At 36.4% G+C, this 121896-nt stretch overlaps 5 protein-coding genes across 43 annotated transcripts in view; 3 read left to right on the top strand and 2 right to left on the bottom strand.

Annotated features, from left to right (window-relative positions):
• Positions 1-2808: 2808 nt before the first annotated feature.
• Positions 2809-18806, top strand: LOC139149983 (D-glutamate cyclase, mitochondrial-like). 4 transcript variants are annotated; one of them, XM_070722112.1, is made up of 12 exons: positions 2809-3101; positions 7037-7113; positions 9512-9655; positions 10004-10160; positions 10602-10800; positions 12249-12399; positions 13120-13242; positions 13494-13691; positions 14142-14402; positions 15096-15353; positions 15918-16186; positions 16545-18806. In XM_070722112.1, the coding sequence occupies exons 3-12, from the start codon at positions 9523-9525 to the stop codon at positions 16686-16688; spliced, it is 1893 nt and encodes a 630-aa protein (XP_070578213.1). In that variant the 5' UTR covers positions 2809-3101; positions 7037-7113; positions 9512-9522; the 3' UTR covers positions 16689-18806. The 4 variants fall into 4 exon arrangements, with proteins under 4 accessions (XP_070578213.1, XP_070578215.1, XP_070578214.1 ...); XM_070722113.1 differs by having other exon boundaries at positions 2844-3101; positions 7028-7113; XM_070722114.1 differs by lacking the exon at positions 7037-7113 and having other exon boundaries at positions 2810-3101.
• Positions 18807-27328: 8522 nt separating this feature from the next.
• LOC139149981 (D-glutamate cyclase, mitochondrial-like) lies at positions 27329-36898 on the top strand. Of its 13 annotated transcripts, XM_070722099.1 has the most exons (13): positions 27353-27631; positions 28105-28178; positions 28621-28719; positions 30326-30469; positions 30865-31021; positions 31406-31604; positions 32210-32360; positions 33167-33289; positions 33545-33757; positions 34210-34470; positions 35134-35385; positions 35952-36190; positions 36584-36898. In XM_070722099.1, exons 2-13 carry the CDS (start codon positions 28112-28114, stop codon positions 36725-36727), a joined length of 2049 nt encoding a protein of 682 aa, XP_070578200.1. In that variant the 5' UTR covers positions 27353-27631; positions 28105-28111; the 3' UTR covers positions 36728-36898. The 13 variants fall into 13 exon arrangements, with proteins under 13 accessions (XP_070578209.1, XP_070578210.1, XP_070578200.1 ...); XM_070722108.1 differs by lacking the exon at positions 28105-28178 and having other exon boundaries at positions 27329-27631; positions 33545-33742; XM_070722109.1 differs by lacking the exon at positions 28105-28178 and having other exon boundaries at positions 27338-27631; positions 28618-28719; positions 33545-33742.
• Positions 36899-39255: 2357 nt separating this feature from the next.
• LOC139149979 (girdin-like) lies at positions 39256-91822 on the bottom strand. 19 transcript variants are annotated; one of them, XM_070722081.1, is made up of 28 exons: positions 91196-91822; positions 90966-91051; positions 85934-86042; positions 72399-72611; positions 68850-68990; positions 64211-64456; positions 63455-63613; positions 62778-62924; positions 60233-60371; positions 58457-59841; positions 57469-57596; positions 56949-57038; positions 55548-55682; positions 55167-55242; positions 54130-54764; positions 52981-53086; positions 52247-52392; positions 51562-51648; positions 51158-51175; positions 50804-50846; positions 47483-47551; positions 46638-46785; positions 46109-46246; positions 45837-45938; positions 45104-45262; positions 42943-43211; positions 41809-42560; positions 39256-40781 (listed from the first exon to the last, which is right to left on the bottom strand). In XM_070722081.1, exons 1-28 carry the CDS (start codon positions 91238-91240, stop codon positions 40778-40780), a joined length of 5775 nt encoding a protein of 1924 aa, XP_070578182.1. In that variant the 5' UTR covers positions 91241-91822; the 3' UTR covers positions 39256-40777. The 19 variants fall into 19 exon arrangements, with proteins under 19 accessions (XP_070578182.1, XP_070578184.1, XP_070578191.1 ...); XM_070722083.1 differs by having other exon boundaries at positions 41818-42560; XM_070722090.1 differs by having other exon boundaries at positions 41818-42446.
• Positions 91823-94320: 2498 nt separating this feature from the next.
• LOC139149976 (cilia- and flagella-associated protein 36-like) lies at positions 94321-114424 on the top strand. 3 transcript variants are annotated; one of them, XM_070722075.1, is made up of 10 exons: positions 94321-94459; positions 94550-94614; positions 100421-100525; positions 101615-101832; positions 103013-103157; positions 103599-103685; positions 106490-106678; positions 107256-107279; positions 108962-109139; positions 110042-114424. In XM_070722075.1, the coding sequence occupies exons 1-10, from the start codon at positions 94366-94368 to the stop codon at positions 110149-110151; spliced, it is 1215 nt and encodes a 404-aa protein (XP_070578176.1). In that variant the 5' UTR covers positions 94321-94365; the 3' UTR covers positions 110152-114424. The 3 variants fall into 3 exon arrangements, with proteins under 3 accessions (XP_070578176.1, XP_070578175.1, XP_070578177.1); XM_070722074.1 differs by having other exon boundaries at positions 106481-106678; XM_070722076.1 differs by lacking the exon at positions 107256-107279 and having other exon boundaries at positions 106481-106678.
• Positions 114425-115892: 1468 nt separating this feature from the next.
• The window catches only part of LOC139149974 (serine/threonine-protein phosphatase 4 regulatory subunit 3A-like), a 29398-nt gene continuing 23394 nt past the window's right edge, over positions 115893-121896 (bottom strand). For 2 of the 4 annotated variants that reach the window (XM_070722070.1, XM_070722071.1), the window contains exons 12-16: positions 120869-121038; positions 120389-120534; positions 119624-119841; positions 119285-119460; positions 116978-118824 (exon numbers count right to left, since the gene is read on the bottom strand). In XM_070722070.1, the coding sequence (XP_070578171.1) occupies positions 118717-118824; positions 119285-119460; positions 119624-119841; positions 120389-120534; positions 120869-121038 (818 nt within the window). In that variant the 3' untranslated portion in view covers positions 116978-118716. Of the gene's footprint in view, positions 118825-119284; positions 119461-119623; positions 119842-120388; positions 120535-120868; positions 121039-121896 lie in introns of all 4 variants that reach the window. The other 2 variants (XM_070722073.1, XM_070722072.1) reach the window with 2 other exon arrangements.

Genomic DNA, 121896 nt, shown 5'->3' with positions numbered 1-121896 from the left:
GCGATAGCGCCGGAAAAGCATAACCATTATCTTTCAATGTATGCCATAGTATCTTTCATTTTCGGCGCACCTCTTGGTCCCGACATTTTCGTGACATCTGAATTCATGACTTTTAATTTCGGCACTCACCCCAATATTGAATGTTTCTAGAACTACTCTTTTTCAATTTCAACAACTTTAAGCACAATATTTGCGATGCAATGTGAGGAGGGTTGGAAAAGGGTGCAAGAAGTTGCCATAAAATAGACCTACTTATAAATGTCTTAATAATGTTCTTAATTTATGATTTATTTTGTCTTTCAAAGCATGCTATAGGATACACAAGTTAATATCCCAATAGAAGCTGCATTTCAAAATGAATAGCCATACCCTGAATTTGAACCAATGTATCGCATAAACTTTTAAAAATTAGAAATCCTAAGCATTTTTATACATAATGCAGAAGTTGCATTTTGATTTCTTCGCATCAATTTGCATTGTTTCCCCATTAAGTAGTGAAAAAAATTGAAAATTTTTCCATTAGGATATCTTGTATCTGGTGATACGGTAATAATGGGAAATCATTTCATTTCTGTATATTTGGAGTCTTTACAAAATTCTATTTAAAACACTACAAATGGCCACCAAATAACCCATTTTAATATGTAAAATTCAAAATTTTCTGTATCAGAAGGGGAACACCCCCTCCAAACCACCACCAAGTAATTGGATAAACTATGTCATTTTAGTATTGAACTACCTCGCACTTTTTCAAAACCATCGTCGGTTTGTGTCACATACATGCTTTTAGCCTAGTGTCACAGTCTTAAATTTCTCGCATCGAGCGTATATTTTCCACCGAGTACCGAGTGACACGAACATGGTTTTATGACATTGATTTATGATGTAATATCTCCCACGTCAGCATTTTACACGTCAGCATCTTTGTACGTATTGTACATATGTACAACGCGTGATGTTTCAAGGTGACAATCCAGGTGGCAATAAAAGTGCCGACAATGACTGTAAGTTTGCAGAGTCAACATATCATGAAGAGTCAGCATTTCGTTGTATCACGAGATGGTGTGTCAATAGAATACAATGTGTATATTACCGTTTGAGTAAAGGTATATTCCGTAAGAGAGTAAACTTAAAATTGTGATAAATGAGAAATGACATTCATTCAGAGAGACGATGATGAGAGAGTTTACGTTGTAACTCGGGCTGAGTTCCCGTGCAGTAAATAAAGCCATCAATCTCAATTCTACCAGCGTGTTTGTCTTCAATTGCACAAGTATTACGGTCCTGTGGTACAGTACCTCTGATATCTGGTAAGGACTGGACAATATACGAATACTGTTCGCAACAGACAGCTTGAGGCTATTCCCCAGTAAGACACAGAGTGAAGTAGGAATAGAGTTGCGACACTACTACCTAGAAAAAACTTAATCACTGACAGTGGTATTGTTTTTCTCACAGGCTGAGACATCGATGACTTCTTGTCTCTATCAGTTATTTTGCTGTTGTAAAGGATGCTTCTATTTTCTTTCCAACATTCTATCAGAAACAGATGCTGTTTGCCTATAGTTCCATGTAAACTTTGTGCTGCTTTACATTTCAGTTTTGGCATGTAATATAGAGGAAAGCAAGTACAGTATACGCCTCGAAAGTGAAGGCGCAAACTTACCTAAGGGACTCTTTCAACTATTCTCTTTCAAAATCAAGAATAAAAATCGGGGTCACCGTGCAAGTTTTGGTACCAGAGAAACAAATTACCCAAGATTTGCCGAAATTGAAATTCAAAATGGACGCCATCGCTGTGTGAACTCTATGGAGAAAAATAAACTTCGATTTTCAAAAGACTAAGAAAGTAAAAGTTTTTATTACGCCAAGGGCTTCAAAATGAGCCTCCTCATGTCGTAGAGCAGAAAAGAATGGGAAAGGTTGGAGATTCCAAATATCTGTCCCTGAACAAGATGAACTATTGCTCTGTTGTTTGGGGAAATAGTGACCAGTCGAAATGTAACAAATTTTTTCAAAGTTACAAAAGCAAGCCATTTGTTTGGTATGTGGGGCCAAATGGGACTAAGAAACCAGTCCACTGTTCAAAAGATTGGGACTGCTTCCACTAAGTAATCACAAATGTGTCAAGATGTTCCAAATTGTCAATGGCACGTGTCCAAAATATCTGCAGAATCTTTTTCAACCTGCAAATGTCCACTCGTCGTTCAACTTCGATAAACAATTTGTATTTGCCAAAAATTAGGACAGAAATCACGAGGAAAAGTCTTACTTATTATTCTTTTTGGAACTACCTTCTTTTGTCTTTAAAAATAGCCCAAACCTCTTTCAAGTCGCATTTTTATGAAAGTCTTATTGATCAGCTGTAAGCCTAACGTGTACTTTGCTTCTGCTTTGTTGTCGCATTTACTGTTTTTCTCATGTACGTTATCTGGTATGTTGTTGTTTGTTTTGATACTTTCGACCTTGTGGAAGATCGGCCTTATTGGCTGAACAAGTTATCGACAGTTAATAAAGTTTAATAATAATAATAATAATAATAATAATAATAATAATAATAATAATATAATAATAATAGGCCCTAATAACAAAATGAACGGGAAATATTGACATGTCAGCGCACGCACGCGCACGAAAAAACTTCTTGAGAGGGGAAGTGAAAAAAAGATGCCAGACTTCACACAGTTGGAAAAAGAATAATTCCAGGTGAAGCAGGGAGAAAGAAAAATAATGCTCCAGTTCCAGAGTCAATCCTTCAAGCCCCCCCCCCCCCCCCCGAATATCAAATGGTCCACCCCAAATACTTTCACTGTCTGTCGGTCAGTCATCCCGCAGCAAGAGCTGAAGCACTTCCGGCCGCCCAAGCATACAGCGTAGCCTAATGCCGGGGTGTAATGTTCCTGACGGAATATTAAAAACACCTTTGGCTTACGAAGTGGGACAGAAGTCGCGTTCGCAGAGTCGTCCGACCGGTCCGCACAACTCGTTTTGGTCTTCCTAATAAATGGGATCCTTGCTCAATCAAGTAACAAACTTGGCTATAGCGAAGGTGCGTTCCGAATAACACGTACTTCGACGTCTGATTCATCGGTTAGACCACGGTACGTACGTCAGCAGCTATGTTGGTGCCTGTAACTGAAGCAACTGAAGCACAGACGTGCTTTGGTCGTTTTTTAGCTCCACGGTAGTTTGATAGTGTACAGTTTATGCTGTGTCAGTTACTCTCTATGCTACTTTCCGACGTCCTCATACGGAGACTATCCTCTATCACAGTCGTTTGGAGAGCTATTCAGCGCTGGGACTATTCGCCCCATAGACGAGTGTGCAGAAGCGAGAAATACCGCTTCTGCACACTCGTCTATGGGGCGAATAGTCCCAGCGCTGAATAGCTCTCCAAACGACTGTGCCTCTATAATATGAAGGTCTGAACGTACCAAACCTCTCAGCCCACAGCATGCTGCACGCACAGGCGCTCCTTAGCTGGGTAGTTTGCTAAGTAGATCGATTTTCGGCTCGATTTATCGATCCCGTAGTCGATATGCCCGCCACTGCAACCTAAATACTAACTAATCCAACTAAGTATTTAGGTTGCAGTGGCGGGCATATCGACTACGGGATCGATAAATCAAGCCAAAAATCGATCTACTTAGCAGACTACCCAGCTAAGGAGCGCCTGTGGCAGCACATCTGTGAACTGAAGCATAAAATTTGGGATAACAAAATTTTATGCAATCCTCAATGTGATTTTTGTGTTCACAACTTCACAGTAGGAGTGAAAAATATATGTTCCTATATCCTTTGGACTGGATTCCAAAATCGAAAAGATATACATCCAACATTACTCGTCTATTAAAGAAGTGTTCAGAAAGTTGTGTACTGTAGATGATGTCATTGTCAGGCAGAGTCCCACCGCGCCCACATGCACCATGCTGCGATTCAGTAGCCAACAACTTCCCATGGTAATGTTGTGTGGGATCGCGATCGCTGAGCTGGGATTTTAAACTTGTGTGAAGCTAGCAGACAAAGCGTGGGAGACAAAAGTATGATGTGGAAGCACAGTCACTTGTGAACTGATACATATGACCGCAGTGTGGTATCACTATACACATATTGACTGGCTATGAGGGCAACAGCATACGTCTGTACCCCGAGGGACTGTGAGTCACCCCCAAAAACAGACTGTTTCCCGAGGCCGTAGGCCGATGGAAACAGTCTGTTTTTTGGGGTGACTCACAGGCCCGAGGGTTAAAGACGTATGCTGTTGCCCTCATGCCAGTCAATATGTGTTTTGTAACACACCTCATCCGTAGCCATGCATAAGAACGTACTATACACAAAACTTGTCGCATGTAGGTCTATGATGTAACATGTTGGAGTGGCCTCAGTATGAAAAAGTTTTTCCTAAAGACCGCAATATTTCTGCAAAACGTTCAATTCACCTTTGATTATAGTTTTTGTCCATATCGAGTCCTTGTTGGAAACCAAGCATTCAATTCTTCTTCAGAAAGTAGGATAAACCAAGAAATTTCTGGATTATCGTTTCTATCGCCGAACGACATCTTTGTTTACATTCCGGTACGCGTTCGCGTCAAATATCGTTTTTGACGTCAGCGGGCATCATTTTTCAGAACTGATGCCTGGCAGGCAACAGTTCAAACGAATGATGCCTGATGACGTCGTTTACGTGGATCAGCACAAAAAGAACGCATCCCACGTGACTGTCAATTGGCGAATTAGAATACAGACTGCGGATGAGGTGTGGTATCACAGTCACATGTGTTCTATTCCACTCTGAGCCTATGCGCCCCATAGACGTATATACCTATGCCTGAGAAGAAGAACATTCTTCTCAGGCAAATGTACGCACGTCTATGGGGTGCATAGGCGCAAAGCAGAATAGAACACAGGTGACTTTGGTGGTATGAACTAGAAAAGTAGCATACCATACAGCCGCTGTCGTTTATCCAATATTCACCAACACTGTGACCAAGTTCACAAGCCACTTTATTATACATGTTATATAGTGTGTGGAAGCTAGATGAAAAAACCTGCATGCTTCTTTACACTCCTATGAGCAAGGCAAGTGTGCATCAAACTCACAACAAAGTTTAATGAGCATGCTGGTTATTTTTTCAATTGCAAGTTTATTTGTTGCCAGTTATCTGAGGTCCAATAATCATACGTAGAGGGACAAAGTCGGCAGCCATATTCTGCAATTTTTTGATGACTTAAAAATCCCTGGTAAAGTCAATAGGCACCCCAAATGGTGAAGGATGGCTTCAAGCTAGGATAATATAAAACATCTTTCTTGCTCTTAAGGGGAGAACCATATGATTTAGGGGGGCCTGGAGGATTTTGGGGAAAAAATTGCCAGCAGGTAAAGAAGAAGAAAAAAGAAGAACTGGCAAATTTGATCCAATAAAATTTGGGAAATCTAGCTCTCATTCTCTCATTCTCTGGAGGTGCGCTGCCTTTGGTGGCGCAAACATTTTCAAAATACATGAACTCCAGTGTCTTTTTGCCAGTGGTTGGTTGTTTTCAGCTTTACTGGTTTGCAATATAGGTTTTGGCAAAGTGGTGTTGTTTGGGGGGCAAAATGGTTTGGGGCAATGTGTCTCTTTGGGAAAAGAGGTTTTGGTATGAGATTGTTTTGGTATGAAGTGGTGAAGTGGTTTTTTTACGAAATGATATGGGACGAGATGATACGGTGGGACCGGGTTTTGGTGCAATTAGTGTCTTAATTTGAATTGGATTTTACTAGCAGAGTGGAAATGATGGGTTCTTGGCATGCTTTAGCTGAAGTTAGGCAAATTATCAGCCCAAGGTCACATGTTAAATAACTTGGAGACCAGGTGTTTGTTTAGAAGTTCATTTGTGCTGTTGGACGGCTGTTAGATTTGTAGCAGTTATTGAAGAAAGAAATGTACAAAAATTATCTTTGGTAACAAAAACAAGGGAATATACATGAAAAGTATCTTTCACTTTGTGTTTCATTCATCATTAAATATTAATGTTGTAATGTGATGTGTATAGGAAATTATATTTTTGCATAGTGACTCTACAAATTGAATATTAAATATATAAATATTGTCTGACATGGTGCTGAGGTGGCCAAAGTATCCACTCATACTCCGACATGGTTGTAATATTTGTGTCCATGAACACTTCACAATAATTTTGGGTTTCTTTGTTTCTCGCTTGCCCTAGGCATGGGTACCTAAGCCTATGTGAATCGCCATTCTCATGACCCCTAAATGACCTCACATCTTTGCAATTTTGGTGGTGTGAATGCATTCAAAATGCACTTTTTCTGAAGGCAAAATGAATTATTAGAAAATGTCAAAGTTTGCTAGAAAGTGAGCCATTGTGGCAATTCAGTGTAGAATTCAGTATTTGGTTAAAATTTGAACTGACCTGTGATAACACACTTCTATGGACTTTCATTGTCGAAAGATACAATGAAGGCAACACCTATAATTTTGGTATGGATGCTGCATGTGATATCATACCTTGCTACAGAAATCTTCACTAACAACCTTTTGAAGTAATTTTCATGTTGTATACATGTCATCTGAAAGCAGAGAACACCGAAAATGTTTGCTTTCTGATTATTTTGACAATTAATTTGGATTTTTTCCGGAAATGCTGTACTTGGTTTAGGTATTCTCTATATCAGGGTTATCCGTGATTCATCAATACCTGGCCAGTATTCATTGCATACTTTGTTTCAAATGTTATGAATTTTTTTCAAATATTGCTTGCAAGCAGTAGAATCTCAAAAGATAGGAATAGCAATAAAGTGTACCAAGTATACAGACAGAATGAAAAGAAATGGTGTTAATTTTAGTTTCCTTTGTGTAAATTTGACAAATTGTAAATTCATCTTATAGTAACCAACACTGTACAATGCGAGTTTCTAGTAATGTCTGCAACGATGACTTTCAGAAGAAAAACACAAGGAAATGGCAACATTTCCATGATAAAGTTCACATCCCGCTATTGACGTACAATTGATTTTACTCTGCAGTTCATACAGTCATTTCAGCTGTGGAGATGAACAGCTTGGTGGTTTTGTCAAGAATCAGAATCTCACGCCAGTGCTCAGGAACTCATGTAAGTGTTGGTAATTATTTTTTCATAATAACTGAAGTTTTCTCCTCTGACAGTAGTAATTACATGTAACACAATGGTGTAGATTACTATCAGATGAATTCAATTTGCAATGTCATCTGGTTGTATATTAAAGCGCAGTGGTCATCGCGCTGCGCAAGCTCCTGAGGGGTCCCCCCTTGTTGACAACATATCCGAGAATGCCCCATGAGGTTATGGGTTGATGATTATGTTCGCGATATTGCCGCTGATATGGCGGCTGATTTGTCACAAGCATACCAACTTACCAAATCTAACACGCAATAAAATGTCAATTAAAGTTAAATGTTAAATATCTGCTGAATATTGAACAGTAGTTACACGCTGGATTGAGATCACATTTGATCATGATTTTCTTTAATCAGTTGAATGAAACTCGCTCGAGCCATGGAGCTAAACACTTACCCGTACGCGTGTATATGTCAACAGACTATTAATGACAGGGCTCTGGTCTACGACATCGCTAGCAAGGACGAGAACTTCATTTCAAGAGGCCCAACATGAGTACAATTGACAAAACGCAAGCTACAGAAATCTACAGCTTGCAGAGCAATGCCCGCTGCAGCAAGAAGCGTCTGTTCCGTGGTCTGCATGAACGTTGGTGTCAAGAGAACCGGGTATATGGCGCGCTACTATACTTGGCTGTTGAGAATCCAACTCCACTACGAAGTTTACCCCGTTTGGGGGGTGCAAACGAGAATTCCATTCCGAGTACCAGGTATCAAGTCAAGCAAAGGACCTTTCATTGGTCTTCTTGTTATGTGGGGGTTATCTCATTTGAAAGAGGATTCAGACCTACCCGGCAATCAGGAGGTACAACAACGAAGTCTGCGTAGCACCGGTAGGCCTCAGCTCTGCATGGCAGGGCTATGTGTTACCGGCGTTGTTCGGCCTGTGGTGGGAGGCCGTATAACGCCGGTAACACACAGCCCTGCCATGCAGAGCTACGGTAGGCCTACACTAGCTAGCCGTTGGATATCTCTGCCATGACCGTGCACAGGATCTCTCAATACGTCCCTGTGTGTAGCCGTGCAATTTTCCTGCCGAATGTAGCGAAAACCCGCTCGTTTTGTCTATTGTGTCCTGTCATTTGACTATTTCTTGCCACGTATTACTAGAAGAAGTAAAAAATGGTGATCAACAGTGGGTCGTGGGCCAAGTCGTCGCTGGGCCGGTACGTTGTGCAGCTGGTTGTGGGACCGGATTCTCTTATATCCGTGTACGTCAACGCGGTGACCTTCTCCCCTATCGAAGCAACAGCATCTCCCGTGTCCTGCTCTGGCTTGCCGATCATGGTCTTGAGTGTAATTTTTGTGTTAGGCATTGTGCTTGTTGCTGGTCTACATATATATATACAATGTTGATCATTTTAGTGATGTATTTTTACCGTGCTGTACATAGCATTGTGATAGAGGGACTGTGTGTACAACCAGCGTGACCGCGCGCGATCAAACCCATTTGTTCACTGTGACTGCATGCAGTAAACTCAGCGACATAATGTGCAGAGTGTCTCAATGTTCGTAGCCTTAGGCCTACATGAGTTTATAGATGGAAATACACCTTGACGTTCGTTTCCGATCTTACTATTTTACTATTGCATGATGTTGAGTCTTACAAAGGCATTAACAAAGTGAGGGACCGCTCCCATCTCACTCCGATTGAAGTTGAGAAGACTTATGTTTACAAACATTTATGTTTATCAACAAAAAAATCACGCACGCGCAGCGCGACGACCACTGCGTTGTATATTAAAGTTACAGTGTGGTAGGCCGTGAAAAACCGCCAGAAATATTTTTTGTCCAAAATAAAAGTTTGTGGCCTCTACAAAAAACTTAAATGTATAATAATCAGCGTAAAACACATCTTTTGGTGTAAAAAATGAATTTTTTAGATGCTTGATGATGTTTACCTTTCACTCATGGAGGAAATTATGATCAATATATCATAAACAGAGCAGTCACCTGCGGCAAAAGCTGTTGTTTACAGACTCTTTATGACAGTTTCTTTAGCTCTATCCCTGCATAAGAGGGACTTTGACGCAATCCCTTTGAAAGGACCACCCATATTTCTATGACATCTTGTGTTTTTTTGACTAAAAACGATAATATTTACAGTGAACCCTGGTATTAGCATTTTAAAATTAATATATGATACAATATGTGACATACAGTAATCATGCAAACATCAGAAGCGTGACTTTGGGAAAAATATCTAGGGATGATATAATGTTGGCCTTTATTGTCCTTTAAAATCAAAATCAGTATTCAAAATTATTATTTGTTGCATTGAAAACTTAGACACATTGATATTGAATTCTCCTACTTTCTCAAAACTTGTTCATATATGTGCTTGCCTTTTACAGATGTAAGAAGGATGTCAGCCCAACCTGACAGGTCAAAGTTCGTCAATGTGAAGACCCTTAGTAATGCATTGCCAAAAGACGTTCGGCAGATGATACGAAAGAAAGAGCTGGCAGATGGCCAACCAACTGCTGGGATATGTGATGGTAAATTCTGCAACTGATTTTGTCAGGAATCCGAAGTTGAGTGTCAAGTTCTCAAAATCTTTTTCTCCAGTTTGTGTGGAGCAAAGGATAATCTTTGAAGATTTGTCATTGATATTATGATAAGCTAAGCTGGAATCATTGATATTATCATTATGTATGGATGTGTTAAATAATGCTAATTAATACAGTTTGCAAAATGAGAACTTTTGCTTCAAGAATTAAATGCAAATTTGATGTTCAATCAAATTTGTAACAAGGCAAATTCTTGTCAAAACATAGCTTTTGTCAAATACAAAGAAGACAAAAATACACTGAAACCCTTAAACCATATTGTTCATTGACCCATAGGTTATACACAAGCCAATCTGACTATTGTACACGAGTCACTAGCTGATGACTTTGAACAGTTTTGTCATGCAAATTTTGGTCCTATGTCGCTGATATACAAATCCAAACCAGGAGAATATGCAGCTCCGGGTATATCACATCATGATTCTGACATTCGGTAAGTATCATGATCACTCATGGGATAAACTGTTTATGTCCACTATTATCATGCCTCAGAATACAGTGAGGTATATTTCTTCTAGCAATGGTACATATTTAAATAGAAAGCGCCCTCACACTGTTAATGTGAAAATTGCAAGAGCACTCATCAGTCATGTATACTGTTTTCTTTGATACAGGTAGTACGTAGGTCTTTTTTATCATGTCCATGGAATGTATTATGCATGGCATTTTGCATTATTTCCTCCATCTGTCACGGTTGAACAAATTTAACCAATTCTGCAAAACTTATTAAAGAGTTAGCAGTGACACCAAATACAAAAGATCGGTATTCCATATGAACATATCATAGTCTACATGTCAAAACTTAAATAGGTTATTCATATACAGTTATAGGCATGTTTGTAACTTATGCCATTTCTCTGTCTTGATTGTACAGATCTGATGTACCAATGTACAATGTGTTTGTCAACGGTAAGAAATCAAAAGCTGTTGGTTCTCTCTTTGAATATGAACAAGAAATGAAGGAGATGAGTACTTTCTATTTAGGATGTAGTTTCTCGTTTGCTCAAGCACTCACTGAAGCTGGTGTTAGACTGCGCAGCCTGGAGGAAAATTCTAATGTCAGCATGTACAAAGTATGTATAAAACAGCTTCTTGCAAATTCCTCGTTGAAAAATATCTCCTATTTTGTGTCCATATGCAATGCATATGGCATATCCACAGGGAAATTAACAAATCATGAAAGCTGATAAGTCTCTTTATATCCATGGCAAAAACAGCAAGGAAATTTAGATAGGCATCATGGTAAACCACGCGCCTCTTTACGGCAACAGATTAGCACCACCCGTTAAGAGGCATAAGTCAGCGGAGCGGAAATTATGCTCTGGCTCGCGAGAATGTAGATAGGTGGTTTACAGTGTGCCCTGCTACTTGGTGAGTGTGTTATCTTCCCTTGATCTACCTTCTCTTCCTGTATGCTCTGTTGACAAAACCATTCTCATAACAGTCAACCACTTTGTATAGCACTCACACATATGGTTTTGCTTAACGATTATAAGGTAAGCAAAGTGTTCATGACATAATATTGCTCTGATTAAGTTTGTGTGCGATGTGTATATGTGTGAGTGCTTCATGAAATCTACTCTACTTTAAGGATGGGGATTTACCTGAGCGGTTTTGACAGTGATGCCTTGCTAGAAGTCACTGAATGCCATATATTGTGAGTTTGAATCCCATTGAAAATCTACTGAATGATAACAATCATTTGTTTTATTCATTTATTTGCATCCTGCATAGCGATTGTAGATGTATCATTTGAAACCTTCTGCATGAGCATTACAATTGCTGCAGAGCATTCAGTTAATAAAGTTGCCTATCTAGCAAGTGGACGGAGATGTAGGTAATGTAATGCCACACACTGACAGCAAGCACCTGAGGACACATTGTAAACCACCAGTCTAAGTTCCTCGCTGTTTATCCACGGAGATTGGAACATTGTAAGGGATATTGATTGAGACTTATCAACTCTACTATCTCAAATATGTTATCGTCAACTGTAAAGGGCCAGTTGTTCTATCTTTTAATGAATTTTTACAATTTTTGTTTTTAATGTCAACTACAATCTCTTATTCTATCACCCAACTTTGAGCCATTTATAGTTTATCATAGATAAATAAATGGAAACACAATTTGCTATGATACAGTTCAATATTTTGATAGATATATTATAACATAAGCTTGCAAAGCATATGCTACATCAAAATTTGAAAGATGAATATTAGTCTTGGTCCTAAATAACTTCATAGAAATTCTCTTTCAATTCTTTTTATGTCAACTACAATCTCTTATTCTACCACCGAACTTTTAGCCATTAATAGTATGTCATAGATAAATATATTAATGGAAACACAATTTGCTATAATACAGTTGAACATTTGGTAGATATATTATGAAATAAGTTTGCAAAGCATAGCTAGTATACATCAAAATATGAAAGATGAATATAGTCTTCATTCTCAATAACTTTGTAGAAATTCTCTTTATAGCAGTATGACAGACATGTAATTTTCACTTTCTGATGTAGACAAATGTACGCTGCCATCCCGTTGGTGTTTTTGATTGTTTCCAAGTTGTATCCATGAGACCTATCCCAAGAAACCAAGTTGAAATTGTCTTCCAAGTGACGCATCCTTTGGAAGAATTGCATGGTGCTCCAGTTCATATCGGTGATCCTGGTGAGTGAGACTTTGCCATGGAAACTACTGCAATCTGAAAAGTTTATTAACGTTTGAAAATGTAAATGGTTTCAGACTGATCTGCCATCATAAATTGTAACAAGATACAAATTAATGGCACTTATTAATTCATGCATTAATTTAAATTCAAAATTAAATTTCTAAGTGTCTGTTGGTTAATTGCTTTCCATCAGTTATGTTAACAGTGTTCAGTGAAAATGACGTCTCTCAGTATTATCTGGATTATATACATAGTTGTAATAATGAATTTAGGAAGTGTCCAAAGATGTAAAACTGCTATTCATATGTTTGTATTGAGTACACAAGTTATGAACATGATGTGCATAATTCATAATTGACACACTAAAAATGAATATAAATGCTATTACATTGTTTTTCAAGGATTAAATACTTACAGGAGTGAAGTTGTGTCCTGCACTGATAATATCAATAAAGAAACGTCAGTGCAAGTTACTGAGTCTTTATAAATTTGCATATATCCACATGTAGTGAAAGGAACCTGTCAGCCATGTTTGTCAGTGAAACTGTACTCAGGTTAACCATACCATACAGTATTGATGGCACCCGTTTTTGTGCAGCCATTCCATTAGAAATCAGTGTTTGTCTACCACCGATATAAATACAGGTGTCTGAATTATAGTGTTTGAATTCCTTGAAGTTCAAGTATTTTATCATGTGTTTTTTTCCTTCAATCTGTAGCTATGATTGGAATAGCTGATATTAACAATGTGGACTTTGGATTCGCAGCAAAATTCTATGAGGGTGATGTTCCAGTCTTTTGGTCCTGTGGTGTCACAGGACTGATGGCGCTTCAAGCAGCCAGTAAGTTTAACAATATTCATTATAGTTTGTGTTAATACTTTCAGGGATATTCTAGCTTTTTGATACTCCGAATATAAGACAATTCAGTCATTTTGCAAATGGTATCTTGCTATTTTCATTTTCACATTCCAATGTATCAATTAAAAAAATATAAGAATGCAAAATTTTCTATGGCATTAGAATATTTCAACAAATGCATTTCAAATATTTGACTGTATTTGCATACCTTGTTCATGTGTCTTCTTTCTTAGATTCACCTTTGGCGTTTACTCACTACCCTGGCTGCATGTACATTTCCGATACACCTGTCAAAAAACACGATCTGTCATCCTTACCAGACAAGCCAAAGGTCATTGCCCTCAAAGAGGAGCCATTCTTTGCCAGTGTTACAGCAGAGTCAGTTGTCAGTAAAGTGAAGGCACTGGAAGAGTGTATTCAGGATGATCCTGGTACGTTTCATTTATTTATACTTTCAATAGCTTTTTATTATCCTGTTTTATTCCATTACTCAGCATTTTCAAGCCAGCAAAAAACAACAATTTAATCGCTCTATGAATAAATATTTCTTTCATCATGTTTTGAAAGAGTTTCCATCTTTCATTTGAGAAAGAAAACATCAATATTTCCTTATTTCTTTATGGACTTTCCTCTTTAATGATTTTATCTGTCTTCTTATTTCAACAATATGGCCCAGACTTGTTGTATAGATGAAAGATCAGTACTTGAAAGAAATTAAGGGAGCAATCTGTAAATTATATGAATGAAGTATAGGTGTTCCAGGAAAATGCAATTGAGCTATTTTGTTGACATGAAGCTAATAATATTCAACACAAATACTCTCTATTTAGCTGAATGAAAATGTGGCTAAAACTGTATTTCTTATGTTTGACATTCCACAGGAAAGCGCGGCATTTCTCACCTTTATATTCCAGATGAGCTGATCAAGTCAGCTCTAAGCCTCTCCCATTCATCCTCGGTTGTCATAGCAACAGGTTTCCCATGTGTTGTTGACAAGACTCCACCTCATGAGAATGATGGATTGTCAGGAACTATTGCCTTAGCAACCATGTTGCAAGCTCTTGGAAAGCAGGTGACAGTAATGGTGGACACTTCGATGGAAACACTGATGATTGATATAATAACAAAGTTGGTCTCAAGAGGTAATTATACATGTCAACAACTATTATTTTATGGCTGAAATAATACTATGTTGATTTTATAGTGTTTCACGTGGTATGTCCATGGGATTACGTGCCAAATTAAACTTCTTAGGCCTAAATATTTCATTAGGTTTGAAACATATTCTAAATGATGTCTTTAAGGGTCATTAATTTATCATTTTTAGATAAATTTTAGGTTAAATAAATAATTCTAATGTGGTATGTGACATGTTTGGGTTTTGTTTGTGTTCTCCTTATAAGTGGTCTTGCAGCGGTGGGTTGTACCATGGTCACTTTATGAAGTTACCATGGTTGTTTTTTTCTTATATATTCTCAATAATACAGTAACTATACAGTAACCATCTTATTTTCTGGAAATTATGGCATCTTCTCCTGTAGGACTTTTGGAAAATCAGTTTCTGGATTGAAACTTGATCATTTAATTACTTGACTCTAATTTTCTTAATATTATTCTACTAACTAGCCTTTAAAAAGCCTGCAAAAGTTACTTTATCAATGATAGTTTGTATCAATGAAATCATAGAGAGTTACAATATTCACTTATTGATATGACATCATGCTGTAGTAATACACTTTGGAATTTTCACTGAATCCCATTTCAAGATATAAATTTCAATGGCTTATTTATGTGATCAAATTTCACATTTTTTTCAATAAAATTCTGCTTTCCAGGAGTGATTTCGAAATCTATAGATGTCACATCATTTCCACCTTCTGGACAGGATGCTAATCTACAAACAGCACGAGAGTTTCTAAGTGGTGAAGATGAATTACATCCCAAGTACCAACACTTGGTTGCAATAGAGAGAGTTGGTAGAGCTTCTGATAAAACATGGCGCTCTATGAGAGCTGTTGATCTGACATCTTTGGTCAGTCCGATAGATCTCTTATTTGATGCTGCAAAAGATATGCCATATGTTTCCACAACAGGTGGGTCATTATAAGTCTGATAAAATTGTCTCTTTTTGTTCTACCCAGACAAATTCAGGAAAGCAAACAATTTTTAAAAATATCATTTATGATCAATTCACTACTTCTGAAAGTGTATTGTACCCCAGTCCCTCCATAAAATGAGATGCACATCTAAGAATGGGCCACTTTACTAATAAACACTCTACAGATCATTTAATCATATGACATTAATTTACGTATCATGCTTTATAATAATTGTGTTGTAAGTATAATTATGTGCAGTCTATAATTAAAGAATACAGTACTGTAAAATGAGTGTAGCATTGTATTGTCTACAAAGGCCACAGCTAATGATGGCATGCAATCAGGCAATGAAATAATTCCTGTTTTAAACAGACTCCACAAATGCTCTGATAGCTAATTTTATCTGCAATATCTCTTTCTCTGTTCATCTTATGTCATTTGAAGCATCAGCAAAATAATACACTAAAGTGTTGTAAATGGTGAAAGTGTAACAATTTAAATCAGATATCATATTACTTAAAGCAGGACTTAAAATTTTAATAAAATTATCCCCTGCAGGGATTGGAGATGGTGGTAATGAACTTGGTATGGGTAAAGTTCAAGACAGAGTGGTTGAACATATCAATCAAGGATCTGAAGTTGCTTGTGAGGTTGCTGCTGATTATTTGATCACAGCTGGTGTCTCTGACTGGGGAGGATTTGCTCTCAGTATGGCTCTGTACGCAGTCAGTCTGTGTCCAGTCCATGATAGGTATCTCAGAAAGGCTGTAGGTTTCCCGCTTCAAAATGAAGATAGCTTGCGACCGATGTTGCTAACAGCTGAGAAGGTAATGATAGGCTATACCCTGTACTGACCATAAGGATTGATTTTCAGTAATGTTTATATCACTCCAAGCTTGCAGTATCAATTTGAGACCACACAATGCTTTGTATAATGTCTGTCCCCATTGTTGAATAGGTAACAGATCGAACTTGAGGTTCCTTCAAGATTTAGTCCAAACTAATGATTCATCAATACACTATATAGTGATCACCTCCTTAATTTGATCTCCCAACCTTTAAGGTTTGCTGAATTTTAACTTATGAGAAAAGAGGAGCAAAATGGACGTTGCTGTCTTTCTGTCAGAAAACTCCTTTCATGTCTTGCAGCATCTAACATACATTTCTTTTTTATTGTTCCACCAGCAAGAAGCAATGCTGTCTGTCCTGATGGATCATGGGATATGTGATGGTGTGCTCGGAGAGCTGTCAATGTCTGTTGATGGATTGCCATTTCATGATGTACATGCTGAAAAAATCAATGAACTCAACAAACTCACAATCACATAGGCCATTACTCCTAATCTTTGTTATTTTAGTCTCTTAAAGATGTCCAGAAATTTGTTAAAGAACAAACAGCTTACCAGCTGACTTTAAGAAATTTAAAGCAGAGGTGTTTTTACTTGTAATAATGATAATAATAATAATAATAATAACATTCTAGCGTACTGGTACTTTTAGCAAAAGTACAATTTGAAGAATTCAAGCTAAACTCTTAAAAACACCCTCCTGTATATTTAAACAATTTGACAAATTTCCCCTCTTACTCACTGGTTTTACCCTCTCCCCATTTCCCACCACGATGACTACTTGCTTGCCCTCTCACATGTATAAAACATTTAACCTGCTTTCTCCTCACCAAATGAGTTGCCCTCAAAGCCCACCAAACACTGGAATCCCACACACTGCCATCTTGTTTTATTGTCATAAGTATCTCACAGGTCAAAAGAATAAGTAATCAAAATGAAATGAAAATCGCTTAGATATAAGCACTCTTTTTTCCCCCATATTGATATTTCTTTATGATCATTTTCCTTATGGGATTGAAAACTTTAATTTGCAAAACATAATTTTTTACACAAAAAGAAACTTAAGGGGGCACTGCACCCAACACAGCATATTTTGCTCGAAAATCACGTTTTTGCAAATATTCATTCAATTTTAATTAATATGTTAACCCAAGACTAATATTGGTGGTCACCTTTTAGCTTGTCAAGCAGTCGTACATTTCGTGATAAAGAAGTGTTAATTTATGCAAATGAATGTAAATCACCCAATTTCCTGGCTTCTTTTTCCTCCCAATTTCAAATTTCGAAAGGATTTAACTCCACTCTTGCTGGGTCAAATTTTCTGAAATTTTCACATTATGTTCTTTAAATGCTTTTTAAAAAAAACGACTATTTTGTTATGGCAATAAAGTTATTACATTATAAATAAGAGGCATTTGAATTTTACTAATCATGATTTTAATCACTTATTTGAATGTCACTCTTTCAACCCTTGCCATTTTTGAATGAGGATAGATAATGAAAATAATTAGTCGTTTTTTTCTATATGTACTCGTCTTTCAAGTTAAATATTACATTTCAGAAAATAGTGTCAAGTTTTTGACTTAAATTAATTTTTATCATTGATACCAAAATTGAGGTTTTTTACCCCACATATACACCCACTTCATCTTTCGAGTTAACTACTGCTACCATACTAAACTTTAGAGTCTCTGATTTTTGAAAATGTAAAGTATGAGGGGGTTTCCTTGTCATCTTTGATGAGAAATATTACTTTGAAAAAACTGCGTTGGCAACATGCAGCTCCACCTCTATAAACTTTCTTGACATCTAAATTACATATCTGCAATCTTGGAATGCTGGCAGTAATTCTTTTGTAGCATATCATGATGGTTCCTCCAGTCCAAACGGAGAAACTTCATCAGATCAACAAATTTGTCCCGTAAACGAACCAGCTTTATTGATATGTAGATGATAAATTTCACCTGATCTGGCTCAGAGATATTCAAATCTATGAGGAAGAACATTATATAGATGGATTGAGACGTGCAAATTCATGAAGTAATATCAAGACACATGAATATGTTTGACATTTGCTTATTGATAATTAATATTGGGGCAAATGTTTTACCTTTACCCATTGTTGTTATGTAGCAAACTTTGATCTGTAGGTCCACCAAATGAATGTACATTTACAGGTAAAATTATCCGAAAATATCAAATATCAATTTGACTGCCAGTTGTATACCAAGCAAAGACGTTCCCTATCCCTATAATTTGAAACTGAAAATTGCAATTCGTTTTGACATACAGGATGAAAAAAGCATATTTACTGCACAATTCATAACATGAACATGTAAAATGTGGAACAAAAATATCAATAAATAGAGCTGTCATCCCTTTAGATGGCATGACAATGGTTTGAATTGACAACATAGAACAAGTTGGGACAAAGTCTCTGTTGTTTTACATCAATTTTTATTGTACAGTATTTCAGAAGTCAGAAAGCCTAGGGTCATATCAATGATAAAACAGGATACAAGTTAATTGCAACAGTACAACACGCATGGTGTCTACTGAAATAAAATAGTAAATTGAATAAAATAATAGAACCTTTTAAGACCTATTCTCAATTATTCTGTGTAGAATTGCGACTCTATGTTCACCAACGTCTGGCCAGTTTTCCTCACACAAAATGAACAAAATAGGTATGAATTAAGAAATCGATTTTGGGGAGGGGCAGGGGCCAGCATAGAAATGAAGAAAACGAACTTTGCATGTGTTGGTTATATGACCTACTTCCCCTTGGCAAGCATTATCAAATATGCATAAATTGTACAGCTTGGTATCGTCATGTACAGTGCAGTGTCAGCCAATTCATTTTCCAAGTCATTTTCTTTAAACTTTCACAAAAGGCTTGGCATGAGAAGTCATTCTGAAAAATGTAGTCAAAAAGTGGTATCACTGAATCAGACTTCAAGATAAAATAGAATATTTCCCTATATATTAAAGAACTTAAATTTGTCTTAAAACAACGTGAGTTGTACAAAATCAAAAGTATTGTGTAATTCTGTACAATAAGTCTTAAAGTAAGACAAGAACAATGCATTCTTCATCACATTTCTTGTCTTCTAAACTGTAATATATTCTCCTGCTGTTGTCGATGTCATACTGACTTGAAACCCTACAAGCTGTAACTCTTGAAATTTGTCGACCTTAAAATATCTTCCTATTTTCTTCTTGTTTTCTATAAATTGTACCCTCTGAAGGGATATGGGCTTTTACTGCATTAGGAAACTATTCCTTTATGAAACATTTGATAAGTCAAATTTAGGAATCATTTTGATTTCCCGCCATTTTCAAAGATTGGTAATATTACAAAGGAAACAGAACTTACAATGTCAAAGTTGAAAACATTCACCCCTATGCATTATATTGGACTACTCTGTGCAGTTTATGTGAAGATTTCAGTGCAGATATGCACAGTAAGCGTATCTATGGGTTTTGCATTTCCGCAAGGGTATGCGATTTAATGTTTGGGCAAACATTGAATCACAGTGTATATTTATCTTGTTCAAAATTGCATATATAGTTCCTGCAAGTGGTTGATAGTAAGTGTATGCACCCACCTAAATTAGTACATTCTCACAAACTTATTTTAGCTTGAAAGTAAAACCATAAAAATAATGCTAAAAGACACAGCTCGTGGGGCTGTAAAGTCACAAACTGAAATCACTTAGGGATGGACCATAAGACCTTGGGAGGGGGTGGTTCAAAACAGAAAAAAAAAATTTTCAGAGCAGAATAAAAAAAATCTTCAAACTAGTTTGCAAAATAAAAAAAAATAAAAATACAAATGTGTAAAAAAGAAATCTGCAACAGTCTTTAAAATCTTGATTTATTTTAGATTTTATCGACAGGAAGCAGCTTTCTGTATTTTTAGTACATCCTCCAGGTACATTTTTAATTTTATTGTATACATTTAGAGTGACTGTCTCCCTTATACTGGAAGTTGTGATCATCTTATCTTTTCAGGACATTTGTATTCTGATCACTTGAAAATTATAAAATTATAGAGCCTGTTTTCTACTTTTTTCCTGCGTACAAACCAAGCAGGTACTTTAGGTAAAACATTGAAACTATGGTATTGTTGTCAGACAGAAAGTTATATTTGCCTTTTAAGATCAAGGTGAAAAGATGCAGGCCACATCAGGTTCATTTTTTTCACAGCATTTTATTGAAATAATGAATGCAAGAATGGGTGAACAAGTAGAAACACATCAATAATGATAAAACAACATATTAAGTCATTATGTATTATTGTGCTTTTAAAAAGGCATTTTCAGTTCTTTTTTCTCAAAAAACAGTCCTAAAAACAACAGCAACACATTTTTAACATTCAACAATACACTACGCAGAATGCCATTCAACAATACACTACTTAGAATGCCATCTATCCAACAAATCCCAACACAAAAACACACAAAAGGGTTGAACTTTGAAGGTTTCTCTATAGCAAATACTGAATAAATCTGCATGACTAATCGTTTGTGTGTAGCAAATGTTGAATGACAATTATCTGAAGAATTTTTCCACCACAAAAAAAGTGCATGACTTATGTAGCAAATTTCAAAGAAATTGGACAAGCCCTTTCAGAGAATACAGATTTTTTTACCATAAATGGCATAAATTGCCCTAAAAAGACAAATACTGAAATTTCACCACATCTATACACATCCAATCAATTTGGACATGCTGCTACAGAGAAATAGATGTTTTGATCCAAAAAGGGCAAAAATTGCCCCCCAAAACACAAATATGCAAATTTCACAATATTTTGCAAATAGCTTCTCAGCTTGTCAAAATCAATTGTAAATCATGAGATATGCATGATGTTTGGCAGGGTTAATGTAGGCATTTCACCACGCAGTAGAAAGGGAAGCCAGGAAACCCAAATAGTCAATTTTCAAAACTATAGGAAGCTACTGAGGAGCAAGAAGACCATGTTTCAGAGAAAGATGTGTAATCTGAAAAAATACTCCCCAAATGCCACCAAATAACACCATTTTAATCTCTATTTTTCAAAAGCTCCAATGGCAGGAGGGGGGACACCCCCTACTGACTTCCCCCCCCCCCGCGACCGCTTGTGCGGTCGCTTGTGGTGCTTTGCACGTTTTCCACATACCCTCTTGCACAGGCGAGTCAGAAAACCCGGACCGAGACGAGTCGAGACGAGACCAAAAGACCTCCTATCTTACTGATAGAAAAGTTACGGGTTTTTTTGCACAAAGGCAGCATCTGTACCAATGCCACGGGAAAAAATGACGTTGATCCACTTCTGTCTTAGTCAAAGAAGTGATATCCCACCCCCTACCGTCGACTAACGCTTGTTCATTTTCGTACATTCTAGTCAGTGGTTACATAGTTCTCCGAATTTGAATCTTAATCTGAGGCTGCCTCAGATTCCACACACATAACATACATGTATCGGTAATGTAGAAAAATGGTGCAGAGCCACTGTAGGTGCCTGTCAATAGACAAAAGTTGGCTATTGACACGCAGGACGTTTTTCTTCATAATTCACCACATTTTAGTGAAATAAATTGCTCTTCTTCCACGTAAATGAAGAACACATTGTTCTGCCATGTAGTAATTACAAAATAAGTTCTAATACGTCGGAAATCAATATTTTGCAATGCTAGCGAAAGCCGTCACGCACGGTACGTCGTACGCGTTCACCTTGTCACTCTAGCATAACCACGGTCCTGCATTCGCGTATTTTTGCCGATTGGTGATACTTATTTGGTACAATGCCACCCTTTAGTGATGATGAGGTCCGTTTTGCATTGTAAAAGTCGGAAAATCTTAGTAGTTCACGTCAGAGAACTGTCATGACAGGCATCGTGATTTCCGATGGCCGCGACATTGACAGCTTCGTCGCTTTCGACATAACTCCGCATGCCTGCATTGAGAAACGACTACTACGATGGTGACAACATTCTAAAGCTTCGTCAGCTAATCCAAAATAGCAAGCAAAATGCACCCGAAGCGTAACTTCACGGCCTAGAACGGCGCGAGGCAAGAGCCAGAGAGAAAGATACAAGGAGTCTCAACACGGGGAGCCGACATTTTAACCTTGACCTCCAGTTCCGGTCAGCACTGGTGTGCTGCCTCCATGGTATAGTAAAGCCAATGACCTTGGGTACGACAAAGCTGTACCCGGAAATTAAAACATTTTGGTAAAATTTTTTTCTCGCTTAAAACATCGTAGTAAACATTGCTATCACTTTCAATATCATGTCTTTCCTTTTCAATGTGCAAAAAAGTTTTCAATATGGATCTATACTTGACAAATAGGTTTGCAGGGGAAGCAAAGTCGCCTTGCCCCACAAATTGATTTTTTTACCTAATGTTTACTTTATAACATTATTCTCAGAACTATTCTTAAAAGATGATGCCATTCAGGAGAAATTCCTGACTCTCCAATTGCAATAGCATTACCTCTTATCCTCATATTTTGGCTGTTCCTTTGCAATTAAAAGAACCGTGGACGACGACTTTGTTCATTCTTACGAACAAAGTGGCAGAGGAAAACATTCTGAGAAGCATGAGGAAGTTTATTTCGCTAAAATCCGGTAAAATTTGGCTAAAAAAGTCCCGCGTGTCAATAGCCAACTTTTGTCTATTGACAGGGCCTGTCAATAGCCACGGCATAAAATTAAACCTATGAGCTCCCAGTTTACTTTCCTATAATGTGTTTATAAATGGTGAATCTAATTTCTAAAAAATGATTACTTAAATCTCCTGTATGTATGTTTCTAATACAAGGTTACCTATTTTGAATTCACAGTAGATATCAGAGTAGAATCTGAATCTGGCGCTTATCGCTTAGGCCAAAATGCCGACGTCGCATCGCAGTTCGCATGTTTCGAGCTCGCCTTGAACTCAAGTTGAAAAAACCTCAACAAATCTTTTTTCAGTTGTTCCAATCGTTGATTGTGCTATCTCTTGCTTTGTGCATCGATCTTTGACACTCTCAACAAACTGCAAGCTTTCTGTAGTATTGTATATATGATGTATTTACAACGCCTGGCCTGAGGGGTCATTATGGTCTCGTCTCGACTCGTCTCGGTCCGGGTTTTGAGACTCGCCCTCTTGCACAGGCGTACGGAATGTTTCCTAGATCGTCGTCGGATGGGAAGTGACTGACACTGCATGCACCGTGAGGCCGTATTGTTATACAGTACCGAGGTTCGGCCTTCGGCCTCACGGTGCATGCAGTGTCAGTCACTTCCCATCCGACGACGATCTAGGAAACATTCCGTACGCCTGTGCCCTCTTGTAGAAAAATCCTACAGAGGGAAACTCATTGCCAACATTGTCTTTTTCTCTGATTTGTCTCATTTATATGAATCATCTGTTCAGAATGGTTTATAGACCAAGAGTGATGGATAGACTGTCATTGGTTGTGCAACTCATTTCTTTCTGTTCCAGTATTAGGCAGTACTGTTGGACATTCAGTGCGCAAGATGATCTGCAACATTTCGCGAAATCTATCGGCAATATAAATCACTAGGCCATATGTATGTTGGGGTTACAGCACACAATCTTATTTGGGCTAGTGATATGGAATTACATTGTATCCTCAGACGGCGTCGAACTAAAAAAATTATAAATCTGAAAATTAACTCAGAAAAAAATTAGCACAGCTTTTCTCGTTTTGAAAATTTTTTTTTAGAAATTTAGAAATTTACAATTTCATTGTGACCACCCCCTCCCAGGATCTAATGGTCCGTCACTTACACTATTACGTTCTTCACATGCTGTCCTCCGCTATATTTTTCGAAACACTGCGACTAACTTTATGCTTTACAGACTGCCGCCATGGAGGGTCATCACTCATCTAGATGCTGTTGAAGTGTTGACCGCACTTGTTGACCTCGGGATACATGCTGAAGAACAACCGAACATGTCTGTTGATAAACTTCCCTTTTATCCTGTCCACGCAGATGAACTTCATCAGCTCAACAAATTTGTGCTGTCTTTGTTAGCTTTGTTTTGTTTGTTGTATTTTGCTGTTAACGTTTTGTGTGATAACGTCTTGCCTACCATCTAGCTGAGGGAATTCTTTTTAGATGCACTCGTCCATCATAAGGGGAGTTCAGTCCAAGCTAAACATTCTGTACATGTTTTTTTTAACTGTAAACAACACATTTCTTGTTTGTCGCTGTATAGTATTAAACACACATACAAAATACAGATAATGCCTGACACAAATGATAAAGAATATACGATTCACAAGACCAGCAATCATTAAGAGTTGCCATGGATAGAAAAATAATACAATAATCAGAATCGTATGACAGTTTCTAGCTTATTTTCCATATTTTACTGAAAGCAATGCCCAAGGACTTAACAATTTTTTAATAGATTCCTGGTGCTAAAATATACCAGAACCTTATTTATAATAGCTACGGGGCATCGAAGTAATTTTGGCGGCCATATTGGATTGATGCAAATTATCAAAATGCCTTTGTAAAATATTGAAACTCCAGCATGATTTCTTCATGCCTAAGAAATACACTTGAACTTTAAAATCACTGAAATAGTTTTAACACGCGATTTACGACCGAAAATATCATTTGTAGGAGTGCTGGCCGCCACATTATATTTATGCAAATTATCAAAGTGCCCATGGAAAATATTTGAGACTTATCCGTGGCAAATAAATATTGTTAGACTTAAAAATTTCTTAGATAGGTTGTTTAACCTGCAATATGGCCAAATATGATAATAGGTCGGACTTCTGACAGCCATATTTGAAATTGGACATATTTCCCGAAGATGGATTCGGGTAAATTTTTAACGTGTTGTTCTGAAGAATAAATCGTTGTAATTTTTGGTTGGCTACATGCCAAAATCTCTTAGACTGACCGGACTTAATATCTCCCATGAAGATTCATACATCTGGTGTTCTGATGTGATTATCTTCACGACAGTGGGTGAGATGTTATTAATGAAAACAACCTTATCTAAATTTTAAGTCGAGTTAATACAAAGCAAACTTTAACCATAAAAACAGCTGGTTGTTCTTAGCGTGTTATCTATGTTTTACAACTATGCTTTGATCAATTTTCATGTATGAACTTGCATCTCCACGAGATGGTTTTGTAGGGCGTCAGTTATTAATAAGTCGATTTTATTATTAGTAATTCAATTCAATTCAATTCTTTTATTTAAGGCCAGTTTTAAAATTTAGTCAGACGAATATCACTGAGTGTAAAAGCAAAATAAACACACCAATTTTGACACAGTGTACATTTACACAAAGAAGCCGTCCATGATTGCACCATAGTTTTGAAATCAAGAAGATCAATGCAATTTTTCATATGTTGGGGTAGCTCTGCATGGCAGGACTGTGTGTTACCGGCGTTATAAGGCCTCCCACTGTGGTGGGAGGCCGTATAACGTCGGTAATACACAGCCCTGCCATGCAGAGCTAATGTTGGGGTAGTGAGTTCCAAACCCTGCACCATAATTTGATAAAGACTTTACTCTATATCTTGTTGTTCTTGAGTTTCCTACGCATAGTTGTGATTTGTTTCTTATGCTTTTCATGTTTTGGTTTAAACAAATCCCACATAAAACAAGAAGACAATTTATTAACAATTTTAAAAACTTCGATGATGATCGAACCCTTTCTTGATAATTCTAGTTTCGCTAAATTGGCCTTTTGTAATAAGGTACTATAACTTGAAGTAAATCGGTATAGACAAATTTCAAAGCCCTTTATTGTATACGTTTATCAACGCTATATCGACACTTCCACAAAAATTCCACACGAGCGAGCAATAATTAATGTGATAAAAATGGAGCATTGGAATGTCTTTAACCTAGAAGATTGATCAAGAATTCTCTGCAATACCAGCTTTTTTGCATAAAATACTGATGTAGTAAAAATCTAGTTTACTGTCGATATTTAACCCCCAGAAGATTCACATGTTCATGTGTTGTAATGTTTTTATCCAAAATGTTTAGCGCAGTGACGTCATTAAAATCGTTGAACAAAATAGCTTTTGGATTGGATTAGATTCCATTCCGTTTACTCGGAACCACCTGATGGCATTGCCTCTTACTTTCTACTGGCAACAGCAAACAACGTATTATCATCAGCATAGTTATATAATGACACCTTCGTCAAAGCGATTTACAGATCGAGCTATTTACAGTAACCCTTTCAACAATTTTGGCCATGGCATTCACTAAACACTTCCGGAAAGCTTGGCACGCTGCAGTGTGTCAATTATAATCGTTCAGATCATTACAAAGCCGACTCTAGCCACAAAGACGGCTTGGGCGTGTTATCCTTGTTTTTTACAACTATGCTTTGATCAAAGTTCATGTATGAACATGTATCTCCACGAGATGGTTTTGTAGAGTGTCAGTCATGAATATTAATTGTGACAAGTATTTTTAGTGTCACGGAGCTAGCCTGTAGTGCCGAACGCTGGGAATCACGAATAGCTTATCTAGGTAACGTGTCGAAAGGGAAAGAGTTCCTTAAGGCCCCCATCCAAATTTTTTTTCTCAGGTAGTTTGTACAACACTGTTAAGTATGCTAACCCTCAAGCTAACCCTAACCGATATTCTAAACCCCTGCAAAAGTTGTATTTGATGTGCTTCTTCCAAGGACAGTCCGCGATAAAAGTGATTTCCAGGTATGGAGGGGGCCTAACGGAACTCTTGCCGTTTCGAGAATCTGTGGGTATGCGAACGTACCACAGCTTTCGTCTTCCCTGGACCAGGGGCTTCGCTTACTCCTTAAATTGAGGAAGCCGTCATTTTTTACAGACGGGGGATCTACACTTGTATGTCAATTCTATGACATTTTGCTGAGCATCAAACGCAACACGTGAAACTAACAAATTATTTGACTTTGAGGATGAAAACTGAGTCTGAAGGTAATTATTAAAACATTGTCTGGAACAGAAGTAAACTTCGTCCCAGATTAGAATGATCTGCCACTCTTTCAAGGGATCGGAATGATTCTATGATAGATATAAAGAGAAAAAATTTGCCACAAAATCCGTCTCCCTAAAAAGGAACCCCCTCCCGAATATTTAATGATCCTCCCCTTAGGATAAGTAATCGATTGAATTCATGATATAACGTAATATTTTCCTTCTCGGTCGGTCGCTCATCCAGCAGGAAGGACCGAAGCACCTCCTGTCTCCCCAACGGAGGGTCATTGCCGGAATATTAAAACAGTTTTGGCTAGCGAAGTTGGGACAGAGGTCGAGTTCTGAGCGTCGTTCGGCCAGTCCGAAAAACTTGTTTTGGTCGGAATATCATAGTCTTCCTAACCAACGGGTGACAACCACCCTTGGCCAGCGAAGGTGCGTTCGGAATAACACATACTTGGATATTGGATTTATCGGTTAAACGGTACGTACATTGGCAGCTGTGTTGGTGCTCCTAACTTCAGTACATTTAGGATGACAAAATGCTATATATCGTTTTTACAGTTTAAGAAAAAATACTACGTTATCGGTAAGTGTTTACTATGTTATCGGTTAGAAAAAAATTACTATGTTATAGGTTCGTTACTACGTTGTCGGTTGATTTTATACGTTATCGTTAACTTTTTACTACGTTATCGGGTTTTATACGTTATGGAATGGGTTAGTTACTGCGTTATCGGTTGTAACAAGGCTTGCATATTTAATGAATTTCTGTAATTAGACAATATGTAATAATATTAAATTCACCGATTTGAGACAGTAATCTGAGGATCCGATAATCATACTTAGGTGTCGTTCTTCTGACAATTTGATGAACATGACATTTTATTATAATTGTTAGCTTATTTACATACTTGATGAACTTCTGTAATTGTACCTTCCTTCTTTTAACAAAAGAATCTGCATGTACTTATATAAGAAGAGGCACCATGGTCCAGTGGTTAGGGTAACGGGCTCACTATCGGAGGATGGTGAGTTCGAGTTCGATAGATTCAGAGTACGGTGAATTCGAGAATCTAGCTCGATGTTGTGCTCTTGAGCAAGGCACTTTACTCCTCAGTGGGTTTAATTTTGGGTACCTCACCCTGTAATTGGGCTAGCGCCAGTGGGATGATGGACTAACTATCATATACTGCTTATTGAAAACTACATGCTTCATTTTCATTTTCATGTTTTCTGAAAGAAGAGAACACCAAACAAGTTTGCTTTTTGATTTTCTGATTATTTTGACAATTAATTTACACTTGTCCCAAAACGCTGTTCTTCTCTATTTCTTGTATTCTCTATTTCAGTCTATTTCAGTCAATTTATCAAAATCGTAGCAACAACATACATATATTGGCTATTAAACATTGCAGACTTTGTTTGAAACATTATCAAGTTTTTCTCTCAAATATTGCTTACCGGTAGCAGAATCTCAAAAAATAGGAATAACAACAAAAAGTATCAAGATGAACAGCTTCTTGGTTTTGTCAAGAATGAGAAATCTCATGCCTGTGCTCAGCAACTCATGTAAGTATTTGATAATTGTATTTCCATAATCCCTTAATTTTTCTCCTTTATTAGTAGTAATTACTTGTAACAGAATGCTGTAGATTACTTAGACTTGGTTCAAGTCGGTGAATTTTCAAAACTAAAATCATTTATAATAGTTTTTCTTGTGTCTCTCCTAATTCGTACAAACCTGTTCCGAATTTGGCAGCCCTAGCCAGGTTTCCCAGCGATTGAATGCGTTACCTTTGAGTCTGCGCAGTAGTGAGTTAGTTTCTGCCGGATTCCGGGTGAAACTCTCCCGTATAGCGTTCACACAGGCGTTCGTTTGTCTGGGTTGTTTGTAAAAGTGTAGTTTTTGCTACGTTTTAAGTCTTTTTCACACCTTGGTGATAAGGCTATAGAACAGAACGTCGGAACGAAGCATTAACTACACTTTTACAAACTACCCAGACAACAGAACGCCTGTGAGCTTTCACCCCACTCATCGCGTCCACTCCACTCACCCGTTTCACATGAAAATAAAACACAAATCGTCGCGTTCACTCCACTCAAACATTCCCAGATCACAGACTTGAACCACGTCTATAGATTACTATAAGGCAAAAAAATTATGCTGTTCTGATAACATGATTTTCAAACATAGGGTAGGTAGGCAGGGATTTTTTTCCAAAATATTTTTATATATGCATTTTTCATCGGTTCAGGGCATCAAACACTGGCCAAAACATTCCCATAAAAACGTATCATACATATAAAAGGAATGAAAACATAAAAGACGTCCTCGTTCAAGCAAAAATCAAACGCAAGGTAACGAACTCGTGATTTTACGGGTTTTTTCTTTTTTTTTCTACTTCGCTGTTTACGTAGGTCTAGAAAGTTTATGGTCGGCAGGTAAAAAAGAAGGGTAGGTCGAGTAAAAAAAAAGGTAGGACGAGTTATCGGAACGGCACAATTTTTTTGTTCGACCTATAGATGAATTTACAAACGTTGAACTTGTTGGATATCAACATTACAGTGTGGTAGCCATGAAAGCCACCAGGAATATTTTTGTCCAAATGGAAAAGTTTGTAGACACTACAACAAAAGTGAATTTGATAATCAGCTTAAAAAGTAATTCATAAGTGTTGAAAAAATAGATTTTTTATATTCTTGGTGATGTTTACCTGTCACTTATGAAGGTAAGTATGACCAAAATATCATAGACAAGGCAGTCACTGCCTGCAAAAGCTGCTGTCTGCAGACTCTTCATGACAGTTCCTTTAGCTCTGTAACTGTATTAGAGGGAATTTTTGTCTAATCTGTTTGAAAAGACCAGCCCATATTTCTGTGACATCTTGTGGTATTATTTGACTAAAAACGTATATATTTACATCGGACACTGGCATTGGTGTTTTAAAAACAATATATGAGACAATATGCGGCACACAATAATCAGGCAAAAATCAGAAGTGTGACTTTGGGGAAAATATCTAGGGATGGTATAATGTTGGCCTTTATTGTCCTTTAAAATCAAAAACAGTATTCAAAATTATTATCTGTTGCATTGAAAACTTAGTCACATTGATATTGAATTAATTCTCCTACTTTCTCAAAACTTAAAATCATATGTGCTTGCCTTTTACAGATGTAAGAAGGATGTCAGCCCAACCTGACAGGTCAAAGTTCGTCGATGTGAAGACACTGAGTAATGCATTGCCAAAAGATGTTCGGCAGATGATACGAAAGAAAAAGCTGGCAGATGGCCAACCAACTGCTGGGATATGTGATGGTAAATTCTGTAACTAATTTTGCCAGGATACCAACTTCACTTTAAGTTATTTTTACTGCTTCTTTGAAAGATCACAACTTTTTTGTAGAGCAAAGGATAATCTTTGAATATTCATCTTGATATTATGATGAGCTGCTCTGGTCACCGATATTATCATAAGATATGGATGTGTTAAACAGTGCTTATTACATGTAAGACAGTTTGCAAGATGAGAACTTTTGCTTCAAAAATTAAATGCAAATTTGATGTTCATTCAAGTTCGTTAGAAACTTACCAGGTACTAAAGGCAAATTCTTGTCAAAACAGAGGAGGACAAAAGTACACTGAAGACCAGCTGGTCAGCACAAACACATATTGTTATAATAGTGTAACCATGTTGTTCATTGATCTCATAGAGTATACACAAGCCAACCTGACCATAGTACACGAGTCACTAGCTGATGACTTTGAAAAGTTTTGTTATGCAAATTTTGGTGCAATGCCGCTGATATACAAATCCAAACCAGGAGAATATGCAGCTCCGGGTATATCACATCATGATTCTGACATTCGGTAAGTATTATGATCACTCATTGATAAACTGTATATGTCCACTATTATCATGCCTCAGAATACAGTGAGGTATTTCTTTCAGTGTGGTACAAATTTAAGTAGAAAGCGCCCTCACACTATAATGTTGTAAAAACTGTAAGATATCATCAGTCATGAATGCTGTACCCTTATGTAGTAAATAGGTCTTTCATCATGTAAATGGAATATGTATATGTGTGTGTATATATATATATATATATATATATATATATATATATGGAATATATGTATATATGTATATATATATATATATAATTTACACACATGCTTAAAATAGTATATATATATACCATTTTAGGCATGTGTATATGTAAATTAGACTTTTTTTGTGTTTTTATCGTGCAGATCTGATGTACCTATGTACAATGTGTTTGTCAACGGTAAGAATTCAAAAGCTGTTGGTTCTCTCTTTGAGTATGAACAAGAAATGAAGAAGATGAGTACTTTCTATTTAGGATGTAGTTTCTCGTTTGTGAAGGCACTCACAGAAGCTGGTGTTAGACTGCGCAGCCTGGAGGAGAATTCTAATGTCAGCATGTACACAGTATGTGTAAAACAGCTTCTTGCAAATTCCCTGGTGAAAAATATCTTTATTTTGTGTCCCTATGCAATGCATATTGCATGACCACAGGGAAAGCAGCCAATCATGAATCAGACACATGTAACTGGGGGAGGGGGTGTCAATCATTTTGTATGTGCATTACGTCACTGTCAATCTGTACACAGTCAGTGTTGCCATGGGTACTGTGCAAGGATGCCATGTGTGTGAATCTGGCAGAAACTAACTCAAAGACTCAAAGGTAATGCGTTCGATCACTAGGATCAACTGACCTGGGCTGCCAAATTTCAAATAGGTTTGTGTGAAATAGGAAAGACACAAGAGGAACTCTCACAAATGATGTTATTTTTTAAAAATTCACTGAGGTGAACCAAGTCTCAGATTCCGCTTTAAGTGGCCAGTAGCTGTATCTTTTGATGATGGTTACTATTTTTGATTTTTATTGAGAACAATATCTTTTTCTCCACCCCAAGTGTTTAGCTTTTTATAGTATTGTGATACATATAGCAGATGGAAACACACTTTTCTGTAATACGATTGAACATTTTGGTAGACATATTATAAGGTAGAATTTTCACTTTCTGATACAGTCAAATGTTCGCTGCCATCCCGTTGGTGTTTTTGATTGTTTCCAAGTTGTATCCATGATGCCTATCCCAAGAAACCAAGTTGAAATTGTCTTCCAAGTGACGCATCCCTTGGAAGAATTGCATGGTGCTCCAGTTCATATTGGTGATCCTGGTGAGTGAGACTTTGTCTGGACAAGGAAACTTTTACATTCAGTGACCAAAAAGTTTAAACAGGTTAACCATCATTAGTTGTAACAAGATACAAATTAATGGCAGTTGTTTACTCATCCAATAATTTAAACCGAAATTAAATTTACAGCACAGCACAGGCATAATTTGAAACCAAAGGATGTTTAATATCAAATTTCTGCAAGAGAAATAATGTTGTGTACAATACAACCACTACCCTTCAAGGCCACTAGTCAATATCCTCAGTGTAGATTTAAGTTAAATTTCTGTCGATTGCTTCCCATCAGTAATGTTAACAGTGCAGTGAAACTGCCTTCTCCCCAGTATTATCTGGATTATTTGAAAAGTTTTTGGAAATGTCCAAGATACAAAACTGCCATTTGTATGTATGTGTTAAGTACACAAGTTATGAACATCCATTATTTCTGCATAATTCATAATTGATACACTCAAAATGAATATGAATGCTATTATGTTGTTTTTCAATGATTAAATTCTTATCTATGAATGAAATTGTGCTCTGCACTGATAATATCAATAAAGATATCAGTGCAAGTTACACAATCTCCATAAATTTGCATATATCCGCACATAGCAAAAGGAACCTGTCAGCCATGTTTGTCAGTGGAACTGTACTGGTTATAATCATAGCATACAGTGTTGGTTGCACACATTTTCATGCGGCCATTCCATTGGAAATCAGTGTTTGCCTACTACATATACAGGTGTCTGTATTACAGTGTTTGAATTGAAGTATTTTATCATTTGTTTCTTTTCTTAAATCTATAGCTTTGATGGGAATAGCTGATATTAACAAAGTGGACTTTGGATTCCCAGCAAAATTCTATGAGGGTGATGTTCCAGTCTTTTGGGCCTGTGGTGACACAGGACTGATTGCGCTTCAAGCAGCTAGTAAGTTCAACAATATTCATTATAGTTTGTTTTAATGTTTTTTAAGAAAATTCTAGCTTTTTGATACTTAGAATATAAAACAACTTGGTCATTATGCAAGTTATTTCTTTGCTGTTTTCATTTCCATATTCAAACACATCAAATAAAAAAAATTAAAATTGCAAAGTTTTCTCATTGCATTAGAATATTAGAAAAAAATGCATTTCAAATATTGACTGTAATTTGCATACTTTGTTTGTGTATCTTCTTTCTTAGATTTACCTTTGGCGTTTACTCACTACCCTGGCAGCATGTACATTTCTGATACACCTGTCAAAATACATGATCTGTCATCCCTACCAGACAAGCCAAAGGTCATTGCCCTCAAAGAGGAGCCATTCTTTGCCAGTGTTACAGCAGAGTCAGTTGTCAGTAAAGTGAAGGCACTGGAAGAGTGTATTCAGGATGATCCTGGTACATTTCATTTAAGTATACTTTCAATAGCTTATTATCCTTTTTAATTCCATTACTCATTGGTTTTCAAGCCAGTAGCAAAGAATTTAATTGCTCTATGAATAAAATTATTTCATCCATCATAATCCAAAAAGTTTGTATCTTGCATTTGAGAATATTTCCTAATTTCTTTGTGGAGTTATTCCTCTTTAATTAGTTTTTGTATTCGTATTTTCAACAAAATGGCCCAGACTTATTGTATAAATGAAAGATGAATGGGTTTAGGTGTGCTATTATTGTACCTATAAATACCTGAAACAAATTAAGTGAGCAATTTGTAAATTATATGAATGAAGTATAGGTGTTCCGGGAGAATGCAATTGAGCTATTTTGTTGACATGAAGTAAACAATTTTCAACACAATACTATCTATTTGTCTGAATGAAAATGTGACTAAAACCATATTTCTAATGTTTAACATTCCACAGGAAAGCATGGCATTTCTCACCTTCATATTCCAGATGAGCTGATCAAGTCAGCTCTGAGCCTCTCCCATGCATCCTCAGTTGTCATAGCAACAGGTTTTCCATGTGTTATGAACAAGACTCCGCCCTATGTGAATGATGGATTGTCAGGAACTATTGCCCTAGCAACCATGTTACAAGCTCTTGGAAAGCAGGTGACAATAATGGTGGACACTTCAATGGAAACACTGATGATTGATATAGTAACAAAGTTGGTCTCAAGAGGTAATTAAACATTTCAACAAGTTATTGTTTTATGGCTGAAAATAATGTTATGTTCTCTTTGTGGTATTGCACATCATATGTTCATGGGATGATGTGCCAAATAAAACTTCTTGGAGCCTAATTAATTCATTCTGTTAGGTTTTAAACACATTCTAAGTGATGTCTTTAAGGATCAGTAATATATCATTTTCAGATAAATTGTAGATTAAACAAATAATTCTTATGTGGTTTGTGACACTTGGAATTTTGTTTGTTTTCTTTTTGTATGTAGTCTTACAGTCATCTGTTGTAGTATGGTCACTATGTGGAGTGACCATGGTTGTATTTTTCTTACATTCTAGTATTTTCTGCAAATTGCCTCTTGTAAGACTATTGGAAAAGCAGGTTCTTGATTGAAACTTGATCATTTGAGCAACATACCATTGGTTGACTGTAATCTTGTTGATATTATTCCACAAACTAGATTTTAGCCTGCAATAGTTACTTTATCAAAGATAGTTTGTATCAATGAAATCATAGAGAGAAATAAAATTCACCAACTGATATGACATCATGCTATATTAAATACACATTGGAATTTCTATCGAATCCCATATCAGAAGATACAATTGTTTATTTATGTGATTAAATTTCATTTTTTTTCCATTAAATTCTGCTTTCCAGGAGTGATTCCCAAGTCACTAGATGTCACATCATTTCCACCTTCTGGACAGGATGCTAATCTACAGACAGCACGGGAGTTTCTAAGTGGTGAAGATGATGTACATCCTAAGTACCAACACTTGGTTGCAATAGGGAATATTAGCAAACCTTCTGATAAAACACAGCGCTCTGATGCTAATCTGACATCTCTGGTCAGTCCGATAGATCTCTTATTTGATGCTGCAAAAGATATGCCATATGTTTCCACAACAGGTGGGTCATTTATGATATGATTCTCTCTTATGTTCTACCAAGACAAAGTCACAAAAAGCAAACGATTTAAAAATATTAGTTACAATTTACTAATACTGAAAGTGTATTGTACCCCAGAGACCATACATGAAATGAGACGCTAATCTGAGTACTGGGCACTTTATGAACAGTTTAAATCTACGCTGTGCACGTTATTTAATCATAATATAAGTATCTATGTTTTAATTGAGTGATAATTATAATAATGTGAAATATATAGTTAAAGAGTATAGTACTGTATAAAACTGGTTGTGTAATGTGAGTGTAGCATTGCATTGTCTGCAGAGGTCAAAGCCAATGATGGCGTATATGAAACAAGGGCAATAAGATGATACTTTTGTTAAAGAGACTACACAGAGGTTCTGATAGCTAATTTTATCTGCAGTATTGCTTTCACTGTTCATCTTATGTCATTAAGCATCAGAAAAATTACTGTGAAGTGCTGTACACAGTGCAAGCCTAATTAAAATCTGGTATCAAATATAATAAAGCAGGACTTAAAATTGTCAATAAATTCTCCCCTGCAGAGATTGGAGATGGTGTTAATGAACTTGGTCAAGGATCTGAAGTTTCTGAAGTTGCTTGTGAGGTTGCTGCTGATTATTTGATCACAGCTGGTGTCTCTGACTGGGGAGGATATGCTCTTAGCATGGCCCTGTACGCAGTCAGTCTGTGTCCAGTCCATGATAGGTATCTCAGAAAGGCTGTAGGTTTCCCGCTTCAAAATGAAGATAACTTGCGACCAATGTTGCCAACAACTGAGAAGGTAATGACTGGCTATATATGGATATATTTTCAGTAATATTTAATCACGCCAACCCTGCAGTATATATTATATGTCAATTTTGAGACACACAATGCCTTGTATTGTCTGTCCTAGTTGAATAGGTATTGTATCAGTCAATACTCTTTTTTGACTGTGACCTACAGTAATACTATATGAACTTGAGGTTCCCTGAAGATTTAGTCCAATGATTCATCAGTGTTGTGCCCACACTATATAGTGATCACCTGCTTAATTTGATCTCCCAACCTTTAAGGTTATAGCTGAATTTTAACTTATGAGAAAAGAGGAGCAAAATGGCGATGGTTTTTCTGCTGGAAAACTCCTTTCACACCTTGCAGCATCTAACAAACATTTTTTTTATTGTTCCACCAGCAAGAAGCAATGCTGTCTGTCCTGATGGATCATGGGATATGTGATGGTGTGCTCGGAGAGCTGTCAATGTCTGTTGATGGACTGCCATTTCATGATGTACATGCTGAAAAAATCAATGAACTTAACAAACTCACAATCACATAGATTTGGTCATTACTCCTAATCTTTGTCATTTTAGTCTCTTGAAGATGTCCAGAAATTTGTTAAAGAACGGAAAGCTTACCAGGTGACTTTAAGAAAATTAAAGCAGAGGTGTTTTTATCTGTAATAATGCTATTGGATTAAAGCATAATGTTATTTTTGGCAAAATTACAATTTGAAGCATTTGAGCGAAACACTTTGAAAATGCCATCCTATAAAGATTTGCAGAATTCCCCTTTACCCACAAGTTTCCCCTCCCCATTTCCCAACAGGATTACTCAATGGCCCTCTACCATGTACAAAGAGTTCAATCTGCTTTCTCCCCATCAAATGATCTGCCCTCAAAACCCTACAAACACTGGAATCCTATGTAGCTGGCAAGGCAAGGAATACATAATCATCAAATGAAAATGAAAATCACTTAGATAGCACATCTTACAGTAATTTCACAGATTATTGGGTACTAAATATTCTGCCAAAGTAAGTTTTGCCAGCATAAGTCTAATTATGTCAGTCATACCATAGGTTAGTAATGAATGATATGAATTACTGCTAATTATAAACACAGCACAGCAAACTTGTTATATACAAAATATTTTGTTTGATAAAACGGGTCTTTTATAATTTTTTGCATACAACTTTTGTCGAAGTTATCCAAGCACTGATATTATAATCAGAGTATGTAACCTGCTTTTTGTAATAATATAAGGTCTAGTCCAACAACCAATGGATTGTGTTGATGAATATTTAACAATTTTAAGACATCTTGCAAAGATATGTGAAACATTTATATAAAACTGACAAATGTACGTGATATGAAAATTATGCAAGGGCATAAATGACAAGAAATGTTTTACAAGCAAACATTAAAAATTATGTATGCATTGAAAAAGGATCCTGATTTCTCTTGCCGATATTGATATACCTTTGGAAATGCAATATTCATGTTCTGAGAATAATAATTCTGGGAATTTATATGATATAGAGAAGTGCTACATATGACCAATGGTAACTAGAATGTTTTTTGCAATTACCATTATATGAAGTTCCTCTCACTGTAAAGTTTGTATGTTGTTTTGACAAAACGTGTCATTTTCTGGGAATTACATTTCAATCTGCTGTACGCTGTGTAGTTAATACAAATAACATTTACCTCCTGGTTAGTGTTCAAATTTGAAAACAAAGATTCTCATACAGTCACCTGTAATCTTAATATACCCATATATGGTCAAAGAGGCGTTCCTTGGTATTCAAAATGCCAATGTGAGGGCGCTGTTTTTAAAACGGCTACCTGCTTAAAATCTGTGATTGGTTAGATTTTTTCTTTCCATGGTAACTGTGGCAAACTTGGAACAGGTGACAGTATACCTTTAAGAGTATTTCTCCAACTATTTTTGATATTTCAACAATGAATATGATATCAAAAGAAAAATGTTTTTCATGGGAACTTGGCATATTAGTCTTGTGTTGTAGGTGTTTAAAAGTTGACAACTCCAGAAAAGAGATTCCATTCTGGACTAGAACAATTGAAAATGTTTCATTCCATTTAACAGGTATATTGATCATTCATAGAGTAGTTGGTTCGCTGAAGCCTGCCAAACACATTTCAGTCACTCTCCTTTCTGATCAGCATTTAGCTTGAAAAACTCAGCCTGTGTTATGATTAGATGTAACCCCAAATCTATACTGACACTGTTTGAAGATGTCCACACATCAATGCAAACAAAGCAAAAGACCACAAAATTACGCAAAGTTTACATCACGTGGTTTGTGCAACTGGGAGAAATCAGAGATGAATCTATACAAAGGACCAAGCAATCAGGGCTATTCTCTGCATGTTTGTTTGATGCACTAACAAAGACAGCCAACGAATAAATCAAATACTGATGCAGAGATACCACAGTATTAATGATTAGCAAATGATGTAAATAAATGAAGAAGTCTTACATATTTGAGACATCTCCAAAGAATGGATTTCACTGTGGCATTCCGACTCTAACAGACCTTGATAACTCTGGGTAGAAGTTACAAATGGAAGTCTTTGATTGCTACCAAGTGACTGTTTACATATTAATGATATTACATCTAATTGGCCTCCAATAGTTGTGACTGTGAGAAAGTTAAAAATGGCTGCTGATGTGCAGCGTGCTCAGAAGATTATATCCGATTGGTCAATTGTCACTATTCACAGCAACTTAGGGAGTCTATTTGTATCATTTAATTTGGATAATAGCTTCTGAGATGCGGCACATTAATTAGGCCAAAAATGGACTAGATATATACTTTCATGATCAGAAAGAATTAACGTGGCTTTCCAGGCAGGAGAAAAAAGATTATTATCTTCATGTGTGAGGCCAGAGGTTTATACGAGTATCACAAAAGCTACCCGATCTAACTATAGATGGCGCTGTTTGATGGACCATTTTATCATCTGTGTAAACAAAACATAAACTTGAGGCACACATCATGACCTGACTTATCCTATGGTTCATATATGAATAATTTTGACAACACTAGGAGACATTAACGGATACTTAGAATCTGGATCATTTATTAACAATAAATTTCATCCAGAAATGAAACCAGATGATGGAGAGGATCACTTTTATCAGCTAAATTTTCACATACTCAGAAAAATGTATACAATACACGAAAAAAGCAAGGAAGCAAGATTTCTGGAGAAATCACATAAAGCAGCATTTATTCCTTGTACTTTTGAAGAAGACTTCTAAAATAATTATTTTACAGCCAAATGTACATTAAATTGAACTGAAGGAAGAAATACATCACTGTACACCACTCAAAGCATCAACTGATGGCTGGAAGAGTGAAACACAGACAAACACATACTTTGAATACATTATTGGAGATACCAAGTAGAACACATACATGCAATCATTTGCCTCTGAATCTTTCACAAACTTGATTCTGTAAACTTCGTACTGCTGCTATGACTACATGATAATTTCAAGACAGCGTAACTTTTTCTTTTCCTAAAATTTGGTTCTTGATTGCAAAAAGATTCACCAACTGAACGCTACATGCAAGAGAAATTTCGCACCAAGCTTACAAATTCTGCATCCCAATTTTACTGTGAGTACCTTGTGAAAATACAGATATAAAACTGGCAAAAGTATTCAAAACATGCAAGCAAGTTGTACAGAATATCACTTCTGTGTCCACATTATCCTCAAACACAGAGGTTGTGTGGGTTATCCAATGTATGTTTGAACTTGTCGACTTTAATAGGGACCTCTATACATATATTATATATATGTCTGTTTAGCTGAATGGTAAGAAGTACTCCTTTACCGAGAAATGCCATCAAAAGTCTCTGACACAGCTATGTATAGACAATTTTTATTAATCTGTGAAAAAATTTCAGCAAAAGGTACAATTTGTGAATATCAAATATGTTCATGGGTAATTTTTTTCCCCATAATGTTTTAACACTGGATGGAAAACAAACATGTGAAAAACGATCATAAAGAAATAAACAATTTTGCTTCTCAGAAACATAAATTTGCATATTTATATAATTCGGCTTTGGTTGATTTAAATCTTTAATTAGCTAAACATAATTTTTTTACACCAAAAGAAACTTGAAATATACATGAATGTTTTTGCTTGTGTTGAGGGAATGACCTCTAAACTTTCTTGACATCTAAAATACACATCTGCAATCCTGGAATACTGGCAGTCTTTCATTCATAGCATATCATGTGGGTTGGCTTGTACACCAGCCAGAATATTCATACATTAACACTCAGTGGTGACTTGCATTATATTGGCTGTATGTGACAAAACCATTGGCCAAATAATTACACCAAAGCAAAATATATTCCTCAAGTGAAAAGTGTAGTAAAGGAAATCATTGAATCAGAGCGACAGAAAAAAATGATGAGAGAAATCTTGGAAAGATCACACACAGCTCCAATTACAGAAAGTCTCACACAAGTAGATCATCCCTGCTACTCAGTGGTACAGCCTGATACTTTCCTGAACCATGCAGAGGGTGCGGGTGTAGAGTTGTTCTCACACCTCAATTACCTGTCAGCTGAATGTAAAAAGTGGAAGGAATAAACATTTACGCAAAAATAAAATGGGGAAAAACGGGAAAGGCTGCCTCATAGCAACAAATAAAAGACAATGAAAGCATAACACAAAGTTTAACTTGGCAGTTTTTGGTAATGGTGATTGGAATTCGCTGTTGCTGGCAGGATAACCCTGAGCTGGCTTCTGGCCAGCATAAGTGTTCTTTGGCAATGAAAGTTGTATGAGGTAGCTGTTGATGGAAAGTGAGTGACAAAGGGTTGTGGTTGATGATGACACCAGTCTCCAACAATCATGCAAGGCAGCGGGCATGGCATGATGGTATGAGTGTAGCATATATGACTTGGAAATGGTAATGAGGTGTGTTATATTACATGCTGTAGGAGTTGCTAGGGAGAGATCTACAAACAGTGAGAACTTCCTTCCCATGTTTGTGTGTGAGAAATGTGGTTTAAGATCTGACACCATGAGGAGTAACAGTTAAAAAGGAGTACACATGGATGAATGTTATGCATGTCCCCACCATTCTTGTCTGAGTTTTGCTGTTTGTTTTAGCATTGAAACGGATGTCACTATGAAACACAGGCACTGCACTGTGACACAACACGCGTGCACTGACATTTCTTCTCAGATGCTCCTTGTACCAATCCCACGACCTCAGCTTGCGCCAGAAACCCTGTGGCAGGCCCCACAGCAAAACTACACTCATGTCAAACACAAACTTGGCATCTGTTTATAACACGGAAGACATGACCAAACAATCCAGGACTGCATTTCATCGCTACTGTACATGTACTGATCAATAGATACTTTGTGTAGAAATATGCAACTTACATCTCATACAAACTGTGAACTATCAAAATTACTATGCAGCAATATACATATAATACTGGTATTACAGACAAGTAATACTTTCTAAATACAAATATATACACAGAGGACAAGTACATGTACATGTTGCAGACATTTATATAAAAGATTCTCTTCAATTTTTGTCACCATTTATTTTTTACACACATCCATACTCATACCATACTGACTGTTCTTTAGTGAGTCCATCCTTGGTTTGTCCTGCACTGCCAGCGCCAGCACCCCTTTCACCGGGCGGAGGTGGTGGTGGTGGTGGTTGTCCTGATTTATCCTCTGGTCTGACCATGGGTTTGGGTCTTGGTCTTGCAGTTGGTGGCAGAGGAGCTTGTTTGCGGTCTTTGCCAGTGCCACCTGCATAGAGATTGGATGCAGACTCTGATCCACCTGCTAGGGTGCCGCTCTTTGACCTGTCTGATGTGGCAAAGTTCTTTGGTCGGTCATGAGCATTGACGTTTGCCGTGGCTATGGGCGGTGATGTGATGCCTCCGCCATGTCTTGACTGCCTTGGGGGTGGAGCGAGCGCAGGACCTCTCTGCTGTCCTGGTGGAGGGGGAGGTGCCATGCGTTTTGTTGACAACCTAACACCATCAGTTCTACCGGCAGAAGTGGTGGCAGGATACGCCCTGGAGTAACCACTGCCTGGTTTTGACATGGGTGTGGATGTCATATCATCCCCAGAGGGCGGTATGTTGACAACAAATTCTTGCTGGACATCAGACTGATAGGGCTTTGGCATTGGTAGATGCGACACAGGAACAGACCGTGACGGTGAAGTAACTGTGTCTCTGGAGAGGTCATTCTGTTTGTCAATAACATTGAAATTTTTAGCTGGAACAGGAGGTGCAGTACTGTCATCTGGTGGCCCTTCAAACACTGGGCCTTTCTCAGTGGGAGGGGAACCTATATATTGACGCTGTTGAGAAGAAACACAGTCAACACGTCACTGAAATTGTACATATCACTGGTCTTTTACTGTTGGGGGTCTGCAATATATGCTTTTTGTGCTTAAATAATGGTGATGTGGATTTGATAATAAACTTCTATATAGTTTTCTGTTGACCATGAAGTTCATAATATGACACAAATATGGATATATTTTTGTGCCTCTTTAATATAAAGTGTCAACCTGACAAAAACCATCCTTCCAATGGTAAATGGATCCAAGCATGTTTTTTAGGATGCTGTGCTGATCATTCACATTTTTCCTACATCATCTAGTATTGAAACATGCGAAAATCATTATCTTTCACTTAATACAGCTCGTGCAATTCGTAAAGAAGGTGTTGAGGACTTACAGAGTTATCATGTGCTCCGTTAGCTTCCTCCAAGAACTGCTCTAATGACAGCAGCTGGTCTGGGTGATGCTGTGACCTCGAAGACATGGTGACCTCTGAACTCTGTAAGTGTGATGTTGACCTTTTTGGGGTATCATCTAGTATTTCCCGGGATCTACTCTTGAAGCGAGACAGCAGCCCCATTTTGGGTTTGGATTTTTCTGCAAGCATGTCTGTGGAGCCACTCTTCTGCCTGGACGAACTCAGGTTCTGATTGGAAGTGCTGTAGTCTGTTAAATCAAGAAATGGCAAGACATATTGTTAACAGCTGCTGGGAAGATTTAGATTACTCATACATCAAGAATATCTATTGGATAGCTGCAAGAAAGAGGAAATGAAGTAACCACATGTAAGCTACGAGTTTGAAACATTTTCCAGCTTTTAAAATACCCTCTGATATAAATAGAACGTGTAGTGTCATTCATTTTGCCTAAGAGCCCCCATATCTATATTTCAACAAATTTGGCAAAGCCCATAGAAACAAAAGTAGTTCTTTTTTTGACCAGCTGTGTTTTCTCTAAGGACTCAGAGTCCATTGCAATTCTAGTTGGTGCACATTTCATGAAAAATTTAAAAACAGTTACAAAGGAATATTTTAGAACATGAGTCAACACAGTCATATTACAATCATGACAAGAAGTTAGTGGAACTGACAGACAATCACTATCCATTTCTCTGAGACAGCATATTAACTTGAAAACTTTAGTCTGACAAAAATTTGACATAACAAGTGGCTCTTGATTAGTTTTTGATATTTTAGTGACTTGCCATGCCAAAAAAAAAAAAAATTCAGTGAAGAACTACTGATTCTAATCACCATAGTGGTCAGGACATTCAAAATAAGATTAAACCTGCCACATGTTTGACCAAAACGATGGCTATTTCAGAGGCCAGTGTTCATGCTGATGATGCCAGTGCAGCTGATGCCTTGGAGTGTCAAAACACTACTGGTGGCAACTTGGGGTGTCAAAACACTACCAACAGCACCTTAGTGTCTCAAAACACTACTAAAAGCAACTTAGGGTGTCAAACACAACCAGAGGCAGCCATGCACAACATGAACACATTAACAAGCTATGGATCTGTCATTTTCTCCATACCAGAATCTGTATCTCTATCACTTGAAGATATACTATATCTGATCTGAGACCATGAGCCAAGGCTCTCACTACCATAGTACACTTTTTCATGGAGAAAATAAAGAAAACAAGTGTAAACAAGTGAGGAACAGAACACTAGAAAAGAAACGAAAAGTCAAATATGAAAAGGGAAATAATAATACAAAGTCAACTTAAAAAATGAAATAACAATGAAGGTGAATAACAAACCAAAGACAGACATATGTGAAACAGATATGAGGACATACGGAAAACCCAGCACCAAATTATTTGTATGAAATGACATGGGGAAGATGTTATGTTATGGTAACAAGCTAAATATATTGGTCATCTGTTTATTTGATTTCACTGTTAGCTTTTTAAAAAAGTGACAAAATAAATCATGTTATATCTACATCAATATCAACTTTCATTGTTACAATACCAGTATAGAAGTTGTAAGACAACATTGTGAAATCTTTATTTGCTTATTGGCTACTCAATTTAACTACTGGTCATAGGCCATTCTATGAATTGCCCATTTTAACTTTGTATCAGAATCTGTAAACTAATAGCTGTATTGATGCCTTTGGTCAGCACAATATTTGCTTATGTACACAGCATAATACTCACTATTTTTTAACAATACCTATTTGCAAATATGAGCTGTTGTTCATAGACCGTTAGCAATATGTGACATTCATTCACAAAGACAGAGACTTGGCTTGATTTTTCTTTCCAATCACTTGGTTCTTCAATTAATATTTTTACAGAGTATGGAAAACTTACACTTGTGATACGCACATTGGTACAACACTGAAATTACACGCATGCAGTTAGCTATTCTATTGTTGTCACACAATTAACACTGTCATGCAAGATACAGTACAAAAGTAATGTTACGTGACAATTCTTACAGAGGGCATGCTATTCTACTCTTACAAAAGTATACCGTAAATTATATTGCATAGGTATAAACAGCCACCATAGAGTACAGTGTACAATGCACTGAATGTTCAGCCTACCAGCAGCTGTGTCGTTATCATCTGATGCAGTGTTTTCATCTTTTTCAGTATCTTTGGCTTTGTCACTTTCCTTATCCTTCTTAATATCTGCAGTTTGCTTGGGACTGCTGGAAGACCCCTCTGTCAGAGCTTGCTCATAACTGTTCCTACGCTCGTGAACTGCATCCATGAATGAGCAACCAGATGAGATGACGGGTAGAGGGGGACCAGAGATGGAGGGGACAGGTGGGAGGGGCAAGGTATGAATGATCAGATAACCATTAGTCAATGATTAGGGTCATTTACACAACAATCATAACGTAAATCATTTAGTGATTTAACATGTTACGTGCTAAACACCATGAAAACTTTCACCCATACCCTATTGTTCTATACATGGGATAAAGACCATGTTACTGTAAACAGGGACAGACTTTAGGTGAAAGCATCTTGGCTTGGCAAAATTCACTCCATGCTGAGTAAGAAGGAATTATAATGAGAGTTGTCGTGGGTGTTATTTGGTAGAATACCGTGCAAGGTGAGAAATGGAAACGAATTACTGAATAGTGAACATCATTGGACTTGACAATATTTACAAACATAAGACGTGACAAAATACAGCTTGGGGATAGTTGATACAGGATAACATGCAAAACATTACAAGGTAGGATAGACAGGGCAAAGGAAACAAGACATTTTACAGAGAGAAAGATAAGCACACAGAGGCACACAAGTATGGGAGCATTGTCTATACCTGGTCTTCGACCACCAGAATGCTGTCTTTCAAAAGAGCCTTGGCTAGATAATGAGTCTGCATCAGCTCGTAGATCATCACTTGACAAACTGCTGTTTGCAGCTGTGTACAAGAAGACAGACAGATTACTGGACTAATAATAAACACATCGTGATTACTGTGACGCAGAATGAAGATCAGAAGGAAAGAATACTCAGTACATGTCAACACACACTTCATTTGCCAAGATTCCACATGAAAGTAACACTTTATGTCATAATGTTGTTACTTACTGTGTGCCGGGAGACCAGAATCTCCCATCATAGGTGGAAGTGATTTCCTGTAGTCAGTCATTACTATTGGATCACGTTTCTTATTTCTTCTCCGTACAACTCCGCCATCCAACATGTCATCAGCACTGCCGCGGTGTTCTAAAGTGAACATCAAAACAACAACGTTGCATTCTACTGTTTCTGCATATTACAGTGTGAAACAACCCTTTCAAGTGAAACAAACCAGTTTAAAATTTCTGCCAGTCTATCTGAACAATTACCATTGTCACAGAGTATTTGCAGCCCTAGACATTATAAAACTACTTTTTTCATGGTTCAGCCTACGGTAGTAAGACACTTAACTATACTGGTTTATCTTTTATGAGTACACCTTCGTGCTGCCAGTAGCAGTGGAACCAGCACATTTACTTTGGAACCTAGTTTGGATTGCATTCACTGTACGGTGACATCCACCAACTCACAAAACATAGACATACAGAACAGGGAGCAATTCAGTGATGGCATGAAAATGTCAGAAGACAAAGCTTACCTTGTCTGTGTAACAATGCTGCACCATCTCCACCTCCTTCTGTTGATTCAGGGTACGATCCAACCGAGGAAGTATCAGACTTTTCAGCGCCATCATACGTATCATGGCCTCTACTCTTTCCATGATCTCTGTCTTTACCACGGCTCTGCTATGCGGACAGAAATAACATGATTTCTTTTCGTTCACACTCACTTGACACAACAAAATGTTACACTGTACAAATATGTCAAAATAATGCACTGCAATATCAAAGTATTGTTGCAACAGAGAAAACAACATAAGTTTTTAATGTGCGTGCATTACCATGATGAATGGGGTGTCTACAATTACTGTGAACTGACTAAATGCCGTAGTAAAAGTTAATTTGCCCAGTACTGTGAAAAGAAAATTTCATGCCAAAATAGAAGTAAAAGGAACAAAGATACGGAAACAAGTTGGAATGCTGGTCTTCCTGTCTGACTGGTTAAGTTGTGATCTTAGAAAGCCATGTTGTGAGTTGTATATGTATGAGTAAACAACATGTACAAACAACAAAATGATACTGTAATCGATGACAACTGTTTTGTTCACATTGAAAGTATGGACATATGACATATACCTGTTGCAACAAGTTTAATTTGCAGCATTCTTTTGACCAGCATTATATTTTGAGGTACACATTGCTCAAACCTGTTACAGCATCAGTAGTCAAAAAGAAATATACACAAAAGAAACGCAGCATTATCACACTGCTCAAACCAGTGTGTCAGCCAAAACCTGTGTACTCACTCACACCAGCGTGTTTGCAGTGAATACTCAGCTAACAATGACATTGGCGCATACCATTTCAGTGAAGGGGGACTTACATGTACGACACTGCAGCTAAGACCTGCACAGCTAAATAAGAAATTACTCCTGATGTCCAAATAGCCTGTCTAAGAAGATCCCAAAAGATTGTCATCCAACTTTCCATTCAGGATGCCAGAGTGTTCCATTGTTGAATCAATTACAATTAGTTTGTAGCTTGGTGAGTAATCAACTCAAACTAAACTAATTCTTTCCTGTAAACACCAGCATGCTAAATTGACGAGGTGTTACAAAGAAGAGACCCATTAATTTGCTAACCTATTAAACTACAATGATTTATACACTGATGCAAAAGCCAATACAACATCTAATTTGTCACAGTTGGGAAGCAATTTAGAATATATTTGTGCAGTGACAATTATTTAATAGATTAGTTCAAGGCACAAATATCATCACTTTTCTGGTTAAACTGGATTTTTTTAAGTTCGGGCAGCACGATATAATATTAAGTGTTAGAACTCTTTGTTTTAAAGGTTCCTCTAGTCAATGGCATGCTAGCGACTAACAGATAAAGCTATGCAATCAACTGCAATTCATTGTGATATCAAGATTTTTTGATGGTTGTATTCTGCAGAGATACACTCAACAGAGATAACACAATCATGAACTATAACGATGAAATTTGAATCACCAGCATTTTTAGGTTATAAACTTGGTGTGACCTGTCATTAGTTTATCATATCATATAATATATATAAATATACAAACGGTAATATAAAACATAGTGCCAATGACACTTGGCTCACATTTGGTTCCATGTGGCAGGCCAGAGTGAGTATACTTACTAAATTTCCACCTGGGAACATGCACACCAAGTTTCAAAGCAATCAGATGACGATTTCAGAGAAAATTATTTTTTGATCCAAAGTGGAAAAAAAATTGCCCAAAAAACACAAAGATGAAAATTTCACCACAATTTGAAGACACTTAACTAAGGTTGCCTATAGGTACATGCATAACAAGTTTCAAAGCAATCAGAGTAGTTAATTCAGAGGAAATGATTTTTTGACCAAAAATGCAAAAAATTGCCCCCCAAAATAAACTATGAAAATTTCACCACAATAATTACAAATCTGACACAAGTCAACCCTTGGATCAAGAATATATATTTTCAAAGCAATCCAACGAGAACTTTGGGATTAAATGAGTTTTTGACCAAAAATGGGAAAAATTGCTCCAAAAATACAAATATGAAAATTTCACCACAATTTGGACATATCTAACAGATGTCAACCCTAGGATCATGCATACTAAGTTTCAAAGCAATGGGACGAGCAGTTTCAGAGAAAATGATTTTTTTACCAAAAACTGGAAAAATTGCCCAAAAAATACAACCTAAAAAATTTCACTAGAATTTGAACAAATCTAACTAAAGTCACCATAAAGAACCTGTTTCAACCAAATCTGGCTGGTGGTTACAGAATTTCAGCAATTTGCTGGATTTTCCCTTTTTTTACCTCATTTGCATATTTTTGACACTGACATGTTCATTTTCACAAATTCACATCTCCACACATGGGTTTACCTGTACACCAAATACTAGGATGGTAGGTGCTGCGATGTGGACGGACATACATCCGCACATACTTATATACATATGCCACCGACTCGCCATATAAGCTCTTTGATATATACATATACCAAATGTGAGCTAAAAACAGAACAGAGATGATACATGCCCCTGTAACTATACCCCTTTAGAACACATTTCAATGAGAAAAGAGAGATACAATTCAGTACCACATATACCGTAAAATTCCCAATTGAAGCCGCGGCTTGTATTAGAAACATTTTTGAGGGACCCCTGGGACCACGCACTGAAGTCATGGTGCGGCTTCAATTACGTACATTTCCTGTGTTTCGATATTTTTCTCAATGCTCACCAAGCATTGCAGGGGCAATCGCTATTGTTATGCAAATTAGTACCAATGAATTCTGCGTGAATAAATTACCCGCATAAAAAGTCCCTACCCTAGTGTAACTCCAATATAGAAACGTTAGGAGAGTGTATTTGGTCGTTAAACTTGGTAAAATTCCTTTTAGATAATAAGGAAACTATTAAAAGATGTTAAAACAATGGGAAACTGGAGTTCCCTTGACAGCATCATAAGGAAAATGACACGTTTTTCCAGCACTTTCTTGATTCTCTGACCCTGGTCACCCCCGTCCTCTAAATAGAATAGTCTCACTAAGGTCGGCCATGTTGATCAGCAGCGGGCATGATGTCTTTGTTTCAAGTGGTTTCAAGGGTTTTTGGACGCTGAAATTTCACAAAATGTCACTTCTGTATTCAGAGATTGTACAATCAATTTCTTTGGACGTGTAAGTCGATTTGAAAGCAATAGAAGATCAAATGGTGTTGAAAAAAAATCGTGCATAAATTAGCATAAATTAAGCGTCCACTGCAGATGGGTCCCCTTGATTTACAGCCGTCTTGTGTTGCCGAACCGGTGGCTCGTACTCGAATAGTGCAATAAAGGCAAGTGAATGACCTTTGGTAACTTTACTGGCATGTTTTTGTGAACTACTTTGCGGTCAAATTTTATTTTCTCATGATCAAAAACGGAACGTGTACAAGCTTATACGCACCCACCATGGTCATTCAACATCATATTGCCATAATGAACTGCCATGCCTATACTGTACTGTGGATGCAGGTCAGGTGGGGACTGTTGTTGTACGTCAGGCATCGGTAAGGGTACGTGGGTATTGAATGAAAACTACGTATTTGAAACATGGTATCTCAATCTCTCAACTATTTTAACTTGTACACAAACACCGTTGCTTCAAAATTGTTGCATCAGGTATTGACTATGGCGGTGTTTACACCACTGACAAAAACTTCGGCCGTGTTCAAACACACACACGAACGTACCGATACATGGGGCATTGTTTGTACTTTTGTTACTATCATTGACAAAATGCACAATGGTAGAAGTGTTAAAAAGGAACTTTTTATTGTGTATTTTTTCTGTAAGAAAGACACCTGTCAATCATTAGCACAAGTCAATGACGCATTGCAAGCCAGCTGGTGTGAATTTCAGCATGCATTGTTTCATGATGGGCTCAGAGAAGGGGTGCGGCTTCTATTATGGTACAATTCAAAAACCCCAAATGGGCAAACAATGAGCCAAGACAATGTTTCAAAGTCAGGTGCGGCTTCAATTAGAGGTGCGGCCTCAATTGGGAATTTTACGGTAGTTTCAAATAGTACTGAAATCCCCATTTATTAATGTCACTCCATTTATGCATCAAACCTTCATACGTGTACCTGTCAAAACTTTTAAAAATATTTAAAATCGATACACTTATTTGCTCACCTTCAGTTTCTTCATGAATGGGAGTCTGAAACCTCTAGATTGCCTGAAAGAAATTAATAAATATGATTAATGTTTTATATATGTGAACACAGAGCTAAGAAGTTACAAATTATGTGCTGTTAAATATAGTAGTACAGAAACGAATACCTTTTCATTTAATAACAGAACTGTGACTGCCAATGTGAAACACTTCCACATAGTGAGAAATACAAATTGACGGCAATTTTTATTTGCTAATCAGAACAGACTACCCTCATTGATTTGCACTTGAAAACCCATGAGGTTAGTGTTTAAAATTGACATTCAGCTGGGAAAGGATTTTATGACAGTATGACCCAAAGAGTTTAGACTTACATAAGCTTGCTGTGAGTGCTATCCATGGGTAGCATGAGATAATGGAATGAAAGAAAGGTTAAACAAAGCAAGGTGAAAGTCGCAAAAGATCAAGCACCACGGTACTTGTGCATTGAGTGTGTACATGTCAGCACATTATCCCAAATTAGACATTCTGTATGGCTGTTCTGCATGAATGTATCCAGTTGTGTTTATTTAGTTACGTCCCCTATCGATAAACATGAGCGAATGGTTCAAGCAATCCATTTTGCCCCCAGAAGCCTTGGCATGTACTGAGATGGTGAATGTGGCATATGTAAATGCTGGCTGTCGATTGATGTTTTACTGTTTCTTTTATTTTAAATGCTTAAATTTGTATTCTGTGAGGGATTTAGTGGTAAACAAGGTTTTGTGGACGTGTGTACCTTCTGGGCGGTGAGTAGATTTTATACTGATCCATAATCTTCTCTTCAAGCTTCTCCTTTTGTCTTCTTAGATCATTAATCTTGTCACTAGTCATTAAAGAAATCAGGTTCAACATATATGAAGCATAAGTGCACACCGCAAGACAATATGGCATGTCCACTGATGAACTTAGGCTATATTTGATGCAAGAAAAATCTCAATGTTTAATATTCGTTGGTACAAAGTTGAAGCAAATAACTTCAGGAAGTCCTAAATTGACTCACAGCCCTAAAAAATGTTGCTTGTTAGAAGAAATACTGACAAACATTGTACAGTCTGTTTGAGCAGCAGCTTGACTTTGTTCTGATCTAACGAGGTCTCTGTTGAATACCACTGATGCATGCAGAATCCAAATTCCACATATCTAGGATGAAAATTTTTTCAGGCAACAGTGAGGATGAATTATTGAACACATTAATTCATTGTCATAGATATTTAATCATCTTTTCCTTGATGTTACTGCGACAATAACAATAACCACAGTAATTTACACTTAAACAAAGAAATAAGAAAAATTATCAAAGCATGGACAGCATGAAATATTTTCACTGCAGTAGGATATCCTGTAGTATCCACTTATGTATTCCAGATGCAACTCTCTCCATAGTCAATCACTGGAAAAGTAAATAGTGTGTGTGTGCTTACAAGAATTGCTTTTCCTCTTCAAAGTGCTGTTCTTTACTTTCAATGGTGTACGCATGGAGTTCTGTATTCTTGTCCAGTAGCCTGCTCACCTGGTCCATCAAGTGTTTATTCTCCTCCTCCAAGTTAACATTCAGTTGTTGAAGAGTCTAATTAGGTAGGAATATGACATGGAGGTGGTCATAAAAAAGCCATGAGAAATCATATGGTCAAGGTTGTGATTTGTTTTGTTTTGCAGTACTTTTTTTTTGAGGACGAGCTTGCCGAGATGTAGAATCTGGAGGTCAAGGGTTACACTGTTCAACTTGTACCTCCCAAAGACGAGCCAATTGAAAAAGAATACGCATATGGTAACATGCATGAATGAACTTATTAACCATACCTCAAATGGAATGTTTCAATTTACTGCTTGTTTGCTTAATGTGCAATAAATTTTAAGAATATATAACCCCTGTATGGACATAGTCCATCTATCTTTGTTAAATATTCCTATTTTACAGCCATGTTGTAATGCAATTTCTTTCTATTCAAAAAGCTGTATAAATACCAATGTCAAAGCACAAACACAGGTTATAAATGTTACTGTTTTCCATCGTGCTATTAACTTACATCAGTACTGCATACTCCTGATCTGTGCTCAGATTATCATTTACACTGACAAAAAAGGACGTAAACTGGGGATTGCAGGGTGGCAATAAGCAAAGGGATTTGAAAAGAAACATTTTCTTGACACTCACCTCACACCTGTTTATCATTTTGGCAACTTCGACATCAAGCTGTTGCACCTGCTCCTTGTAATCAGCAACCTCTCCCTGTAGAGACGCCTTCTCAAGGCTTAGTTGTCTAGAAAGTATAGCAAATGCACAGGCAATTAATTGGCAGGTGTTAATTTTTTTGTAGATCTGGTGACAATTTTGTAACATTATAAATGACATTTGACAAGTATAAACTTTCAATTCGTTGGTTTGAGTTCAAGGTTGAATAAGGACAGTATCTCTTTGGTGTAATTATAATCTTCTTGTTACACGGTTATCAGTCAGTTTAGTGACTCTGTACTATCACACTCAATATCATGACCATAAACAGCAACACGACAAAGTTCAAGCAAATTTTCACTGCTACATAGTAACTTTGTATCATGGGTTGCTGTCACAGAGAATTTCACAGAGAACATTAGACCAACTAAGGCAGCAAAGACTGGATGGATTATGTATGCCTTGCTTTACAAATGGCCATTTCATCACCATTGCCCTTCATGACTTATAGGTCTTGGTAATTTTGTTTGCATGAATACACAAGCTTGATTAAATACTCTGAAACAGACAAGCACAAATCGATGGCCCAGTGCAAGAGGGGCATGTCTCCTGTGCTTTAACACCGGGGATACGCCCATCTTGCACTGGGCCATCGATTTAATGCTGTCCTGAAACACCATTGCAACTCATAGTCAAATAGAAATATACATTTTTCTCATGGCAAAATGTGGAACCTTGAATGCTATATTCAATCAAAAATGCTGATATGTGAGATCATGCCAATGGCCAATTTTAATACTTGGTCAGAAAATGTAACGTTTTGATGGATGACTATGAACTTTGACAAATGGCCAAATTAGGAACAATTTAATTGGCTATTCAACAGAGTAACAGTTTGTTAATGTGCAACATTTATCAATTGTCAGTGACCAGGGTACTTGTAATTTGCAGACATAAATCAGCTGGTGTGATTCAATACAAACTTATGGCAAGCAGCTCAACAACTGCACTTCAACATTCCTCTAACAACACTTGATGCAAAAACTATCCCTTGCAGTCTGTTTGAGTCATAGACATAAATCAGAGATTGGAAGAATGGAAATTTTTCACTTTAATTTCATTTTACAGTACCTGTTTTCTGATTTCTGATTTCGGTACTCTTCTTCCATATCTTTGTACTCTCTGTTTAACCTCTCATGCATCTGTTTCAGGCTGTTATATTCCATCTGGACAGATGAATTATTGTCTGGTTTCGACTGTTTCTCTGCTTTCAGGATTTCTTTCTCGAGCTTGATGGCCTTCCGTTCCTTTTCAATGTCATTTTTCTTAGATTTCAGTTGATCTAATTCTGATTTCACTACCTTATGATTGGATTTCAATGATCCATGTTCTGAGATCAGTGATTCATAATCTTTTGTAAGAGCTTCGTGGAGCTCTTGAAGCTGTTCCTGATCACTTATCAGTGTATCATGTCGTCCTTCAAACTCCTCCAATTTTGCCCTCAGCTTTGCAACTTCCTTCTGAAGGTTTGCATTTTCCATTTTCAGAGAAACAATTTCAGACTTCAGTGTAGAAATCTCAGAGTTCAGAGTGGAGTTTTCAACCTGCATGTTAGCATAAAGAGACTGCTGATTTGAATTCTGCGCCTGCAGTGTTGCCACTTGGGATTGCAGGGACGTGTTCTGGGATTGCAGACTGTTGACCTGACCTTGTAGGTTTTCATTTTGAGTCTTCAGACTGTTGGTTTCTGTCTGCAGGGAGGCATTCTGAAAGATTTAAATTTAGAAAGTTGTTGGAGCCAGTAAAGTGACACTTCAAAATGGTGGACGGAAGACTTAAGGTTAAATACACTGTAAATTGCAACCATCTGTCAAACATAAGACTAACACCCAAATCATTACAGTTGGCAATCCAACTGCTTGTCTCAGTTAAAATAGTTGGTTTCATTTTGACTGCTCATGCCAAAATATTTTAATCTTCTAGCAGTATTATGTTGTGTCAGCCAAAAGAATGTCATTAGAACAAACAAAGAATTGGGACTTTCCGGGTTTCTGAATCTCAACCACTTTCTTTACAATCCATCACGACAGAGATAACCAGGTGGGGGAATGCTATCTAATGTTGCTGCTGCTGAAATGGAATGGAAACTGAAGTATAAAGATACTTACGTTTCTTTCCAGCTCTATCAGATGGTCCTTCATCTTCAATATTTCCTTGGCACTGATTCTGTCACTTTCAGAACGCCTGTGATCAGAAGACATACAACATATAAGATGATGGTGAAATTTGTTGACTAACTCTGTGTAGGTCATACCTCTCACGCCAACATGTTCTCAAGACCTGAACCATATTATTAGGCCTCCTGGATGAGTAAGTTTAATCTATTCTGCATGACAAAAAATACCCTTTTCATATAAAAATTCACAAAAGAAATTTTTTAACAAATTCATGTAATGCAATTTCAATATTTCCTACAGGAAAGTGTTTTTTTCTAACTATTTGGTAAACCATGTTTTATAACCCTTTGCATAGACATCGCTGATACTTACTGTATTTTTGGAGGAGTTGTTGTAGTACTGCTGACTTGCTCTTCTTCCTGTCTTTGTTGAAGGGTTACATACTCACGCTTTACTGTCTTCAATTCTGTATTCAATTCCTTGTTTCTGCCAATTGATTCCCGCAATCTGTTCAAATAAATAATCATAATTTATGTACGTCTCCTGCAAGATGAATTTCTTGTGTTGCTTTTCATGTCACACCATTCAAAATCATCATCAAAAATAAAAAATCAAGGTGTATAGAGGATCATATCGACACATAGTGCTGTGAAACACTTATTTACTATAGGGTCAATGTGCTAAAAACCACTATGTGTGTGTATGTCTTTTGAAGATTTGCCTTTTAAGGATTTGAAAGGTAGAGCATGCCTCAGGGAAATATTTTACAATCCTTGTTTGCTTAACCACTTGTTGGGACTCCTGTTGAAGCTTGTGGAGGGATAAAGGTTTTCAAATCTTAGGGTTTTTGAAAATCAAAAATTTCATTTTCTTGTACAGAATTAGCTCAGGGCAAGCAGCCATTTTGAATTTCAATTTCATTTTGAATTTCCATAAACTTAAAAAGTTAAATGTATTCCCATTAAAAAGAAAATGAATTATGTTATTGTCATTGCAAATGTAATTTTTAGGACTCAATGATGTCAAGACAATCAATGGGCATCAGCTGACACATAAAATTAAATGAATTTGTTGGAGGCAGTGCAGGCTTATGTTCAATGATCTTAAATTTGCTATGTAGAAACTATAACCCCCATATAAAGATTATTTAGAATAACATGAATATGGACTAAATTAGTACAAAGTCACACAACACATTTTCTTTAACACAGTTAGACAGTATCGGTGATTTTTCTATAGGTCATACTATACTTCAATATCTACTGTACAAGAATGGCTCGCTCTTCTATCCACGTCAGCACGTTTTTAAGTCAATGTTTTCTGTACCACCATAATAACTACTATCAACTTTGCAATGGCATTACAATGTAATTAAAAAACAGCCATTATAATGAAAAAATTAAAACAAAAAAATTTTCATACGTGAAAAAGAAACAATTGGAGTGAACATTTTTGGTTGAAAATGGCCATAATCTATATCAGAGAGACTGACACTGAGAAAGACAATGGTGACACTACAATGAAAATTTGAACTAATTTCAAGGCATTCAAAATTAATGCATCTTCCCCAAGGTATGATAGCCTGAAATGATGAGACATCTTAGAGACTGTCTTGCAATTCTAAGAACTACAAGCTGAAACAAAGAATTCAAATAGGATAAAACAAATATTCCGTGTGATAATGAGTAGAAATCTAACACCAACGGAAGCGTTTCAGAATCATGGCATTTTAACATTGAGATCAAAAGAGGGAGCTCTACTGTGAACAGCTACCTTGACTCCAAGGCCACTATTTTGTCTTCTTTGACTTCTAAACTCTTCTTCAAGGCATCTTCCATTCGATTTTCCAGGGCCTTGTAGCGACTGAAATAATTAGCATAAAATAAGCTGTCATAGGAATTGAGAAAGCAGGGATCAAGGTTTCATCAGTTTCATGTGATAAGCGAATTTGTCTATTTATAAATTTGGATGTGATAAGGGAATTTGTCTACAATTTGGCTGATCCTTCATCTTGTCCTTGAAGTGTCTGTTAATGTGCTTTGGATTGAAAGCAATCCTTTTTAATGCCAAGTTCAGTAAGCTGTTGAATTCACATAATCCAGGTGCAGACATATTGGATTTAAACTGCAGTACATTTAAAACATTGATTATCCTGGGTTGTTTTACAATAACAACTGACATTTTAAAAGACCATTAAAATGTTGGAGATTACACTTCACGTAAACATTACAAAAAGCGACAAGTGGATGAATATTTTATATTTCCATTTGCCTAAGCAAAAAGTATGACTCACTCTTCATCTTCTGACAGCTCTTGATGCAAAATCTTTTCTTTATTGAGACCAATTTTATTAAGTTCTGTTGACAGTTTTTCCAGCTCATTACTGAGCTGTTGAGTTTTGATCTTTTCATTCACCAATTCCTGGGGAAAAAAATCAAAAATGTTTAAACATATGTCATTCATGATCTCAGTAACCCTATTTTTAATTCTTAAATAGTTATTCATCAGGATTAAAATGTGAAGAAAAAGAATGTGTCATTCAAAACCGGATTATTTTTATTTACATATGTCGGGTACTGGCACTAGGTTTTCCCTGCATCTTGTCAACACAACATTTGGATCTAATCTTTGTTTGTATCATTATCCTTAAGGTTCCGTTTTACACTTCTGGAAGAAAGCTTTCCCTTAACTTTTAAAGATGCTGCATCACATTGTGCCTTCAGGTCACACAGACAAGCTGATATCTCTCTTCCCACAAGGCTGGCCAAGACAAAAGTTCAGACTAAACAAAAAGTACATTACACTATCTTCTTTTTGACATCACTCCTTGACAGCTGACACAAGATTATGAAAGACTCTTATTCTGATAATTCTGTGTGGGTTCTGTCACATTTTAGGGATTATGTGAAGATAAAGGAAGAAACAGCTGTCAACCTCTCTTTACCAGACAAAATAACTGTGCGTCAAAACAAGTTTTACATCTTCATTTTCACAACTGCTATCGACATAATTCTCCCAACAGAGAGTACATATCAGCAGCAATAACTAGCTTCTACTTTGCAAAATTTCATTTGAAAAGGGAGGTTGTCATCTTTTTGCAGAGTACTTTGACCTTCACTGAACTAGGTAACTGGTCTGTTACTCAATCACTCTAATACACTAACAGGTGATAACTGGTCCATGGTAGAAAATTCTCTGCTTTCAGTCAGTCTGAAGATTACAAAATTACATGTAGTCCGTTGAAGAGGTCTGGTTATTATGGAATGTTAACATCTGCTTACCTCTCTTAGCATTGTTAATGTCTTCTTATCAGTTGTTGCGTGTTGCATCAAATCCCGGTTCTCATTTTCCAGTTCTCGGAGCCTCTCATTAGAGTCCTGGTTCTTTTCCAGTAACTTTTGTAATCGTTTAATTTCTCTTTCCAAGTTCGTAATTTTCACCTTGCAATCATCAATTGTTGTGTCTTTCACCTCAATGGACTGCCGAAGACGTTTGTTTTCCTTTTCAAGTTGTTTCAAATCTTTATCCAGATTAGTATATTCCATTTCCAAGTCTTTGTTATCTCTCTGTAACTCCTCAATTTTCTTAGAAGACATTTTAAGGTTTTCAATTTCCTTACAGAGTTTGTCATTTTCATTTTCAAGCTCTTGGATATCCCTGCCTAGGGCGGCAGCTCTCCTGTTAGCTATTTCCAGGCTCTTTTGCAGCCTTTGATTTTCATTTTCCAACTCCATATTATCCACCTCCATCTGTGTATACTTCTCTTGATTAGCTTGGAATGCATGTAGTGATTTTTGTAGCTGTCTGTTCTGCCTATCCAGATCATCTTTCTCTTGCTCAATCTGACTCAGTTTGGCCGTGTGTGACTTCATGGTACCTAATCCCCTCTGTAACTTTTGCACTTCTGCTAAAAGAGTAATATTTTCACTCTGTACTTCTTCCATTTTAGCATGACTTATTTTCATGCTTTCAAGGGTTTTCTCTAACTTTCGTTTCTCCACATCCAAGTCAGAGTTCTCCTGTTCCAATACTTCTAATTTTTCACAAGTTAAAGTCAAAGTAGCAATATTTTTCTGCTGTTTGTCAATCTCTTCCTCGAGATCAGCATTTTTCTTCTCTACTTCTTCAATATGCTCTGCTTTCTCCTTCAATCTCTCATAATTCTTTAACAATTGTCTGTGCTCATGTTCCAGGTTTGAGAGTTTATTTGTGGCCTCTCTCGATGTTTCGTGCAATTTCTTGTTTTCTTTTTGAATTTCCTGTGTCCTTTGATCAGCATTCTTCTGATTTCTCTCTCGTAAGATTTCAATAGTCTGTGAGAGTTGCTCAGTTTCAGCTTCGTACTCTCTCCGCTGTCTTTCCACAGTCTTGGACAGAGAATCCACAGATAGCTGGAGTTGTGCCTTATCTCGCCTGATTTCATTAAACTTTTGTTCCAGTTCAACATAACTCTTGGTATCCTTGGTGGAAGCTGCCTGCAGCTTCTCAATCTTTTTGGAGAGTCTCTGGTTCTCTTTTTCCAACTCCAGTATTTTAGAACTGTTTTCCATCAGGGTGTTATCCCTTAGAGTTTCCAATTCATGCTGCAGTCGCTGATTTTCCTTCTCTAGCCTCAGCAATTGTGTTGAATTAGCATCTGAGTATTCAGCAGATAGGGACTGACCAACTGCGAAAGGAAATAGAAATGAGTGAAGTTTTGGCACTGAACAAAAGCTTTGCATTCTTGACCATACACATTTTGATTCAAGTTGACTCATTGCTAATTCTTGTAAATTATCCGAGTACACAAAGTGGACACACATAATGATTATTTCAAATAAGGTAGAATAGCTCATTCAGATCAAAACCAAAACCAAGTTTCCTGTAATACAATCACAAAGTTACAACGACAGTAATCAGCAGTGATCAAAAATCTGAAACAAAAATTACTTGAATTTTTCAATAGAATTAGCATCCAAAATTTACTGTATCTCTATATGACTTCACATAATTAGAAAAAACAAACAAAAACTTTGTACAAAGAATATGTAAAGTAAAAAAGAGTGACAACATCTTACTTGGGGAAGTCAGTTTCTTCACTATGTCAAGCTCCTTTGCTAAGCTGGCAGAATCGTTCATGCTTTCCTTGCTTTCAATCCTTAGGAATGCGTTTTCATCCGCCAGTTCTCTGATTCGTTCACGGTCACTTTCCCTTTCCTGTAATTACACAAAGGGAGTTCAAACATTGTATTCTACAGTCAGGTGTCATCTTATCCAACATTAATCACACTTCTAAACAAATTAAGAAAACATATGCTGGTAACTTATATTGTAATATATCACTCTCTATCAAAATGCTTAATCGTTTTACTTTCTGTAACTGTTACTTTTTCGTCTGGATAATGTCATGTGATGAAAAAAACATTGATGCTATATACAGAACTGTTTCTAAACTGTAATAATATAATTTTGAAGTGAGAATCATTCACATGATGACATGAAGATAGCAGAACGTGGTTATGTCCAAATGGGCAGATGGTGAAAAGATATATTTCACTAGGGAAAAGACTTCAAAACATATTCTCCTTGTTCATAATATGTTCACAGTGTGACAGTGGTACTGATACACAATGGTAAAGATTTAACCGCTAGAATGACAGCTTACGTGAATATCAAGCTTACATAATTTCTCTGAACCATAACCTTCAAATATTCAAGTGGCTGAACTCCTTTTTAATAGAAATTTCACAGATCAAGTTGGGTCATTTCCACGTACAAATTACAGTGTCCAACAGGAAAAGAGCTGCATGCCTTTCTAGATATTGTTGAACCATGCCAAAGAATAAACCAACGGCTGCACAGCAGATACAAGCCATAAAGGTGGAAAAAACACCCTAATGCTACCAAATTTTGAATCAACCTTATTTTCTGAAGGGACCTTTAAAATGGAAATAAGATTAAAGGTAAACTACATTTTATGCAAAATGTACCTCTAGGAATGTCCGTCTGGTGGTAAATTTATGACCTGAATGTTCAGAAATATACTACTAATATTCAAGTTTAACATATGTTGAGAGAACTGTCTTGTGTAAGATAATTGAAATGATGAGTCACTGGGTAAGATATTTCTACTGATATGTGTAAATCAGACAACCTCTCTGATGTCCATCTGATTACAAAGTCATTCATCTATAAAGATGCATTTCATTATGCGTGATTTAATGAAGTCATATAAGACAAAAAATTAAGGAAACTGAATTAACATTCCCAGAATTCTCCTTTGGCCGTAGGGATGCACTTTGCATATTTAAATACTATCAGCCTTCCATTGTTGATGAGTGTTATTCACCACACCCACTCTATTCCATGAAAATACAGTACAGGTCATAACAGAGGGGACACAATTTAAGGCACACCAAGCCCACACACACGTACTTACATACATACAAACAACTAATCAATTTCACATCTACTATCTACGTCCATGCCAAGACATAATATCAAAGTTACAAATGGATTTAATTTGCTGCACACTCTATGTCACACATTCTCTTCAAATATGCTGTAAACGAGGGCCTAAGTATTCCTTTGAGTGATATGCCAGATGTGTAGGGGCTACATGCAACTATTTTACGAATGATATGAAATGGACTAAACATTGCAAGCATGAAGAAATGAAAGATATCTTGCAGACAAAAGAAATATATTACCATAATATCGTATGGACATAAAACACATGTTGACCACACTATTGGCATACCGACTAGTCTTACCCACTGTAATGCAGAGATGTCTGTTTCTGGGACGCGTCCTTTGCGAGTGTACATGTATATGGACTGACAGAGAAGATGACAAAAAGCCATGGAGGTTTAGACAAAGACAGGTGCATTTATTAAAGACAAGCCACACATCAGATTAGTCAAAGAAGTCTAAATTATCAGTAGGAACAGGGCACCTTCTGACATATTCATACATGCAACTGTGAAGTTTTCTCTTAAAAATTTACTTCGCCAAAAACAAGGACAGCAAATCATTATGGGGCCAGCACTTTTTATGGGCTGATCAAAAAGTCAACAGAGAGCACTGTCATGAAAGGTGTGTGGAGCCCTGTTCTGACTCTCTTTGAAATTTGTGTATCTTGGTAGTAGCCACAGTAAATTCACACCAAAGATTTTAGAAAGACTTTTCTGAACCTTTTGGTTTTGAATATCACATACATGCGATATCCTTTTTCAATGCAGATGTAGTTGCATGTACGAAATGTCAGTTCTCCAAAATGAAGACAATGCATAAATTTGGTTAATTTCATTTGCAATTGGATACAAAATAACATGAAAATTTCTTTTCAAGCCACTTTTATCCAAGTACTTTCACGTTTCACTGTTTACCTTAATTACTGGCATAAAGAAGTGTTTTTTTGCTGGTTTTTTTTTTTGCATTTTTCTTCATGTTGGAAACCCCTTTGAGCTGACAGAGTATTAGAGATTTAATAAAGAATGACATCTCTGGAAGGGGAAACTGTGAGACAGCAATCTACAGATGAATATACAGAAATGATTTTTTTATTTGAAAACTAACGATCCTTCAAGCACTGAAGGCTATATCAACTGATGCTAAACATACCTCTTCCAGTTCTGATATATGCTGTTTGCACTTCAAATTTTCCATTTCCAACTGTACCATTCTCTCAACCTTCCGAAGTGAGGCCTCTAATTGCTCTTCCAATACGTTCTTAGTTTCATGCATCAGCTGGTTATCTTCTCTTAATTCCTAGCCATAGAAGAACACAGCCATTGTACATGTATGATTGTCCACTTATTAAATTATTTTTGATATCAATGTTTTTGTTTCGTACTTTTCACTCACCGTGCAATCCTGAACAAGTCTGGCAAATTGTGTGAATTTCAGGACAAGGAAAGTTAGCATTTTGCATAAGAGCCAGGATTCACACTGCTGCAGGAGTAAGAAAATTGCCAATATTTCTGCAAAACATCTTAAAATTATCAAATAATTCATTTACCAATGGCCAAAAACGTCACAAAAATCACTCATGATTAGTCTAAATGGTCAAGACCAGGAACCAAAATTTCCTTCATTTTGCCCCGTTTTTAGGACAACTATCCATGCAATTTTAGTCATCAGAAACACTGTGAAGTCTATGGGGCTCAGAAGAGGGAATCCATCATACACTTTGCCAAGAGGCTGTGATATGCGCAGTCAGTTGCAACCAAGTGTATAATCCCATTCAACATATTACATACCAAATTACTGAATAATTTTCTATTCAAGAACTGGTTTACCTCAACTCTCTTTTTGATGTACTCCATTTCGTTGAGTTTCTCCCTGTACCTTTGGATTTCACTTTCATATTTGTCAACCTTGCTCGCTTTCTCCTTCAGTACATCCAGTTCATCTCTGTATGCTCTGGCAGCCCGGGCATTCTGGGTTAGATCAAGATTCTATCGACAAGAAAACAAGAGGAAATATTTTGGGTGATGTTGGCAAGAAATCATTTCATCAAATCATTTTCATCAAACAAATAAAATGTGCTAGTCTGAGGTTAGCAACACTAAAATGATGCAATCTTGACTAGGGTATACCATTACAATTCAAGAGATATGATATTCAGATTTGTTTGCTTTTCTACAGAATTAGCTCCATCAGTATAACTTCACTCGAGATACATGGGACATCAGTCTTTATTAAATTACTTGCAAAATTTCCGCCAAGCTAGTAAACTTAGCCAAGTCTGCATTTGTTGGTCAGTCCTTATAGAGTTCGACATGTGGCTACGGCAAACAGAATAAAAGAAACATTGATCCCAATAGATAACCTTCTATCATTTTTCAAGTTGCATGACATTGCCTTACATAAAGCACTGACGTATTTCACAGCAATTATCTTTGTTACACAGCTGAATCATGTGATCAATAGTACAAACAAACTGCAATCAAGAGGTCAGATTTCCTGGAAGGATGCAGAGATTTCTGTAGGTACAACAATAGCATTGGGATGTCTACACTTTTCCCTTGAACTGCCTTCTGAATGTTCCATACCTCTTGCCTAAGTTTCTGAAGGTCTATATTGACTTGTTCCAACTCTTCCTTTAACTCTAGCATATTTTCAGTTTTTTCCTCCAGTTCCTGTCTCATCCTTCTCAGTTTGGCCTTGGTGTCTGCTAGTTCCACATTGATGTGGTGTTGCTTGTCCTTGTCGGGGGTTGCCGGTGGTGAGATGGGTAGTCTGTTCACATCTACCTGTGCATGTAAATACTCCTTCTCTTGGCTTAGTTCACTTATCACCTGTAAATTTCATGTAAGAATCTTTTGTAATAAATTGCATATTACCCAGGGTATAAGATGATATGGATATCAGTAATAATTACTGTATTATGTTACAGATAGAAGAAATGAAATCTATTAAGTAATCATCTCCATTTTTAGTTAGTAACGGTAATACATTCAATCGATTGAGTAATAAAATGCATTATAGGATTTTAATTGAACGAGACTCTTACAAAATATTTGGACATTAAAATTGAGGTTGAAAACAATATCGGTTTACTGTTACGCGATAGTAAATTGGTGCATGAATCAATAGATATTCAGGTCTGCTTCTCGATCAAAGGTTGTTTGGCCACTACTAACTCTTCCTATTAAAATTAAATCATGTACATCTGTCCTCATTTCACTCTTTTCTCACATTCAATTCTAATTGAGATTGTTGAATTGTTCATTAGTTAATCTGTGCTTTCATCACGAAAGAAACATTACATATTTAATTTAAGTTTCAAAGGATGATCATCGCAAGGAATTATGGGGGAAATGCACTAAAGCTTTAGTTGCATTATTTTTCATGTTATAAGGACAAAAGCTACAAATTTATTCAGTTGAGTAAAATTTCATCATAATTTACAGGGAATAAAGTATTTCTTTTATTTACAATAAAAAGCTGTACAGTTAGATTTATGTACATCTCCTTCTAGCTTGTATTTTCAGCATTTTAATGGAGAGGTAATGGCAATTTCCTCATTTTTTATTACATCCTTTTGACAGCTTTGTGACCCACATGCCATCAAATTTAAACGTATATAAATTGGTGGGCAAATTCAATTGACATTTATCAAGAGGATATCAACGCTACAGAGTACATGTATGTTAAGACCATTTGATATGCACATGATGACTTTCTGACCATAATTTGGAAAAGGCAGCCAGGGTAATCTGCCTTGATATATGTGTATGAGACAACTGGGATCAATTTATCAGCAAGGTACATAGTATGTCGAGGAACCGGCCTCCTGGCTCCAGGTAGTTAAGCATGACGGCTGAGGGGTGTGTCTTACTATACAACATTCAGGGCATACCTTGAAATGCCTGCAATTTTCTAATTCTGCATCACAGAATCAGATAATATCAATACAACTGTGGTATGTGATAAACACAGAACACTGAGGCCTACATGCATTTTATGTTTACACATATTAACATTTCTTCCAAGAACTATTGCTCTGAGACATTTCAAGCAGAAAAACAAATATATTAAACATGCAATACTATGAATAGCTTGTGACTAACAGCTAAATGACAAATGTCTATTGGCAATGCTGTGCTATAATTAACACAGAAAAATCCAATTCAGCCATTTTTTAAACAGTGGTGTAATTCTATACTTCCTGAAAATCTCAAACATTTGGTATCAGATGACAAATACAATTCCTACAGTTTAATATGTCTTTCCAAATGCATTTCAGAACACTAATAAATGGCAAACAACTTCACATTGGATGAAATTATACGGGTTTGAAATTGTGACTCACCTCACTATACAAATTTTATTTATTCTGTAGTAAATGAAATGAAAAGTGACCTATGCAGGACTTGAACCCACATCCCCCTATACATTTCGGATGCTCTACTAACTGAGCTAATGGATCAGTCGGAATTACTGTTGTCAGTCCTGTCAATTAGATGGGGCTCTTCATTTCATGTGCATGTATAGTGAGTTTTGGCTAAAAGGTTGTTGGTAGAGCATCCAAAATGTATTCGGGGGATGTGGGTTCGAGTCCCGCATGGGTCACTTTTCATTTCATTTACTACACAATTATACAACAGACCTGGATGGCACTGCACAAGGCTGCTCTCAATAAACATTTACTAGATTATTAGGTTTCAGCTGTGACAGAAATATGACCTACACCTGCTTCTGGTGTTTCATGAATACGACCAACGCAACAGATATTTATCTGACTGTTTACTGATTTGGCAGTGCGTGTTGAGCTGACTTTCAGGCAAAACAATTACATAAAACGTTGATAAATGAGAAAACTGTCCATATCAAAATTTTTTGCCATTTCAAGTGGAATAAATGATGACACAAAACTAGCAAGCATTTTGATGGTGACCAGTTGAGTCCAGAAGACACCCCACTTTGCAACCAATCACAGCCAGAGTTCAACAATCCAGTAAAATAAGAATAGATTTGAATTTTATGATCTTTTTGACAAAGTTGTGTAAGGGCGTAGTTAAATTGGACAGCTGAGGGTCAGTATTAATGAGATGGGGATTGTTGTGTTCCGGCAATGTGGTTGCACTATTGTTCTAGCTGTTATATACTTTCTCAATGACACATGTTCTCAGAGACCAAACGAAATGCCTTTGCCTGGTGTCAACTTTAACCCTTTTCCTGCCAGACAGTAATAACTGTATCACTTCCCCATCAGCCAAGTCAGTAAAAAGCGGTATTGAGCCAAAACATGACGTATTTTCACCCACTTGGCTTGGTATGTTATAGCATCTTTTGTCCAAAAAAAATCAACTTCACAGTATTATGTTTTCAACAGCCTTCAAATGTACAGTATTATGTTACAATACACCATATGGAATATGTTGTGTTTCATTAATTTTAATATTCTTGACATGGTGGTGAAATATGGACTTGGCAGGAAAAGGGTTAATGCACAAACAAAACACCTTATGAAGTTTGACATACTTTTGTCTGATTGGCATTTTTTATTTTACAGTGCAGAGCTTTTGTGCAAAGGTAGGAAATACAATTAATGGCCCTCTGGCTTGCACACACATATCTTAAATAATACATTATACATGCTTCCCTGGGAGCTGGAGCTGTCAGCTATCTTTGATTTTGATCATGGGATCACAGCTATAACTTTTGATAGCTGCTATAGGTATCTTTGATTGAAAGTTGTGGTGTTTGTGTGATACAATAGCCATTGTTCAGCCATAGTTTTGTTTTGTTGAAGTACAGAGACTTTTGAACTCTGACTTGTCGCTCTAATTCTGAAAGCTCACACATGACTGGTGCAAACTTATTTTATAATTTGAAGTCTAGGCTATCAGCAAAAAAGCACAGTTAATCAAAACTGCACAATTACAGAATTTTGGTCAACTCCAATGGTTGAATCATTTAGAAGACCTTATGCCTACAAATTTACTGAACTCCACAAGTAATTGGGCTGAGACAGTCTGTCTGTATGTGACAAGATGTGTACCACTTGTTCCAAAAAGATAAATTCATGTCTGGACACTGACATGCTTTGCAATACAATGTCAGCACATACTGTTTCTTTTTCTTTTATCAAGAAGCACATATTAGATAATCAAAAGATACAGAAAACAACTCATGCAAGAGAGACAGCTATTGTGTATTTCTTTATCGTTATATGATTGTTTATGATGGAGGCAGGCAAATCTGTAGTGACTGTCAATCACTTGTGATTCACTTTCAACATACCGGTAATGCCTTTGAAATCACATAACATTTTCATGTGAATTGAAAGTGTGATCTACTGCTTTCTGTTGAAGACTGATTTCATATTCAAATGCACTTTTACAATGATTTAGGAGGAACTGGACGATTAGGAACAAAGTCACATGTTAGTGAAGCTTTTCACAGGAGAACACATTAAAGAAGTTGTAATTTAGCCAGATTTGTTTATCAAACCTGTGACCTAGACAAAGACTAGCTTTAATATTAAGTTTGTCTTATAAACAAATTGCTGATGTTCCAGCTCCACTGTATGATTTCTGCACCTGTTATGATGCTGTAATACTGGTGACATGGCAGCGCCCTAATTACACATTACACCTGACAGCAGTTTAATAATGTCATATCTACTGCAGTATTGATAAATAAATGAATCTACAGCAAACGGTCTGTCTAATCTTTCCCATCCAAAACTTGATGACTCCATTTACCATTACTTGGGGTCCCCTATGACATTTTAACGTGTCACTGATTACAGGTATGACAGTCTATTTGGTGAGAAGCAGGAGCATGATATCCTGAATTTTGCAGTAAAAAACTTTAAGTATTTATTTGTTTATATTTGGTTTTATTTGTTTTGTTTTTTAAGTTTTGGGTTTTTTTGGAGGTTGAATGCTCTAATAAATTCAGATTCTTCATTGTCGACTTTGATGACGTAATATCTTATACAAATATAATCTGCTTTTCAATAAATCAATAACTATAAAACACTATTAAACCTGATCTAATACACAAAGAAATAAATATTTTGGAGCTCTGTGATACTGAAAAAAATGACAAATATTTCAGTTTTCCCCTTCTACAAGAAGCATTACTTTCAAGTAATATTATTTCTAATGGGTTTGTTTTTTTGGGTATGGGCCATTTGAGACTAGCCAATGTTGACACTGGTTATATGGAATTTATTACCTCAGCATAGTCATCCCTTTCCTTGACAACCCTTTTAAGGTGTTCAAACATATTCCTTGAGAGTGCATCTAACTGTTCCACTGGAATCTCTGTCAATTCGCTCCACTGCATACAAAACACATTGCCTGTATTGTCCGTTATCTGAAAGACAAAAATCATAAATTAAACCATAAACACAGATTAAGAGAGACATAAGGGTTGATCTGCGACAGCAGTTCAACAAAATTAGAATTTAGGTTGGGTACTTATTAATGACATATTCACCCACTTCTGCCCTTGTGTTGTCAATTTTATACCACTCTACCCATGAAAATGTCTAATACTAGGAAGGGCAAAAGGCTGCTAAAGCTTTGCTGTTCAAGACAAGCTACGTAAATATTTTTAAAAAATCTAAATAGGTAACTTGTATAGAAATCTACAGAGGACTACAGACATTACAGCAAATCTGACAATAAATTATCAGAATAAATGATGAAATTTTCAAAACTGTGTGGCACCTTTTGCTGTTTGAATTACTGATCTAGTTAATCTTTAACAAGAACAATATTTCATGCCATATGTTAACAACAATTTTACACTAAAATCAACAGAAATATTCCCTAATTTCTCCAGATTTTGTATAAATTTGAACGAATATTAATTGGTTCACTCCAAATCATTGAAAGCAATCTGAAAAACAGTACTCTCACAAGATTTTCTTGAGAGAAAACATTTCTATTGTTGCAAACCTTAATTAATTAGAAAAGGGTTTCTGTACGCACAAAGTACAACAGTAGACACAATTCGACATTTCGGTGATTTATAAAATAATATTTTACAAAGTAACTTTATCACAATTTTAATAAATCGGTACTGGCATTCTCTAATGACCCAAACCACCACATGAAATGCTACTAAATTTTTCCTATTTAAATATGCTGCAAAAATCTGAGAGGAGGAGGAAAGCAATGGCTTCTAGGCAACAGCAGACCGTCATGGATTTGATGATTACCAATAACGAGAAAAGAGGAGCTAAAATGGTTCACAAACGAGTGACTGAATTTAATTTCAGGAGTGCACAAGCCCATTAGATGCACACTGCTTTTAGCATTCTTTTTTTCCTTTAAATTCTTATCGCGTAGTTGCATTTGAAAGTGCTATAAAAGCAGCATGGATAAAAAGCTCAATGTGGCAAATATCAGAGTGATGCAGCTGCAACCACAAGATACTTCATTACTGAAAATTTATACCATGCATTATTCATGTGTGGGTTATTCATAATACATAAAAAGCAATTTTCAATGGGCATCATTTTCACACAAGCTTGATTGACAGTTTAATACCCTCTTGAAATCAATGGGAAATCACACACAAGAAAATTGCCACAACTAGGCCCAGTCTCCAAGGAACAAATTGCAAAGGCGTGTTGTTAATCAACTCAGTCATTGGTATGCAAAGCCATGCATCCTGCCAAACCCTAGACAGGTGAGAAAGGGTCACAGGAAGAGATGAAATGGAAGCAATGTCTCCAAAGACATGAAAGAACGTAAGGCCCCTTTTAGTCTCCAATATCTATATCTTACTGCTTGATAATCAGCAGGTCTCAAGGGTCTCAAAACAGAATAATTGCAGAGGGGACTGATGTACTGCTTGTGAATACAAACTGACACATACTGATAAGTCCTGCACATGTTGTCATGTGTTATCATAACGGCTCCCTTCGTTTGAAAAATTAATTTTTGAGATGCCATTTTGCATGACCTGAGAGAACCTCAATAAGCAGACCCCCAGAAAAATCTGGAATAAATTTGGCTTGATTTCAAATGTCAGGGGATGTGATATCTTGGAATATCAAGACCTTTACTCTCTACTTGTTTTAGCATCTAAATTACTCTACCTCAAGAAAATCAAATTGTACAGCAAAACAATTGGCAAAATCCAATATGCAAACTGTACAATTCTGTTTGTTCATTGCTCCGTGCATTTATAAGTTTACTCCCCCACATTACCAGTCTTAGTTCAATATTTACAGTTCATCCATCTTTGATTGAGCTGTTGCAAAAGAATGCTAATGACAGGACTATCTGTGACAGATACGTTGCAAAACAAAGCCACTATCTGAACTATCCTTGACTACAGTACTGTGATACAGGTCAAGTTGCAACAGTCGAAACAGTTCAAATAATACCAACACTACCTGGCAACTTGGTATATGTTCAAATACTGGCTTTGTTCAGCAGAATACAGACACAAACAGAAAGACTCCTTTGGGTGTACATATAAAAACTGTCCTCCATATAACCTCCTCTGGACATGTCAGTTATTTTCATGCCTTTTTGAATCTTAATCGGCATGGAAGATCCATGATGTAGGTAACAGGTGATATAAATCTAACATATCATTTACACCATTGATCCTTATCAAAAATATTCCTCTCTATAGACGATCAGCTAACTTCCATGAAAACAAATGGAGCTCTCCTGAAGGAAACTGAATGTTCAATTGTTTGAATGCTATGGTAGGAGACATGTAGATTTTAGTGGTGGCCATGACAGTTGGCTTTAACCCATTTGTCACATTCAGTAAACCCATACACAAGATGTGTAGAGAATGGGCTTGTGACAAATATATATGGAAGCTATGAGTTAACATTGAGTCTTCTCTGAAAAGCAAGTCATCGGATACTTGCATGTTCAACACTTGAAGTAACAAATGGCAAGGCACTGCATACAATGTACAGGTGCAGCCAACGAACAATGCACTTTTAAAGGGGTCCTTACTATGATAAGATATATTGTGTATGACAAGTAATGTGAAGTGACTAATTTTAAGTCAAGAGGGTAATTAATTAGCTGTTCATAATTTGCCCTCCCACTAAAATTTTTCGACCTACCCTCCCGCACTCAAACTTCATTTTTACCCACTCCCCACTTATTTTTGCCTGTTTCCCCTCCCCACTGTGAAGTTTTGAAGCTCCCCTGCCCTGTGGCGAAAAAAACTTGCCGATTTCCCCTGCCCTTGAAAAAATTCCCCTCAAAATTTTGTCATTCCATTTCCCCTGCAGACATAAAAAGTTATAAGTACTTGCCCTGTGTCCCCATCCCCGGAAACACCATGGCTCAACTTCCCCCGTCCCCGTTTTAAAAGTAGCTTCCCCTCTCCTCGTTTTTCGCCAAGCCCTGTCCCCAGGACAATCAACCGATATCTGCCCTGCCCTACAAAAACAACTAAAATTTGCTCCCCTGTCACTTAAAAACATGTCCCCTGCCCGAGCAAAAATAAAATTTCCCCTGCCCTCAAAACTTGCTCCTGGAACAGCTTTTTCGATGAATACCTCCGTTGGCTGCACCTGAATGTATAACACTTCACATTCACATTTATTAGGGGAAGTCCATGACTTTTGTGAGACTGGATATTTGTCTGTAAACCCCAAAGATCCTAAAATTGCCTGTGGATTCTTTCATGTATTTGTCAGGAAGTGACTTGAGCCTCTGTCAAGTTACAAGTTACATTTACAAGTCTGTAAATTACGACCTTTGGACACACAAAAAGTGGGTGGGTTGTTCGTACCTCTTGTATGTGACCAACAATAGCATGCTGTACATCAATGTCCAGTTGTTTTATCTTTTCAATAAAGATTTCTTTCCTCTCACATTGAACGGCACAGCCCAGCATTAAAAGCAACAGCTTATGGAGCTCCCTCAGGCTTACTTCACTATCTGGATCTCTCGATATGGACAGTATATTCGGTAAAGTCATCACTATCAGCTGTTGCAAGATATCCTGTAAAGAAGACATTTAAAAGGTATGAATTTTAGGAGACAGGCACAAGATTAGTCAACTCCTTGAAGATGAGGCTACACACATCAAAAATGAGGAAAATACTTCTAATAACACAGCTGTAGATAATGAATTTGCATGACACACGTGTTGGAATCATAAACAATGCTCATGGTCATCTCAAACTCATGTTAGTATGTATTTATGTGTGTTGTACACATTCCTCAGTGTCTGGGCATTGATAGACAAGTGAGGTCAGGTGGTGATGCTACTGGCACAGTGATGTAATTTTAGAAAGCTAAAATACGCTGAAACAAACACTCCTAAAGATGTTTGGGAAGTGTGGTATTTCTAGGGAATTATGCTGATAGTTCAACTACATCAGATTTAGTTGACACTATGTAATTCAGTGCATATGCAAACTACAGTATCATATTAATTCTTTCACAAAAGGTGGTCCAAGACCATTTGTAAGAAGAAAATGTTCTTTGAACATTACGGTGTACATGTACCATATCAATGTCATTATTTAAATATTTAAAAATACAAATATTAACAAAGTACAGCCAGCAATGCATACATTGATATTGATGGTTTGTTTGTATGTAAGTAATATAGCATTCTAAAGCCACTTCACTACCTGATACAAATACATTACATAAATTAAACCCTCCTTGACTAATGTATCCTGATTTCTGATACACTTTTAACCACTGCAAGAATGTTATTCAAAATAGGAGTTTGTTAAAGTTTTCAGTATTGATTAAAGAATATAATCTAGTGAATGATATAGAGAATTTACAAACTCCCGACTGTCTTGTTATTTATTCAACTGTACTTATAATATGTAAATGTGCACGATTGAATGCCTTTGCTTGTAAGTATCATGGAAACATCTTCATTTTTAGTGATGACTCACTCAATCTCTGTTTGTCATCATCACCAAGCCCAAGGCCACTCATCGGAAGCTTTTTTGTTGGAATGTGTGTTGACAAAATTGAATGGGTGGCATGATTCATATCTGTTGGGCGTTAAAAATAAAATACACATTGCACCTGATATAAATGTACACAACCACAATTTTGTGAGTGCAAAATGATAATTTCACAGATGATAACAGTCCCTTGAATTTCACCTGTAGTGATCACTCATGAAAGATATTTGGCGAGAACGTATTTCAAACAATCCTGCAGATCTCACATTATACAAAATGGCATGAAAATGAGACCAGTCCTAGGAAAGTGGTTTCCAGGAATACGATTTGCTCTAGGAAGGTATCATAATAGAGGATGATGGGAAATGTTTACATGTAAATGTACACGAAGCCTGCTTGCCAATCAGCCTTGAAGGTACCATTACTGTACCAAGTATCGAAGTATAAAATTTTATTGCTGCCAATCACAAAAGGATTGTAGCTTCTTTCTGAGCAAATGGGGTTTGGAAGGTTGCTATGTTTGATGAAATGAAAAGCTTGGTGCTAATCCCATTACAATACAAATAGATGTATTTGACAGGTTGACCTCTGCACCCGCATGCTAGACTATAACACAACAAAAGACACATAAACTCACAAAAACGAAGTTTGCGCCTACTAACCTGTTTGTAATATGTTCAAAACATAATATCTACAAATCTGAACTTTTAATGTCACAATACGATAGAAGATTGTAGTCATTAAAATGCACTTACGCTAGAATGTAAAACACAAAGATACACAAATAACAAATTTGTACCTATTAGACCTTTTTACTAGTCCAGGATATCTTAAAATTTTCACTTTTAACTTACTTTTACAATTTATAATTGGTAAGTGCAGTTAACAAAACAGAGAGGGAGGTTACTAATTTTTCTTCCAACCTGGCTTTAATCAATACTTGCAACTTTGAAAGAAATTAAATTGTAAATTGTAAAAACCGCTGGTCAAAATACAGAGATTTCTACTTAGGGAATCTGCGCGACCAACTAACTACACAGCATATCTTCATGCACCATCACAATACAGATGTTACAATCATTCAAACCCTATGGATATAAATACTAAAACTGTCCACATTGCCAGCCTCAGTGACCAGAGTTCTCATATCTCAGGATAACTCAACACATGTTTACATCATTACCTCGGAAATAAGAAACTACCAAGTATTGTGTTTAAGTATTTATGTTTTATACAGCTAAAGATAGTTCTTGTACAAAACATGCAAGAACTACAGAAGCTTTTCCCCAAAAACTGGCAGGTTTATCTTCTCCCAAGTCATTGCAATACTTCGAGCTTATGCCAGCCGGTCATAAATAATATGACGCAAATCTTATGCAGGCATACAAGATACCATTCTTTGAATATTTTTTCCCCTATAACTTTGATTATTATTTCATTGTTTAAAAGTACGATAGGTTGAAAAAAAATTACTGATGGGAGATCAACTTGCGACAAAATGAAGAGCTTTTTAATTGTTTTAATTAAAGTTGAGTCATATTAAATCTTGGCATAAAACCAAAACATGAGATATATGCCCCTATATTAAGACAACAATAGGCCACCCACAGCTCAAAAAGGCACTATGAATACTACAGATAATTTTGATGGCATTGTTCATTGATGAAGTCATCATTTTCATACATAACTTAGAAAAGCTAAATTATCTGTAGCAAGTCAGGGGGATAGTGTTACAACACAATTTAGCCGGAGGTAACCAAGGCATTTCACTGTGTACAGTATGGTGTCCTTACCAATGCCAGTGACCCTGTAAATAGTAATTCTGTTTCAAGTGTTTGAGGCCATTCAAATCTACAAGAACAAAACTGGTGTGGTTGGGCCTGGGAAGCAGTGTGTTGAAGGTCACCAGTTGTGAACTCATTTGTGGTATAACCTTTCAGCCAATGGTAATTGACCAGGATTCCTTCCTGTCTACTGCTTTACAATCAGACAAACCTGTGCTTCATTTGAATTCAAGACATCTCACCTTGGAGACAATACCAGCACAAAAAAGACACCAAAATTGCATTATTTACCTGTCAAGGCAGATCCATCATACACGATCTGACTGTAAATGCATTATAGAAATTGATTCTGGGCAACCAAACTTAATATTCTTTCATGTCAGACAAGGCTAGATCTTTCCCTGTGCTTACTACTAACAACATTCAGTTACATGATTAATTTAGAAAATTAAAGTCCAAATAATCAATAGAGCCCTTGTCCATTAACTACAACAGTATTTCATAATGCACTCTCCACGTCATTTCTCAAGCCATGTGCATTTTAATTGATGAAGCTATTTTTTCTAAGCATTAGTTGATTATGAACCAGCTTGATAGTTAGAAGTATTTAAATACAGCCCTCTGGAACTCTTCTCATGAAAGTCTGTTTATTACTGAGATGTTCATTTCTGTTCAAATTGACGTGAGATGTGTTAGTAAGGTACAGTTTTACTAGTAATTACAGGCAATACTCTTCAGTACCACTACCAGACATTGATTTGAAAAAGAGAAATACAGGAAACCCTTTCACAATGACCTGCATGGCTTGTATCCTGCACAATATTGCTCACACACCAAGACATTTTACATCTAATGTCATCCAGCCTGGTGACCAATAAATCACACTCCATGTTGCTCTTTACATGATATTAATCAGTTATGAAACTTAATAGACCTGGCATATGGGGGTTGGGAAATTCAATCTAGCAATAAAATGGTCCAGGGTGAGTTCATGTTGGTGGGGGTTTTCAGCTCCCTCACTCAGTTCCTTAAAATTTTCTGAAATACTCTTATTGAAGTACCTATGGAAATACAAAACTGACTGCAAGCTACTATTTGATGGCACAAAGTTCAATATAAAATATGAGTCCCATGCAGTGAAATTCACTACTGCATAGTAAAATACACATACTGGTTGTATCACGCAGTGCAATAACACAATTATTATTTCAAGGCAATTGAAATGTGATTCTCTTCAATGGTTCAAAGATTAAAAAACAGAAGAGCTGCTTCAAATAAACCATATGGGATTAAAACTATGAACAAAGTATACATGTATATTCAGGTGTTGACATTTATTGCTGGGTTAAAAAAGCTTCAATGTGGAAAAAAAAATTGCTTCATAAATCAACAGATGCAACTTCACTGCCGACTGAAATTAATAGCAAAATTTTTAAACAAGGAAAAATAGAGAAAATCGATAGTAAATCTGAGTCTGAGCTAAAATATCAGCGATTTTACTGAAGAATAACATGTCCTTTCATTCCCATTTTTAATCTTCATGACTGTTCTTTGGAAGCAATGTTATATGAATATTGTAATGACAAAACTATATTTATCTTTCTGCTCTGCATATAAAACAACAGTCATGAGTAAGCTTATTTCACATAATGCAAAACCTTTGTTCATTTCACTCCAAGGTGAGGTACCAACTAATGGGAAAGAACACGTCAATCAATAAGACAAATAAAAGTCATCTAAAAGGGTCATTTTTATTGGTTTTGTACATATACATGTCTTCCAGGTATAACTGTACCTCACCTATACTTAGTTCAACAACTTTTGAACTCTTAGCTTCATTCACATACATTCACTTGCAGAAATTACAATGGTACCGTTAACATGGCACTGTTTTAAAGAGGGTACCTTGTAATTAAATACTTCACATTCTCTCTGAAGAACAGGTATCTGACCTTACTGGGTATAGTTAACCATCAACCATATAGCAACTTAACATTCCAGCGCAAAATATAATGCCTGTTCATTCTCATGCAAAGTGGGTAAAAATTTGGCAGCCTTTCAAAAAATACACGAAAGCAGTGCAAGGCTGGGGCCTCAAAAACCCTACCTTGCTCAGACAAGTTGAGTTAACCTTTCAAATTCATAATGCATTATGCATGAGGATAAATTCAGTAAACACATGAACAGTAGAGCACACTGTCAACGGGGCATTTTGCCCAAAACTTTACGAGTGGATTAGGTCTCTCCATTGAGAATGCCTGCAACTGTGTTTTAAGAAGCATGCAGACAATATGGAGCTGTGTTTGACAGACATTAGCAAGACTACAACAATGTATGTAATGAAAGACGCCCAACCTTTGTACCTTGGCTTCCTTTGTTGGAGGGCATGCAACCACACAGATCTAACAGGCTACAGTACGGTGTTACAATCTTAAAACTGTAATGATTTTTGAACAAATTATGGTGATAGTTACACCTCCTTCGTGGAAATGCACACAGGGAGACTACATGGGTGACTGCAGAAGCAAACAGTGGAAACTACATATTAGTAGCTTTTGTAAATCTTCTCAGCAAGCAGGTACCTTGCCCTGGTACACACTCCTTCCGTATTGCACCACACAGCTAAAACTTTATGCTTTTGACTGGTCCATACAATGATTTTCCACTCGACAGATCAGTAATTAAAATTTCTCAACCATGACCCTGTTACAAAAATTTGCCTCTTTATTGAGACTCAAAGTCAAAACAACTGCACACATCCTTTGCAGAGTCCCTGTACAGCTATGTGATCAACCTGTCTGAAAAAATAGCCTTCATAACTAACGGTGACTAAAGTTGTTTGAATAGACTTACACAAGACTACATAGATAATTGTGACTGACAGCTAAACTGAAGTCATACTTGATGACCAATCTTATGAATATATGCTTCAAGTCTTCTTTGAAGTTATTTAAATGGTTTTAAGAGATATTCAGTAACTGCAGGCAAAAGAGGGGTTGAATGCTACCTATTCATACAGTATATCCATGACAACACTGTCATAACAAAAAAAAGAGACAAGGTCAACAAACTCAGGCCTTGAGCTCTAGCCTGCATGCTGTTTTGCCTTGAATTCATGAATTTTTCACGGCAAATCATGGACATCGGAGCTTTTACAGGAACAGCTCTTTTTTGAGTATAGAAGGGCAGTTAACGTACCCTGACATTGAACATAAATTTGAAGCCCTACACTTGGGTCAATGTCGCACAGCATGACATCCTTATCCATATAACAAGCACATAAGATTATATATCAGAATTTCATATTCTACAATTTTTCGACGTGTATAATCTAATTGTAATTTTCACAGATTTTCCCTTAATGTCATGAAATAAAAGAAAATGACTGATACACATAACTAGATTCCAATTCCAGCCAATTTCAGGATTTGAGAAGACTTCTTAAATAATGTATTAAAATATTCACCACAGTAATTATTTCAGAAGTGACTGAACCCGTCATTGTGTCTAGCACAGGTAACAGTTCACCCCTCCTCATTTATCACAGAGAAGATCTGCAAACACGGACAGGAGAGTCCTAGATTTTTAAATCCCATTGACCATTGTGCTTGTACTTGTGTTGATTGTTCATGGAACTACAGTCTTCAATAAACGCTGCTTTTAAGCCTTTTATGTCCACTTGCAACTCCAAAAAGGTTTCTTGTCTCATTGCCTGACAAAAAGGGCAGCAAACACCAAATTTAGTTGATGCAAACACCTTGCAGGGCCCCTTTGATCACTCAAAGGTGTGCAATAGGTCATGATGTCTGGCCGCTGGTGTACCTTTTCTTGTTCTGTCAGTGTCACTGTTGCAGCATTAGGCTTTAACTATCATTAATTATAAAGTACATGGCTGTCAAAGTTTCACAATAGTACACACAATTACTTTAAACACTCCAAAGGATTACACTTATTCAACTGTCTACAGATCAATCTGTCTTTGGTTTCAGCACTTAAAGTCAATTTCATTTACCAACAGCTTTACTCCTTCTACTAGACTGGAAATTTGAGCCTAGTGAAGCTACTGAATTATTTTAGACACGGGCTGTCACAATCAGGAAGACGCATTGGCTGATATAAAACACACTTTGTTTGAAGAGCATGAGCACAAATGTTTGATGATTGGAAAATTGAGATTTTACTGTATCAATACTCTACAATTTTTTAAATATTGAAATTCGTTTGACTGCTATTGACACTGCAAATAATTAAATAAGGGTATTTGCTGGTGATGACTGAAATTGTATAACACAGTTTCCAAACAAATCTGCATTGCCAAACTGCACATACACTGAAACAGCAGTATGCATGTACAAATGTACTGAGACAAGTATGATTTTGCGTCTCCTAGACTTGGATTGACAAGGTAAAGATGCATAAAATACCATCTGTGTGCCTAAAATTTGTCTTCAAGGACTTTTTCGCTCCAAGGATAGAAACATGACATGGATGTAAGGGCATTGGACAACTACACAGGAATGCACAGACATCAATTTGGCATTCCTGAAGAGACAGTATGCCATGTACAAGTTTTGTTCAACAGACAACCTGAATAACATGAGATAATTGGCCAATTTATACTGTTGGCATTCCCACAAAGTAGAGCAAAATATCAACCCTGTGGGTATTTAGAAATGGAATATCACTAAATTTACAAGAGTCTGTTCCCTCAGTTTTTTCTAGACTGGAACCTAGACATGTATTTCAGCTCTTTGAACCTAGAACTACCAGGTTTGCAGAACTTGAGAGTGTATAGGTTCTGAACTACTTTTTCTGACTTCAGCGGTCTCTATAAATTGTAATTAATAATTGATGACTATCAATTTTTAACTAGATTTGTGAATAATACATGTACCACAAAACTATTTGACCATGTCATATATACTGAGTCGATCATCATTCATTATATGCATACAGCACATTATGGTAAGATCTGATGGATTTGCCTCTAATATACCACCGTTTAATTCAGACCTGAAACAGCCTCCATATAGATCCAACACATAAGCTGGAAATTTCTGTAAATGGACAGGATACAAAGTTGATCAAATGTTAGTCCCAATGCTACTCACTCTTGAACAACATAATCATTGATCAAGACCTGAAAATTAGAAACAATTGATAGATCAGTTTGATCTTCCAATTTATACATTACATTTTCACACCAATTGGGAGCTTTAAAGATAATAAATGGTGACACCAAGCAAAATCAGCCTTCAAATATCAGCAAGTCAGATTTCCATAAAATGACTACTGGGAGTCAGTGAGTATACAGCTCTGAAGTATTGTCTCCTGTTCAACTTTTCACTCTAAGTTATTTTTGTAGGCACAACTCAGCAGAGCAACAATCGGTGTCATGAACTCTGTCGTACTTGGCATGCCCTCTGAACAGCCACACTTTACCTCCAAGGACTTGATCTTTAGTCACTGCTCACAACAGCATCTACAATCTGAATTTATCCTCCTTAACTCTGTATATATGCAGAAACTCAACAACCTTGCCTTACAAAGTCAAGTGGACTATACCTTTATCATGGAGGGTATTTCTTTAGTGCATGAATTATCCCCTTACAATAATAAACACTCCAGGAAAGGTATATTTTCCTTCAACACTACAGTTTAATGAGCATTATTTTTCTTTACAGAGTAGTCACTCAGCTCTGCCCTGAAGGAAGACGTGTTGTTCAACTGAAAACTATTTTCACCTCTTTCACTGTTTTGTTGACCTCAACAAACGTAGGCTAGAGGGCACATGCTGTCCTTTGCTGTCCTGAACCAACAAAGTGAATCCAAGGGTGATCAGTATAAATTACAAATGCAAGAACTTCACCTCCTGCAGAAGTTCAATTGCTTGTCTGTTTGAATGTTGGTATATGCTCTTCATAAAAACTGTGGTTGCATCAAAAGTTAATATTTTTATAGAAGTCAAATGCACATATTTGAGGTTGAAGTATCTTTTTGTTTGTTTACAGTCATATATTGCATGAAAAATTATTTGAAATTTGAAAACAAAATAAACTTTAGCAGTGATGGAAATTTTCTCAGTTCAAATATTCAATTACAATTTCGGGGTGTTGTTATTGAACCAGAGTGTAATTTAAAGCCAAGGCAATACAAATATCCAAAGAATTCTTATCAGCAGAAGGCAATTTCATTTTCCTGTTTGTGATGTATGGTCCAGTGATCACTCAATTCAAAATTCAAAGGACTGCCAACTGTGGGGTAATAGACACCATTTAATTTCAGCACAAGGTGTCAGGGCCAGGATACAGCCTTCAGACAAATGTTATAACCCAACATAAATGCAATGAGTAACATGCTTAAAAAGGTTGAATGATTTACTGACAGCAGCTATACTTCAGATTTGGTGGTACACATTTATAAAGTTGCAATAACAGCGAACTGAACAGCTCAATATCACAGCTGGATTCTGTAGGCCTAGGCTCCACAGTCCAGATATTATTGATGCTAACATAAGCTCTACACAGCTGACCTATCCATATGTAGTATACTCATGTATGACAACTGCTAAACCCTGGACACTGACAGATATCTTACAACATATAACTGTCAAACCAATGTTCTGGTTTGCTGTCTGGTAAAAATTTACTTCAAATTAGTCTCATAAATAGCAAATATGTTGACACTTGAACTAAGGTGTTCTTTATCTTCCAGAAAGTATCAATCATTTCTTGCTTTTAGCAGAATCATTGATAAAATGTTATCAAATAAACTTTCAACACAGGTACCTTCTGACAGGATATCAAAATTTCAATCACCATAGCAACACGGAACACATTACTATGCAAAAACGTGTTTATAAACTGTTTCAGAGGTGACAATTAATGCACTTTTTGACCCGCTCTACAACCTTTTTGCAGCCAGACAGACAACAGTGAAAAATTGCACCATTTAATGTCACAATACATACAGCTATTCACAATAAGGCCATTTGCTAAGCTTCTTACATAATGCCCAAGGTTCACTCAACATGATAGCAGAGTCATAAAGGCCAACCATTGGTGCTGTAATTTTAGATGCTGTCAATGTTGAAATTGAATGTAAAAATGTATGGACTCCTTGAGGGATTGTGATAAGCCAGGAAAGAGCAAAACTACCTCCGATTTCTCTTATTTCATTATCCATTAAACACTAGGATCACTTTCCTGTCCAGGTAAAGACCCACATGTAAATACAAAATTATGACAGACCTTGTTTGACAGCAGTGAGGAGAAATCTCTGCTGATTAAATTTTCAATAAATTAATTTTGCTACCTATCCTTTTCATTGTCTTCAGTGCACTCTAAAATAACATATTTCTGCCCATTCTAATATGTGGGGTTGCATGTGCATATTTTGTTGCCCTAGATTACCATGAAATCAGTGAAAAATTGTAAATAATTACGTGTCATAGTGTTGGCGTCATTTTGTTCATGGTTCAGGCATTTGTAGAGTTGCCTTGCCAACAGCAATAAAGAGGTTCACTGTTTGATATCCAGAACGCAATTATCACAGACTATGCTGATCTTACAGATTGGATTGGAAAGTAAAACAGCCTTGCTGTCAAACCGATTCATTACCACTTGATACCATGGGGGGACCATAAAACAAAAAGGGTATTCCAGATTATCTACTGCATAGCATTTTGATTTGTGATTTGTGTACTGCAAACAATTACATGTGAACTTGCCTTGCTGCCAATTCAGGGTTTCAATGTTGATTAAAACCATGGTAGACACTTGAATAAGATGAAACTCACAGAGGGGACTGGCTTGTCAAAAATCTCTTTGGGCAAAATGGGTGTCACTTGCATAGCTTACAGACTTAATATCTGCTTGTTTTTCTGCAGAATACTGATAAATGTCAGCATGTTCCACAATGTGCCTCATGCTAGGTCTTTATATTTTTTTGACTTCAGCTTCCTGAAAATAAGCAAGTCTCCACCTGCAATCTCATTGAGAATAGACACGGTATTCAAACACACAAGATATTCAATCTTCACATGCCTTGGGTAAGCAGGTCAATGAAATCAGCAATCTGTAATTTCAGAAACCTTTTTAACCTAGATTTAACCTTACTTTGTAGACCAAGATTTTATTGCTAACAGAGGCTTTCATAAGTGAGATATCCTTATGTGGAAGGTGCAATACATGTATTGACTCTCTATCTGCTTTCACAGTTCTGAAGTAATAGAAGGAAACAGTGAGGGCTGTAGTTGCTAAACACACCTGATCTATTACATGAAAAATATATGAAAAATATTGGGACTCTAATACTCTAATGGCTGGCCTCATGCATAAATCTTTCTGGAGTAGTAAAATTACATTTTTCGTGCATTGTGAAAAACTCCACTGGGACGAATAAATGCATAAGCTCTGCAATTGTTACACAAAAGAATGCAAATGTTCCGTTTCAATAATTGCATTTTGTGTGCAAATGTCCTACAACACAGTCAAGGTATAAATTACTTCCATTGCCAATCACCTTGGTCTACAAAGACAGAATGTGAGTCAACTATTCTTTCCGTCTGATATACAAATTGAGTTTCCACATGATGAACCACAAAGAAACCAATAGTCCATGAAGTCATAGGAAATAAACTAGCATGCATTATGTAGCTGAGTGGCCCAGAGGAAATGAGATTGATGAGTTTTTCCAGATGCAAAGAACGAAAAACGACTAGATTTTCATTATCTTTCAGTATTGCAAATTGTAAATGTGAATAGTAGAGATGAAGTAGCCGTAACGTTGCATAAGCTGCTTCATACCTTTCTCTTTAAAATGAAAAGTTATGAAATAAGACAGGAAACAATAATACACAAAACATGCAAACAAAATGTCACCTTTCATAACATAAGAAATATAGTAGATTTTCCATGAATTGAGCAAGAAGGTTATACTATTTTTGATTACTGACATACTTACTATAAAAACATCGAAATCCAAGAACAGTCAATATTTCTTTATCTTCTACTATAATGTATGGGGAGCATTGACAATGAAATTATGCTTTTAATGTATATTAAGACAACAGCTGTTCATCTATAAATAGACCCCATTATCTTCAATTACACTTTGGTTTTGGCTATCAGTTTTCATGTAAACACCGAATAAGAAATATCCTCACTAGCCAACTCTGATCAAGTGCACAATGAAGCTGGGTCCAAAGTTAAATTTAATTAATGTACAAATGAAAAGCGAGATCAGTTGTCAATAAATTAAATCTTGTCTGTCACCAACATCACACATTCCAATGACATCACTCACAAAGCTGATTCACCAGTTTGGGGTTAGCTATGAAACCATTTTCAGTAAGATTTTAGAATAACTGACTTGAAATGTTATTGCATGGGACAGCTTGCCATCATACAATCCAATATCAAATTGTAGTTGGAAACTGATACAGAAGTCAGTTTGTACTTTAAAATGTACTTGACACATAGTCCTGGTTAAATATTACTAGCAATAAATATATATAACATTCACATGAACGAAATTCAACAAAGTTCATGGTGATTATAAAAAAATTGTCATCTAAATAAAAAACCTTCATCTTATCAAATTAATTTAACAAGCATATACATACTAACTTAAAAACAGAATGTTATTTTGAACAAAGTTTTTTGACAATTGTTGTGTGAAAACATTTAATCTTTCAGAAAACACCACATTTCAACTTTACAAGACAATTTTGGGGGTTTTAACTGACTGTGCAATATTTGGGTATGAATGCTGTCATGGTGGTAAACCCACTATGACAGTGTATTTGATGTAACAGGATTGTTGAAAGCCCCATTTAACATATTTCAATAGGCAATGATGCACATAACAACTAGTGATTAGTACAGATTATCAGTAATTCTAAGTATTAGGACCCATCTTTGGAACACACAAGGACATAATAATACCTCTCGTAATTGAGTGTGCAAGACTGTGCTATATATTTCTAGAATAAAGCAATTACTGCTTGGCAGCACAAACAATAGGTAATCACAATCTCCTTCCACATCTCAACGATACCACCTACATTTAGTTCCTGAACGAACCAATATTATGCAAATATAGCCATGTACTATTGATAGGATATACTATGCCACTGATGATCAAGAGTAATTTTCTGGTGGTGCATTAAAAAACTGCTGTTTTAAAGGCTACATGTAATGTGGTGTATCAAAATTCACTTCATGCTTGTCTGGGTTTGAAAATTAACACATTACAAGACCAGAAGATCTATTAATTGTCCACATACCGGAATGTTAGGATGTTATTATGTTACTCACAGCAGTTAATATCTGATGACAAACACATGACCGTGGTTTATGTGGGGACGTTTTCATGTTACAGTAGCTGATGGTAAAAATGTCATGCCAAGTTGAACACACATATGCTGGAGAAAAGCATAATAGAAGCCTGCCATGAACTAATACAGTGACAGATGTGGTAAAGTGACTTGCACTGATACCAACATTTCACTGTTGACATTATCAGGGAATGGAATATGAATCACACACTGAGTAAATACCATATGCAAGTCTGTATGACAGGGTTTGCTCAGTAACCGGACTTACCTGATAGTAGGATTTGATATTGCGCATTACCACATCTAAGTTTTGGATGCGCAGGTTGACATCTCCGTTCACCTCTCTATTCACTATCAAATTAGTTGGGCGAGGATCACTGAAAAAAAATTGAGTTTAGACGGTAAATAAAAAGAAAGCAGTCCCTCTTTATCAATGAACAGTTGTTACTAATTAGGCATTATCCAATAACAAGGAGACATAAATTTTGACTTTTAGACTGTAAATCACATCTGCCGAGACACTTGATCCAAGACTAGGAATGGTGCATGCATACCTAATGTCTGGACAGGTTCCTCATAAGGACACAAATCATGGCAAATGTTTATCCACAATACATGTATTGTGGGAACTTATCAAGTTCCATTAATTGTAGAAAATTCTTGACAGTGCTCAGATGCATGTATGTTTTTAACAATATCTCTTCCAAGTGTAATATGGATATTTTTGCTACTCTGTATAGTTTTAGAACTATATTTTGTCCAGTTATTTTAATAGTACTGTTTCTTGATTTGTGTATTTTCATGTGACATTATTTTTTTTGTCTTGTGATGTGGTTCTTTTTTGATTCTCAGATCTGTTAGTGGGTTTGCCCATTGATCTGTGTATTATAATAAAAAATACAAAGCATTCAAAAATGCTTATCCAACATTTCCTTGATGAAAACGAGACAACAAATTACAAAACAAAATGGTAGCATTCATTTTATTATGGAACCTTATGCAGGCAAATGCAACTTCTGACCATCTTTGTGAAACATACATGTATAGTAATAGACTAAAAGATTCAGCTATATGCTAATCGAAGACAACAACGCTGATTATGATTATGATTTTCTTTCAAATACACAAAAAGTCTTACATAATTTGGAATGACAATACAATCCATGATTTGCCACTTTTTACTTTTTTGACATTTTTTGGCTCGCAGTCGATGGTAATTTTGAGTTGTTATAAATAAGGATCGTGTAATTTCTCATTTATGTGAGATTAAAGGGTTACTCTGCCCTGTAAACTATGGAAAACAGGGAACGTCCTTTGTATCATATTCATATTCATACAATTAAGTTCCCCTAGCAGCAAAAACTATCACTAAAATGGTATACCTAGTAAAACTCTACACTTGGATGCCAGTTGTATCATATTACTTTTCACCAAGAGAGAGTAGCTGTTTTTTCCAAATCTCTATGACAGTCTGGAGTCATGACACACAAATAAGGATTGAAACCAGGCACCACATACACATTCAACACTAAAGAAGGCTCTTTCACTACAGTAATTAAACATTTTGATTGATTTATCATAAAATGATACCTTTGAACCAATCAAAGTAAATTGTCTTCTTCCGGGTTTTGTTTCTTTTCTTTAAGCTTTGACTCATGAACAATATGTTACTCATAAACACCTTGTTGCATTCTATTTGTTGAAATGTTTGAGACATAAAAGTGTACAGGCAAATAAAAACTGCGAGGCAGTTAAGTAGCGACTCGGGTTCATTGTCACTTATTTTCAATCCTCATTTTCACAAAGAAGACGTGGTCACACACCCGACATGTGGTACTTTTTTATCTGCTCGGTCACCGAAGAGTTCAGAAAATTTGTTAGTTTTTTAAAAAACAGTGCGCATACGGCTGTTTTACTCAAAAACACGTGTTTTTAGTTTTTTTACTCAAAAAAGTGTAAGTACAAATCTCCAATCGGCCTTGATGATCTGTTTACGGCTATCGACGGCTGGGTATACTGGGCAAAAAACCGTGTCCCGGATTTTGAAATTCGCTTTTGTTTTCGCACAATGCACCTTCAAAGTGACAACTTGACGTTTTTTGCATAAATTATCGGCCTTTGTTCACGTTTGTCAGGATATCTTCACTTCCAGGCCCTTTATCGGAAATCTGAGACACGGTCTTTCAGATATATTCATTCACTGTCCACAGGTGAAAAATCAGGCTGGTCTGTCCAGGCGCCGCCGACTTATACTTATTTGAATAATGCACGCACTGCCAAAAACGGAACTGAGAAAATCGACGATTTGTGTAAACGACCTATGCGTCACACATTGTGACCAAGAAGTCCAACTCGCGCACTATTTTCTGCGAATTTTCTTACATCAGGACTAAGTTGAAATATTAAGAGTCAGTTTTGGGAATTTTGAATATGTTTAGGATTGCAGATCGTGTGAAAATAGAAAGAAATTATACACTGAACTGGCAAATGCTTAGTGCCAGCAGTGGGTGGTATTTACACAACAAACACAGGGGGGTACTTAGCGATTTAATCCATTTTTGGAACGTTTAACTAGTAGATTAACTGTATACTGTTGTCTCAACGGTTACAATCTGGTTACCAGAGTTCACAGTCAAGACGAAGACGTAGAAACTTGCGTAAAAAAGTCTATCCGATCGAGACTTATGTGCTGTCGTCGCGCGATCGCGTCGGGCATTCACTTGTTCTTGACTCAAGTTGTCTACTTCCTGTCTCTCGATCGGCCAATTTATGCATGTTCTTTGTGAAAAGTGATTGTCAAGTTCATGTTAGCGCCGACACTGTGCGAACGGGACGTCACTTGCTAGTTTTCCTACCTCAAGATGAGACGAACACATGTAACTCTTGACAACATAAAATGTCTGTCGTATTTTCTTAGCTTTTGCACCGCACTGCAAACTTGTCGCCCTTCGTACGACGGGAGAGATTGACTCGTGTTATTTTTTCAAACTTTATTTTATATGTGTTCTTGTACCGATTTTATCAAACTAATAATAATCACGCCGTAGCGTAGATCAGTGCAGGCTGTCATCGACAGCGTGTTCCGAGAGACAGAGTATCGACTAGTCTACAGTGGAGTCGCTCGACTTGCGCAATACCAGCGCACACATAATTATTTCGGAGATTTTTACTTTTAGTCAAACTTTCGATGACTGACCTCATATAGCAAAAATTGCTAGTTTCAGCACTTCTAGAAGTTGAGCCGGGTTTGTTTTACGTTCAGTGTTGAGGTCCAGCTAGCAGCTGTGGAGTCTGCGGGTAATTGATAAGTTTAGACAACACGCACACAAGAATCATTTGAGAACCCTCGCAATTCACGTTTGACGTAATTTAATTTTTGGGTTATATTTAAAGAAAGAAAAGGCATGAAATAAAAAAAATATTTGCATTTCGTTTCGAAAAATTAGCAGATCGGTGAACTTGCTCTTGTGAATCTACATTATTAGTGTATGAACTCCTGTACTGGCTTGGGAAACTCCTTGACATAAATGTCGCGTGATGTCGGGTACGGTGTTGTTCAAGGTTTCTTAGCAGACACGAAAAGACTGCACGATAGAAAACTCGAGTTTAAAAATATAAAAGAACACGATACTAACACCAAGCATGTACAGCAAGAGTGATAAAATTATCGCAACTAACAGAAGTTTCATCTCGCTCAGGCTAATTTTTGGACTCGGGTATGTAATCAGCATGGCCTAATATGTTCGAAAAGCAGCGTGTCAAATACTTTCATAGTTGTTGAACTGAGCACGTCTCCGTTATCGTCTGCGTCCTCGGCCAAATCTGACTCTTCACTGCATTCTTGATCGTTATTGCAGGGAGTATGAGCCAAAGTCGGACTGTTTTACATTTATATCGACCTTTGCGCACGTTGCCGTCTTTTTCAGGTCCGCTTTTGTGGACCTCGCTTGCTTTTTCGACGGTAAGGAGCGCAAGCGCCGGCTTTGGTCTGCTCGACGTGTTTGCCGTACCGATACATGCGGAGTTCAAAACGCTGAGCCTAACGTTGAAGCTAGCGCATGCGCACTATACCGCAAAGCCTATACATAATCTCTGCGTGTTTATCAAAGATATCGTGGTCGGTAATCCGCGACCGTTAAGGCAAAAGGGAAATAATGGCACGCGGTGTAGCTGATAGTTTGCCATTTTAGTAATATTTCAGGAATTTCCCGGTACGATGTGACCCAACACCTTTCCCCAAAAGAAAGACCACGTGTCAGTGGTTCGAAATTTGAAATAAAAAAAAATTGCTAAAATTGACCTTTGAACCTGAGTCGCAGTTAAAAGCAGAGACAAGTTTTCAAAAGACTGCTTTGTCTCTGTTATGCAGACTAACTTCATTGTACATTCCACGTACTTCTACATACAAACCTTATCTAAATATTAATGAAGGCGAGACAGCTATACAGTTGCAGGAAGGAAGTACTGTCATACTTGGTTATTATGCATCCAGTGAACTTTTCCCATTTATTCACTTATTTATTACTAATTAAAATAGAAATAAGCATAATTTTCTCTTTGTCAAAGTTTTGAGAAATTCTACAAAAATGTTAGCCATTGCCTAACAAATGATAAATCTGTTGACTCTGAGGTAAAATATTCTTTTCTTTTTTAAAATAGTAACTCCATAAAGAACATTTTATTAAAATGTTAGCATTATTTTTTTTCCTGTTACAACTTTTGGTGGAGAGTAAGAAATGGTATAGGTGTCTTTTACATCATAAAAGTGTGTTCCTGAGAACTTGGGTAAAAACAACATGGGCAATGAATTCCACAATACTGGCATTTGATCATGTGAACAATGGAGTTTAACAATTGGTATTCAGGTCAACTTTTTAAGTAGTATTGTGTTCTGCCACTGACACAAGTATTCATTAGGCATCTGCTGAGACACTCAAAGTAATCTCAAGCAAGCTCTGGCAATATTGCAATTCTCCATAAGCAATGACCATGAGCTGGTATATTCCCTAGTGCCAAGAGAAGCGCAGTGAAATCTTAATCCAATTTGATTATGGGCGTGTACCTTCTCTTACCACTCTTGCTAGTTACAGTAAAACAACCGGACAAATTACTAAACGTGAGTCATTTACCCCCATGGCAAATTCAGTTGTGCCCGAAAAGAAATCACTGATCTAACGCTATCTGAAACTTCACATCGCCGCTATCACTACACACATACTGCATAGACGTGTCCTGAATTAATTGCTGACTCACAAGGTTTAATTTCCTTGAAAACCCGAAAATAGGCGAATTTTACTTACATTTGTAGCATTATGTCATGGAGAAAAACACCGTCAACTAGATCCTGGAATTCCAGTGGCTTCTTATCCTCCTTAAAAGCTGCCACCTATGACGTACGTACACAGATGAAAAATAAATATCTTCGGTAGATGCGAAAGATAACATAAACAGATAAACTTGGAACTCGACATACCATGTGCAATAAAATGTAAAAAGAAAGAGGAAATCCAAAATGAAACATTCTACTTACCCATATTACCAAGGGGTGTTTCATGAATTCTGCTGCGCCGGCCATTGCGACTGGCGATAACCTTTAGAAGTTGACCGGGATAGTATTACAGGTAGGGCAAAAATTGCTGACAAGTCTACGGACCGCAATATAGTGCCGTTCCGATTACACACCGTCGTCGCTGGATTTATATTTTTTCTAGATTCCAACTGGCTAGCCTGGTTGTTTTTAAAGGTCTAGGGAGCCATGGAAACGAAGAATTAGTGTATGATTCTAGGCAAATCCCTCAGAAACCTTGTGGTTGTATGTACTGCTACCGACGACAATAAGTTGTGACGAGACACGAAGTTTTAAAACACGAACAATGATTGCACACTTTGCAAATATACACGATCTCTTGTACCCCTGAATACTAGCTATATCGATATTCCAAACTATCCCTTGTATGTGAAGTTCGCGACAGTGGGACAGCCAGATGTTCAGCTCATCCTGCACGAAATTTAACCGCTACAACACCACATCCTGCGTTGTTCTCTCTGACATGCTGCGACGTACAGAAATTCAAAGTTGTAAATCGGGAAGGCGATTGTTAGGGAATGTTGCAGCCAATCAAATCCCTTCAGCGATGACCTCATCACCAGTGTGAGAATAACAACATCTCAAACTGCAAAGCACTCTGTATCCTTCCGCTGACAAGTATGAGTGCCAGAATTAAGAATTAAAAACATCACACTTGGGAATTTGCGCGGATAGTAAGACGATCGAACTTAATTTTCAGAAATGTAATCAACTTTCGGATTTTCTGTGGGATTTAATATAGTGAAATGCTGTATTTTCTGCCCGTTAAACAGTCGACAAGCGGAAGATTACTCAGTATGCTCACTACATATTGATCACATGACTTGTTCAACAGGTGGATGTATATAATATAGAGGGCTCTGTTACAACCATCTGCGAAGAAACTGATAACGAACGAAGTGTCCTCTTCTATGAAAAATGGTCAAAGAGTAAGAAAGATATATGGGTTGATAACAAAAATGACTAGCTTGAACAATTGGAAATAACTGCAGAAATTAGAGAAGTTTGTTACTAATGAAATATAAATATGCGAGAGGAAATGACAGAATATGAAACACTCAATTCAATTCCAGGTTCCTGGAAACAAACTTTAGTCCAGACATTCAAAATTAAAAAAAGTATGATATTCTAGACTAAGAGAACTATGGCCTGACAAAGAGTGATGTCAAAACCAAGTCACTTTATTGGACTTATTTGATAAGAAATGGTATGAAGGCCAGGTAAAATTGGTCAATGATGCATGGGCTTAGAATCATACTCTCACCAATTACTAGTTACGATGAAGCTCCTTTTATTCAGTCGTCTTAATTCAACAGGAATTGTGAGCAGTTCAGTAAATAGTTTAAATTTGTAGATATTTCACAAAACCAAAACTATTTTAAGCAATGGGAAATGCCATAATTGAGGCCAAGAAGAAACCCTAAACCACATCTTATTTGAGTGTAAATATATAAAAAAAAATCTGGAAGAAGTGCATTTTTTTCTTAGTAAGAAAACAATATTGATAACAATACAATATAAAAATATTAGCAAGGAACTGAGAATGATAATAATGCATTAGGAGTCATTATATACTGTGTCACTTCCTTTGTAAAACACAAGTTTGGAATATTAGAAATTCAGCTACTCTTGATGGGATTATTAAGTTACCCTCTAATCCTATATTATGCAACTAAAATGCTATCTTTCTCATGGATGAATACAGTGTATTTCACTTATTAGATGATGAACAAAGCTAATGATTTTATCACAAAGTTTTCAAACCTTGTAAGACTTGAAGGAGAAGGATACATCCTGAATGCATTCATATGTGATTTTTTTGACATTTTTCTTTCTCTTTAATCTGGTTAAAATAACTAATTTTTTCAGACAAGTTGCCTTGCAATTTTAATTTGCTTAGCACATTCACAGTTATGCAGATTTGTTTTATTTGCTATTTTGTTGGAATAAATTTATCTTTTTGTTAAAAAAGGATACGTTTTCAAAAAACAAAACAGTAAAAAAGTTTATTTTCTTCAAACTTATATCAAAAAGGGAAAAACAACTAAGTTTCAGCAAGAAGAAATTTACAGGTTATGGTCAATTAGTTAGGTTTTAGTGTAAGAATTTCTCTTTATTGAACTAATCCTTCATAACAGTTACAAACATTTGTCTTCACAAAACTTTATTTTAAAAAGTATGCCCGATCTCTTGATATTCATTACTAATTTATGCAAAAGGCAGCGATATCTGCAGCAATGGCAGTGGTTATAGTAGAAATAGTGTTACTAGAATTAACAGGGCAGATGATCATATTAACAATAATTATAATGTTGATGATAAGGGTCATAATTGTTGTAATAGTAGTAGTAGTAGTAGTAGTAGTAGTAGTCATTATTATTATTATTACTGTTGTTGTTATGTCATTGTTAGAAATAGTTTATAAATTCTTAAATTTACTACTGTTACCTTTTTTAGTTCTTTAAACTTTAAAGGCAATGTATTATTGTACAATATCTCAATTGATAAAAAAAAACTTGAGATTTAGACTTTTTAGATCTCGCATGACATTTCACAGTATGACATAGGTCTATGGTTTTGGAAACTGCTTGAACTTCAACTATCCTTTTCGATACAAATAATTAGATGTTCGTAATGGTTGAGAGTGGAAAACAGTTCCAATGAAGTAAACCATTTAGGAGATATTTATAACATAGATCAAATTTCAGAGATACAAAATCATTTTTGGAAAATAAAACAGTTTGCTCATACTACACACGTTGATATGCTTGAAGCCCACTTTCAAAGCCTTCTGTGATTACAGTATATCATGTATACTTTTGACCATGACTTTTGACCTATGATTTTTCGCTAACGGATGGATACATTTGCTATCAATATACCTTAAAATGAAAACCAACCAAATAATTTGGAACGATATTCGAATTAATGACATTAAGAGTTAGCCAGCAGTGGCATTTATGACTTCATTGTATCATTCCAAAGCTCTTGGCCTCTGCGTATTATGCGATGACGTTAGTGTTTTGTTTACTGCGTTAGGGGGCCCATTTTTGTGCCGTCGGTGTTTGTTCAACTTCTTTACTCCAACTCTGGTTCTGAATTGCAATCCCGAAATGGCTGACTGGGTGTTTGACAGCGTTTTTGGCTTCCTGCACAGTCCTATGTGGACTGTCCCTATCGTAAACTTCATAGAACACAAATGTTTAGGTAAGCTTTTTTTCACGAATGAATGATAAACGTTTCTCCGAAGTCAAATCATTCGAGTAAACTGTTGTTATTATTCTGCACTTTCTTCAGTATTCGACCCCGAAGAGGACAACACCAAGGTGTACACAGAAATACACGGAGAGTACAAGGAATTAGTAAGTTGGTCACAAAATGTTCAACACCTTTGTGTTTTTCAGATAGCAGACGAAATGCTTTCACTTACAAGTATGTCTTACACTTTACTGAATGAGAATGGAGGTAGTTCTATTGACACCCCCACCCCATTTTTCTAAAAATAGCTTGGTATATCACGGTAGCCTGAAGTTGGAAGAAGCCACATTCACAGTGCATGCACTGTTCTTGTCTGCCTGCCGACCAACCCGGATATTGTGGCTCCTTATCCGTACACAGTGCAAATCAATGATTTAGGGAAGACATGCCTGAAGGTTGTATACTATAAAGGCATGCACTGTATGCATAAACTTGATTTATCACAATCATGACAATGATAGGTGACCAATTGATGACAGATTTGCTACCATAGCAACAGTCACTGACCGTCTCATAAGTATATGGCTTCTTCTTTATGTGCAATACATCCATAGCCATAGAATTACCTTGTTTCTATTTTATCACTTCAAAAACCTAATGCAATTTTGTCCCTCAATATTTTCAGTACTTTAATGATTAAGTTAGTCAATGGACAAGTGAAAAAATATAGGTAACCCTACATTTTCATTGGGATCACCTATATTTCTAGGAAAGCCATTGTAATAGAGTTTTTAACTGAGCTAACAGACAACCAACAGTGTCATTGTTGTGCAGATTATATAACCAATGGTTTAAAACAATACTGTGGACTATTTTATTTTCACTGGGATTTATTTTAGCTGAAAACAGATTTTCTACATTTCACTGTGATCTTATTTTCACTTCGTCTAGTCTGACTACATGCAAAGTACAGAAAATTAAAATTTTCACTTGGATTTTATATTGGTGGAAAAACGGTCCGGTGAAAATAGCGAAAAATAAATTCCAAGTGAAAGTATTCTACAGTAATGTCAGAGTTCTGTTCATTATCAACAGAGTAGATGATCCATGACTTATATGTAAATTAAGAAAAAAGCTCAATCAATGCTGTGATAGTGGTTTAATAGCAAGAAAACCATTTAGTCTTTATATATCAGCTGAAATAGTTGTATCAATGAGAATATTACAGAGCCCAACGGCGAGACAGTGCAAGTACAATTTACTTATGAGTATTTGCATGAGCATCTAGCAAGTGTGGGGTTTATGTGGTGGATAGCAAAATACACTGCAAGCCTGATACACTATAAGCTGCACTCATATTGGGAAAGAACAGTGCAAAAACTGTCTTCACCCTCATTTACAATTTACAGGGTTTTTAAAATGCTAAATTCTTTACAAATAGCTTGAAATATCAGCAATAAAGAAAAGCAGTTGAATTACTAGTATTAATAATTTGACACATGAGCCTGAGGCTGGAGCTATCATGATTGCAAAGGAAAAAATATGGAAAAACAATTCAGTCTAAAAATATCCAAACTTTCAGAAATGTGGTCTTCACTCTATGATGAAAACATACACTAAGCTTTGTCGTAGCAATCATGTTTGAAATCTTCCATGCCAAAAAGTTGTCTCCTACAAAATGTTGCATATGAATTTTTGTTTTTTTGAAATACTGGTTAATTACAAAACAAAGTACTAGCAAGGTTCCAGTGCTCATTAACATAAGGTTTTGGTATAATGTTTTCTGTATTTGCACTGCAGTGCAAATACTGATGGTACACGCATACTCTGGTGCAGGTGAAGTGTACTATGTATATAATAATTCTTTGTATAACATTTGTTTTCAACTCAGTAAAAGTAAGTCATGTGTGAATTTAATGTGAATGATAACAAAAGAGAATTGGATACCGTAGGAAACATGCTTGTGAAGCAACTAATGCAATAAGAGATATAATTAATTGCATTTTGTAACTAGTACAGACAAAGATATGAAATGGGAATGCAACCACTATCTATTGAAACAATCAGCAAAGATTGTGATGAGAATGATCTATTAGGCCATTCCTGTGTAACAACAATAAATAATTGACAAAAACTGTTGTTTTTAAATGTTTGAGATATATTTCCTGGGAGCATGTTCATCTATCCTAGACATACAATACATCCTTTATCCAGGGTTATTAGTTGGCCATTAACTTTAATACAAAAAGGAATACTTTCCAACAGTAACTATGATATCATGAAAAGAATGTTTGTTTTAAAAAATGAATTTTCTAAGTTGGGAAGTATATTTTTAAGGTAGGAAAGGTATTTGTAACTTCTGTGACGTTTCTGCTGTCTCAAAGGAACACTGGTACGTTATCTATTTTACTGCCTCAATAAAAATTCAATCAATGGATTGCAAATGTTCAAAGTGACCAGAATTCACCACATTAAATTATGATATGAATGTCATTTTTTACTTATCTTTATGCGAATAAAAGAGGAAACAACATGTGATAAAGAAGTAGTTATCTGAAATCCAGTATTCATTTGATAAACATAACTGAAGAATTTATTTTTCCATGAAAAAGTAGTAAATGTTAAGAAAATTTCCAGTGCTAATGTACAATGTTCACACCTTTGTAGCCGTGATCTACCAGTCCAATAGATTTTTTTCTGCGGTTGTGTGGTAGACATGCACAGAGACATACCGTAAAGGTTTAAACATGAAAACAGAATATTAGGCAGGAAATAAACAATTTGTTTCAGTTTGTACAAAAAATTCCATAATTTTGATATCACATGTTCCCACATTGGTGACCTTTCAATGATAGCATGCAGATAATGGAAAACACAAAAGACACTCATATTTGTGTTATATGTTCCATTTTTACAACTGAGACATAGGAGTACATATACGGGTAATAAGTCAGCCGTGACAAAGAATTCAGCATAAGTATGATCATTTGGAAAAAAAATTTACACAAAAATACACGATATATTCCGTTATAATCTTTAGGCAGTAGTTTTTAAATTCTAATATGTTCAATAAGCTGACAAGGCGAGAAACAAAAAAAATACAATTGAGACCAAATTTTTGGATTAGTTTCTGAATTTCTGCTGAAAAGCAAAAAAGCTGAAAGTTACGAACATTTCAACAGACCAGTGTATATTCAAATACACAATCTAAAAGCACCATAGTATTTGTAAACAAGATAAATTCTCTTTTTACTGCAATTTAGTCACATTTAAAGTGACCTTGTTCAGTGAAAAAATAAACTTGTAGTTGCATGAGAACTGAAGAGACACCAACCTTGGCCTTTTTCAAAGAGAAAATCTTCTATAGAAGGCAGGTACACTGGTATCGTAGGACTGTGTGTAAAAATACTACACTAGTATATCCATCAGAATCAATTTGTCATTTTGTGTCAGAGAAAATACATCTAGTAAATGTCCAAATTTTTCAGACGCCTTTCTTATGTGAAATTTTCTATCAATTTGGAAATTCTATTTCCTTTTTTACTATTGTGAAAAAATCTTATTATTAGGAACAGCAAAAGTCCGTGGCAAAAAGTTCACATTGACGATTTTTTAATAGAACAGACTATTAACATATTATTATTTGAATTAAGCACAATCATACAATACATATATTTGATAGATGACTGTGCCATAGTAATCCTTCAAACAAATTATATAATTGCATATTTATAAAGTCTGATTTGATTTCTTGCAATAATGTTTATTCCTTTAAAAAAGAGATGAAAATGTCAAAGGACTTTTTGAGCAAAGAGAGACAACCATCTCACATTGAAATAATTTGTTCACCAATTGTATGTTTTAGGCAAAATTTTAAACTTACTTTGTCCCCAATTTAGAAAATTATACACTATCAATTTTGCCGTCCTCTTGGTTTTGTAACATTGACTGTATTCAAAGAGTTAAAACTATAATGGAAAGAGCACTTTGCAAAAAAGTAGTATTTCAAAAATGTGTCACAAGAATTTCCAAATCGTTTTTTCAGTCAAGTTCTGAGATGAGACCTTTGTTTTTATATCATAGCTACATATTTGTGCAAATAGACTGATATTAAAACTTCATGTGATACTCAAAATTAATTTTCTTGAGTCATGAATTAGAGAGCCTGTGTCCTATATATTTTATATAAATGAGTTTTCCTAAGATGCCTTAAGTGTTTTTTGTATAGGATAAAGCCCGAGTACGAGGGCTCTTCTGGTATATAAAGTCCAACCCAACGATAAAATGTCGAGGCCGCAGGCCAAGACATTTTATTGTAGGGTTGGACTTTATATACCAGAAGAGCCCGAGTACGAGGGTTTTATCCGACTTAAAAACTATCGCCCCTAACTGATATATTTTCGTTTTCAATGTGTTTACGTCAACCGTCCCCTTTGTCAATGTAACATGTTTAGGATATGAATTAAAACTTTTATTTGTGAAATAGCCTTTCAATGTAATGGAACATCCTATAAATGCCCTAGGCCACATTATATAAATGCCCTAGGGCACAGCAGATTTTATGTTGCAGCTGGTTTCCGCTGTGTTACCAAATTTGAATATTAAAACGTACCAGATGTCTACAGAATATGACATGTTCACTTTGATTGGACAGTACTTTACTACGGCGCTGTCATTCGTTTCTGGAATTTGGTGACCAAGGCTTTATGAGTAGATAAAACACCCTGAATTGAGCACTCTGATTGGTCAATCAACAGTAGATGCCTTAAGTGTTTTTTCTTCAGTTATTGTTTGTTTAGTGCAATTTATATTCAGAAAGCTTTCAAATGTATTCAGAGCAAATCCCAAAGGTCACATTACATAGTTGTCCAGTAGTTATGGAGATTAGTAAACAATAGTCTCCAAAGACACAAAGTATTCAGTTCTCATCAAAAATCAAACCTTAACCTTGTGGAAAACATGAAAGGACAGATTCAGACTTAGTGCTTGGAATATTTAATGGTTTGAAGTGCGCTGTCCATTACTCTTCAGTTATTTTGGCAAGTTCAACTTCAATCTTGCAGGCAGCTAGCATCTTGTCTGACTCAAGAGATACAGATATTGCTTGGTTCATTTACATTGACATGTGCAAATTAAACCAAATAAAGAAAACGTTACTGCCACGTACATTGTCCAGATGTAAGCCATTAAGTGTCTTGTTATGCCATACAAGTAATCCATGTTGTCCGTGTGTGAGAAAAAATTCATACCATAGCCATTTCAGTAAACAAGAAATTCACTTGCAGTGTAGTATTTGGTGAGTTAGGTGCATCAAAATTTATGTTTGTTGAAAAATGTTTTGATTATTTGTTCAAAATCATGCACACAGACTTGTAACCATGTCATATAAAAAGGCACTACAAAAATTTCTTAGCTTTTGTTTTACATTGACACAAGAAGTTGCAGATAGTTAAAAATTTTATTCAGTATGTGTGGATTAATGTATGCAGGGATAGTAATTGGAGATTGCAGTAAGGATCAACGTAGTTTCCAAATGAAAATTCTTCCTTGATGTAGTCATGGGTCAAGAAGCCTTTGAAATATTACACAATTGATGGAAATGCAACACGCTATATTGACAGAAATATTTAAAAAATTAGTCTCAAAGGAAATAGAAATGCCGCAAATGCGACCTAGCATAACATCAGTACAAATATAGGCAAAATTATGCGTTGTACTATTTTGAACATAATTTGAACCTGAGAAAATTAGTTTTTAGATGTTCAATAATTTAGCATTTATAAACAATAAAAAATTGTAGCATTACTGGTGTCAAAATCTCCATGGAGTATACACAGTCTGATTACATTTCTCATCACTATCTTTCATTAATAATTTTCATGGATGAGGATTGCACCTTCATTTTGCCATGTGCATGTTGAAGAAAGTGTCTACAGGTGATCTTACATTGTTTCTTCCATCCTCCTGCAGGTTGAATTTTTACTGGAAAATTTTCTTGAAGATGTAGGTATAACCTCAGACCAGTTTGTTTCAGCCTGCAAGACTAAAGTTGGCAAGCAGTCTGATGAAACATATGTAAGTAAATGCTTTCTGGAGTACTGCCTTATTATTTGCTTGCTTTTTATTCCTCTATTTCTTCTGTCAACCCATCAATAAATTAAAAAATAATCACCTACAGACATGTCAAGCTCTCGGAACATATTAGTGCAACAAGGGAATAAATGGCAGTTCTCAATTTTGCAGTGACTGTTGTCATGGCAACAGTGTTCTATTCAGGAGTTTTGCTCACCATTTAGCTTTTAAGAGTAAGACGTCAAGATCGTTGCAGAAGCACACAAAAAAGGAGAATTGTGTTGATCAGCACTATTATTGTAACAGCCATTGCTTCAATGCATGTATCCTGTTCACTGTGTTATCAAAGGCCAAAGTACTCTGTGGCACCACATGTACTGTTTGAAATCTCTGCATCTCTGCCATTTGATCACACTGTTTTCAAGCTCCATAAATTAATTTTATATATATATATATATATATATATATATATATATATATATATATATATATATATATATATATATATATATATATATTTATTTATTTATTTATTTATTTATTAAGAATACTGGCAAAGTATCTATTGCAGAGAATTTCTTTTCAGAACCTGAAATATTCCTTGACATCCTGTTCTTAATTAGCCAGCAACATGAATTTGATTGTAATAACAAGAAAAGAGAGTGGAACCACAAAAGCTTTGCATTTTGTCAGATACAATTATTAGCAATGGTACAGTCTCCTTTTCTGCTGTATTCAGTGTGAAAATCTCTTACAATGTAAATTTCTGTGAAGGATGACTGCCCTGCATACAGTGTGTGTGAAATGACTTGATTGCATAGCTAGCTCTTGGTGTCTTGTGTAAGTTTCCTAGTCTTCTCCAGACATCACATGATCAAAAGAAATATTTTATTTTAAAAAAAAAATTCAAATACTAGAGAAGTGACACTATTAAAATATCAATGGAAATTAATTGCAGAAATAAAGTCAAAGTGGTAAGTCAACAGGATGGAATCAATCAACACGAAAATGTAGTGGTCAGTGCATTTAGAGTGAAATTATCAGTTTATTTTATCATATTGAATATATTTTATGATTTTCGTTTGCATTAAGTCTGCCTTTGAACAAGTGGAGGCAGCTCAAGATTATGAAATCTTCAAGAGAATGATGATCCAAAAGAATATAGAACTTGAACTTCAAGCCCTGAGACTCATCCAAGAGCGAAATGGTGTAATACCAGAGTCCATGACACCTGGTGAAAAGAGCAGTGTACAATATTCACAGGCCCAGATTGAAGATGAGGAAGAGAGAATATTGCAGGAAGTTCTACGGTAAGACCAGGAACAATTTTAAAAATATTTATGTTCAAGAATAATTTTGAAATTATTACTCAGAATCATGCTTCAACTTGAAATGAATTCTAAACTTTCTATTACAAGATTTCTTTTTCTATTTCTTTCTATTACAAGGTTAAATAATTATGCACCGCTATTTTTCTCATCCATACGGATTGGATGACTATGTTTTTGTTTCATTACAAACTGATTCAATTTATCAGAAATATGCACCGCTATTTTTCTCATCCATACGGATTGGATGACTATGTTTTTGTTTCATTACAAACTGAATCAATTTATCAGAAATTCATTAATCTAACCAATAGGGGTATCACTCAAAGTAAAACATTGTTCATGTTCCAAGTCATTATCATGAACGAAAATTATATGTACAAGATTATATGTAAAAGATCAGGGTATTGCACAATTTCTTGAAGGTCAGGTCAACATGCACTAGTCAAGGTCATCAATAAAATACATTTACAAAAATCAAAAATTGTTTTGTCAAGATCAGACTTGTACTTAATGTTGAAGAGTACAACTACAGATAGTATCAATAAATAATTGATTAGCATATCCAGGGAAACATCTGTGCTGGTCATGATATGGTCAGATAGGAAGTCTCCAGCAGTGAATTTCCAAGGGACTTGTTATAATCAGACAGACAGTATATGTTACCTGGATGCATGAAACTGTTTCAGTGTTTCATCTAGGCTGCGCGCTTGCGCGATTTGCCCTCTTTGGTGTGCTGTGCGCCGCCAATCATACTTACAAGGGGTGAATCATTGTGCTGCACTGAGCTGGCTGGCATATCAAATATGGGTGTCACACTTCAATGCATTTGATCCGTTATCAGCATCTGTTGGCATTGCAACAGCCATTTTATAATGTAGCAAGAACATTTATATGAGGGGGCTAATTTTAGTTCAATTTTGATACTTTTGTGCTGTTGCAGTTATACATGGTGTTCAGCCCTTTGTCTTATACCCACAAATTGATAGTATTCACATATCTGAATACAGCGTTAGCCATGTTCTATAGTGCCCATGGACATCAGTGACATTACCAGAACTTCCCATTCCATGTGCCAGAGTACAGAGAGTAGCACCATTCCTGATTTCCAGTGACTCGGTCAGTCTCTCTAACACTCATTTTATCTAACTTTTTTGTGCAGGAAATCCAAGGAGGAATACGAAGCCCAACAGAAGAAAAAAAGTCCACAGTATGACACAGAAATGGAAAAAGCTCTTGCCCATAGCAAAGATGATGCCCAACGTCTTGAGGAGGAACAACAGAAAGAGAAAGATATGTTAGAGAAAGTATGTAATCAAGACCTCATTCTGAAACGCAAGATTCCGATCTCTTGATCACTTGTACAATGTATTGAACTTTCTTCATAAAAGCTTAATACCAATAATATAATTACTAGTAAAAACTGACTTTTCCATGGATTGTGCATCATCCTAATACGCGTGAAGCCATAATGTATCATTTCACTTCTAGACAGATTATCAATTACTCAGTCAGCTATTCCTGTCATGGAAGAGGGAAATGCTGTCATGAAACATGAAATACACTTATATGCTTGAAAGACAAAAATACTCCTTCCAATAGCCATTTGTCAGTCAAAGCAATCAGTTCATGGTCTGAACATACTCATCCATAACAGAATATGAATGTTGTTAATGGTTCCTTGACACATTTACTATAATCAATGCAGTAGACTTCACTTATGTATCACCAACATTTGTGTCCATCAGGCTTTAAAGATGTCACTATCAGCAGGCACAGCGGCACAATCTCAGTCATCTGTGAAGGACTTACCTACAATACCCAAAGACACTAAGGTAAGAGGAAAAGTGTCTTTGTAAATCTGTACTGGGACTTGAATCTGAGATTTCAAATACAGTGATGGGTAGAATTAAAACCCAGCTGGAATGATAAAACAGTCAAGATAGAGATGTATGATGAAAGGGAGGATACCTTTGATCTGTCATATTATCTGATTTGTTTCACAGTGATTTCAACTGGTTGTTTATCGCCAATGCATACTATATCACAGTGTTTGGATATGATTAGGACATGACATACAATTGATGCATATCAAATTTTCAGCCATTTCTCTTTGACTATCGTACGGTATATGTAATATTTAACTGTACAGATCATAATGCTTAGCCCAGTTTCTAAAACGACTGTGCAGTTAAAGCAAAACTTTACACGCACACATGTATGTCCTTTTGTTTTCAAACCCTCTCAAAATACAGTATAACATGGTTTAGTAGCCCTTACTTTGATGAGATTACTCTCCCATACGAGTTAGGACACTATTTCTCAGACTTTGTAAACTTTACTACTTGATTCAAAGTCAGACTGCTCTATGTAGATAATGCCTCTATTTCCTTGAACTAAAGAAATTGGGAGTTTGCCCGTTCCTTTGGATGTTCACATGCATCTACATAGAGATGTGTCGTAGAGTGGCTTATATGTCAGGGTACTCGGCATTAGAATTTGTGCAGGAAGCTTGAAATTTTAGCCTTTGAAAATTTTCCCAATTTCCTGCTGTAGTATGTCATTCAATATTCATAGAACAACCAAACATGCTTTCAAAGAGGTCATTTGTTAGCCACTATAGACTATAGTCTATAGAAGCTATTGGGATGGGTATCCGTCCGGCGTCAGTCTGTATGTATGTACCGGTACGTCTGTTTGTGAGGCGTCCGTCCACTCAAATATCTTGAGAACCACAGTACTTACTGATTTGATATTTGTTGTGTAGATGAAAAATATGATTATGAGAAACTTTTTTTTAATTTTTTGATATTGTTGAAAATATGCAAATTAGCACCAAAAAAGGCGTTTTTGGTAAAAAATCTTCTTCTTCATAACCGCTGATCAGACAGCTTTGTTATTTGGTATACAGGTCCCTAGGGATAACCCAACTTAGATTTATCAAACTGTGATGAAATATGCAAATCTGTATTTTTAAGGAATTTCTTTGTCATTTGGTCAAAACTTCATTTCATCAAAACCGCTTGTCTGACAGCTTTGATATTTAATATACAGGTTCCTACAGATGAACTGAATATGATATATTGAATATATGATGAAATCTGTAATTTTGTATTTTTGATGCAATTTTTGCCATTTTGGTCAAAATATTTGTTTCTCAAAAGTTACTCATCTGATAGCTTTGATATTTGGTATACAGGTTCCTATGCTTTATCTTAATGTAATATATTGAAATTATGATAAATCTTCAATTCTGTATTTTGCAGCTATTCCTTGCCATTTTTGTCAGGCCATCCTGAAATGAGCTATCAAAGATATCCACCTTCTTCATCAATACATGTGTCACAAAAAGTTATTCTCTACATAACACAGCAGAGCTCTGTCGACTGTTGGGTCACTTGTTTTTAGCTCCCATAGCAATATGTACCGGTATATATGGCAATGGAAGCTATTCTTATAGGCTAGGGAACTGTCTGTATGTATGTATGTCTGTATGTCTGTATGTCTGTATGTTTTTCAAAACTGCTGGTCAGACAGCTTTAATATTTGGTTTACAGGTCCCTAGGATGACCTTAGTGAGATAATTTCATACAGTCAGGAAATACTTAATTTTGTATCCATGTCTATAGTAGCTTCAGGGACTTTGGCCCTATGTTTTTTTGTTTTCGTTAGTTTCCACAGACAGAGTCCGGGTGGAATTGCGTATGGCCATGCCTCAGTGTGTGCGTCCATCTGTGTATATCCCTTGACAAATTTCTGAGAGATTTCTGGAGCGATTTCATTCAAACTTAGTACAAGGATTACTCCCTATGTCATATGCACCTTGATTTGTTTTGAGATACAATCCAATATGACCATCATTTCTGTCAACGGTTTCCAAATTCATCAAGCAAGTAGGGACAATTTCATAGTAATTTCATTGTTCATAGTATACTGTTATCAATGAGGGGATGTATTTTTTCTGTACAGAGGCAGCCATTATTTGAAAAACTCAAGTTTTAACCATTTTCAAATAGTACTAGTCTAGAGTAAAACAAACAATGTCTTACAAACAAAGCAATGTCAGCATTATAAATCATTTAGGGGCAAATGATTTGCAATGTATGTCATCACGTATTGTCTTGTGCATATATTTCAGCCACTCAATTTTCAAAGACACCTGAAAATTATATTCAAGTGACCTATGTTCAAGTGAAAGGTTTTCGTTTTCCTTTAGGAATTTTTTGTCAATCACATGTTTCGAAATCATGGAATCAGACAAAACATTGTAAATATTACAATCAGCATCAACATTTTAAATTTTATAGGCCAGCACTTTGCAGTGGATCTGCATTCACACACAGAGGATGTTTTCAGAGTTTATTTTAGTGAAACTGTTCATCAAGCATGACATGGCAGTGCAAGGATAATTGAAGCAGAATCCGTGTTTGTGTAGCAATTTATTTGCCGGTAAAGATAACTTAGAAAAGCTGTTAAGAGAGCAGCAGAGATTAAATTATCCAAGTTGTTGCAGATTAAATTATTTCAGTGAGAAACACCTTGAGCCAAGATGTAACCTGATTGCATTCAAGCACTCTTTCCATCAAATTCAATTAAGTGACTGTGCCAATTGACATTTCCCTGTCCCCAGAAACCCCAGGCTAAGCCAGAGGCCAGTAAAGGCAAGACACCAGCCCCAGTGCCAACCATACAAGAGCCTCCCTCGGTAACTGCTGCTGCCCCCGCTGCTAAAAAGAAAGACGTCAGTGGTGCTGAGGCTGCTGCTAGCTGGCTGAGCAGTGCAAAAGCTGAAGCAGAGGCCTCTAGGCCAGGATCCACAGCAAGTAGGGTAGGTTACATGCAGTAATAACAACATGTACTAAAGGTCCTTATATCCCACAGGAATATAAAAACTGATACGGAACCTGATTTCAGTTCCAACACATTTGCTTTTATTATAAAATGTTACTTTTATATCCAACGCACTCTTCATCAGTCGAGTATGTTAATTATGGTCTCTTGTATCTTTCTCCTCAGTCAGTGCTGTCAATTAATTGTGATCCTAAAAGCTATCAAACTTTACTTTTGCACTGTTTGATTACTGTTGTATTTGTTCTGTAATGTCCACTATTGATAATACCCTTGTTTTTACGTTGCAAATTGAAAATTCAGCAATCACTGCAGCAACTTCTTTTCAAAATAGATATTATTATTTCAATATTTAATTTACTATATGTCTTGATTTCATAATGTTGCTTAATATTCCTGCTTGTTTGTCTTTGAAATAAGTCTATTTAGTGTGTTCACTATTTTATTTCCCAATGTTATCACATATTTCTATTCTTGTTTTTTTTCTTCCTTCTCCATGGTTGTATTTTGACCTTGATGATGTGTTGTTTTGCCTATCAACTGATTCACACTCTCAGCCCACTGATGCACACAGTAAGCAGGTATGATTTCCATAATGAGGTTGCACCCACGTAAACTAATCAGTGAATGAAGTTTTGGGATGACACTTTGCACTGGATACAGTTATATCAATGACCTCATCCTCATGTCAAGCCATTCCGATCATCACTTCGCCTGAAGTAAATCAATAAAACCCATTGGGTAATCTCCTTGACCAATGTGCAGGGCTTATTGATTAACTCTCCATACTCACCTCTTTGACTGCAGTTGTTGGGCCATTTTATTACGTTGAAATTCGCTAAAGCACACACTTGCAGCAGTTGATAATTAATAATAGGATATAACACAGGAAAACTCAATCAACGATAGGAGTGGTAACGATTATCCATCTCCAAGGTGATCTCTTTGTTCATAGCTTGATAAATACGACCTGATTGATCCCATTTATCCAGTGTAGATTATTTCCATGACCCTCACCCCCATCCTATAACCTTAGGCTTCCCATTACATTATCCATACTTACAATGATCTTTGGAACGACACCTAATGTGTACCGATAGTTCACCTATCTTTTGGACCTTGTGGTTCAGAAAAATGTATCAACTGTGCACTCTGAATTGATCTTTTAACATTTCGCAGATATATAATATACAGTTCACATATCCAAAATGTGTCTGTGACTCATACTGGTTTGTGCCGTGATAAGAATTATTATAATGTCAGACTATTTCTGAGCATATAGTAGTCTTGTACCTGGCCCCATTCTAGTGCCGACTGCACTGTGTTCACAAAAAGGGTAGAGTATTCACCAACAATCACAGGAAGATCTTAGTTAAAGGATATCACATATCCAGTTGAATCATAGGTCACTGTCACTTGGCATGATCTGATTGGGTTTGTACAGGGTATTTGCATCTATGGTGAACACATTCTACAGCAATGCTTTGACTTTGTGGGGATGGACACTGCCCTCTAGAGTTCATTCATCCCTCAGATTACTCTGTAGAGATGACAAGTGACAGCATTTGATACAGAATGCCCTATACCAAACCTTTTTCATGAGCACCAATTAGCCAGTGGCAGTTTGGAACAGAGACCAGACTACTTTGTATACCTGATCAAATAATTGCTCAACTGACGAGACGTGTACAGTTGCTTGTCGTTAATGAAAATGATTATCTCAATGCAATTCTTAAAAAATTGCAAGGTGTTGCATTTGTGTTCAGAGTCATCTGACCAGTCACAACATGACCCTGTTAAGGTAGAACGCGCCTTGGGGACAGATATTGGGGCTCTCAAACTTTTACAATTCTTTTCTGATCTAGCACTTATAGGGGTTCATTTAAAGCTCTTTGAGTAAGGAAACTTTTCACCGGCTTAGTTTTTTCGAAATTCGAAAAGTTTATTTTTCTCCATAGAGTTAACACAGGGATAGCAGCCATTTTGAATTTATATATCGGTAAATCTTAGGTTATTTGTTTCTCTAGTTCCAAAATTTGCACGGTGACCCCAGATTGTTATTATTGATTTTGAAAGAGAATGGTTAAAAGATTCCTTACGGAAAGTTTGAGCATAAGTTGAAGTCTTTCACTTTCGGAGCCCTTACTGCCTTAAGACAGTGAATCCCAAAATGACACATGACTTGTGAATCTTAATCTGATTCTGACTCTGGAGCAATCCTCTCTATTTCTCAGAATGATTTGCATTATCTCTCCTGTTACAGTTGGCAAGTAGTGATGCTGCAGAACTGAAACGCAGAGAGGAATATCTGAAGCAGCAACGTGACAAACTCCTTGTCATGAAGAAGAAAGAAAGAGAAAAGACACTAGATACCTTCACAGCTACATCCCAAGGCAGGGATCGGCCAAGATCTGCAAGGGCAGCTAAACAAGCTACCAAAGGTAAACATAATTAAGATTGATTTTTCTATTCCTGTATTCGATATTCAGAAAAAACTGGTAATTATTTCAGACTGTGTCCTGATGCTAAACATTTGTACAGTTCCTTAAGATAGGTTCAACAGATGTCTATTTTGCGTGGACGGTGATATGCCTTTGATTGTCAACATTTGCTGTTGATACTTTTGCTGCCATATGATGAGGTTGAAATCAAAACAAGTGGCAGGGTGCAAAACATTTTGAATACGGCGTTAATATGACTGATACATGTTGACCTGACCTTGAACTAATAGTGCATTGCCCTGATGTTTTACAAATTACTAGCACATATAATATTTTATTCATGATTACAACTCAGAACATATACATTTTTTGAAGTGTGTTGGGTTGATGTGTGGACTCCTCTGTAGCTTACCATTGATGACATAGTAAATAGATGTGTCATGGGGTAGTGGTTAGGGTACCAAACTCACTTTCAAAGGATTGTGAGTTCAAGACTCAAGCATGGTGTTGTGCCCTTGAGCAAGGCACGTTGCTCCATTGTGGGTACCTCATTCTTTAGCTTGGGTTTTACTTTTTGGATGACGGATTTAATAAAACAAATGATGGAATGTATATATGTTAAAAGGTTACACCATCAGATGATGTTGTACATGCATTTGTAGTTCAGATGAGACACATGATGTTATGCAGTCAAATGGTCTTGTAGGCATGGTAGCAAGTAGGATGAGAGAAGCTATCCAATATCTGAAGTAAATTGTCTCATTTAATTCTCAAGTTTGTTGAGTTTCTGAATGTGAAAAAGATCAAAACAAATCCATGCATTCATCCCAGGATAATGTTATGACACTGAGTTCTATCATTGCATTGCATCACAGTCTTCGGCGTAATTGTTTCCCCCACAGAGGAAGGCAAACCGCAGAGTGCCGAGATGTCTGCAGAAGATCAGAAGAAACTGGCAATGAGACAAGCATTAGCCGCCAGACTTAAACAGGAAGTTATCAACAAAAAATAAACCCAACTTCATTTTGTTAGACCCCACCCTTCGAAACCTTGAAACAAAATACTGAAATTATTGGCAATGTTGACTGGACCAAGCGTATCTATGAACTTTCTCTTCCAACTTTAGTATCTGATCTTGGATGTCAATTTGCAATGATGTCTGCTAGCTTTTCATTCACAGATAATATGTAGTCAGTTTTCTGACTGTTAAAACTAGTGATGTTATAGTGGGTTTACATACACATGAGACTATTTTCATACAAAATCACTGAGTATAACTCTCTCTTTTCATGTCATATTTCACCAGAAAAGTTTTTTCACTACATGACATTATGGTAGATATGGACTAAATGGATGTGTTTATTATTTGTATCTATGCTTTATTTTCACTAACAGATTATTTCATTATTCTGGATAACTTGCTGAAAGATTGCATAAAAAAATAAATATAATGTAAAATGAAAAATACATGTGAAAATAAAAATTTCATAATGATCTAATAGACTATAAATTTCTGTACCAAGCAAAAGTAAATTCCAGTGAAAAAATTCATCTACAATGCCATTGTACACTTTCTGTTGTGCAATAGCCATCCATTGATTTGTAAAGGTCTCATGTATAAAAGTAGTGATTTTTTGCTAACATTTTGCTAATCCAGCTCACCATATCAGTGTTTATTTTATGTACAGTATAAATATTGATTGCATATTTTAAATAAGTAGCTGATAGTGTTACAGTAGGTGGGTTTACACGTGTATTTTATTAAACCTGAGGGAATCTGATTAGTCGCTCTGTAAATATTCCTTATCAGCGATTTAAGCGATCTCACGTTTACACGTCATACACAAGGTATAAATTTAGTTCGGGTCAAGCGAAAGAAATATCGCCACCAACAATACAGTAGTCTTCATAACAACGTATAACAACGTATAGCCCGTACATCGAAACGACAAAAATCAAGCAAGCCCTGACAGAAAACTGGAGTGAACTTGAAAAAGACGAAACACTAAAAAAACTGTTCCAAAACCAACCAATAATCGCATATAGAAGGAACAGAAATATAGGCGACACACTTATAAGCGCCAGACTTCACAAAAACTACAATAGCTCAAACTCAGGTTCACACGAACCTACACAAACACAACAAGATCAAACAGTAGACATTCTAGCTTCCCTACCAAACGTAAATGGTTCAACAAATTATCAAATAAAAACAATCAACCATTCAACACGTCTCACCAATCAAAAATGAATTGTAAGCGACTGATGAAGAAAACTGTTTTCGAAGCGTAGCTCCAAAGGATCGTAGTGTCACAGTAGTCTCTCCGCTCCAGTGCGGATTAACACAAGACACGTAGATTACGGGTACGTCTCGCCATGGCTAAGCAACATTTTACATAAAACAGCCAAACATGATATACACTTATATTATACACAATATCATACACAAAACGCAAACAACCCAAATATAACGATGTGTGGAGTTGCTTTCCCTTTACTACCAGTTGCTTTCCCTTTACTACCTACAAAAAATGGCAAAAATGGCATCGTTTTTCTACCACTACGACGGTTGTTGTCGGACACGGACTTGAACTGAGCTCGCAACCGTTTGATTTTGTTGTGGCATTGTTCCGCTGTCCTCTCGAGTCCCTTCTCCCTGGCCTTGGCAGCGACGACTTCATACACTTGCCGATCCCTCGACGTGCCGTCAATCATACGGATGACGTTTTCGTCTCTCCAGATTGACATATAGCCTGATCTCTTCCTGTGACCAATTGTTGCCGCGATCGCGAGAGCTTCTTACTTGAACACCGTCCATTGTGGTAATGACCGCAAGCCCGAAGACAGGATATAGTTCGGCGTTTAGTTCGGTGTTCTGGTCACACGTGTAAATAGGCCATTGTTTAGTACGGAGCACCGAACCTGGACCAGCCCTCCGACACCGAATTAATTTAGTTCTTTGTTAGTTCAGTGTTGTCTGTTCACACGTCCAACTGACACAGGTTTAAATTTATTCCGGTGTCAACTCCGGACTTAACTCACACGTGTAAACCCCCCCAGTGTTACAGTGTGTATCAAGAAATTTTAAATGAGCGTGTTTGTTGTTATTAGAATCCTGTAACTTTTTATTTGCTGTGTGTTTGTGTGTGACTTTGCAGTCCAGTGGTTTACTTTGACATGTCTTTTGTATGTCATACAAAACCATGGTACTTAACCATTTGCAGGCAAGTATAATTGATCTTTATGAGAAGAGGGAGTGTTGTGTAGTAAACATGTTTTTTACAGCCGGTCTTCACACATACAGATACAAGCAAATGCACAGTCACTCACAGAAACACACGTATGCACATCCACATGATATAAAATGCCAAATGCTTCAAGTATGAAGTTAGTAGACATCATTGGAAATTGTCTTTGATTCTTTGATAATTTGATTTTGCCTCTCTCGATCTGTTCCCTCAAGGCTTTTCACATCACAGTGTGATCAAAACCAAACAAAATCACAGTCTTCACTGTATGATATTGACATGGGTAATCAAAAAACTACCACCATTATTTCTCCTGCATCCCTGTAAATAAGTCCAAAGATACCATTTCAAACAAACTGGGATTAAACCAAGTTGTGTGGAGAAGATATGTTTGCCACACATGAATAGCGCATTTTATTCACATGCCTATGAATCTTTCACTTTTAACTGGGAATGGCCAGTAAAGGCCAGGCAGCACAGAGCATGACGTTGCCAGTAGTTGACACTCAAAGCCTTGTAGTATGTAGATGTCACGGCTCACAGCTTGCAAAGAAGTAAAGTGTAATAAGTAATCTCGTGCTTTATAGTCTTTGAAAGATTGATACAGATGCAAAAATTATGAATTGTACATAGCTGATTACTTTTTTTGCATACAGACACTTAAAATATGTCTTTTAGAGAATTTCAGAAAAAGATGTAACACATACTTTTGCATAATTTATCATCTTCTTAATAAATCATAAGATAAACCTTGCAGAAAACTGAAACCAGGCAAACCAGGTATGTAGTAAAATATCTATGTAAATGAGAATTTTATGACAGGTGCATTTCCTGGTTATGTGAAGAGAACCACCCCGTCCAGTATTTCTTACCATCCTAAGGATCCTTGAAAGTTTTAGATTATGATATGCTGTGTATAGTATTTAAAATTTTTCAAACTTTTGTTGAGATGGTGTTTTTCAGTTCCGAACACTAAAACAAGTCTCGCTCACCATGATTGATGTAGTCACAAAAATATATGAAGTATGGCGACATTTACAAATGTCAGAGATAGAACAACATGTTAGTTTTGTATGTCAAAAGGCATGTGCCCTGATAAGATATATCTGTCAGCAAATTTATACTCATATCAGTTTCAACAGAAAAAAGACATCAACACTGGGATAAAAAACACACCTTTATATAGGTTGTTATCAAGTCACTAAATTGAAAATTGTCTGTAGTGTAGCTAGAGTCTCATATTTTGTACGTAAATGTTGTATTTTATGACCATTTGTCCTGTGGAGGCTGTAGTTTTCCCCAACATATTGCTGCTACGTATAGTCATTTCATGAAAGATTTGTGTACTTAGCCACTGTTTTTATCCTGTGAATGAAGCTTGACAGCTTCTGAAATCTGTATGTGTAGGACAACTTTGTACAGACTTATTGAACACACTTTGGTGCAATTGTCCTGTCTAGAGTTTGGTTAAAGAATGATTTTTTTTTTGTGATTGAATAACAAAATTTGTGTGTTGCCAACTCATATTACTTTCTTGTTTTGCAATTGTGACCAGAGTTGAATCCAGACAGGTGTTTGAAATGCAATTTGCTGGAATCGATATCAACTATATGATATTTATATCACCATCATTGAGGAACACCTTATCAACTATCATTGACCAGAGTATGGCATATGGTAAGGCTCATCTGAGAAAACAAGAATGAAATTGTTATACAAGAAACTGATCTGACATGGCTACAATATTTGCATATCACCCCAATAATGCATAGTGAACACATCAAAAGTTTTATTTACAATGTTTAGAATACAGATTCGCTAACCTTCCAGCCTATAAAATAGGATAGCCATGGATTTAAGAAAGGTAATATTAAAAGTACTGGAGAGCTGGATTTGGTGTTGCGTTTTAAAGTGTACCAAATGCATAGATGAACAGAAAAGACATGCATTCCAAGATAGCAATCTTTTGTATTTGCTGATACATGTAATTCTGCAGTCACCATGGTAATGAATAAATCCACCCAACTTCTCACATTATCTTGTGACCTGTGTATTATCCTATTGTCAGTTTGTGTGAGGTGATTCAGGTGTCTTCATTTTAATAGACTGGTCAGCACAGTGAATATCTGCAGGACACGCCATGCCACAGCCCCACAGAGATCAACTCATACCATTAGCTGTAAGAAGACAAATTTTACCAGTATGACATTTGGACAAACTTAAATCACCTGTGATTGAAGGTCTTTGAAACCAAAAGAACAAATTTCTGTTGCAGATATACAATTTTCTGCATCAGATGTTGTTTCTTATAATCTCTAATAGAATGCTCAAAAAGTTGACTTTCAGAGAATGGCTTTAAAACTATTGTCCTTCCAAGAATACACAGGATAACAAAGAAGGCTGAAGTCCTCCATGTTGCGAAAGAGATTTCCAATATTGACAAGAGCGCCCTCACAGTTTATATCCAGTGAATTGGTCAAAGCCCACCAAAACACAACCTAACCAAGAGTATATGGTATAGCAAACAGAGTGCTTTGCCAGAAAGACAGTGTTGATCTGGAAGTTTACCGCGGCTGTGTTATATATAATCATATGTACTTTAGCAACACACTCACTACGCTTGACAACTGTTATTCCAGAAAAAGTATCTTTCACAGAGCAGATAAATTGTCTGTATAGTGGTTATCATCTTCTAACTTTCAAGCTGGTCAAGAGTGTATGACATCCTGCAGATGATGTGAAAACTATTTCAATTTCTAATCAGCCTGTGATGTATCCAATGATATCTTGCATGGCTTTTTAACAAATGCAGCAATGAGATGCTCTACCTAAAACTGATTTGTGAACTCTGGAGTCACTTCAGGAGTTTCTCGACATTTGTGGGGAATGCATAAACATGTAATAAGTGACTTTCTCAGCCAGAAATAGTCCTGATGTGACTATAAAGGAATGGATTGTTTCAATGGGCTTGCATGCAATACGAACAATTACTTGCAAAGAGTGACTGTAAAGAAAAAAAACCCTTCCATCAGGGATACCGTTCAGAGTCGCACGTTGGCTTGCATTCAATATAAAACACAGGCTTGCAAAGAAGGAATGACTGTCAAGAAAAAAGGCCTCTATATCAAAGACAACATCAAGGAGTCCCAAGTTTGCTAAACAGGACTCGTTAAAGAAGGTATACTGTCACCCATTCCAATTTTGCCACAGTTCCCATGGAAAGAGAAAATCTAACCAATCACAGATTTTAAGCTGGTAGCCGCTGTTTAAAAACTGCGCCGACACATGGGCATTTTGAATACCAAGGAACGCCCCTTTGACCATATATGGGCATATTTAGATTACAGGTGACTGTATACCTTTAAGTGTCCCCCCTCTTTTCCCTCACTTTCCACTTTTCTTCTAACATACATCATGTTAAAAAGTGTTTACTGAATATAATGGGACGCAGCAAGAAAAGGTTGAAAGGTTGAAAAAAATCAGTAACACAGAACACACCATCATATTGGCTTATCTCAAAGAGTCTTTTATTTATAGAGATTAACTTGGTTATAATTAATCATTTTAAAAACCCCTAGTAATGACTACATTGACAGTAACCATAGTCAAGGGGATAACAACACATTTGACAGTATTTTTTGAATTTTTTTTTCCTCTTTCTGGTTGGTTTTTTAATTTTACTTTTTTGGAAACTAAAACTAACAGAGCAGACTCCATTGAAGACCTGTCCTCGTTGCGATACAAAAAAGGACATCACTGGACTTACAAAACAAAAGTCTTTAAGAGAGAATTGTTGAAGGAGAAAACGGTCCCCAATGTTCAAAGAATTGATCATCACCACATTGTAACATGTCTATCTGAGAGAATTTTAAAACATACAAAAATATTTCATAAACTCTATGTATGTGTCATTAGAATAGGCAAGTTTTCGTCTCTTTTCCTATTTTTTTTACATGACAATAGTTTTATCTACATTGCTATAAACCGGTCATCTGATCAGGGGAAGAAGGCTGGTTGTATCAATGACAAGTGCTCTGGTAATTTCTTTCCGTTCGGAGTACACATATATTAAAAAGTCTGCTGAATTTTTTTTCTTTTTTTTTTCCTTCTTTTATTCTTCTCACAATAAACAGAAATTGATGGGTACACATTTGCACACAAACATATACGATATTAGAAAGTATGCTGACAGCCAGATTTTACATAAATTTATACATCACAGGCCCAATTAATTACGATATGAGGCAAGGAATAACGTCTAAGAATGTTGGGATACAATGGATTTTTTTCAAGGTGAAAGGTGAAAGGTTGAAGGGCAAACAGGCCTGATCAAGCAATTAGGTCCTTGTGATGGGCAGCAACAACTGTTTCTTGATGACTGCTTTGTTTTGGGGTTATATCTCTCTTTTGTTCTTTTTTTTCATTTTTGACTACAAGCAATCCTCAAACTTGAGAGAGCCAAGTCAGCTACCTGGATAAAACTATCAAATCTCACAATACTGACGATAAAAGATCACGAGTCAGTATTATAAAACCACAGAAAGGAGAAGCTAGGAAGACGACACTACAGTGCCAACTATAAAAGACCTGCTTGCTTGAGTCAGATACCAGTTGACACGGTGAGTTTTAGAAAGAACTGAACACTGACATCACTGAAATACTTTTTTATCTCTTCAAAACCCCTCTGTGATTTAAAAAAGTTCACAAGTGTTATCCCCCTCAAATGAGAAACTATTTGGTCCTGCTGAGCTCTACAAAGTCAACTAAAATGAAGAAATACCAAAGGGAAGAAAACACACACTTTGTAATGAAGAGAACGATATTCTCCTGATTAACGCTGTAAAATACACGGTACAAATTTCATTGATTTGATTGAAGCTGTGTAGTGTTCACAATCACTGCTTTACCTATATCTAACATGGTAAGGACTGAAACATTATGGACCAAAAAAAAAAAATATATATATAAATTACAAAACATTTAATTCACACTGCTTCCTTTTTGACTAAATTGGAAATTTATTTTCTTCTTTAAAAATTAGCCACCCTTAAAATCACATCAAGACCTGATTTTTCTTTTTTCCATAGTCAGTTTTATTTCATTTGCCACGCACGATGTCAGCGTATCACACACTGCTGTGAATTAACAGTGCCCTCCAGTAACAAACCATTGGGACGATTTCAAATAGGTAGTTCCACTTTACAGAGAACAAAAAAAAACAGACTGAGCCAAAGGAACAGATGAAAATTTCTCTCTTTAAAACAGATGATGGACACAAATAAGAAATGATACTATATCCACTGCTATATCTACATTCACTGCTGCGTTTAAACATCATACATAATTCGACTTTTAATTAATTTTTTCGAGCCTGTAGTAGTACCACTACAGTGTAAGCAGTTGCAAAACTCAGCCTTTGAAATGTTTTACCCCTTCAGAAATCCAGCTTTGTATCTAACTTTTCTGGGCTGTGTCAAACTCATCCCTCAGAACACTATAAAAAAATTAACTCATATTTATAGAACAGACCACATCACATTACACTAGATTGTATTTTTACAAAAAAATTTCTCCAAGAAATTCCCTGAATTGTTTCATGTTTTTGAATTCTCACTTGATTCTCGAAAAATCGCACGTCTCTCCTCCCTTGGCTGCTTGTGTAAAGACACCACAATAATCTGAGTGAACTGCCATGGACTTATATACGGTGAGACCAATTTACATTTGATATATCTTCTGCATGAGTATTGCTGTATGTACAAAGTTGGCAGTATATCCTTAATAATCTATCTCCCTTCAGTTCCTGTCCTTGTGTCCCCTGTTGTGAAAACTAATTGAGGGGATTTGTCCAGGGGTGGTGGGATTGGGGGAGGGGGTCGAGGATTAGGTGATAGATGCTGATGGGACAACAGAAATACCATTGGGTGTGTGACCATAATGCAGAACACAATAACAAAATTGAAAAAGCTCTGTAAAAGCAAAGAGGAACGAAAATGTGATTTCTTTTTCTGTTCGAGATGTCAGGTCTAACACAGAGACAATCAAATGTGATTACAAGTTCTGGTTCGCATCACGCCATAAACCGGATTTGCCAAGACGTGGAGAAAGATTATTTACAGAGCGCAAGCGCCTGGGCATGATGGTTGTCAACCGCTTCAAAGAGAGGTGTGACAGGAAAACAAGTATCAGTGCCTTGTACGTTGGTGAACGTGGGTGGTATTGTCTGTAACTGATGGACTGTTGACTACACAAAAGCCGGTCAGCTTGTGTCTGTCTGTCTGTCTATATGGGAGTCTTTGTATCCGTCTGTGTGTCATCTGTCTGTTGCATTACATCAGGCGTGGACGTTTGCTGGCAGGTGAATCCTCAACCTCTTCATCATCCTCATCAGATTCTGAATCTTCATCAGGATAATCAACCAATCCAACAATGCCAGTCTACAAATGGATGTCCAGAAAAATAGAAAGCAACCATAAATTGTGGGTATGAAAATAATATTTCTACAATAACAGATTCCACAATATGAAAAACCTTGAACGCTGGATGCAATGCAGTTATTCAATGTGAAATGGCATTTACAAATCCAATCACATGTTTTCTAAGGAAAACTGCATCACAAACATGAGAAGTTTATCAATGATGATCAAATTGAACCACAATATTTCCTGATCAGACTGATTTGACCAATACCTTTTTTCCTAATGTTGCACTACTTGTGGAGGTATGAAAATAAAAAAACAGCACATGTTCAGTTTAGGGAACCAACTTGTACTAATGTCAATGCAAGCCGTTGACAAGATAATCTTCCAGATGAAATGATGACTTATACGCACATAGAAACAATGTCACAAATGAATTGATACATCTAGTCTGAAAACTTAAGCTGCATCAACTTACCTTTCTTTGTATAGTATTTGCTGTGATATCCGTTGTTGGGGGTGGTGACGCTGCTTTGATCATCAAACCTGGGGGCGGAGACATGGATCTACTACTATTAACCAGTGGATTGGTTGGTCTAGTACTGCTAGTGTTGCTGAAAACATCCCGATTACCGTCAACTTCATTGTTGTGCCCTGCAAACAAAAACCGAATAGCTGATTAGCGACAGTAAAATGTAATGTCATCCAGAAAGTGATATCTGACTTGACAGGTAAAATAAATTTCATTTGATTCACACAAATTAAATTCACCAAATCTGTAGCAAAGAGGCTTATGAGATTAACACTATTGCCTAACCTTTCTTTACGTCAATGATTTTTGTGATTTGATCAATCTCAGTTTCCATCTTTGCTTTAAGCATGTCTGAGACAGGTACGATTGCCTCCCCGTCTTCCGACTCATCCTCTTGGTCAAACCAGATTTCCTCTTCTTCCTCTAGAGTCCTGGCGTCTCGTCTATATCGGCTGTTGTGAAGGATAGTGGTTGGGTGCAGACTGCTGTAAGACATAAAGGTTCTGTAGGATCAGAAAACAAGACCAAAAGAGTTTGAATCAACTGATAGGTTAGATGGGAATATGCAAAGGAATGTGCAAGCCACGTAGAATAGACTGATAGAAAAACTTAGAAAAAATAGTATTTGGAGAATACTGACATGCAAAAACTTCAAGAAAGCAAATGAATGAAAATCTGAGTTAGCTACCATGAATGGTACGGTACTTCAAGTGTACATATAGAGATCATAAAACAGCCACTGAGATGGCCAAATCCAAGAAAGGGGATTTTCTCTGTCCATATACCAATCTGCATGAGAAAACACCGCACACTTTTGAAGTATGTCCTCTAGACTAACTTGCGAGTAAAAGTACGGAATACAAAAAATTCCTGACTGAACTACCTAACACAGTGGAAACATTTCATTCAGTAAAGTGTAAGCACCCACTCCTACCTAAGCTTGCACATGGCAGTCAAACATGTCAATGAAGTGATCAAATCTCTGAACATTAGGGTTGAAAGTAAATTAGTTCTATTTTAGTTTTAATTGTAACAGAACCAATAACTTACTTCTCAATGGTTGGCTTGTCATTAAGTCTGTCTTTCAGTTGGTCGTATTTCATTTTCAGTACTTTAAAAGTCTGCACATATTCAACATCTCGGAAAACATCAATATGTGACTCCACAACGTATGTAATCAGTGACTTGATGTCCTCCTGAAATAAACAAATATAATAATAAACGAATTACAAACAAGCAAATAAAAAGAATAGATATGAAATGCACACAAAACAAAAGCAAATTTTTTCCGTTTAAAAGTTTTGATTAATCTCATATTTGTGAATTGCATGAAAGGTCTTGTGGAGAACAGAAAGGAAAAAGTGGTTTTGGTATCTCATTCTAATTTTTTACGATGTTTAATATTACAATTCTACTGGCGAAGACTGATCAGGGTGGTCTGTTTTTGACTTGATGACTCGCTCACGTGAAATTAATATTTGTATGCAGATACATTAAGTCACAAGTCCATTTTATAGACAGAAGACTTACCATTCGAATGAACTCAAACAATTCTAGCACTGCTGAGTTGAGCAGATTGTATCTCTTTCCGTTGGCTTGAAATGCATCAACTATGGGAGCAAAAAGTTCCCCTTTGATGAGGTATCGGTTGTAAACTTCGTCTTTCATGCTAACAATCCTCCTTACAAACCTCACAACACCTGTTAAGATGAAAGAGAAGTTTTGACACACAAGCTTGGAAAATCACTCAATCATTTCTATAATTTGTTTTAATCAGATAGTTTTCAACGTAAAGGTAAAGGTCAGGTTAGGGATATTCTACTTGTTCAAGGTCAGTTTGCTGACTCTATCACTGGGACAATCTCCTTTACACAACATTGTAAGTCTTTCATCGCCACTTCTGATAATAACATTTTCTTTCTCTTGTTTAAATCGCAAATGAAAATATAACATTTATGTCAGTTATGCATTATTCCTCTCCTAGAATTGCAATGCCCATAATCACATGCCTCTTGTATTAAACGTTGCATGCTCCATAGGATTCAATGGTAACTAGTCTGTGATGTCGCGGGTTGCATAGTCATCATTTGACAGAAAGTGAACCGGAACTATTTTCAACTTGACAACTTTGTGATTTAAAAAATGTTCAAATTACATGTTTACATAGGAAATCCTGTTTTTAGAAAATTTCTGCATGAAAACCAATATATACCACATATCAGTAATTTAAATATATCATTGCCCCATTCGATGATGAAAATTGTTCTGCTGTTTTACAGGCTTTTGTCTAAATAGGCAATAAAGCATACGATTGTCATTTGCAAATAAACCCAAAATTTTGGAGTGAAAACTGTGTAAGAGAGGCAAGTAATATAAACATTATAGCCCAAACTATGTACCCTCAAGGCAGGTGACCAAGTTGCCCTCCAGACGTCGGGCAAATTGATTACCTACCCTCGGACACATAGTCTCTAGTTTGGACTATAAATTAATCCATGATGACAGAAATATCCAGACAATTCAGAATGAAACTCTGTATTTTTTGAAAAGCATAAGTA

The sequence above is a fragment of the Ptychodera flava genome, chromosome 14 (genome assembly GCF_041260155.1).
Source record: "Ptychodera flava strain L36383 chromosome 14, AS_Pfla_20210202, whole genome shotgun sequence".
Lineage (NCBI taxonomy): Eukaryota > Metazoa > Hemichordata > Enteropneusta > Ptychoderidae > Ptychodera > Ptychodera flava.
Note: the sequence above shows the minus strand (reverse complement) of the source record. Positions and strands in the feature narration are given on the sequence as shown.

Bases quoted from the DNA above. Each gene is read 5' to 3' on its own strand.
- LOC139149976 (XM_070722074.1), top strand. From the start codon at position 94,366: ATGGCTGACTGGGTGTTTGACAGCGTTTTTGGCTTCCTGCACAGTCCT. The intron at 94,615-100,420 runs GTAAGTTGGTCA...ATCCTCCTGCAG, and splicing joins ACGGAGAGTACAAGGAATTA to GTTGAATTTTTACTGGAAAA. The intron at 100,526-101,614 runs GTAAGTAAATGC...GTTTGCATTAAG, and splicing joins AGCAGTCTGATGAAACATAT to TCTGCCTTTGAACAAGTGGA.
- LOC139149981 (XM_070722098.1), top strand. From the start codon at position 28,112: ATGTACTTATATAAGAAGAGGCACCATGGTCCAGTGGTTAGGGTAACG. The intron at 28,720-30,325 runs GTAAGTATTTGA...TGCCTTTTACAG, and splicing joins GCCTGTGCTCAGCAACTCAT to ATGTAAGAAGGATGTCAGCC. The intron at 33,758-34,209 runs GTATACTTTCAA...AACATTCCACAG, and splicing joins TCCTGGTACATTTCATTTAA to GAAAGCATGGCATTTCTCAC.
- LOC139149983 (XM_070722112.1), top strand. From the start codon at position 9,523: ATGTCAGCCCAACCTGACAGGTCAAAGTTCGTCAATGTGAAGACCCTT. The intron at 14,403-15,095 runs GTAATTATACAT...TCTGCTTTCCAG, and splicing joins AACAAAGTTGGTCTCAAGAG to GAGTGATTTCGAAATCTATA. The intron at 15,354-15,917 runs GTGGGTCATTAT...TATCCCCTGCAG, and splicing joins GCCATATGTTTCCACAACAG to GGATTGGAGATGGTGGTAAT.
- LOC139149979 (XM_070722078.1), bottom strand. From the start codon at position 91,240: ATGGCCGGCGCAGCAGAATTCATGAAACACCCCTTGGTAATATGG. The intron at 63,614-64,210 runs GTATGGAACATT...TCTTGTCGATAG, and splicing joins TTCAGAAACTTAGGCAAGAG to AATCTTGATCTAACCCAGAA. The intron at 55,683-56,948 runs GTAGCTGTTCAC...TTATTTGAACAG, and splicing joins ATAGTGGCCTTGGAGTCAAG to ATTGCGGGAATCAATTGGCA.